This window comes from Sturnira hondurensis, unplaced genomic scaffold, assembly GCF_014824575.4.
Source record: "Sturnira hondurensis isolate 20B ecotype Veracruz unplaced genomic scaffold, ASM1482457v3 Scaffold0000167, whole genome shotgun sequence".
NCBI lineage: Eukaryota > Metazoa > Chordata > Mammalia > Chiroptera > Phyllostomidae > Sturnira > Sturnira hondurensis.
In genome coordinates, this window is record NW_028072798.1 from 11,069,244 (window position 1) to 11,208,179 (window position 138,936).

The following is a 138,936-nucleotide window of genomic DNA, read 5'->3' on the forward strand; positions in this document are numbered from 1 at the left end:
GCAGTCCCCACACTGTGCAGGGGGAACTCCACTGCCCCCCCCCCCACCGGACGGGGCTGCCCACAGGAGACTCAGGTTGCCCCACGCAAAGGGAGCTGGTGCTGGGAGCTGGGGCTGGTGCCTCCGGTATTTGTGTAGAAATACACACTGGGGCTTCCTGTTGGCGTTTCCTGTGGCCGAGTTGCTCTCACTGGGCCTCCTGAGAGAAGGGGGGACTGCGAGGAGGTGGGGGGCCACGTGTTCCCTGCACGAGGTCACGCCGGGTTCACAGGTTGTGTGGTGGCCGACGCTGTCTCCCTGCGGTGTGCGGTTACAGTCCGCATGTTCTCTGGTGTTTGTGCAGCCGACCCACCGATCCGTTGTCACAATCCACCACGCGGGATGACGTGTTTCTGTGCAAATGGGTGTTCAGTGCAGCGAGAAGACGAGCAGAAGTGTAAACTGTCTGTAGACCGTCTGCTAAACACTTGCAGTTATTTCACTTACTGATTATAAATTTATTGATAGTATGAAACAGTGTCTTGTTTTGACAGAGTGGCCCCCAGAGTTCCGTGCTGGGGGTCCGTGCATTGGCCGTTCTCAGAACTGCTGGTTCTAGAAATCTCCATCCAAGGGCCACACCTGTGCAGTGCCCCCTCCTGCCAGCAGGGGGCAGCCTCGGCCTGCGCAGGACCCAGGTCCCTGCAGGGCTGAGGGTCCAGGCCTCGCAGGTCCAGGCTGGGCGCTCACCCTGGTCTGGGAGCCTGAGAAGGTTCTGTGGCTTTTTCGAGGGCAGGAGCTTCCCACCCCAACCAGCAAACGCCTTTCAATGCAACTGGAGGTGCCCCTGCCGAGCTATAGACAGTGCCGGGTGCAGGCAGCCCACGTGGCTGAGCTGGCATGTGGGGTCCCGGGGCCATGGTGGGGAGACTGGGGCTCAGCGGCAGCCTGGATGTCCTGGGGGCTCCCCCCTTCGCTGCTCACAGGCCCCCCACTCAGCATGTGGGGGTTCACAATTTGGAGAAAGACCTACAGGGGATTGTTCTTTCACGGCCTGTAAGGCACCTTGAGTCAGAAATGGAGGGCTGCCTTTTGCACAGAGGAGGCAGAAGCAGCCCCGGGAGCCTCGTGGTGCCCGAGAGACAGGTGGACAAGGCAGGGGGCACTTGCCTGGGCGGTGGTGAGGCTTTCATCTGGAAGCTGGCACAGGCCTCAGTGCTGCTCACGCCCAGGGCCCCTCCTGCCCCCGAGGACCCTTCTGAGACTGCACCCCCTGCTGTCCACCTGCAGTGCCCCCCGGGCCAGTCCCCTGAGTGCCCTGGGCTGTGTCCCTCTCTCGACTTGAATGAGGTTGACACAGGAGCTCTGTGCCCTCTCTCAACCTGTTGTCCCTCTCTGTCTGCCGGCCTGTCTCTCACCTGGAAGCCAGTGTCCCCTGTCCCTCCTGCCCAGTGTGAAGGGGAGGTCCTGACAGAGACCCCTGTCACAGTCCCACACACCCTGCGTCAGAACCGCGGAAACTCGCCTCTCGGAGCTGAGGTCCGAGACCCTGAGGCCCTGGGGAGGGTCCCCCAGCTCTGCCCCGTCTCCCTCAGGCCTCTCCCGCCTGTGCGTCTCCACTGTCCTCGGTGGGATCTGCGCCCTTGGGCTAGGGACCCTCCACTCTAGGGTGACCCTGTCTTACCTTCATGACATCTGCTGAGGCCAGTGTCCAAACAGGATCCCGGTCACAGGTACTGGGGTCTGGGACAGACATGTGCCTGGGACACAGCCCACCCCACGACCCACAGCGAGAGGTCAGACTGCGAGGGAGAGCAGGTAGGTGTGTGTCCCTCCCCAGGTGGCTGTTTGGGGACCAGACTGGGGGAGGCCCGCAGGGGGACTCGCCACCAGATGGCGCTGTTGCCCAGGGCTTGTCCCAGTGTCCTGCACCATGGCCCATCCAGCTGGGGAGTCTGGTCCCAGAGTGGGGACGCTGTGCTCGGAGCCCACTTGCAGGGGGACTGGCAAGGCTGTGCCTCCCGAGGCCCAGACTGGCCAGGGACAGTCCAGCCCCTGTGTGGCTCTTTGGCCCAGGGTGTGGGGAGGAGAGGCTCATGGTCTGGCCTCTGCCTCTGGTCACCAACAAGTGGGGGACCCAGCGTGTGGATGGGGGGCCAGGCCCCCAGAGCGGCTGCGGTCAGAGCAGCAGGGACAGGGGAAGACGCCCGAAGGCACTGGAGCTGACGGTCAGAAGTCATGCACGGGCTGCGGGGGGCACACGCAGGGGCAGGCACATGAGTGCACACCCATGCAGTGCACACGCACACACAGACACACACGTGTGCTCACAGGGGCTACAGGCAGAGCCTGGCCCAGGGTGCCCGCAGTGCGGACGGGCCCTGGCTGTGGGGCCACTGGAGAGGGGCATGGGAGGGGGCAGGCCCTGGGTCTGTGTATCTGGGGTCTTGTCTCCTGGGGGGGGGGCAGGGTTCTGGGCGCTCTCCCACCAAACGCCCTGGCGAGCTCTGGTCTCCTTCTCTGAGGACTGTCTGCTGAGAGCCCTGCAGCCAACAAGGTCACCTGACAGGTGACAAAGTCTCACTCTTCCCCTAGGCTCCCTTTTACGGTCCACACTGGTGTCCTCCAGGCTCTGCCTACTTTGATGTGAACTCTTGGGTCTCAGAGTGACCTCCTGGCTGGGATCCTCAGGTGCCCGCTCGCCGGCAGCCGTTATTGCTCCCCAGGTGCCCTCGCAGGAAGTGCTGGGCGCAGCCGCAGGCGGTTATATTGATAAGGGAGTTCAATGCCTCGCCGGCCAGGCGACACTCCACCCCGAGCCCTGCAGAGAAGGGTGTTTGTGAACGGGAAGCAGCTCACCTGCCGCCCTCGGCTGAGGGCACCTGGGTTGACTTGTCCCGAGAGGAAGGCAGTTTCCACCCCCAGGGGTTTTGTCTCCCGGAAAGGCCTCCACACCTCCTCTCTCACCAGAAGGCTGACAGCCTCCGGCGAGGGTAACTGTTTTACTTCTTCTTCTTCCGATTGAGGAATGTGGATGAAGGCGACCCTTCCCAGGGAAGCCACCTGACTGGTGGTGTGGCCCCTGCACAGGGGCCCAGGTGCCGGGACACCTGGTGCTGGCTTTTCTCCTGGTCTCAATCGTCTTCTCTTCGAGTGGATTTGGTGCTCTCACAGCGAGGAGACGGCCGACACGCGGTAGAGACAGTGCGAGTGGCTGTCCTTGTTCTGTCCTTAACGTTGAGACCAGGGTGTGTGGCCTGTTCCGGGGGCCATGCTGGTGCTGCCACTCTGCTGTGTGTCTCAGGGTTGGGTCCTGGGAGAGGGCCGCCCAGGTCCCCAGCCTCGCCCCGGCCAGGTCGCTCTTCTCAGGCCGAGCTACCTGATGGGGTCTCTGCACAGTGAATGTGGCCGTGTGGGTGTCACACCTCGCAGGGCCGAAGAGCTCCCAGGGCTTCCCTGACAGCTGTTCCGCCTGGTTCCTGCCCCGGCAGAAACCCGGAGCCCCTCTGATCTCCCGAGGCCCTTGGGCCCCAGGGTGCTTGCGGCACCCTCCCAGCGGGACCCGCCCTCTCCCTCTGCATGGACATGCTCCCGGTGGTCATTCTCCGCTGGTGCAGGCAGGGCACTCAGCGGACAGCGCCTGTGGACAGGCGTTTCTGAAGTGGTGGCTGGGGTATCGTTCGTTGTCTCCATGAGACACTGCGAGTGCAGAGTGGGATTCCAGAGAAGCGAGGCGCCGGCCCCGCTGGGTTCTCGGCCTCCCGCCCACGGCTCGGTCGCAGGGCGGGGTCGGCCTGCGCACGGCCCACGGGCGCCGAGAGCGGGATCCAGCTGTGAGTCCACTGCGGCTGCACATTCAAAGCCTGAGCTCCTCCCGCGGCCTGGAGGAGGCGCTGTCCTGGGCGACGGGACCCCCCCCCCGCCCCCACCTGCCATGCGTGCGACCCCGGGCCACCTCCTCCCCTGGCTGTCCCCCCACCGCCGCTTCGTGGCCTCTGTCCCGAGGAAGTGAGTCGGTGTGGAAACTCCTCGCCCCGTGTTCTAGAGCCACAGGCATCAGAGGGTGACGCTCCGCCCAGGCTTTGGGCCGATCGGTCTCTGGAAGCTGGTTGGACCAAACAAGTAAAAAAAGAGTTTTTCTTCCTTCTGTTAAAATCCTCCTTCCACACGTGTGTCCACGAACACTTTACGTCACCAGGGTAACATTCGATAATTTGGAAGGGCGAAGCCCGCACGTCTCTTCTCCAGAAACTCCCAACACCAGACTTCACCATCTTCCTGCTTCAGACAGAAAGGCTGGTGTAGCTCAGTGGAGTGAGCACAGGCTTGCAAACCAAAGGGTCGCCGGTTCGATTCCCAGTCAGGGCACAGGCCTGGGCGGCAGGCCAGGTCCCCAGCTGGGGGCACATGAGAGGCAACCACACATTGATGTTTCCCTCTTGTTCTCCTTCCCTTCCTCTTTCTCTAAAAATAAATAATAAAATCCTTAAAAAAAAAAAAGCTGGTACCGCTGAGAGAGCCCGGCACACAGAGAGACGCGCTTTTTAAAATAAAGACATTTCTCAGGGTTTGCTTGTTGTTGCTTTTGGTTTCATGTTTTCATACCACGGGATGCTAAGTAATCTGTTGATTTAGTAAAGGATGGATTTAACCCCCCAAAGTCTCTCCGCGTTCCCAGAGCCCCCGGGCACAGAGCTGAGCAGGAACAGAGACCCCTGGTGCCCTCCGAATGCCCTGGGGCAGGCCCCCTGGGGTGGCAGTGCGGACCCCTCCCTGGTGCCACTTCCAGGCAGTGCCGGGGAGCAGGGGTCCCCGAGCGGTGACCACGCTGACGTGTCTGCTGGTATTTTCGGAGGAAGACACTGGGAGGTGCAGGGTTGAGTCTGCACCTCCCGCTGCCACACCTGCCCAGGGAGTCCAGCCCAGCTGTGCTCGGCACCCCCGGGGCTGGTGACGGGTGAGATGTCCCTGAGCCCCGGACCCCCAGAGCCCAGCAGGGCCCCCTGGACACCGACCCCACGCTCACTGACTGGCAGAACCTCACGTCTGGGTGGGTCTCGCCTCCCACAGCCCCGCCCCCACCCCGAGCTCCTCCACTGTGGTCCCGGAGAACATGCCTGGCTCTCAGGCCACTGGCCAGGCGCTGCATGCCCACCGTGCAGACTGGGTCCTGTGCAGGCCCCTGTTCTGTTGGGAACCTGGCCTGCCACCCAGCCACATGCCCGCACTGGGAATCGAACGGCGACCCGTTGGTTCACAGTCCAGCATTCAATCCACTGAGCCACACCAGCCAGGGCTGCATTTGGAGTTTTAATGCAACCAAACTTGTAGGAAAGCAGCCAGAAATGCTCATGCTCTGGAGGCTCGGAGGAGCCGTGACAGTCGGTCTGCGCCAGCGTGGAGCCCGAGGGGAGGGGGGCGTGGGGCCAGGTCTGCAGCGTCCCGAGGCCCCGTCCCGTGGCCCTGTCTCTGCCTGCAGCTGCAGGGCAGGCTGTGAGAAGCAGCTGAAGTAAGTTTATGGATCTAAACCTGAAATAAACATAGTATAAGTTTATAGATATTATACGTGAATTTTCTTTTCTTTCTAATCCTTCCTCTTCAGAGAGGCAGGAAATGATCCCCTGTGATCCCTGAGAGGACGCGTGTGCCCAGAGGGCCCGTGAGGAGGGAGCCGGGGTCGGTGTCCCAGGGATGTTTTACGTCCGGTGGTCCTCCCCTAGAGCCCGGGCGCGCTGCGTCCAGGGAGAGTCGACGGTTGCCGACGGGGACGACTGGGGAGGGCAGAGTTGCTGCATGCAGGTGAGGGTGTTGGGGGCGTCTGTCAGAGGGAAGGCGGGGGGACGGGCCAGGGGCTGGCGAGGGTGCAGCAGTTGCGTCCTGGGCACAGCGCGGGGGGCGCCAGACAGTCTCTTGGCTCCAGTTCTCGCAGACGGCAGCTTCGTGATGGAAAGGAGGCCAAACCCTTCCAGCACACAGGAAGCTCAGACCCAGGAAGCAGGGCAGCCACTGGGCAAGCTGCTGACAAGACACGCAGAGGTGCATGCCAGGCCAGGTGTGGAGGGCAGGTGTGCCAGGCCAGGTGTGGAGGGCAGGCTGCCAGGCCCGGTGGGTGGTGGGTGCAGCTCACACAGCCCAGTTCCTCCTCCCGGGAAACCGGCCGGGACAGACAGCCGCAGGCTCTTGCGCGTGCAGACTGACACCATTCACCAGCAGAGAGGCCTTAACCTTCCCCTGCCGCTTGGGGAGAGCGCCGTGTTCACACATGTGTGTGGGCGTGGAGCCTGGGGTGCACATGTCCCAGGAGGCAGCAGAGTTCTGGGCGACTATCTGGAGAAGACCCCGGACATGGCTGCGCTGTGGTGGGGTGCCAGCTGTCAGGCTGGTTTGCGGAAGAACCCGAGTCCCCGGAAGCAGGTCCTAGGACACCTGCCCCAAGGCAGGGTGCTGGGCAGGTCCAGACTCGGCTGAGCCGCTGCTCGGGGCGGGGGGCGAGTTCCAGCCCAGGCTCCCCTTCCTCTCGCTTGGCCTGGAGAGCGTGTGGCCTCGGGGGCACCGCCCAGGGTGTGACCTTGAGTTGAGAAGCTCCAGACCTGAGAGCCGACTCACATCTTAAACGGGGCTGTAGACAGAAAACGGGCGTGAGGTTCAATCCACTGCAGGGACACCAGTCCACGCAGCCTGGGGCCCTGCCCTGGCAACTGGGCGGAGGAATGCAACATCCCTGTGCTGAAACACCTTGACCCCCCAGGGCGTCGTGCGCTTAAAGGCACCTGCTGCCCACAATGGCCGCACCACACCCCCCTGGTGTAGGTATTGTAGCATTCTCTTTCAGAAGAGATTTTTACAGGAAGGTTAAACACCATGCCGGGCAACTAGGTGCCTCTGGGAGCCGTGCCCGCGGTCTGCCGGGGTCCTGAGCGCCTGAGGAAACAAGTGTTCCTGGCCCGCCTGGGGACCGCCTGTCCGGTCCTGCCCACTCCCACCCTGAGGGTGCATTCCGTGCCCCAGGGAGGAAGGCGGTTGGGGGCTCAAAACGTGTGTGAGTCCTTGAGAGCTGTTGCTGATCATTTTGTTCCTTCAAAAAAAAAGGCTGGCTCCCTCGCCAGACGCTGTCCTGGGGTGGCCCTTGTCATTCCCGCGGAGCTTCTGAGGCCACATCGGCTCCACCCACGAAGCGTCACAGCCCCAGGCCTCCCGGAGCCTGGAGCAGAAATGAGCTCAGAGAAACTAACTCCACGACACCTAACAGCCGGCCCTCAGCCACCCCCGCCGGGGGTCTCTGCTGACGGAATCCTTGGCGACCGAGTGTCCCAGACAGCGCATCATGGAGACAGAAGCGTGATCGCAGGCAAGGGCTTGTGTGTGAGCCTGGACAGACGGAGGGGACAGAGGTGACGTTGCACTGAAATGCGTGTTGGCCGGGGAAGGCGCACAGCTCTGCCTCTGTTGGTGACGCAGGCCACAGTCCTGTAGACAGAGCTGGCAGAGCGTCTGCATGGGGACACTTCCAAGTGACTTTCCGGTCCCCTGGAGGTCAGGCCCTAACACTTCCTGTTAAATAAAAGCCTCGTTTAGCCAGAGCAAACCAACCGGCTGTCCAAGCCCACAGCTGATTCCCAGAGTCTCCGTGGGGACACATTTCGGGTGGAGTGAGGTGGAGCCCAGCCAGCAGGCCGGGGCTCTGCTTGCCCTCCAGGGGCGACTCCACTTCTCTGCCCGGCACAGCATTGGACCTACGGCCTCTGTCCAGTCGTGCGGGGGCTCAAGGGGGCGCCCAGCACGGAGGGACGTGCCCTGCCCCATCTGCAAGGAGTCGCCGTGCAGGCTGCACACGTGTGTGCTAGTGGTACGAACACAGGTCCATCCTCACCCAGGCCTGGAGCCCGGGCAGACGCGGGATGTGTCTGTCTGTCTCCGTTCCCTCACCTCGTGTCTCTCGTGATCAGTGAGATGCGCATTGCAGGTGACGCGCTGGGGTCCGAGGTGTCAGCCTGGGAACAGAGGGAGCCCCTCCGCCCTTGGACCACGGGTTCATGATGTCACAGGTGACGAATGAGCACAGATTCGCCACCTCGAGACAACCGATACTGAGTTTTGCACTTCAGCCCAGGCAGGTTGCACTTCAACCCCCCACTCTGCACAGTGCCATGCTGTGTGCATTTCCAGGGAGCTCAGAGAAGGCCCCAGCCTCAGCCTTCGGACCCTTCCCTACGGTAACCAAGGCAGATGCGGCCTCTTCGTGCTGCGTGCGCCACCTTTGGTCCCCGTTACAGCCACCTGGCCAGTGAAAGTGCGAGCCCTTTCCGACTCCACGGCGGGCTGCAGCGTTCAGCGTGGGGACGTCTGCGGGACGGGCGCAGCGGCGCACGAGGCCCGATCCAGCTCTGCGGTCCCTCTGCCGTGATCTCTGGGTGGCTGTCTCTGTGGTCAAAACACTCAGGAAGGGAGGAAGTGAGGCCCGGGGAGGGGAAGAGAGAGCGAGCGAGCTGGCTCATGCAGCTGTGGAGGCCGAGAAGCCCCGAGACCTGCTGTGGAGAATGCGACGGCAGGGGTGACGTGTGGGGTGAAGGCAGGGAAGGGCCGCTGCCCCGGCCCCAGGGCTCAGGGAAGGAGAGTCCCCTGCAGCCTGGGTGAGGGCCGGGCTGTGCCCCACACAGGCCTTCCACTGACTGGACGGGGCCCACCCACCTTAGGCCAGCCTGCTTTCCTCAGTCTACCGACCTGGGTTCAGATGTTCGTCTCATGCAGCACGGTCACAGATGGCCCTGGAGTCCCATCTGCCCGAATACCTGTTATCAGCATGGCTTGGCCAAGCTCACCCTTGCAACGAGCCCTCACAGCGACCTCAGCCACCCAAGTGTTATGATATCAGTGACACAGTGGCCCCGCAGGGTAACATGTCATCGACCGTGGCCCTCCGAGGCACTGCGCTCCTGGGTAGAAGCTGTGGGTTTGCGACCAGTTACCCACCCTCTTGGGCCACAGAGCGTCTCCAGGCCCCGGTTCCCAATCTCCTGCATGTCTGGGACGCCGGCACCTGTTGGCAGGTGTGGTGGGCACTGCAGAGAGACAGAGGCCAGCTGCTGGGTCGGGGCACCGGGCTGGCCACGCACAAACTCGGTGACGAGGCAGCGTCGCAGCCCAGGGCAGAATGGGGTGTGAAAAGTGAGCTCTGAGCCGGCCAGGCAGTCGGTGGGTGGGCGCGTTGAAGGGGCCGCCTTCAGGCTCTGAGCCCCGAGCTGCATGGGGAAGCAGGCTCAGCCCACCCGGGTTGGGGAGCAGGGGCGCCCTCTATGGGAAGAACCTGGTTGGGGCCTGGGGCCTTTAACTTTATTTGTGCTTAGATTTTTAATTGTGGTTAAAAAGCCATGCAGCGTACCGATCACCTTTAACCGTCTAATTCAGTTACACACAGTCACCCATTGTGTGGGAAAGCAACGGGGTTAGTCCCGCACCAGGCTGCAGACACCTGAGAACACCTCCAGAGCCGCCTGCCCGCTGTCCCGGGGCTGCGGCCGTTCTCGGCCAGCAGGAGGCCAGCGCACTGGACTTGTGCACAGGGCCCTTGACGACCCGGCTCGGCCTTGGCCTTACCACCACAGACCAGTGCCCCCCGGTAAATCGAGTGGGCTTCGACACTCCCGGAGCACGGTGGGTAATTTGGGGAGCAGAAGGGTGGGTCGCAGCCCCTTGGTGGATGTGGAAGAAGAGCTTGTCCACAGACGAGCTGTGGACACGCCCCGGTGGGGACAGCCCGCTGTCTTCAGAAGCACAGGGTACCTACGCAACTTGGCTCCACCGTGTAGAAATTATGTTGGAGAGCAAAGAAGACTCCTTTTGTAAACCCTTCTCTCACAGGCCTCGCAAATGAAACATGATTTTTTCAGTCTTCCATGTCTGCACAAAATCACCTCTTTGCGGGGGAAACCTAAGAACAAATAGTTCCAGCCAAGGAGCTTCCAGGAAGCCGTGCATCACTGGGTGTAGGACTCGAATGGGCACCTGTGAATGCTGGCCGCCCCGGCCCAAGCTGGGTGTGGGGGGCGCACACCCAGGCCCCCCTGGCCCACCCATCGCTCACGCCGGCTCCTGGAAGACCCACTCCACGTGCAGCCTCTTCCAAACCTCCCAGATGCACCAGCCTCGCTCACACCTGTGCATGCCCCCCCGGCCTGAGCAAGAAGCTGGTTTCTGCCCTCGGCCCTTCCCAGTGGCTGACACATCGTCGTGCTGCTTCCCGTGTGCACGGGCGTCCCAGCCTGTGACCCTCTCAGATTCCTCTCTGGTGTCTGTCTTTCCCGCAGGGCTGACGGCGTGCTCTGCTCTGCGTTGTCCAGGTACAGGCGTGTGACGGGCCCGGGACAGCGGAGCTGGGGTCCCCTGGCCTGCAGACACGGGGAGTGGGCTCGGGGTCCCCTGACCATTGCTCACCCCTGGCACTGGTCACCCCAGATGCAGCCTTGCTCTCCCCCCAGGGCACAGCTGTGTCCTTCCCTGGCTGGGCGCACAGGTGGGCGGGGACCTGAAGGGCAGGACGCCTATGGCTCAGTTCTGTCAGAAAGGGGGAGGATTCCCCTTTCCCGGGACTCGTCCTCAGTGGGCCACGGGGACAGTGTGATGGCACCCAGGTGGCTTCTGGTGGGGAGGGTGGGGAGGACTTGGGTTTTGTTGAGGGCCAGTTGGTGACTCTGAGTGATGCCCAGAAAGGGGCTTTGCGGGCGAGGGTGTCAGTCTGCAGCCGGAGACCAGGAACCCCAGCACTGGGGACCCCGCTCCGTGTGCAAGCTTGAACACCTCCAGGTGAGCTGCAACCCAGGCTGGCTGCCGGCCCACTCCCGCCTCGGGGTGCGGGTCCCTCGCGTCTTCCCATCTGGCCTTCGAGTGGGGTCCCTCAGCTTCCCCTGAGGGGACTCTGCAGGGGAGCGAGAGACCTGGGGTGACTTCCATGGGCAGGCACGGCTCCTCTGAAGGGACCGGCACCGGCAGGAAGTGTGTGACCATCGGGAGGAGGGGGTTTACCGAGTGGCTGGCCAGTCTGGGCCTTGGACGCTCCACCCACCTGAGGGCGCGTCAGGGGCGTGGTCATCCGCAGGGGTGCAGAGAAAACAGTCTCAGCGAGCCTGGCGCCAGGAGCAAACTCACACTCACACTCGAAGGAAATTTTACTTGACCTCGAAAGGCAGCAGGGTGCGGCCTTCGGGGGCAGACCTGCCCTGCCCGAAGCCCTTCTCGCCCCGCTCTGCCCCACCCCTCCCGGCTGCATATCTGCTGCCCCCACTGTCCCGGGGGACAGCTGAGGATGCAGTTCTGTGACCACGGGGTCGCACACACAGGCTGCTGGCCTCCTGGCTGCAGGTGTGGGAATCTGCAGCTCCAAGGGCAGGCTCTGTCCTGGGCCCCTGCCCCTTCCCCGGGGGGAAAGCCAGCCCCAGATGCCCTGGCTCACTGGCCCGAACCGTGTCTGGCAGACCACCAGGCCCCCATGCGGCACACACTCAGAATCCCTGGTTGGGAATCCCATTCCAAGCTCCGAGGGAAGAAGAAAAACATCTTTATAGTCAGAGTACAAATGGGTTTTTGGCACGTGCACACCCATCAGATGTTTATCAGAGATCTGGAAAGCTGGCTGGGGCAGCCCCGCCTCGCCCTGCAGCCTGACTCGGGCGGTGGGCGGAGTGTGGCCCCACGTCCTGGGGCCGGCCGCTGACCAACACCGGGGCTCTGTGCGCCACTGGGGACACAGCGGTCCCTGGGCCCGTCTCCGAGTGCCAGGAAGGAACCTTGGCAGGAAGAACCCCGGCGTTCTTCTCCAGGGGTGGGAGGACGGGGGAGGAGGACGTCGGCGTCATCGTGCCAAAAAACTCAACAAAAATAAAAAGCAAGTGCTCGTGCGAGTCAGACATGGTGACGTGCAGTGTTGCCATTTCAGTGGATTCCCCATTTCTCCTCTCACTTTTCAGAGAGAGAGCGAGGTGTTGCGCCCACGTGGAGGACAATTCCACGTTTGTTTGGAAAGGGGGGACGAGAACCAGGGGCTGGCCCCTGCCCAGGACAGGGCGCCCTCCCCAAGGCCAGCGTGCGCCTGTTAGGCAGTGGGGCCCTGCAGCGGGTCTCCCCCACAGCACAGGGACAGCCCGCAGCCTCAGCGTGTCCTCGAGCCCCCGCGCCCTCACGGAGACACGCTGCACAGACGGTGAGCCTGGTGTGGAGGGCCGGGCTTCTGCCGCTCTGGCCTCCCTACACAGATGCTCTCCAAAACCCCACCGGGCTCCTTCTGCACGCCCAGCCCTCCGCAGAGCCGGCGTTCCTCGGGACAGGTCAAAAGCTGCGTGCGTCCAGTGCCCCGAAGGAGAGGTGGAACGGCTGTGAGACGAGCCGAGAGTTCGCTCCGGTCGATGGATGGTGAAATGAGGCACCTGGCACTCGCCGCGCAGCCGAGCCGGGGAAGGGCCGGTTTGCTCCGGCCTCCTGCTAAATGCGTGTGCTGTGTGGGCTCCGACAGGGGTGCTATTCACATCTGGCCAGGCAGCCCCCACTCCACATTCTCTGCCTGGGCTGAGCCTGGGCTGGCGCAGCCGGCGTCCCCGGGGAGCCCACGCTCGGATTCCGAGGACACTGCTGGTATTTTAGGAGAGAGTAAACATCCTCGGAAGTCTTTTGTTGTCTACAGCCAAGAATGCGCTGGAGTCTTCTGGGAGGGTGCGGAGGAGGGGACACGGCGGAGGAAGGAACGGAGCTGAGACTGAGAGCAAAGCCCACGGGAAAGGGAGGCTGTGAGGAGGAGACCAGGGGCCCCAGGAAGTGGAAGCCCGCCCCCCACCAATGCTCGTTCCCAGGGAAGGTGGCCTTCTTCCTCGGGTCCCCTGTCCTCAAGTCACCGGCAGCCATGCTGGGGCCCGGGGAAGGTGCGGATGGTCCCACGGGGCTGGGAACCGGGTCGGGGGAGGCTCCCTGCCTCTGTGGACAATGACTGCCAACAGAATTCCCAAAAGTTCCTCCCTGGGCTTTTGCAATCGTCCCCCCCCACATCAGCATGCCAAACGAGCCCCCCTGAGAAGAGGGGCAGCGGAGGCTGTCAGTGGGGACCCCAGGGGCGCCGGCGTGAATGCAGGGCACTGTGGACGTGTGTGTAAGATGTACATTTTAAACAGAAAAGTGTGGGGCTGGCCAGGCAGATGGATGGGACCGTGTGTGGCAGCACAGAGAGGTGTGACCTCGGCCAGCACGGTCTCCCCTTGATGACAAAGGGCCAGCGTCTTGAAGATGCGGGGCTGGAAGGAACCAATGCAGGGTGACAAATCAGGGCCAGGGAGGCAGCCGTCCCCTCAGGCCAGGACTGTCATTTTGCAAGAAAACGAGCTATTTTCGTTCGTTCTGGCCAGGAACGTGAAAGCACCCCAGACGGGCTCCTTAAACAACAGACAGAGATGGAGGAGCCCGGGGAACCCGCACAGGGGACGGGCAGGGGGTCCTTTTATAAGGTCACCAATCCCATTCACACGGGCTCCACCCCATGACCAAATCCCCCCCAGCCCCCATCTCCCAAGGCCGGCACATGGGGAGGGGGCGGGGCCCCTGCATGGTGCCCGCACACAACTCGCCCAGTCCCTGGAGGGGGCAGTGGCCTCTGCTCTGTTGGACCGGGGCCAAGGGAGGTGTGGTGGCTCAGTCACAACAGCCCCACCTCCTCAGGGACACTGGCCCACCTGTTGTCCTCGTGCATTTTGCCCGCCCGAAATCTCCTGCTTGTCCTTTAGCTTTAGCTCGGGTGGCCCCTCAGCGGTTTGGGGCCTGGCTCTCGGCACCCATGGGGACCTGCGGGTGCCCCTTCCACAGGGCACGCCTCGCCTGGGGGACTCTGTGTCTGGAGGTGGGGACTTCATGGCTCCACCCAGTGACCCATTTGACATCATAAACCAGCCCTACGAGCATATCCCAAGTGTCCACGCCCACCGTCCCGAGCGCTAGAGCCGCTGGTGGCCCACAGGGCCTGTCTGGCCCGGAGCCAACCGGTCTGCCCCCACCTGGGGCCGAGTGCAGCACAGAGCGACTGCTGTTTTCCGTTCCCACGGGCGTCCTGGCAGTGACTCACCTCTTCCTCCGGGCGCCCTGCACCTGCCCGGTCCGGCTGCGCTCCTTATCTGCTCTGATAGTGCACCCACACTTGCTGCGGCTTCGGTTGGCGTCCCAGTGCCCGGGACCGCAGGTGTCTTCCCGAGCGCCCCTTCCCCCTGGCCTGGTCTCCGGTGAGACGTTCCTGACGTTTGCCCGGTTCTGAACTGGACTTGTTTCGACTGTTAGGTTTCCAGGTCTCTGTACCCTCTGGTCCCGTGTCCTTCTCCCCTGTCAGCTGCGCCGTGTGCAGGCGTTCGGGGAGCTCAGCTCAGTTCTACTGTGCTCTGAGGTGCGCTGCCCCCAGCGCTACCTCCCATTCACTGCTCATTTGAACAGTGCTCACACCGAGCAAACTTTTGGCCGATCCGTGGAAATAAATGCAAGCGTTCCCGGGTCTCCTGCATCCAACTTGGGGGTGGCCGAGACTGCCCACCAGGACGCACGTGGCTGGAGCTGCTCCACTGTGGCTGACCGGCTCCCAGCAGCCGTTCCGTGGGAGGAGGCGGGTGGGGCAGGGGGCCTCTGGTGATGCCTGGGCATCTCGAGGGGGGCCAGAGGCCCAGCGCTCGGGGGAGCGGGAATGAGGAAGAAGCACTACTAAATTATGAGCACATGGTGACTAATGCCGGGACTCTCTTGCTGGCCGTAAAACACAGAGTGTTCCCCGAAGTGCACCGTACAGCACACCTGTGTGACCACACCGACCACTCCCCAGCCCACGGCTTCCACCCAGTTGTTCGTGACTCCTCACGGAGACCTTTGGTGCCCCCAGCCGGGTGGCTGCCTGCACACCGCAGGCCTCTGCTCCCCTCTTCTCACCCAGACCCCGTCTACCCTTCGGGGTCAGTTCACGTTCCACGGCCTCTGTGACCGCATCCCACTTGAGCCTCGGTGGCGTCCACCTCCTAATCCACTAGCCAGGACCCAGTAGCCACTCCCAGGGCGGTCCTGTGGGACTGGGCACTTGCCAGGCCGGGGCGCCGAGATGCAGCGTGGGTTGAGGTCTCCCACAGTGAGCTCGCTGCAACGCCACGCGACTGAGTGGCCCTGGCTGAGGGAGGAAGATGCCTCGCAGGTGCTCTGTGTGGGCGCGAGAAGCCTCGGTTCAGGGAGCCGGAAAGGCAGCTGCGTTAGTCAGAGGTTCTCAGAGCCAGGCTCTGGGGAAGTGTGGCCAGGCCCCGAGCCCGGTGAGCGCCTAGACAACCCGAAAACAAACAGCGTGGTCCCCCACCTGGTCGGAAGCCTCCTCCCCAAGGGCACGGGAGCCGGAGGCCTGGTCTGGGCCAGCCGTGACAGCGACGTGGGCCTGCGGGAAGGGCCGTCCTTGGAGTCAGGATGGGGACAGGACACCGAGGGCCAGAAACCAAGCCCTGGGGGGAAATTTAAATTCCACACAGGCACTGACTGCCAATGAGACTGTGATTTATCTCAGCAGGAAGTCGTTTGCGCCTGCAGGTGTCTTCCCTGGAACCCTGCTGGCATCCCACACCTGGGCCCTGGCCAGTGGGCCAGTGGGCAGGGCCAGGCGGCACCTGGACCCCCGTCCCTCTGACAGCTGCAGAGCACAGGCCCTTCCTGTCCCCAGCTCCGACTTCCTGGGTGTGGATCCCGCTCTGTGCTCTCACTTGGCCCTCAAGGATGGATCTCGGGCCGCGTTCTCGGGCAGGAGCCGATGTGCCCACAAAATGCACCGTCCTTTGAGGACTCGTGACAAGGACGCTGCAGGGGGCGAGGCACTGCCCTTCCTGCAAGGGGGGTTTGCAGGCAGTGACCCATGCGGAGGTGGGGGTGAGGAAGGTGGGGGACCTTGGGGACACCCCAGCCCCTGGTTCCCCAAAGCTGGGTGAGGCCTGACCTTGGGGATGCCGTTCATCCGTGTGCCACACGGCCGTGAAGTCACTCAGCGAGTCCAGCCCGGTGGCCCCGGGTCCCCGCCTGTCCTCTCTCTCCACTGCAAAGAACCAGCTGCCTGGCACTTTTGTTCCTCACTGTCTCCGTCGGGCTCTTTCTAACCAGGCATTTTTTGTTGTAGCCCCGATTCTGTGCAAAGTTATTTGAATTTGCTTTCTCCCCAGACGTGTGACCAGCAACATCGACACCTCTTCTGTTCCTGTGCAGTTGGCGTCTTCAATGGGAGCCTGTGGGAGGAGGGACAGACAGCCCTCAGTCAGGGACAGAGGGACGGCCACTGGGACCTGGCCTGGCACACTGAGCACACCGTGGCCTCCAGTGAGTACTCACTCGTGTCTGTGTGTACACACGAGTGTGTGCGCTGCTGTGGGCTCTTTTCACGGGCCCGGAAGGGACTCGGCAGGGCGTGTCTCTGCTCCCCTGCCCGAAGGCTATGCCTGGCTGCAGACTGGCGCCTTTGTGTTTATGAGCCCGTGGAGGTTTTCACACCAGGGAATGTTCTGGAACGGCTTCTCTGAGGCTTTCCCCGAGGTCTATCCAGGAAGCCTTGACGTCCTCATCCCAGGTGCCACCCCTGCGCCCTGCCCCTTGGGGTGGGCAGGCCTGCCAGGCCCATCCTGACTGCTGGCTTCCTGCTGCACACTTGGTCGTGCTCCTTGGTGAACAAGCTGTTCTGCCTCCCCTCCTGGGCTGCTGTGTACGTGGCGTGGAGTGGGCTTTGTGTCCGTCCTCATTCTGGCTCACGAAGGGTGAGGAAGGCATCAGACACAAGGCTGAGCATCTGGCCCTGTCTCCATTTCTTTAAAAGCTGCTGACAGACTCACTGTGTTCCTGAGCAGCCCCGGCCTGAGACCTTAGTTCTCAAGGACCCCAGGAGCCCGAGCCACCCCCCCTGATCTGCTCTACCCAGTGCTTGTCTGTCGGGGTCACAGCTTTGGCCCTGGGTCCCCCACTCACCCAGGGACCCTGGGTAGCCTGGTGTGGGTACGGCTGGAGGGACAGCAGGAAGGGGATGGCCTCTTCATTCCTTGTACAGAAGCATGCTTGACAGTGACACTCTCCTTGCCAGTGACTGTGAGTACAGCAGCCAGCCAGTCCCTCCTGGGCGCACTGAGCGGCTGCGGTGGTACCCGAATCCAGGCTGCGTGGGATGGTGAAGGGCAGGCCCCAGGGCCGCTCGCAGGATCCAGGCTGGGAACTCGGCCTCTCCCGCTCGGCTCCCTGAAAGGCTGCCCAGGAGGGAGCGCTGGCCTTCGAGAATCTTCTCCAGGACGGCCAGGGCACGAGGGACAGTGGGAAGACGCGGACCGTGGGAGTGGGGGTCCCTCGGGAAAGGGTCTAGCCCTGCCCCCGTCAGAACCACACTCAGAGCCAGGAACCACCCCCCTGCCCCTCCGCGTCTCTTGCTCAGCGTCGGTGACACCGCGGCCCCTGGGCTCGGGGAGCCTGCCTTCAGGAGGCCCGGTCTGGGGCAGTGGTGTGGGCCACCTTTGCGCCCGTCACAGAACGCCACGACCCCCCTTTGCTGGCCTGGGGGGACGCTCTGAGAGCATGGCATTCAAGATTGGCTCGGTGAAACCCGTGAGTCTTGGCCCCCATAAAGTTCACAGGCACAGAAGGACAAGCATTCTGATACGTGCGCCAGGGCCGGCCCTGCGAGCTGCCCCCACTTGGCGCTGCTGTGCCCCCAGGACAGGAGGCCTTAGCTGTTTGCCCGGGGTCCAGGCTGGCGGGCGGGGGGCTGAGGTGGCTGAAGCGCTTCCTCGTGGGGTCTCTCTGTGGTCCACGGGCGAAGAGCAGTCCTGGAAAGCCGTCTTCCTGTCGCCAATGGCTGTTTCTCCCCCTGCAGGCAGGTCTCTGGGATAGGAAGAACTTCCCAGGCTGCAGTGAGGAGGTCCTTCCGGAGGGTGGGCGCTCTGGGCCTCTCCCTGCACAGGCCTCTGCTGGCCTGGGTCTTGGGTGTGAGGGGCTCGTAACGCTGCTGCTTCCAGCCCCGTCACCGATCTGCTCTGCACGTCTCACACACAGAGGAGTGCAGCTTTGGGAATGGGGGGGCTTGTGGCGCAGGAACTGTCAGAGGGAAGACCTCGGTGCCCGCTGGGCCCCGCGCACCGTGCGGCTGGAAGGAGGGCCTCTCTGGCACCAGGACCCGTCCTGCGGAGTGGCCGGGCGTCTCCTGTCAACTCGAGAGGCAGTGTTCTCGCTGCGAAAGTAGCAATTTTGTATTTGGCTTTGCAAAACAGAACTCTCTTTGGAAACATCAAACCCTGACTTGGAAGGCGCGCAGTGGGAGTGAAGCCTCACCAGGAAGTCAAAAACAAGTGCTTTTTTTACTTGTCTGGCCGTGGAGCCTGAACGAGATGCAAACCCGAGTCAGATGTGGTGTGCGCCCTTGGCCCTCGAAGTGGGGCGGCCCGGCGTGGGGAGGGAAGGGCCTGCGCCCTGCGGTGGAGCCCGGTCAGGGTCGGCCCAGCCACGACCTCCGACCCACAGGCCCGGGGAAGTCTCAGTCTGGCTGCTGCCGCGGGTCAGACGAGCCTCTGCGTGACTTCCGCCGACAACTTCAGAAAGCGTGCGTGGAATGCCCAGTGTGCTCTGCTGATTTAAAAAGTTCTGAGAAGGACCTGGAAAGTCTGGTCGGGAAACATGCACAGGCATCGTGAGACGGAAGAAGATGCTCGTCTACAAAGACACTCAGCGAATCCAGACGACTCATTACTTGAATGTGTGAAAATAGAAAAGAGACTGAATGAGGCCCTCAGCCAGAAGCACATGCCCCCCCTTACCTGCCCCATCCTCTGCCCTGGAGCTCCACCAGGGGGACAGCCAGCCCAGCCCCTGGGGGACAGTCAGCCCAGCCCCTGGCCAGCCCACCAGCCTCCTGCCTCGGGTGGGTTCTCTGCAGTCTGGGGCTTGGCCAAAGGCCAGCGCCTGGGACAGTCATGGCCCTTTCCCCTGTGGACTAAAGGGGACAAATGGAAGGACAGGGGCTGGAGGCTCTGGGAGCCTCAGCAGCTGACTTTTCTCTTGTCCAGAGGTCAGGTGGGGTCATTCCATGAGTGGAGATGAGTGTGGCCAGCAGACAAGAGGACAGTCACCCAGACAGACCCCAGGGAAGCGAGGTTCTGCCTGCCAAGGTTAAGGAGGCGCTGGGAGAAGACGGCAGTGCCGTGAGCGGCTGGCGGAGAGGGCTGAGGGCCGTCCAGGGCCCGCACTGTGGCTGGAGTCTTGCCACTGCCCCTTGGGGGGCCTGCGACTCTGAGCCATGCCTCCCAGGCCCTGTGTCAGCAGCGCCCGCGGTGCTGACGTGGGGATGTGAGCAGATGGAAAGTTTTCTGACCAAACGTGAATCAGGCAGAAATAATACTTAAATTATACTGTGTCCATCCAGGAAAAAAGTCGTCTTTCAGTTTTGGCATTCTAGAACCAACGAGAAAGTCCCTCGGCACACCTGATGGAGCGTTCTGCTAGAGGCCTGAGGGAGGGCCGCTGGGACAAGCAAGGTGGCTCCAGTCCCGGGTGTCACCCTCTCTTCTCTCTCAAGGTCCCTTCCATCAGCCACACAGACGGACTCTGGATCCGGAGGCCTGGATTGAGAACGGGCCTCTAGCACTTACTGATGTAACCCATACTCCCGTTTCCAGGGAGCTTCTTCCATGCTCTGTCTCCCCACAGACGCTGCTTGGAAAATACCAGCCGATTCTTTCCTGCCTTGATCGTGGACTGGGTGGGCCTGACTGTGTCTCCTCCCCACCGGAGCTCTCCCCACACTCACGCCAGCCGTTGCTTTCCTGCAGTCCTAGGCGTGTCCGGCAGACAGACGGGTTTCCTGGTGTCTTTACTAACTGCACCGATTTTCTCACGAACGTGAAACTGATGATGTCCCCACCCTCCACTTCTAGCGTCTTTGGGGAGCTAGCACTGGGCACTCTGGACCCCAGGGGTCTCCGAAGGAGCCCACCCGCCCTGCTGTGTCTGTCCTGCTGGGACCCTCTGTGGGTTCTGTAGTCGCCACCTGAAGGATGCTTTGTGATTCCCAACCAATGGCCTCCAGGGCCTGGGAGGCGGCCCTGGGCCCCTGGGCTCCTCCAGACCTCGGAGGAAGTGGGCCTGGGGGCCAGGGCTCCCCGCTTCTCAGACCAGGCCCCCCGTGTTGTCAGGCCTCACCTGGGAACCACTCGCTCCTCCCCACGCCTGCTGTCCCCGAGGCTGAGGGGGGCCACGAAGCAACCTGTTTTCAATTTTCCCAGTTCCAAGGAAACATGCACAGAATCAAATAAATATTTCAGCCGGCGGCTCGCGTCCTCTCGGGGAGGCAGACAGAACAAACAGAATGTTTGGTGGCACGTGACTTTTCAAGGGTACGCGTCCACTCTGAGTGTGAATTTTCTTCTCTGGACGATCTTAGAATTTGCAGCATTTACTTTTGTTTTCTTAATCTCAGTTTTTATGAACGTTTCCTAACAGCATTCCTTATTTGCTTAATCATTGGCAGCTGCTTTGCTCACCTGTTTCTCCGCACCCTCGAGCAGCCCCCAGAGTTTTATTGTGAGTTCCTCCCGAGCCCTCGAGCCAGGAGGAATGTGTTCAAAGTGCTCCATAGATTCTCTGGGCCAGGGAGTTTGGGGGAAATCCTCCAGCATGCATCCTGGGGCCCTCTGTCCGTCACTTCCCTGGGGGGACGGGGAGCCTGTCCCTCTGCAGCATGGGACCCCACCCTGGGACAGCTCAGCCTTTGCCTTAGCTGCAGGCCCACAACCCGCTGGTGCAGCCCCCTCCCCCACGGGACTAATGCTTCGGATTAAACATCAGATTGGAGATCATATTTGGATTTTCTGTGTTTTGTCCTTCCCCCAGTGCCCCTGACCAGTCAATCGATGCATTGTTCTTCCAAATCTTCCCTCTTGGTTTTCAGCGAGAGCCAGAATTAGGGCTTTCCCTGCAAAGCTGTAAGCCAAGGCTAAACTATTTCAGCAATGCTGTCTGCAATGGATACTATCCAGAGTTTGGGTGTGCGAAATTCTCCTGGTTTCCAACCAGTCCCCACCCGGGAGTCTGCAGCCCCTGCAGCCCATCCTTCCAGCACAAACAGGCGGCCGGCTCTGGCTGTACAGGCACCTTGCAGCCACACTTGCCTGGTGGGTCGCCGGCTGCCGCTGAGTTTCAGACCCGGAGCCGTGGGTCCACAGCGGCCTGCGTGGATGAACCCACGCAAAGACGCCGCAGGTGGCTGTCCGGGCGTAATTTCTGGACGATGCCGTGTGGCTGGTTGCCCTTGCGTTCTGGGCTGGGCGAGGTGGCATGGGCATCCAGAGGCTGAGGAGAACCACGGTGCCCAGAGTCAGCTGGGCGCCGACTCAGGCTCCCATTAATGAACGCTGCTGGGTGAACCAGGCCCAGTGGTTGGTGGTGCACAGACCAGGTGGGGGCCCTGGGACAGGAGGAGGGCGCAGAGCACCTCCTGGCTGTGCCAGGGAGCTTCCACATTTGTGTGCACATGTGGAGTGTGCATGTGCATACATGTGTGCCTCCGCGTGTATGCCGGAGCAGGAAGGAGGTTCGCACACAGTGCGGACAGGCCGCAGCACCGCCCTGGTGGGCCCCTTGGGGGCTCTGGTTCAGCAGACCCGCGCCGGGGTGGCCCTTGGGCCGGAGCGGGCATCTGAGCCCAGCGGGCGCGGCGGGGAGCGCGGGAGGTGGGGCTGGGGAGCGGAGGGGAGGGGAGGAGGGGAGGGAGGGACGGAGGAGGCTCCGGGACGCCCTGGAGTTATTTGACAGGAGCCAGGGAAGCCGCACGGACGCGGAGGAGCGCTCGGTGCCGGGAGGGTAGCTGGTCTACTCGGGCTGCCTGGGGCGCTGGGGAGAGGCCCTCAGCAGCCCCCTGCCCAGCTCCCGGACGCTCTGCGCGTCGCCGCTCCGGCCGCGCGCCCCGCCCTCGCCATGCTGCTGTCCCGGCTCTGCTGGCTGCCGCTGCTCGCGGGGCTGCTCCCGCCGGCGCCCGCGCAGAGGTTCTCCGCACTCACGGTGAGTCCCGGCCGGTCCGGCGTCCCCTTGGCCCAGACTCTGGGCTCAGGGAGCAGGTGACCCTCAAGGAGGTGGCGTCTCCTTCTCCTGGCGGGCGGAGGCAGGTGGGACTCTGGTGGGTGGATGGCGTGGGCCTCCAGGCTGCGGGGGGCCAACGGGGGGCCAACGGGGTGCTGGCCCCGCGGGTGGGTGGGAGTTGGGGCGTGCTCCCCACTTGCGCGCCTACATCACCGGCGCCACCCCCGCAGAGGGTTCGAGGGGGACCCACCAGAGAGCCGGCGCCCACTTGCCGCTGATCCAGCTGCCAGGAGCCTGTCTGAGCGGCTTCCCCGCATGGGTGCTTGCTTGGTGAAGGGCCTGCCCGCCGTGGGCCCTCCCTGTGGCCCTCGAATTTCGCCTGAGTCTCCTGGCGACCTCTCTAAGGGGGGCTAGGAAAAGCAGATGCATCACAAATAAAACCGTTTGTCAGTGGGGTACACAGGCGGAACTGGAAGGGAGGAGGCGCCTCCAGGGCCAGCAGTCATGTGCCCTCAAGTCCTCTCCCAGGGCCGGTGCTGGGAGCAGGCCGCATGCCCCAGCGCATGGGTCAGGGTGGTTGACCGCTGTGTGTTTTTCTCTCTTAGCTGCAACTTCTGGGGACGGCCTTGGCCGGCATGGTGCGCAGCGCCAAGCGCGGAGCTATGTGCAGGGGCCGCGCCAAGCCACCGACCGCTGGCCGGCCGACTGCAGCCCCCAGCTCCAGCAGGCCTCGTGGGCTCGCAGCGTTTGCAAACCCGTAATTAATGCAATCTGCAGAAATGAAAACAGTCCCCTTAAATGTGTTTTTGAACAAGTGCTTCAGAAAAGACGGAGGTGGAGAGAACACCTCTGGTGGGGGAGGAGGTGCTTTTAAGCGGCTCAGGCTCGTCCAGAAGGTGGTTAACTGCATTGAAAACAGAGGCCCGGTCCGGGTCTGCTTTCAGCAAGTCCAAAGCCCTCTGTGAACCTTCTTTTTTCTTTTAAAGCAGTACAAGGGGGAAGGAGCTGGTGAGTTCATGGTTCATACCTAAAATTCTTCCGGAGCGGTCGTGGGTCCCTGCCTTGTCTCACAGCAACTTGTAGATTAGAGCCTGCTAGCTGGAGGCGTGAGGGAAGCTTTCACACGCTCGGCTCTCCCTGTCGACTTTCATCTTCCTGGAGGGTACACTGCACGTGTTCATGTGTGTGTACATCTGTACATACACACATGCAGCGACGCACACACGTAAAAACAGAGCCCCCCAACCCCACCTTACAGCGCATGAACGGCTGGGACCAGTTCTCAGAATGTGACCCCAACCAAGTTTGCTCCAGGGCTGGAGTGGCAGGTTGTCCACCGTTGTCACCGAGTTTCTGAAAGTGCCAAAAGCAGCCTGTCATCTGCCAGCTGGGCTGGCGGGATCCTCGGCCGGGTGGTCCCCCCGAGGAGCAGCAGAATCCCTGTGGTTAGTTATTGGAACAATTTAAATCTCTGCAGATTTTCTCCTCTGCTCTCCCCGCCCTCTTCTGATTTAACCATTTGCTCGGAGCCTCTGGCCCTTCGCCTCTGGCTGTGGCTCTCAGGGTGCCTGGCAAAGCCCCCCCCTCCCCCCGGGAGGGAGGCGCCCGTGGCGACAGATCCTGGGGGCCTGCGGTGCCTCTTTTACGGCACTGCCCAGAAAGCTTTTGGCTTCGAAACCACATTTGCAAATAAAATGCTGCGCTGCTTTTGCATGCAGGAGAAAAGTTTAAAGCTGTAAAATATTTTGGCAGACTGCTTCCTACCCCACCCCCAGCCTGGGACATCAGGAAGTTGGCCGAGGGGCCTTGTGGAAATGCCGTATGTGCGGGGTCTCCCTGGGGTGCTGATGTCTCCCCAGACCCCTTCCTGGTCTGTGGGGATGTCTTTTGTTCTCAGGGGAACGGCTGTGGATTCACATGTGGCCTTTCACCCATCAGAGAGGCAGCCTAGCCCATGGGGACGGGCGTGACAGCTAGTTGCCCTCTGGAGGCACGTCCCCAACTTTTCCCTTCCTCACCCCCCATGTCTGTGAAGTGGGGATAAAGCACTGGTGTCTGTTTGACACGTGTGAAGAGGAGAGAGATGCTTCTAGTGTGCTCCGTGCGTATGAGTTCTCTAATTAGCAGCGCGTCGGTGGACACCCACGGCCCAGCCCCTCCTGAGACAGTTTTAAATGCTGTAATTACCAGCTCGCATGGGCCATGCTGTCGGGGGGGCCTGCACACAGGGCTCCTGTCTCTCCACCTGTCGCAGTGGCCGAGGGCTCATTCCGGCGCTCGGTGTGTGCCTGTGCATTGCCGACGGTGAGCAGTGCACGCTGGCCGGGCCGTGGACACAGGTATGGTCCTCCGCCTCCTGCTCCGTCCCAGCTTCTCACCCAGCAGCCGGAGTCTCTGCCTCCTGGGCCGATGGCTCTGCTGACCTGGCCTGGTGGAACTCCTCCGATCTCCCCACCCTCGGGGCAGAGTGTGGCCCGAGCGCGGCTTTGGGCTTTGTGTTCCGCACTCAGAGAATCTGCTTTGCTTGACAAGTATCTTTTTTACATTTTGCCTTAAGACGTTTTCTGTTTTTTCTCCTGACTTTCTAATGGCTTGGTGTAACCTCGTGGTCCTCGATCAGGCCTCGGCATTTTTCCTGGTCGTCCACCCAAGGCCGGGCCACCCCCACTTTCCATTTCCCGTGTGAGTGGTTGGCCTTTTAAAAAACACTCCTGTGCGTGGCTGCGACTGGGACGGTCCCCTGCGTGACTCGCTGTCTGCATGGCAGACGCACGTCCTCTGTGCAGCGGCACGGACCGTGACGGGCAGCCAGGGAGCCCACACCTGCGTGCGTCCTATGGGGGCTGGGAGGGGCGGCCCCTGTCCCAGCAGCTGAGCCACAGCCTCCTTTCGGAGCTGCCCCTGTGCCCGTGCTCAGAAGGCAGCGTGAAGGGACCCCGCCCCGCCCTGCGCCTGTTCTCACTGCCGGTGGAAGGGGAGCTTCCCACGTGTTCCCTCGATGCCCGCACTCTGCGGGGGTGCTCTGGTCTGTGTCCTCATTCCACCTCACAGCAAGCCGGCGTGAAACGTTCTGCTCGGCCACCTCCAAGAGGAGGGACACGGAACTTCTGGAGCCCCTGTCAGAGCCCCCAGGCCTGAGGCCGATCGAGGGGCTTCCAAACCCAGCCTGAAACTGCTCTCCTTCCTTCAGGGTGGGGGTGGGCGTCCGCCACAGGGTTTATAGTTGGGCACCGCCTTCCCCCTCGGGACTGGTTGACCTTTGTCACTTTCCCACGAGGGCCTGGTGCACTGGGGGCAGGGGGCTCAGGACTCGCTGGGCTGGGGCACAGGTGACCAGGGTCGAAGTGGTGGCGTTCCACCCTGTCTGTGCTTCTTTGCTTTGAAAAAGAGGGAAGGAAACAGAAAGGGGAATTTGCTCAAACGCCGACCTTAGACGTGTCCTCATCGGCATGTCCCGGAGCGCACCAGGCCGGCCATTGCGGAGACGCCCCCGTTTCTGGGCGGTCGTGGTGCGCGCCATGGGCCCTGCTGCTCTGACACTGCGCCCACTCCGAGTCTCTGACGTGGGTGTGGCCGTGCTTCTCCTGACCCCGTGTGGCTCCTGTCAGTTGGCAGCCACTCGCCAGTACCCGACGGGCCAACAGGGTGGTCGAGGAGGAAGAAACCGGACACAGCCACGGTTTCCCCACCGAGAAGCCCGTTCACCTGGCGACCAGACACCCTGCCGTCTGGAGGAGTCACTTGAATTTTGACTTGAAGTCAAAACCATAAATAAAACTCGAAGCCACCGCCGCCCTAACAGGACGGCAGTGAGCACCCGGATGCGGCAGAGGTCATGGTGCTGGGGGGCAGAGGGCGTCGGAGGGACCCTGCATCCGGACCAGCCTCGCAGCGCCCAGGGACTCGGGAGCAGCTGCGGTGGGGCTGCGGTGCGGCCGACAGGCAGGGCAGTGTCCACGTGTCTCTGAGTGAAGGGCCTCCCACTCTGCATGCACAGGACGGGCGCAGGGAGAGAAGTTACCGGTAGGAATTAGCGCGAAGCTGTTTTCTGGGTTCACTGGGAGAAAACTGGAACCCCCCCCTTCCCAATGGGGTCAGTGGAGGGACGGGATTTCACCGTGAACACGGGTGTGACTTCAGCTGTGGCTAACCATCCGCTGAGTGTGCGCCCGGAGCCCACAGAAGGAGCTTCACAGAGTGAGGTGCTGGCTTTGTGGGGGCTGAGGAGGGGCTGCATCGGCCAGAGAGCGGCGGGCAGTCTCCTGTGGCCCCGGCCGGAGGTCGGAGAGCAAAGGTGTGCAGCAGAGCACAAGTGTGTGCGACCGAGTTGGACGTCAACTCACGTTTACACTGTCAGCGTTCAGACAGACAAGTGATACCCGAGACCGGTGCACTGCCCCGGCCGGCCGAGTTCAGTGGGCCTCTCCGACACGGGCCGTCTTGAAGTGGCTGCTGCAGCTGTGACGACACCCAGGTCTTTAGGACGCGTGGCACTCCGCGGCCTGGAGCCAGCGGGGCAAAGGAGAACTGCCAAGAGTCTCCTCTCTGAATGCCCCCTTCCCTTTCGGCTCCCCCGCGCCCCCCGCCCCGGCCACCTCTTCCCTTCCTCATCCACACCTCGACCCAAAGCACACTCAGTCCCTTCGCCTCTCCCATCAGCCCGCACTGACCACGGGTGGTGTCCTGCCTGCTTAGTCCTGGTCAAAACCCCATCACGGGTTTTGTAGTTTCTGTTCTTCATATTCTCTGCCGGGAAAGCCTCCCCCAGCCCCGCTGCCGAGCACTGTCCTGGTGGCCAGCTCGCTGTGGTGGGTGGGCGGCTGCCGCCAGCCTGCCCCCAGCTCTGTGTTGTCGTGGCCGTTCTTTAGCGAGCCCCGGCCAGTGGCAGTTTTCTGGGGGGTGAACGGATGTGTCACGTTCCAGGTTGTTGGCACAGAGTCTCCCACGGTGACGGAGTTTCAGCGCGCCAGCAGGGCTCCGAGCGAACCGTGATCCTCGGGCACCGTCTGCCGGGCCTGCCCTGCTCAGGTGTCTCAAGTTCGTTGGCTGTAGTCCCTTCTTGGAGAACAAGTCGCTCCGTTTCTTAGCCAACAACAAGGTTGACCTTGTGGTGTTTTCATTTACCTGTCACCTATTCTGCTCCGTAATCAAGGCCTAGAAACACATGACGCACCCCACGTCCGTGACAAGCACACTCATAGGCACTTGGCTTCCTTCCCGGGGTTCGGGATGTCTGTCTGTCTCCCGTGGCTCTGCCCACCCCGCAGGCCCACCCCACAGCAGCCCATGTGGATGGGTCCTGAGCCAGGGCCGCACGCCCATCCTGCGTGTGAGGATCTGTGCTTGTCGATGGTCTGAGGCCAACTCCAAATGGTGGGACACCCCACAGGCACGCGTGGAGACCGAATGGAGCTGAACTGGGGGACCTCTCCTGGTTGTGGCCCTGGGGCGGGGCCTGTTCCCTCTCCCATCTCAGGGCTCTCAGCAGCCACAGAAAAGGAGGTGCCTGCCTCCCCGGAGCCAGGAGAAGGCTGGCCTGGCTCCTGTGCCGTGACCAAGAGGGTCACAAGAGAGCTGTGTGTGGGCGGTGGCCTCTGTCTCTCCACGAGTGAGCTGCACGTTTGCACCGACTGAGGGACGATGTCACAGCACCCCAAGCGGTGTTGCTGGAGAAGTGCGTGACCGAGCACGTTGGCTGCTGACCCGACGTCTGAGGGCTCCTTTCGGGGCTGGGACGCAGGTGTGTGAGCTCCTTCGCTGAGCCTCTGTGCCCGGCAGACGCGTTCCACCAGGCCTCCTCCCGTGTCATCGGAGCTCTGGGGGCCTGAGGCGCTGGGGCTGCACCGTCACGCAGAGTCTGATGCCAGCGATCCTGCGTGTGGTCGAGCGTGTAGCCCGTCTTCAGAGCGGGACGCAGAGCGGCCCTTTCTTCCCACATCGCGTCCTGGTTTCTCGTCGCCCCTGATGCTCCGTGGAGCTCTCTGCACCAGAGTCTCGCCCCACCCCTGCACTTTTTGAAGAATTTTACTCCGGCCTGTGTTTTTATACCATGAGGGCAAACACACACATGGGAAGAAATGCCGCAGAACCCTTCAGCATCAGCCTCCTCGGGGCCCCACCCTCAGGCCGGGCCCCTTCTGCTTTCTGGGGGCGTCCCCACCGTCCCCACTGGGGCACTGCGGGGTCACTGTGGCCCTCAGGCTGGCGCAGCACCCTCGGAGGGGTCTCCGCACAGCCCGGCGTGGCCCCACAGCCCACACCCGTGCGTGGCTGGCTCTCAGCCCTGAGCGCCCCTGATCGGAGGCCCTGGTGCACCAGCCCCCAGACAGCTGCTGTCGGAACGACCTGAGCCTGCGGTGGTCCATCGTGTGCCTTCCTGACCCTGTCGCCCCAGGCTGGAGCGTCCCCGTAGTTGGCACGGATTTGGGGGAGACCCTCCGTCTTCCTGTGATTGGGTGGCCGCCCCACACCAGCGAGACAGGCCGGCCCCCCCCAGGAGAGGGCCTCTGGGAGCTTACTTTCACTGCCTTGATTTGCCGTCCCCGGGAGACGTGGCCGCATCCACGCCCCTCCTTCACCCCACACTCCCCAACCCCAGAATCAGCAGCTGAACCCCATCGGGCTTCCAAGTCCATGTTCCTGCGAGTTACACTCTGGAAACTGCACGCTCCCCTGGTGACTGACACGTGGCGAGCATGGCTGTCCTCGCGCCCTCGGGCCCGGGCTGCCGTCTGGGAGCTGCGCCGGCTCCCCGTCGGGCCAGGTGAGCGTGGCGGGGACCAGAGTCAGACTTTGCTGAGGGCCAGCGATAGTATCTCCTATCCCGGCCTGCAGAGCAGCCACTGGCTCTGGTGGCTGTGTGTGGCTGGGACTGTGGAAACGCCTCAGGGCAAGGACGGTGAGTCACAGCTCCGACCTGAGCCTGCACGTCCGCTCCGGGCAGGCGCTCACGCGCCTCAGGCCTCATTCTTAGAAAAAGGTCTATCTTGTGCGGGGGGCTGCCAAACACAGAGCACCTTCGCGTCCAGAGATGTAATCCGGTGGGGCCACGGGTCCCTCTTCCGCGCTCCTGACGTCCCTCCTGCCTTTGGCACTCACCCCCAAGCACAGGTTCCAAGTCCTGTCACTGCTGATCAGCCATCTGACACCCGGGGGTGGACGCCGCCGTCAGACCTGTCCTGCTCCACCTCGACCACAGGAGGGAGCCTGAGAGCAGGCGGGCCCCACCCTGCGGGAGCTGGGGCCCCAGAGGTGGGGTTTCGGGTCAAGGCCACCAGCAAAGCTTCTGCCACCTTGGTCACAAAAAGGACCCCGACTTGGCCACTCAGCCTGAGTCCAGGCATCAGGCGGGGCTTCCCAGTTCCTGGCTCACCGCGCAGAGGCGCTCAGCAGGGGTTGGAACCCCGGGGCCATTCTTCTTTAATGTACCGCAGCTTTGTTGGGCGTCTGGGTGTGAGTGCTCCGTTCCGAGTTGTACTCTCAGAGAGACCTGCCGTGTGGCTGAGAGAGGGCCGCGGCCAGCAGGTCCTGCTGGGGGCGGAGGCCTCCTCACGCAGTCGCCGTGTCCCCCACGCTGGCTGGCAGGGCTCTCCCGGAGGGAGGTGTGCGGGTGCGCCAACCTCACCACGGGGCGAGCCTGAAAGGACCGTGAGGGCAGCGCTTCGAAGTGCGCGCTTTTCCCATGAAGCCGTCACTCATGCGTCACGGGACGGGGCTCCAGAGGGGGGTGACGTCCCAGCCCCCAGGGAAGCAGGTGAATAAAATCAGCACCCAGCTGACATGGGTGTCTGTGCTTGCTAGAGGACTTCCCGTGAGGGGCATGAAGCGTCCCCTGCGTTTTGGGGGGAGCTGGGAGCATCCTGTGCAGAGGGGGATGCTTAAGAGTGCTGGCAGGTGTGGGGGACGTGAAGGGCTATGCAGGGGGTGGGCTGGCAGCCAAGGGGGGTGTCCCAGGGTGTCAGAGCAGGGGAGAAGCAGGCCTTTGGGGAAGCTGTGATGTGGGGTGCACACAGGCTCCTGGTGCTGAGGACGGGCCCTGCAGGGTTCTGGGTGTCCTGCTTCAGCCCAAGGACGCAGGTGCTGCCTGTTCCGGGCCCCTGGCAGGGCCAGTGGGGGCTGCAGGCCTGGGGCCTGGTCCCAAGTTCCTTCAAAATACAGACACACTGAATGCGACCCTCGTAACAGACTCCCATTCCACCTGCCACTGTTCCTTCTAGTGGTCTCTGTGAGCGGGGTCAGGGGGGACAGGGTGGCTGCCAGGCCAGTGGTGGGTTTGCCGCATGAGAGGCTGGCCTCATCCCTCCTCATCCCCTCTCCCTGGGAGGGCTAGCGTCATGCTCTTAAATCCGATCTCTGAGGAATGTCTGGTACTCATGCACCTCAGGTGGAAAAAACAAAGTGAAGAAACACAGACTTCGCTGTCACTCCTGAGGCTGGCCCTCGAACTTGCTGGTGTCCTGGCCAGGCCGTGGGGTCATCGACCGTCCACTGGAGGCAGTGTCTTCAAAACCCAAGCCCCCTTCAGGCACGACACAGTGGGTAGCTCGCTGGATGGACATGCGAGGCAGACAGTGGTGGTGACATCAGCCCAGTGTCCTCGCTTCCCAAAATACAGTCCCACGGGAGGCCGCAGGACCCTGCCTGCTGGGAGTGATCAGGGTGCCACCACCTCTGCTGGGACGCAAGTTCAGTGGGAGGGACAATAATGTGGCCACGCGGGCCAGGCTGAGGGGTGTTGGATTGTGGGGACTGACTTCTGGGCACTGAGTCACTGGGACCGTTTGGGAGCTGGTCCCACACATATCGCTCCTAGACACTGCCACAGCTTGTCACCAGGGAGGAGACAGGTTCGTGCTCTGTGTCACTGCTGGCAGGCACTGTGGGCAGGCGCGGGGAGGGGACCCTCGGGCAGGGAGATGTGCCTGACCAAACCCAGGGAGCAAAGCCAGTGCTGCCGCCCTCTACCCTGCGAACAGAAGAACCGACGGTGCAGGGCCCGTGGCCGCCCGGCACAGCCGTCTGGAGGCGCCGAGTCCTCGGGGAGCCCTGGGGCTGGTGCCTGACGAGCAGGGGCAGGTGGCGCTCGTGCGGCGTGCACTGAGCTGCGATCACTTAATCCCCGTGTTTGCCTCTGGGCCGCCTGGTAACTACCGAGTGACCTGGAGCATTGCCCCTTGTAAACACACTGGGTGCCCACGTGGCTGGAGGGACCCTCCGGACCAGCGGAGGGGCGATGGCAGGTCTCCACGCCTCCACGGAGGGTGCTGGGCTGGGCGAGCCTCTGGCCCAGGACCCGTGCCCCAGAGCCCTGCCTGTCCCTCTGCACCTCCTGCTGGAGGTCGATGTGTCCGGTGGGCAGGACCGTTGGCCCAGCAGAGCGGAAGCTCCGGCTTTTCCAGAAGTTATCCCCTCGCTCCCCTCTGTCCACCTCTGGCAGGACCGCCCGTCTCGTGTTTCTGTATTTGTCACTGGTTCGTGGCTGGGTGAGGCTCACGGACCAGCCCCACCAGAGACTCTGCCTCTGGGCCCTGTTCTGGAAAGGCTGCCGGGCCAGCTGACGACTGGCTCTGTGGGGCAGCCCACAGATCGGCGTCCAGGGCTCCCCGGCAGGCGGACCCCCCACTGGGCCCGACGTCTGCTCATGGAAGAGGACCGGGTAGATGGGCAGGAGGACCTCACCAGCACCCCCGGGGAGGGGGACGCCACTGGTGCTGGGTCCAGGCTAGGGCGCCAGCTGTTCCCATCCTGACTCCTGCAGTGGCCACTGAGCTCCATCTTCTGGGTTGCAAAGTAGGGGAAGGTGGTGGTCCTTGTCCCCTGTCCCTGTCCCTACCGTCCCCCTAGGGCTCTGGGGCCAGTGTGTCTCTTGGTGGGGAGCAGGGAATGAAGGCCCTGGGCTGGGCCAGCATGCTTCTGGTTTCTCGTTTCCCTCACTTTCTACAAACACTGACTCCTCCTCCAGGAAGACCTCCTGACTGCTGGGTGGGTATAAACGCCAACTCCACGTGTGGCCAGAGCCTTCAGTTAGGCACGTCCTTACTGTTAGTTTCTCTTCACGATAATTACATGCTCATTTGTTAAGTGTAGTTTGAAGTTCCTGGAACGTGCTGGTAATTAACCACCTGGAGGTGACGGGGGCTGTGAGCTACTGTGCTCCAGGCCATCATCGGAACCCTTCCCCGCCGCCCCCTCCGCCCCTCTCAGTGCCCGGCAGTGGGGCTCAGACTGGGCCACTTGGCAGGCGGGGACCTCGAGAACCAGAGGGACCGGGGGACGCAGGTGCCCAGGTGAGGACAGGAGTCCCCAGATGGAGTTCTTGGGGGGGGATGGGGTTGCTCTGGCCCCGCACAGAGGTCACAGTGCTGTTTTAACGCCCAGGGGCCTGCAGCTCAGACACGCAGGGACGGCTGCCCCTCTGGGCCAGTGGCTCCGGCTCCATTTTAACATCGATGCAGGTTTGCAAGTGAGGAACTCCCAGCTCACCGCTCAGTGGCTGGGGCGCGTTTTGCAGGCTCATTGCGGTCGGCTCACGGGGTCCCCCGGGTTCATGGACGAGGATCTGGGTCAGACGGGAAGGGCAGCCCAGGACAGCCTGGACAGGAAGCAGCGGCAGCATCTGGCGGGAATGTTCCCCCAGTAGATCCCTAGGGGCTGCGCCCTTCCGGTTAGTCACGCCTGGGTCGGGGACCATTAGTAACTCGGACCCCTGGCAGGAAGGGGTGCTGGGGCGGGGGAGCCGGCTGCCCTCGGGGGAGGGCCCAGGGTGTGCTGGGCCCCAGGTCCGGGGGGGCCGCCAGTCCCCTCCGGTCACAGGAGGCCCAAGCGGGCGGCAGGTGCACAGCCCCACGTGGGGGTGGGGAGGGGTCAGCCTCACCGGCCTCCTGCCGCATCCCTGTGCCGGCGCCACATTGCAAGGGACATTTAACGCCAGATTCCTACATGTGCTCTCCCGAACCCAAACCTCCGTGGGGTCTCCATTTGTTATTATTTTGGTGGATAGGTGTTAGTAGACAGTAGCGTCACTTTTAAAAATTAAAGACATGAAGAATGTGTCTGTGTGGATGTCCTTTGGGTCAAAGGCTCCGTGAGTTGACGATGGTGGCAGTCGGTGTCCTGGGTGGGGTGAGCCCCTGCAGGGACGCGTGGGACGGCCGCGCAGCCCCCTCACCGGAGGCAGACTGACGAGGTTCAGGCCTCTGCAGGCTTCTCATTCGGCCGTCGGGCTGGGTTTGCCGCTGTGTTTTTAAGGAGACCTGGGCGCTGGCCGCGGTGCCGTGGCGTGTGTGGAGATGAGCTGCAGCCTTTGCTCGGCAGCATGTTCCACACGCAGAGCCTTGCGCGTTGGTCCACGCGGAGTGTCCGCATCACCGGGCAGCAACTCGCCGTGGCGTTCGGGCATCCCCATTCTGCGGGAACAGTGTGATAAGACTTGGCAGAATTAGACGTTCAGGACTGTCCCTCCTGCAGACAGAGGAAAGCCAGGCGGCTCCCCCACCCGGCCGTGCAGGAGGCCACGCACTGTGGATTAACCACCTTTGGCATTTTCGGTTTTACTCATGCGGTCGCGCCTCGGTGCCCGTCGGCTTCAGAAGTCATCAGGCCCTGTGCTTGTTTTGATGAGAGAAAATTGTCACTTGGGTCTCGGGATTCTGGGTTGTGTTCCTGGGCGTTCTTGCCACTGCGGTTCCCGCCTTGCAGGACACGGCACTTGCCCGTGTGGGAGGCCGGCCATCCTGGGAAGCCGCCCAGCCTGGCCCTCCTGTGGCGCGTCTCGGCCTGTTTTGCAGGGGGGCGGCACGCTTGAACACTCACACCGTGCAGCTCTGCACGCGGGGGACAGGGGAGGCGGTGGCTGCAGGACAAGAAGGTCGCTGTGGTTGGGGTGGTGAGCCGTGCCAGGGTGTCGGGCGAGGCCTCAGAGAACCGGGGCGCTTGACCTGTCTCGGAGTCAGTGTGCTCAGGGCGCCGTGAGACAGGCCGGAGGGCAGTTTCGGAGCAGGTGTCTCTGGGGGTTGGACTGGGGGTGAGGTGCCAGGGTGCAGGCCCCTGGGGTCCGGTGTCGGGGCAGGTGAGGCCGACCGGGGGAGTGCGCTGGAGGTAGGGAGTCTCAGCTCAGCGCTCTTCTCGACTCCCAGGCTGTGCTCAGTGCCCCGCGTGGTGCTGCACTCAGGAGGGAGGGCCACCCTGCCGGGTGCTCTTGCCCCGTTTGTTCCAGCTCAGAGGGAGGGGCGGGGGCACCCGATGGTGGGCAGGTCTGGTTTGGCACAGCCCTGAGTGCAGAGAATTGACTGACAGTTTAACGCACAATACCTGATTTTTATGTGTGCGTTTTGGCAGGACCATCGTGGAGGGTCAGTCACTGATAAACATATTAAAGTACATTCGCCGTCTATAGAACTGTAACGGCAGAGTGAGCGTCATGCCGCTCTGGCTGCGGGGCTGCCGGGAGGGAGAGGCCGGCTCCCGTGGGCTCGTGGGGATTGAATGGGAAGAAACGGCGGGGAATCCTGTTTGGACACCACCCCGAGGTGAGGAGGCTGGCTTCTCCTTGGTCCTTCGCAAGCGGGGAAGCTGGTTTCGCAGGAGAGTCCACAGACTTGAATAAACACTGAACTGCCGGAACACTGAGATGTTGGCACGCGATCTCTTTGAAGGACAACGGACTCGGTGCAGATGAGTTTGGAGAAACAAGTCCCGTTGCTTTATAGCCTCACCTGCGCGAGATGCTGCCCAGCTGTGCACAGTGACGGAGGCAGATATTTCAGGCACGACGTGCACACTCTGAACCAAGTGGCGAGTTTCCAGAACAAAGGACAACTCCTGGTCAGAAAAGGACATTCAACACATAAAGACCACAATGTCTTTGGAGTGGGCACCGTGGTGACCAGGCTCGGTCTTCCTGTAGCATCATAGCTTCAGGTTACGCTAGTCTGACACGTTAGCACTGAGTTTGTAGGTTGGTAGTAGACACTGGCTAATTAAAACTAGCTTCACACGCACGAGTTGACAAGGCGGATGCACTGCTTCCCCCAGGAAAGTATATACTTCCCAATTTTCTTTTTTCAGTTAGACAACGCTGTTTCACCAGGGATGTTTTCGGGGGTTCCGTCCTCTTCCTTGTTCTGTGTTCATTGGTTCTCGCCCTTCGGGTGTTTTGACCTGAGCCCCTAAGGGAATTGCTGTTCCAACACATGATCGGAGTCCATGCAGTTGTCATGTGCTGCCTTCTGCACGCCCACGACTGCGAAGTCAGTGCCTGTGGAAGGCCACGCCCGTGGGACGGTTGCGAGGCCCCCGAGCAGCCCGGCGTGACGTCTCCCTTCCCAGCACAGACCTCACTGTTTCCCCGGTTTGACATCACTCCAGGCCCACTGGTCTGAGTCTTGGCGAGTTGTCCGTGGTTATACCAGATGTTATTAAGAAGAGCTTTTCCTCTGGGTGCATTTATTCTTTATGAGACAGCAAAGTACAGGGTGTGGGGCCGGGAACCGGGGCGTGTGGGGGTGGGCACCGTGTTAATCCGGTCTCCACTCCAGTCAGGGGTTTGAGGGGCGCAGGGCGCTAATCCACTCAGCAATCAGATGGAAATTCTGGCCAGGTCTCCTCTCTGCTTCCCGCTTCGCTCCTGTGCCCCGAACTCAAACCTCGCCAGCATTTTAGCGACTGCTTTCCAAGGCCCAAGAGCTTGTCCACCCCCTTGGATGAACAGGGACACTGGGAATGGCCTTCGACACGTCCTCCCTGCCAGGAAGACGGGGCCGATGTGAGTCTCTGACTTGCTCTGCTGAGGCCTTACCAGCTTCTCTGGGCCAGGCGGCCCTGGGGCCTCAGGTCTTCCCCGCAGGACGGTGAGTCCCGACTGAGGCAGCCCAACCCAGAGCCAAGCCCTGAGGGTGGTAGGCACCCCCATCCCCGGGGTCCTCTGGGAATTGAGGGAGAGGTTGGCTCTGCCAGGATGGTGGCACCGGTTCTGGGATCCCCAGATTCCAGGGCTTACTGACCACGGTGCTTCTTAAGGACACGTGGAACCTGTGTCTGTTACTTGGATGGGTCTCGGGCTGGGGCTGCTGTTCTGCTGGGTGCACCATGGAATTGGGGACACCACAGAGACTGGCCCCACCCTGGTCACCTGCCCTCTTTCTGGGGGGCGGCCCCCAGGGGTGGCAGCTGGCCCCCAGGAGCCTGATGAGGGCCAGTGGACTCTTCAATGACGCTTTGCCTCTGACACTGATGGGCACTGGACCTGGAGCGCCACTTTCCACTGAGGCCGCCAGCGCAGCTGCCGTGGCTTCCAGAGTCCCGGAGTTTTCCTCCGAAAAACCTGAACTCTCACTGAGCCTCTTGGGAACGTGCCACCTCTCTGTAGAACATGGGTCACGTGTGTGCCAGGGACGCTCTGAGCACCTCCCGAGAAGGGACGCGGGTATTTGCGGCGTGGTGAGATGCGTGGTCCACAAGGACACGGGGCGCAGTTGGTGGCAGTGCGGTTTGGAGACGGCCCCACGATGGCCCAGTGACAGCGGCCCAGACAGGCCGGGTCCTCACTGAGCTCATGGGCTCCAAGATGCCCAGGACGCGCCTGCGGGGCCTCCGCCTGCACTCGGCCCCTTTCCCTCCCCGGGCTGTCTCAGGGTCCCCGCTCGGCTCTGCAGCGACAGTCGCCTCTGCCCTGGGCTGCCGGGCTCTGGCTGCTGAGGACAGCACCAGCCCTCCCCCGTCCCTGCAGCCCCACCGCACCGCGCTGGACCCACCTCTCTCTGCGCCGTCGGCCCCTGGCACCTCGGGGGCCCCTCCTCTTCGTTCCCTCGGCAAAAGCCCATTTCTTCCTCCTCCGACCAGCACGCTGCCCTTTGCCCTGTCATGAAGGCAGGACTGTCAAGACAGCGTTTTGAAAACACGACTTTTCCCCTCGGCACTGTGTCATCGGTGTGTGCCTGTGCGGTGTGTTGTTACCGGCCCTTCGCAAGTGTTCCTATAAACTGTGGTGTGGGGAGCTAGTGCAGGAGCCCTGAGCTCCGGTGTCTGGGTCTCAAAGCCTGGCAGGGGGCCCACAGTCCCCACCCGCCCAGGGCAGGGGGCTCGAGGCAGGTGCCTCCCGAGAGCTGAGATGCAGCCGGTGCAGCGGACCAACCGACCTTGAAGTTTCATTGACTGTCACTGGCCTTGCATGTGAACAGCTCACAGGGCTAACGGTGTCGGCACGGGACTGCGCGTTCGAGAGCGGACTGAGCCGGTTCTGCCTGCGTCTCCCCGGGAGAGGGTGGTGTGGATGGCCCGGCGGGGAGGAGGTGTCCCTGATGGAGGACAGAGGCGCTGGCAGCAGGGAGTGGGGCAGGGTCCGCGTGCACTTCCGTGGCCATGATGGCTGGGAGCCGCCAGTGCATGGGGAGGGGTGAGGCTGCCTTTCGGAGAATTGAGAGGAGAAGTCCACCTCCCAGATCGCAGGCCTGCCTTCCTCCTAACACCCCAGACTGTCAGAAAAGCCTAAGTGTCACACGTCACCCACGGTGATGAGGAAGCACGGTCCGCACCAACTACAGTGCCGACAGGAGGGGCGCCTGTCCCCTGTCCCCCCCAGCTACTCTTCTGTGCGACTTCCCAGGCTTCTTTCCAGTGCTCTGCAGCTGCTCCCTGCCCCCTGAGCAGGGACACGGGGTGCTCCTTGTCACCGAGAGAGGGATGCTGGCTTCCTTCCCCAGTGTTCTCCACTTCAGGCTGGTGTTCGTGGCAGAGTTTGGAGGACACGCACATGGGCAGATGAGGGTCCCCCCTTTCTTGAGGACCCTCTATGTTCATCCTAGCTGCGAGTGTGCAGGCCCCGTGGTGGTGGGTGAGCAGGGGCCTCGCTGGCTTCGGATTCGGGAGTGTCGCGCCAGGACATCCCGTCGTGGGGCAGATCTCGCTCAGCACCTGCTTTGTGCCCGGACTTGTCGGGAGAGCCCTGCGCCGGGGGACCCTGTGATTGCCTCGGCGTGGTGACCTTGTTAGCCACTCAGCACCAGCCACTCGGTGCCCTCCCCGCATGCTGGAAGGGCAAGGCCGTGCGCCCAGGGAGGAATGTGGGGCTGGGCTGGGACTTGCAGGTGGTGTCTCGGACCCTCGAGGGCCTCCCTGGGCTCTGCCCGGCCAGCATTCGGGGCAGAGGCCCCTCACTCCTTCTTCTGTGATGTGTTTGTTCTCCGACACTTTCTCACTCTTTTAAAAGCACACATTGACCTAAGTGTGTGTGAGACCTCGCGGCTACTCCCCAGTCCGCGGTCTCTTTCACCCACATCCTGGCTTGACAGGCGACCTGCCCCAGATACCTCGGCACGTGGTGTCCAGCAGGCTCCACCTCTCTGTCCCCGCCTCTGACCCTTCAGCTACGTGTCCCTAGGAATGACATCAGGGGTGGCACGCAGTCTCCGCTGAGGTCTGGCTACCACACAGATGCTCTGGGAAGCGTTTGCGATACTGTCTGCACACGAAGCGCTGGGCCCCCAGCCCTAGTGCGGATGACACAGAACACTCGGATGGCACAGAACATGCGGATGACACAGAACACGAGGATGACACAAAACACGCAGATGACACAGAACACACGGATGACACAGAACACGCGGATGACACAGAACACGCGGCTGAGCAGCTTCTCTCAGTCACCTGCCCAGGGTCCACTGTGCCCCGTCACACCTCTGGGGGGCAGCGTGTATGAGCAGGGCCCCAAGTGCTCCCCGCCACCCCCTGGGTATCACACTCGAAGTTCCCGGCCCACCCAGGAAGCCGGGCTCTGCCTGGGTGGTCCTGTGGTCCCTGTCCCACAGGCCACCAGCACTGGGCTGCGGGGCTTCCAGTGGGCACCCTGAATGAGCTGCTGAGAGAGTGCTTGACACTGACCTTCAAGGCTGATGTGCCCTTTGACCTTTAGATACTTCTCACCTTGCCCGGGGCTCACTCTCGGGACCAGTGCTCCTTTGTGATGTCCCTGTAGGGCGGAGTTTTGTATAAGCTCCTGGTTTTGTATAACCTCAGGGTGGGGGTGGTGAGAGCGAGCCAGCCTGCGCTGAGCCTGCAGGGCGGGGAGCAGGTCGTTCCTGCGCCGTCACTGTGGAGACGGTGTCCACAGCCTCACTCTCAGCGGTGCCCGACTCTGCGTTGCTTCCCTAAGACACTCGCCCGGCTGCGCGCCCCCACCCCCCACCCCGATCCGCAGAGAGCCCAGCAGGGCCGTGTTACTGGGGCTCCTGGGGCAGCGCATGCACGCTGAGCCCCAGCTGTGGGCCGGCCTGTGTGCTGGGCGCTGGGCCGCGGGAGGAACTCGCTCGTCTCCGGCCTGTGGGTGTCCCGGCCCCACGGGCTCTACAGCGACGGGCTGAGCGTCCGCGGGAATGTTCTCCTGTACCCCCAGCTGTCTTGGCTCGTAAACCTGGAGCCTGAGGAAACGTGGAAGCGGTTAGACGTTCACGTGGACGGTTCCTAGGTTCTCAGGGGATCCTGGGTGAGAAGCTGGCATCCACGGTGGCAGAGGGAGGGCCTGCCCCAGGTTGGAACGCTCGTGAGCGCGTCCGTGACCGGGGTGTGGGGAGACCCTCAGACGAGGGCCCGGCTCACAGCAGCGTCCGTCCAGCGCACCTGCCGCCTTACAGGGGGTTGTAGGTTCTGCCCTGTGCCCACGAGTGGCCTCTGACCCACGGGATCAAGGACCAAATGCCAACCAAGCTGGTCTTCGTTGTGGAAGGACAATCTCACATTAAGGGAACAGCCCGCGGGACGCTTCATTAAGCAGAGTTTGAGGGTAATACCGTTCTCACTGAATTCAAGGAACGTTTACCAGGAACGATGAACGATCCTAGAGATTTCTTCACGTAAAGAAGCACTAAGCAGCACACACATTTGTGTTTTCCTTACTGAAATTAGTGCTGGTGGGAGGTGGGGAGGGGACAGGAGTCAGAAGGAACATCGCGGGGAGAAGCGGCTTTCGAGCAGGAAGTACAGGCAGCGCGTGCCCCTCCCCCGTAGTGGGGCTGCGAACCCCAAGCCCCGTGTAGAATGTGACCCCGAAGACAGAACAACAAGCACTCTGGGAAAAGTTGGGTCAGGGGGCCGGGGGCGGTAAGGAGTCTGCAGAACAGCTTGGAGGAGCCTCGTGTCCATTCCGACAAGGCAGCACGGTCAGTGGGGGGGACGTCAGCGGCCCCCACGTCCCCTGTTCCTGGCATCTCAGCCAGGCTGTTGCCACCATGCTTCTCTGGGTTCGTTGAAGGCCTGTCTGGGTGCCCCGCGCTGGGCACACAATTCTGCTGGTGGGTGGCTCTCGGGGACGTGGCTCCAGCCCCTGTGTCACCCTGCCCCACCTGTCACACCACCGGTGGGGTCCTCTTCTCCTGTGACAGGCGTCCCCTTCCATCGACCCTGGTCAATGGCCCCTCATTTTCTTCCTGTGTCTTTCCTGAAAAAACCGCTCTCTCCACTGGACTTGGCAGTCACACACAGTCCCAGGTGACGTGATCACGCCTGGTCCCAGTGATGTGGTGTGCGTGGGTGGTCCCAGATTTTCCGTCCTCTCGGCTTGAAGCCCCAGGCAGACCCTCCCTCCTTTGCGTCCTCATGCCCTTGGAGGCCGGGAGCAGCCCGACAGAGAGCGGTAGAAGTTATTTGGTAGGTTCAGTTCAAGCTGGATCTGAGTTTTCCTAAAAGGAGGAGGCTTTGTGCTCACGGAGTGTAAGACTGGAGGCGAAGACAGTAAAATGCTGAAGTGGGTGTTTTCTGTAACAAATTGGTTTATCTTACTTTCTGCAAACGAGTGAGTGAATTGAGTGGGTACATGAGTGAGCGAATGCGTGAGCCAGTGAATGAATGAGTGGGTGGGTGAGTGCGTGAGCAGTGAACCAGTGAGTGAGTGGCTACAGCCCTCTGGGAGGAAACACCCCCCAGAGGAAACTCATGTTTCACTGTAGCCTTGAAGCTACATGGAAGAGGCTCTAGAACAATCTCCACATTTGCATTGTAGAGTTAGGTTCTCCACTTAGGGGATAAAGTCAAGAACACCTTCCGAGACCTGGAGCAGCTCGGGCCTTAAGATGGAGAAATGACTCTTTGAAATAGGCTTGCATTTGGGACCACCTGCCCGGAGTTGCCCCCAGTTGCCCCCAGTTGCCCCGTCGCCCTCACAGCGCCTCTGCCCCCTCTCCCAGAGTGCGAGCCTCACCCGTGGTCTGAGCAGGTGCTCCGGGAAGTGGCACCCGCTGCCCAGCGGCTCCGTGTGAGAGATTCTGGCTTTTGCACACCGCAGAGCAGAGCAGTGACGCATTTCAGAGGCGTTTCCCGAACGTTTCCCGGGACCACATGTGGGCCCACATCAGGATCAGTAAAAAATGTCTTCCATCAACATGATGGTGGGAAAATCCATGGTGCTCGGGTTTGAAGAGCGTTTTAACCTGTTTCCTAAATGTCTTGGTTTTGTTCCAACTTTTTCTGGCTCGGACCCATGCATTTGGTAAGCAAAATGCAGATCACGCGCAGATCCCCTTGTGTGCGACCCGCTCGCGGTGCCGTGTGGGGCCAGGGGGCACGGACGCTCCCCCCGCGCCCCTCCCCCTCCACGCACCTGTGCAAACACCGTGCTGGGTGGGAGCAGGAGCGGAGAGGCCGCCGCCCCCTGAGCCGGTTACTTTGCTAACAGTGGAGCTCAAGGTCCAACAGATTCCACCCTGGGTTTGGCAAAGTGCCTTTGATCAGAACTGGTTTGAAGCCTCTCCACCGAGCCGCTTCAGTAAAGAGAATTCTTCAGACCCGGAGCCCTGCCTTTCCCCCGAAGGGCCTGGCCTGTCCCCTCCACTCAGCAGCTACGTTCCTCTGTGCAGCGCCTCCCTCGGAGGTTAATTGCAGTTAAAAACAGGGCGGGGAGCAACGTGCACCGAGTGTGTGTTCTCCGATTTCCGACAAAGAATGGCCCCATTGTTAGTTCCACACCTCCACATTATCGAGAGTTACGGTCAAATTCCAAGTGCCAGATGCTAGGGTTTGGGGTTTTTTGTACTGAAGGTGTAGAGGCTGTCTGTTTCCACTTAGAGAAAGTGATAATTAGATGTCTGGCCCTAAGTCATCCGCATTTCCTCACTCTGGGTGTCAGGGAACTCGGGCAGACCACCTCTCCCGCAGAGAAACGAGCAGGGCTGAGTCCGGCATTCCGGTGCCCCATCACAAAGGGAAGATGGGGTGCTCCTGTGTGGGCCCGGGTCCGTGACCTGCTGCGATGTGCTCGGTGTCGTTGCCGCCTCCCTCTGCCTCCCTCTGCCTCCCTCGGCAGTGTCTCTCTGCCTCTCTCCCTCTCTGTCTTGGCCTCTGTCTGTCTCACAGCTGCTCTAGGAGAATGGTCCCCAAGCGCTCCCGTGCTCAGGAGGACCATAGAGGCAGGGGTGCAGGTCAGCGGGTGATGGACCTCCTGAGGGAAGACACCAAGGGTCCTCACCCCACAGGCCTGCCAGGCTGCTGGGCGCCCCCCCAGCTGGGACCTCACCACCGACCGGCGGAAGTGGGCGGAGGGCCTGCGCACTCTTTGGTGACAGAATTCAATCCAATGTGCTTTCGTGCTTGCTCTGCCCATTTTAAAGGAAAAGAGCAAAGTTTTGCAAACCCAAAAAAGGCAATGCTCTGTTTTCACTTGACTCTCGGCCAACACGAGTGCAGATTGTCTCACCCAGTGAAAAATGAAGGCGTGCGGTGTGGGCTGGAGCCACTGGGAAGGCCTCTGTCCCATGCCCAGGGGCCCCACTGCAGGGAGACCCGCTGCCTCCAGGCATTTCGTGCCCGAAATCTGGAGGGGAGCACGCTGGGTGGCATCTGCAGCCCCCCATGCAGACAGGCTGCAACGCTGGAAACCCTGGCTGCCCAGCCGCAGTGGGCCACCGCTCCCTCTGGGGCCCTGGGGTGGGGGCTCTGAGGGTCCCGCCTGCCTGCACTCCTGCTTCAGCTGTGGCTGCGGCGCAGTGCCCCTCCCTGGGGCCCTCCCTCCCCCAGACCCTCTGCCCTCCGTTAACTTTTAAACAGGGACCCTCAGAGCTCCTGGCGGCAGGGAAGCAGGGCGTTTTGGTATCTTTTCAAGAGGCGAATTTCCTTCCTCTCTTACTGATGAGGAACAAGCGGACGAGAGTCCCTCTGGGTCAGGCACGGGCCACTCCGAGCGGCCCTGGGTCTGTCTCAGAAACCTGCCAGGTAAACCCGTTCAGGTGTGTGCAGGCGCCTGGGGCCCTGCTGCCAGGCAGCAGGCAGTGATAAGCTCAGCTCTGACCTCACGAGTGTTCCGCTCGCCCTGTCTAGGGCACACCCAGTCCGGAGCCTGCCTAGGGCTTCCTGAGACCTGCCTTCAAGGTGGCTGTCCTGTCTGGTGGGACAGGGGACCAGGCTGGACTGTGGTGGGGGCACGTGGGCTGGGGCTGGGGGTTGGGGTGGGTGGGGAGCGCCACCCGCTGTCAGAGATGGGCAGCGTGGGAGCTGCAGGTGAACCCCCGCCCCTGCTGGGAGACGGTTAGTTCTGAGTGGGATGCTGGGGACCCAGGCCGTTTCCTTAAGTGAGCCTGCCACCCGATCCCGGGTGGCCACTCCTAGCTCCCCGGACGAGGCCAAGCCGGGTGGAGGTGGGGTGAACCAGCAACCCTGTGGACAAGTTCCGGGTTGATCACTGCTATCAGACTTCAGGGCGACACAGCCTCCACGCACACGTGGGCCGTTTCCACGCCCTTCGGTGCTCAGAGAGCGATTCAGCCCCAGATTCTGACTGGGAGGAGCTATCGGTGATGGAGATGTTTGGAATCAGATGCCAGCTTGGCATTTTCAGAGCTCCGTCTGCCCTGGCTGGGGGACTCAGTTGGCTGGGCGTCGTCCGGGGCACCAAAAGGTTGTGGGTTCGATCCCCAGCGTGTGGAAGGCAACTGACCGGTGTTTATCTTTCTCTCTCTTTTCCTCTCTCTCAAACCAATACATGTCTGCATTTTTTTAAGACAAAATTTTCAGAGGTTCCCCTGGTGCTTCTGGCAGTGGTCCCCTGGCAGGAAGTGGCCTCTGGTCTCCGCGTGTTTGCGGCAGAGGACGTTCCTCCATGTTCATCAGCCTCTTTCTCTCCCCCCGAAGTTCCTGCGAGTCGATCAGGACAAAGACAAAGACTGCAGCCTGGACTGCGGGGGCTCCTCCCAGAAGCCTCTCTGCGCGTCCGACGGGAGGACCTTCCTGTCCCGCTGTGAGTTCCAGCGTGCCAAGTGCAAAGACCCCCAGCTGGAAATTGCGTACCGAGGAAACTGCCGAGGTGAGTGTGTGCGCGCGGGCGTCCCGCGTGGCAAGGCCCGCCCGTGGGCTTTCTGCGCAGCTGCGATGCCCTGTTATGGGCAAGGACTGACGAGGTTCACGGTGGCGAATGTTTCTCGGAGCGCGCAAGGAAGAAGAATTCCTAGGACTGAAGAAGAGCAGGGTCATTTTCACTCGATTCAAGCTCACTTTCCTTAGCGTGTTGCGTGACGCCTTGGCACAAACTCGTCTGCGGGTCTCACAGAACATTTCCAAAGTCTTCTAAAATGGTTTTCACTGGGGCTCATTCTGTTTTCCCCTCTTTTTCTCGTTTCGCTGGTTAGCAAAACGAGGGGGGTGCACACTAGCTTGTGGGCTTCTTTGTGGTGTTTTGGTGCTAATTCGACATGTGTGATTTCTGAGGGGTGGGGGGGCGTTCAGTGCCGTGTGTGCCCTGACGTGCTGATGGGCTCCCCGCGCCGACGAAGGGCTGGACTCTGCAGAGTGTGCTGATGTTTCAGACAGCGACACAGTCGTGCTCAGAAAGAGAACCAACCTCCTTCCCTCTTTTTCCGGAGAAAAGACCCCACGGAGCTTCAAGATGGTTCCCGCTGCCTCACTGTAGGACCCAGTGGTTGGACGCTGTGGTCCCGGCCTCTGGCTTGGACAGCGCTGTGCAGTTTGCTTTTTCTCCCAGCCCTGGTGCCGTGTCCTGGGTGACAGGTTTGAGTCACTCCTGTAGGTGACAGAGACAGAATTCCCCGTTCCTTAGACCTGGGCCTGGCTCCTCGAGCACCCCCTGGAAAAAGCTCTGCATTCCGGCACTGAGGTCTCCGGTCCTGGGGCCACTGCCCGTGCCCCACGGGTGACGAGCTCTGCCCCTGAGTGCATTTGCTGCCACTCCATGGGCGCCAGCTGGGGGGGACGGGCTCCCTCCCAGCATGCACCTGGGCGCTACCCGTCACTGACAGTTGCATGTCACTGAGGCTCTTTCTGTCCCTGTGCTTTGCTCAGGGTCAGAGTGTTTCGGGACCCTTGGCATCTGGGCCCAGAGAGGACAGGGCCGAGACTGGGGCTGGGGCTGGGGCAGACAGCAGGCTCTGCGGGCAGATCATCTGGCTTCTGAAGCTGAGTCCCACTCCTCCCCTGGGGACGGAGCTGCGGCTCTCAGGTCAGTGCCTGGGAGCCGGGGCCCCTCCTCCACTTCCACCGAAGGAGTCCCGAGGGTCCCAGGGCAGAAGCTCAGTGGGGATATCACCTACAGGGGCATCGCAGGGTGGGGGGAGGGAAGAGCAAGCAGATGGCGGGGTGCTGTTAGATTTGGGGATCTGTCTGAGCCCGGGGGAGGTGAGAGCTGTAAACAGTAGAGGAGAAAAAGGATGGACGGGTGGAAACAGTGTGTGCTGGAAGGCGAGCCCAACTCCCCTGCCCCCTCTGCACCTCCACTGCTCCCTGGACTGGGTCCCTGGGCCCCCAGGTGACGGCGCCATCACCGGCCAGCCAGGGTGTCCCCTACCTGGCCTGCTCCACACGGGACACGTGCAGTGAAGGGGCCTGTTCCTGCCAGGTGGAAAAAGTAATGTTAATCCTGTCTCCCTGTGCTGTGGCTTCCCACTCGTCCCTGGGGAAAGTGGGGTGTCCTGCAGCCCCAAGTGGGGTGAGTGCAGGGACACAGCTCCGCGGTCTGTGCTGAGCCATCAGCAGCAATTCCAGAATAAATGCAAGTGTAGGGTGGACCCTTCAGAGAAGCTTCTGGAAGCCATCGACCATGCTGACCTTGCCTGTGAAAACAAGAGCCGTGAAGTCTGAATTTTACCTTCAGTTTTTCTCTAAAAAAACTGTGCCCTTCCAGTGAGGCCATTGCATGCGGTCGGAGGCCCCCAGGACACTTCCCGGTTGGCCCTCCGTGTCAGCCAGGCCTCTGGCAGCTGGGATGGATCAAGGAGACGCAGGCCAGAGCCCTGTGTCCTGCAGGTTCCTGAGGTCGCCCTTGGAGCCTTCTACCTGGGACCTCGGCCACGCCCACCTGCAGGGCCAGCCCCGGGTTGGGCAGGGAAGGTGGGTTTGAGAGGAAGGCAGGTGTCCTGTTTGGTGGCCCCTCTGTCAGCCCGCATGTGCTTGCACCCAGCCTAATTTTTCTGGGGTGATTATCCAGGTTCAGTCCCCTGGTGGGGGTTCTCATTCACTTTGCCCAACAAATTTCCTGCCGTAAGCTCATAGCACAAGAAAATGCACCAAGGGGGAAGCAGGTGAAGATGAAGCCTCCTGAAAGCAAACTCGATCTAAATCGAAGGGATTAAAGTGGGGGGCACGGGCTTCCCCCGCAGGCTGCAGAGTCACGCGTGTTTGCCGCTTAGGCGGCCCGGGGCGGCGGGGTGGGGGCAAACGCTGCGGCAGCGAGAGAGCACGGGCCGGCGTCAGGGCCCAAGGTCGCCAGGCCACGCGCACCCGGCAGGCGGGGCTGGGGGGCCGGGCGTGAGTCTGTTCCAGCTGGGGGTTCAGTCTTCAATCAGGGTCACCCCAGAAGCAGCCTCGTGCCTGGCTCTTGGCTCCTGGCAGAAATAGGACCTTGTCATGGGGACCCGTTGTCACACGGGCTGTCCCTGACTGTCAGCGTGCATTGGCCCTTGCCCAGCCCGAGCCCCAGTGGGCGGACATGGTTCTGGGTGACCAGGTGGGCAGGGTGAGGCTGGGCGATGGGCGGAAGGCACTGAGCAGAATCAGACGATGCCCTGACTTCCTTCTGTTCTCTGCCTGTGGGCACAGCCCCGGGCGGGGGGGGGCTTTCCTGTGAGTGTGGGGGAGGGAGAGGGGTTGTGTGTGTGTCCGTGATGTCACTCAGGTCACTCAGGCGCCCATCGACTTTTCTCCGGATTTTTCCTGCGTTGAGGTTGGCCGGTGCATCCCAGTGTGGAGGGCCGAGCGAGTGGCCTGCTCTGAGGCTGTTGTCACAGGTCTGGGAGGCGACAGCCCCACCGGCCCGTCCCCGTTGGACACACTGCAGGGAGACGACCTGGAAGCCTCGGTCCCTGTTGGGTCGCGCAGCTGAGCCGAGGGGCCGCCGTCACGAAGATGCACGCTCCTTCCACCTCCTCCGAAACCAGGGGGGTCTGCGTTCTCCGAACTCAGCAAACACAGTGACGTTTCCTGTTGATCTGAGACTTCTGGGACTGTCTTTCTTTTCAGCAAGTTTCTGGCATGAAACAAAAAAGCCAAAAGGAAACAGAAGAAGCAAAGTCGAGTGCCAGGAGACCTTGGACTCTGAGGTTTCTGGAAATGAGCTCTCCTGACAAACGCAACTTCCCGGAGCCTTTCCGAGACTGAGCCTCGCACGGGCCCGTGTGTGAGGGGGGCGCCGTTTCAGAAGCTGCCCGATCGTCACCGCTGTGTGCTGCCGGGGTCCCCTGGCCGCCGCCGTCAGGGTCACTCACGCAGGGACCGCCCGAGCTGGTCTCCGTGGGACGCGACAGGCAGGAGTCGGCAACGTGGTCCTGGCGGCCTGGACTAGAGGTTGTCACTGTTATTGTCACCCTTGTGTTGTGTTCCGAGAACCCCAGGGCAGCTCAGACTCGGGAGTTTCCTCTGCCCAGCTTGATGGGACCGCACAGCAGCCCCAGGGCCCGCTCCTGATGCCGCTGGCTCTGTCCACTCTGACAGAGCGCTGGCCTTCCTTGTGCCAGAACCTTCTCCGCAGCTCCGCAGATGCGGGGCCCCTCAGGTCTTGGTGGTGGTCAGAGCAGCTGTTGGGGTCAGACGGGAGCCCCTGTGCCTGGAGGCCGGCCCCCTGCTGCTGCCCTCTCGGGACCCTGGGCTCAGGGGCCGTGCGTCCCGCTGGCAGAGCTGAAGGCGCGTTTTGGAAATCCACCCGGTTGTACGGAGAGCCCGCAAAGAAGCGTTGGGCGCCTGCTCGGGCCAGGACGTGTTTTGAGGCGTCGACAGTCCTGGCTGTCAGTGACCCGCTGGGTCCCACAGGAGCTCCAGGGATGGGCTGGGCCCTTCGGTGTGGCCTCTCGGTAGTTCGCAGTCTGTCTCATCGGTGTCCTTCGTGACCTGGCAATGCCAGTTACGCACCCAGGGGTTTGCAGTGGCCCTTTGTCTCTTTCTTCATGCATTTCAGATGGTGACACCTACTTCCCCCGGCTTTTAAGTGACAGGACCAGGGACAGTTGGGGACGGTTGGGCCCCCTGGCCAACTGGCTGTGGGGCAGGTGGGCAGGGCTTGGGTCTTGGCCCTGGTGATGGTGGTTCCTGCATGTCTGTCTGCCCTGAGAAGGGAGCAATGTTTTACGTATTGTTTCCCTTATCGATGCCCATAGAGCCACGAAGCCCAGAGTCCCTCCGTTCTCTGGGAGCCTGACCTCCAACCTTGTGGGCCGGTAAAACGCCGTGTGACCGAATTTGTGTCGAAGGGTTTTCCTTGGGTCTAGTAGAGTGATTCAAGTCTTTGGTTAGAAGAAGATGGGATCAATAATTTGATTGAATTAAGGTATTAATGTTCGACTTTTAGTTGAGATGAATTTTCCTTCGAGGTATAAACCGACTGCAGCTTAAGAACCGCTGTGAGCCCGGAAGCTGCGGCGCACTGCTTCACACCCAGGGAGGCCACAGCGACTGGAAATGCAGGAGACAGCAAACGACCCCGGGGAGGCTGTGGATGCCTGAGAGCCCGGTTCAGTGGGCAGGGCCGTGCAGCGGGTCTGCTTCATGGGAAATAGTCGGGTGGCCTCTCTGCAAGGTGGACACGGAGTGGTCAGAACCCAGCAGGTCCCTCCTTGTTTGGACGCAGGAGACTGGAAAGCAGGCGTTCAGACGGAGACTTGGCCGGGAGAGACCGTCTCACCGAGATCCACAGCAGACCCAGCGGGACCGGCCACCGTGCCCACCCGCAGCCTGCCAGGGGAACACGCCGTGGTCTGTCCACACCGCAGGGCGTTTTTCAGCCAAGAGAAAGGAGTGGGGGCTGGGGACGCACGCCACGTGAATGACCCTGAACATGTGCTGGGGAAAGAATTCGGTCGAGGAATCCGCGCCGACCGCTCGTGATTGCATTCATGTGAAATGTGCCGCGTCGGCAGAGCAGAGGGACAGTGGGCCGGGCCCGGTTTCCTTTGGGGGAGGGTGTTCTGGGGGGGGGCTGGGCAGAGCGGTGGTCACACGGCACTGTGGGTGCACTCAATGAATCACACCCTTCAAAACGGTTAAGATGGCGGGCTTCTGTGTTGTGTCGTTGTCCCACAGTGAAAAAAATGAGGATGCTTGTGTTCCGAGGGTTTAAGTTTCCAACTGGCAACACGAGGTGTCGAGAGTGGAACTGCAGCAAGGCCTCCGGGCGGCCAGGACCCTGCTGCCCCTCACAGGAGCACGGAGCAGGAACAACACACGGAGGAATCTCGTCACCTGCGAGCACAGCCGCAAGGGACGACGTCGCACCGTTCTGTCCCGCTCCCAGAAAGTGGCGGGAAAAAACGCACAGTCCAGAGAATGCAGTGTTGAAGTTGGGCTTAATGCTTTGATGTGCGTGAGGAGGGGTGTGCAATTTAGTCTCTGGTGTGTGCACATGGGCTCCGTGGTTCTTTCGGGCGCCGTTCAGGGCGGGCGGCAGGCTCGGCTGTGCGGGTCCAGTGCGCCCGGGAGCCGTTCGGGGTGTCGCTAGTGCTTGGGGCGGGGCGGGCACACCTGCTGCCACCTGGGCCTGCTGAAGCACAGGTGCACGTCACCGGGCTCACTTCTCTGTGATGGCCGACGGGACAAAAGCAACGCACGGCTGCTGTTACTGGCTTTGCGTGGAATCGCCCAGTGTTCTGGGTGTTTTGGCAGAACAGACTCCGAGGGCTGCGGCCTGACTTCTCCAGAGTGAACTCTGGTGCCAGAGCCGGGGTGTCCGGAATGGGGACCCTCAGGCAGGTGCTTGAGGCCACCGCGTCTGTACGGGGCAGGTGACGGTGGACTTATGTCTGAGGGACGAGGGACAGGCCTGTGAGTTCGCTGCTGGGTCCTCCTTGCTCCCTCTGACTGAGCGGTCAGCCCGGTCAGACATGAACCTGGAACTTAGAGCCCTGCCAAACGCTGCAGCTTGGAGGGCTCTCTGGCCAGTGGCCAAGGGGGCGTCTCTAAAAAGAAGGCGTTTACGCCGGGAGCGGGCCCGTGAGTGGTTTGGAAAGCGAATGTTTTTGGCGTGCTCCACAAGAGTTCAAACGTTGGATGTAATTTGTAACTCCTTCCACCCGCCCGCGCGGAGGCCTGGCGAGCTGGGACCCATATCACTTTCCCCTTTCGCCAGTCGAACCGCAGGCTCTCCCAAAAAAGGCCTGGAGTCCAGCGAAGCAGCGATTTCTCCGCAGCAAAAACACAGAGCGCATTAAAACCACATGTTGCTGAGGCCTGGCCGGCCGGGCCCAGCGTCGGTCGGGGTGGGAGGCCCTCAGCCCGCGAGGGTTGCTCCAGCACTCAGGCCCCTAAGGCAGGCGAGCCGCCCCACCCCCGTCATGGCTGCCCAGGCCAGCGACCCCCGCAGCAGGCTCTGTGCGGCACTGATCCCCGCCCCGCCTCCATGCTCTCACCCTGGCCGGGAGCCAGGGCTGCTGCCCAGATGGTCCCGTGTGGAGCCGGCGGTTTTTACTACCAGGCAATCAACACGTCGCCGACAGAAGACGCCGGGCAGTGGGTATGTTTGAAGAAGCATCTCTCAGAGTCCACGGGGCCTTGAAGATCGAGACAACTTGTTATTTACGTCTGGAAACACTTAAGAAAACTCGGGGAAGCCATTCTTTTCAAGTTTTAAAATTCAAATGAGCTGTACGTAGGCTGGCTCGGAGAGAAAAAAACCAGTGCTTGCCGCGGTGTCCCAGGGCGCGAGGCTCGGTGGGGAAGGGACGCCGTGGTGGGGAGGCTGCGCCTCCTCCCGTGGCAGAGGTTCCTGGGGGAGGTTTTGTTGACCAGGGTCAGGAAGACGGGGCCCTGGCTAAGGCAGCCTCACACCCCAGCCCCTTCCCCCGTGAGTCTGAAACCGGCATCAGGACCCAGTAGCCTTCCTGGTCTGGGTGGCACGAGTCTGCTGGGCTGTGCCTCGGGCAGGGACCTGGTGGGCGCCATTGGGGGCCGAGGGCCGGCTTGCACTCCGTGGGCATGGATCGCACGGGTCGACAGGACCCGGTCCACGGACTGCGCCCCCAGTGGGGTCCAGAGGGAGAGCACAGGCGCTGAAATGCGGTTTTTCTCTGAATTTTATTTTGCCTGGGTTTCCGGTGTGCAGCTTAGTGGTTGGACAGCTGTGCACACCGCAAAGTGTCCCCCCACTGTTTCCATGCCCACCGGCCGCCCCATGGAGCCGCCGCCCCGTTGTTGGTGACATTCCAGAAGGCGCTTCCCGTCCCGTGATGGCTCTGTGGCCGCTCTGTGAAGCCTGACGCGCGAGACCCGTGTGGACCCTGGGAGGAGCCAGGCAGTGCAGTGCTCCCATTCCCTGAGCGGAATTTTCTTCGCTCGCCGGGCGCTCTCACACCCCTCTGCTCCCGCCGTTGGTTGCCTCCCAGCCCCTCCCCGCGGCGCAGCAGGGACATGCGCTTCACCGTGAGCTCTGCTGCGGTAGCGCTTTCCACGTGAATCTCTGAAAGGCCAGGCAGAATGAACGGGAGGGGCGCAGGGGAGGGGACCCTTCCGTCTGACTGTCAGACTCTTAGGTCCTCATCCCAGGATGTGTCTGTTGATTTTTAGAGAGAGAGGAAGGGAGGGAGAGAGAAACTTCAACGGAGAGAGAAATATCAACCAGCCAATGGATTGCCTGCCACGCGCACCCCAGCTGGAGACCGAGGGCAGGACCCACTGCAGCCTTTTTGTGTGCGGCCCTGAGCTCCGCTCCCTTCCCGCTGGGTGTGGAGGGGACCTGCCTCTCGGCCACCAGGCCTTTCTCTAGGCTGTCCTTGCCCCGCCTCGGCGGTTCCCACACCCCTCTGACTCGCGTGCGTCCCTCGCATCACCGGGGCTCTGCTCTGTTCCTGCCTGCAGACGTGTCCAGGTGTGTGGCCGAGAGGAAGTACACACAGGAGCAGGCACGGAAGGAGCTGCAGCAGGTGTTCATCCCGGAGTGCAGTGACGACGGCACCTACAGTCAGGTGGGACGGCTCTGGGGTGTCGTGGCCTGGGAAGGGAGAGTAAGCGGGCAGGCGGGCAGGTCAGAGCTCGGGGAGTGTGGAGGGCGGCCGGGGCAGGGCAGAAGCCTGAGGGACCTGTAGGGGAGCCGTGGGGGGGGGGAAGGAACATCCCACTGCAGCCGGGTGCCAGTCTTGGCGCTGCACCGGGCACACTGGAAACCCTGGGCGCGCTGTCACCCCCTGGAGGCCTCAGTTTCCCCATTTGTAAGAGGGGAGCAAGGATGAGATGCTCAGCTATGCAGGGCCAGTGCACGCTAGTGTCCAGGAAGGGCCACCGTGGCTTTCCCTCTGGGTCCTGCGGCCAGGTTACCACACTGTCCCACCGAGTGGTCAAAGGCAGGACTGAGGGAGCACGGGGACCCCAAGAGGAAGGGAGCGAGGCGCCCCCAGTCCTGATCGTCGTGTCCTGTCTTCTCATCTCTCCAGGTCCAGTGTCACAGCTACACAGGATACTGCTGGTGTGTCACACCCAATGGGAGGCCCATCAGTGGCACCGCCGTGGCCCACAAGACACCCCGGTGCCCCGGTAGGTCTGGCTTAACTGGCCAGTGATTTTCTGATGGTTGTAACTGTGTTTGCTTGTAAGTGGAAAGAAAGGCAGCTTCAGTGGCCTCGTGAGGAGTGATGGGAAGGGGTCTGTGTCACCGGACAAACCCTAAAATATTACGAAACCTCTGTTTTTAAGACGGCTCACCCGTGGAAGATTAGGGTCTGAACCACGCCAGGCCTCAGTTTTCAGAAATAAGTACAAGGGTTGTAGTCAGCAGTGGAAAGGACCAAATATTTTCTTTGGCAAAAAAAAGTAAAAATTTCTGGTTTTGTATGTATATTTTTGCAAAGAAATAGTGGCTCATTCTTCACAGCCCTGTTTCCAGACGGCCTGTTTGTGTTGCTCTTGTTACTCATCAGGGCCCAACGCACGGACGCAGTCACATTCTCTTTATAGAGAATGATCTATAAAGCAGTCTGTTTTCCATTAATAGTTTACCCAAAACTTTGTAAATCATTTGGATCATTTTCGTCTGAAAACGGATGCAGCCTCGCGTCTCGATCGGTTGTCTGGGGAGACCCAGGAGCTCATCGTTAGGGACGTCACGGTCACGGCATCAGACTCCGAGGGCAGGTCCACAGAGGCTGGCAGTGCGTGTCAGCACGGATCCCTGGTGAAGCACGGACCTCCTTCCCGATTTCTTGTAAATCACTGAAACGCTTGCATTTAGAGTTCGCTTTTAGACGTGTTTTCTATGTAAAGGGCAGGCCTGTTATACTTAGCAATTCTGCTCTCGATTCAGACATTTATGGCAGGAGCCACATACAGTACAGAACTCGTAACTGCCCCGGAATGATGACATCTGTAATTAACGGTAACACGAAACCTAATATTTCCAGTGACTGGTCATCACTGGAAAGTGGTGGGGTGAGCATAATGTGGCCTGAAAGTATATTATTTTTAAAAACTATGTTGTCATCCACGACCTAAAAATTGCTGAAAAAATATTTTTAGTGAGCTAACATTGCACCTAATAATTCTTTTACAAACTCATGGAGTCAACAAAAAAAGGGGAAAAAAAGCCAGGTTGAGCTGGCCGTGTGTGTCCCTCGGTCTGAAAGACGCTCTCCCGTGCAGACCCTCTTCCGCCCACCATGGGGCACACGCTCTGCCCAGGCGCACCGGGGCCTGTTTCTGTGGCCTCCGTGGTCCCATCAGAAAAGCCCTGTGGTAGCTCAGAGGGCTCAGAAACCCATGTGCGAGGTGGGCTGAGCTTGCCACCTTCTCCCCGCCGTGCTTTGCTCTTGCCGTCACACCACCATGTGTTCCATCTCGTTTCCGGGTGTCGGAAACAACCTACTGTGTGGGAATGGCCCGCTCTTGTACTGCCCACCTGGATTTTTCAGTGCAAGTGATGGTGTTGGAAGAAAGAGTTGGCTGTCAGTTCGCCTGAGGGTCCAGTTCACTGTGTGGGAAAGCCTGTCAGGAGGGGCCAGGGACGGAGGGCTCGAGTCCAGGCCGAGTGCGGACTGGTGCCCCCAGCCCCGTCTGCATGAGTGTGTTGGTTTGCACTTCTCTGGCGCAGTTCCATGGCTGTGACCTGCACATGGGCGTGGCTGGGCTTGCCTCGCACCTGCTGGTACTAACAGACTCCACAGCTCCCTCCGAGTTATGGGAAAATTCTGTTAATCCCAGCTGAGTTCATGCTTCTATTCTGCCAATATCTGGGCTGGGACAGCAGGGGCTTGTGTTAGGAACAGGCGTGAAACTCTGTAGAGTCGTGGTGAGAGTCTTGGGAAGGCCAAGTGTGCAAGCACACACAGGCATGAGAGCTCACGATAAACTTGTGGAATGTGATTTCTCTGTCTCCCAAATGCACACACAACCTCACAGATGCTCCAGAGATGCAGGTGAGGGGCACCCTGTACATGCGACTGTGGTAGGAGATACCGCATAGGTCCAAACGCACCGTCCGCAGACCCCAGGCCTCTGTGTCGGGCGCCTGCTCCCGTCGCTGGCGCTTCAGCTGCTGCCTGTCCCGGCTCCCCAGCACCGTCTGCCGTCTGCACGGCACGGTGGTGGGGCTCACCCAGTCCATTCAGCCCGGGTGCACATCACTGTTCAATAGGCCCCTCTTGTCCTGGGGTCTATATGACCCCTACCACGGGAGTCTGTGCTATGAAAACTTGAAAATCAAGAAAAGAGATTTTGGAGGTGGCGGCATAGGCAGACATGGCTCGCCTCTTTGCAGAACCACATCAAAATTACAACTAAAATACAGAACAACCATCACTCAGAACCGTCAGCAATGAAATTGAAGGGAAGTCTGATGACTATGGAATTAAAGAAACCACATCCATCCAGACTGGTGGGAGGGGCGCAGATGCGGAAGGAGCTGGTGCCTCACCCACGTGTGTCAGATAAAAATTCGGGAGGGCTATCTCAGCAGCGAGCAGGTCCAGCCCCCCACGAGGACCCCCAGCCCAGGGTTCCAGTGCCTGGAAGGTAAAGGCCCACGACTTCTGGCGACAAATCTAGTAGGGATTGAGTTGGTGGCAGCGGCTGCTGCAGCCCTAAGCAGTTCCTCCTGATGGACCCACACACGGACTGTCCTACTCAGACTCGCTCCCTCTGACCTCCAGCACCGGGGTGGCAGCTGAAAGGGCACAGGCGACATACTGGGAGAGGCTGAAGTGTCTGGCATCAAGGTGGACAGAGGCCATTGTCCTTTTAAGAGCCCTCCCCTCTGCAAAGCCTTGGAGCTGGCAAGCTGGTGCCAGGTCTGAGACCCCATCGACCTGGCTAACACTGTTTGACCCGCCTTGGAGATCCCCAGAGACTCCACCCCACCCACCTCACGGGCCCACCCAAGCTGCTTCTCCATGTGGATGGCTGGTCTTGGCTCCTAAATCCTCTCAAACAAGCAGCAGCTGGCCTCAGTGAGCCCCAGGCCTGGAACTAGCAGCCTGGATTCACAGCTTGGCTTCAGCTGGAAATCCCCAAGCCCAGCACAAGTAGCAGCCGTCTCAGATCACTTTATAGCTCAGGCAGGTGGCCCCAGGCAAACACAGGTGGGGGCTGGCCTTGGCTTGCACCACCCAGGAAACCCCAGGGCCAGCACACCCAGTGGACAGCTGCAGACCACACTGGAGCACCACCACCTGCCCCTGCACAGCTGATCCTCCAGGGAGGGCAGAGGTTGGTGGTCAGGGGTCACAGCCAGTCCTTGCCTCCGGCCGGGGCACATCCCTCCCACTGATGTGCCAGCAGCACTCAAGGCTCAGCTACAAGAGGAGGGTGTGCTCAGCCCACACGTGGCCCAACCTGAGTGATGGGGGAGGCTGTGCCACTGGACCCCACAGGACACCTACTGCCTTAGGCCACACCACCAAGACAGGGCATCAAAGCAGCTCTACCTAATCCATAGAAACAAACACAGGGAGGCTGCTGAAATGAGGAGACAAGGAAACACGGTCCAGATGAAAGAACAGATCAAAACTCCAGAAAAAGAACTCAACAAAATGGAGATAAGCAATCTATCAGATGCGGAGTTCAAAACACCGGTGATCAGGATGCTCAGGGAACTTAGTGAGGACCCCAGCAGCATAAAAAAAACCCAGTCAGAAATGAAGGAGACACTAACTGAAATAAATAAAGAACTAACTGAAATAAATAAAGAACAATTTACAGGGAAACAACAGTAGAATGGATGAAGCTGAGAATCAAATCAACGATTGGGAACATAAGGAAGAAAAAATTCAACCGATCAGAACAATAAGAAGAAAAACGAATTCGCAAAAATGAGAATCGTTTAAGCAGCCTCTGGGACAAGTTCAAGAGGCTCAACATTCGCATCATGGGGGTGCCAGGAGGAGAAGAGAGAGCGCAAGAAATTGGAAACCTACTTGAAAAAATAATGAAAGAAAACTTCCCTAATTTGGAGGAGGAGATAGACACACAAGTCCAGGAAGCACAGAGAGTCCCAAACAAGATGGACGCAAAGAGGCCCGTGCCAAGACACATCAAATTTAAATGCCAAAGGTTAAAGATAGAGAATCTTAAAAGCAGGAAGAGAAAAGAAGTTAGTTACCCCCAGGGGAGTTCCCAGAAGATGGTCAGGTAATTTGTCAAAGGCTGGGAGGGACTGGCAAGAAATATTCTTGAGAAGCAGGGACCTACAGCCGAGATTGCTCTACCCAGCAAAGCTATCACTTAGAATCAAAGGCAGATAAAGAGCTTCCCAGACAAGGAGAAACTAAAGGAGTTCATCATCACCAAAGCAGCATTAAATGAAATGGTAAAGGGACTCATCTAAGAAAAAGAGGATGAAAAGTATGAGTAATAATAAATTGGCAAAAAATACGTATCTATCAGCAATTGAACCTAAAAACCAAACTGAGCAAACAAGGACAACAGAAACGGAATTGTGGACAGGGACAGGGCTTTGTTAGACGGGAGCAGGGCTGTGGGGGGTGGGTGAGGAGTGAGGGATTAGGAGGTACAATTGGGCGGTCACAGATTAGCCTCGGGGTGTGAAGTACAGTGTAGGACATGGAGAAGCCAACAGACTCGCAGTGTGACCCACGGACATGAGCGGTGGTGGGGGGTTGCCTGAGGGAGTGGGAGGAGCTGGGTGGAGACAGGCGTGGGGGAAAAATCAGGACAACTGTAATACCATAATGCGTGAAATGTAATTTAAAAAGTAAAAATTAAAAAAATGAAAAGAGATTTCAAATTCGGCCATAAACTGTCGTTGCCACTCAGGATGTGCGCATGCGTGTGGTTGCCGCGAACACATGCAGCCGCCCCAGCGGCAGGCCAGGCCCGGGGGAGGGCACGGATGCCTGCGTGGAGTGTCAGCAGGGTCTCCGCGGCAGGGGGCCAAGGGGGACAGGGCCACTCCCTCCAGGAGACGTGCATGGGGGCATCCTGGGCAGCGACAAGTCCTGTGTGCGCGTGTGGGCATCCTGGCCTCTGGCTGGAGAGAACACGTGGCTGGTTTGTCCTGTGGACGAACTGCTGCCCTTGGTGACACTGACAGGTGGCGCCCGCAGGGTCATGAATGAAGGGGTCCAAAGCACAAGCCCGAGAGCCACGTAAAATTCAGAGTCAGGCGAGCTCAGCTCTTGCCTTCAGGCGCCCTTGGCTGGAGAACCACAGAGACAAGGTCATGCACAGCCGGAGAGGCCGTCACTGCGGAGGGAGGCGTGGGGCAGGGGGACTGTGTGGGGGCCGCTCCCCGTCCTGGGCCCGCGCCCCGATGTCTGGTGGTCGTGACGCTGTGCGCTGACGCGTACGTGCTTCTGTGGATGAGCCCAGTGTGTCACCCGTGTAAAATGTGAACGTGCAGACACCATCGGGAGAGGCGGCACGCCGACTTCTGAGGCTGGGCCCCAGTCCGACGCCTTCGCTGGAGTTTTGACTGGGGAGGGCCCCGGGAGTGGGCAGAGGCGAGTTAAGGAGAGGGCACTCCCTGGGCCGTGGGGAGGACAGAAAGTTGTAAATGGGGGCTGGGGGGCCACTCTTGCGTTCGCCATTGGTGAGGCTCTGGCCGAGTGGAGAGAGCAGGCTCAGCACCCAGGGTGCGTGGGGGCAACGTCGCCACCACAAGTGGGACGTCACAGCAGTGGGACCTCCCTGCTGTGTTGCCTGAGTTGTCTGTGCTTGGAAGTGGCTGGGCCAGGCCTCGGGCCTCCAGCTCTGTCTCCGTGGCTGATGGTCCCCAAGCACCGCCAGGGGGACCCTAGGCCTGGAGCACTTTGTGCAGGACATGAGGAGTTGGGACCCATGAGTCCTGGTCCTGAGACCCATGGCCGTGTGGCCCAGGGCTCCGGGCGTGCCCTGAGGACAGGGAGCCAGAAGCTGCCCCCCCCACACAGGGACTGGCCCGGAGTCTGGAACCCCATCTGTCCGTCTGTCTGAGTGACATTGCACCATAGCAGCCCACCTCCTGCTGGCCATGGGCGGGAGAAGCTGGGTCAGGAGCCTAGGTTCCACACCGGCCAGCCGTCTGCCCTGTCGCCCATCGTCCTGTCCGGCGCTGTGACTGGTGAGCAGCAGGCGCCTGCTGGCCCAGTGGGAGCGTCAGGAGAAGAGTGTCGGGCGTTGGGCCCAGCCCCTTCGGGTGTGGGCGCCCGCTGGCCTGGGCAGCATCACACGCATGGGCACAGTGTCCAGGAGGCAACCAGGGCGACACTGTCTGGGTCCCACTTGGCCTGGGCTTAGGGGGCATCCAGACTTCACCTTCCCACTAAGAAATCCCCTCAGTGCGCATTGCTAGTTGATTTACATGCATTTACATTCGAGCAGCCCCTTGGGTTTGCCAGGCGTGGCACTCAGGGTCTGGGGGAGCGATGCAGACACACGCCACAGGCCCAGTGTCCTAGGTGGTACCCCACACAGCACATGGACCGGTGAGGCTCTCTGTGTCCAGGAGAATTCTGGGAGACCTCCTGCAGGCAGGTCCTGAGAAAGGGGGACAAGTTGGCTGGGCACAGGACGGGGGCGCTGTTTCTTCCTGAGAGAGCTCTGGTCCTGGCTTTCCCCGTCGTGGGTTTGCTCCCACGTCCGCCGTGAACGTGAGCCAGGGTGGCAGGGGGCTCTGGGGGGCTTCTGGGGGTGGTGCGCTCACCGCAGCCAGGTCCAGCCTGGGCAGGCACTCACGACCGGTCACTGCCCTCTGGGCCCTGCCTGCCCAAGGGCAGGTGCTCCTTGCTCAGGGCACAGGCTCACCCCGAGGACTTGGACCTGCAGGCCCCGTGGGCCATCCCCCGGGGACTCCTCTTGCAGCTGAGAGGTGGCCCTTCATGCTGGTCAGGGGCCCAGCCACCTCCCTCTTCACATAGCTGGTTTGTTTTTCCACAGGGATTCCCCTTTTCTCCCCCTTTTAAAGACTCGAAGCCAGCATTGCTGGGGGCGGGGGGGGGGCAGAGCTGAAATGCACAGGACTTTTCTGGGAGGGAGGGTGTTTGAAGCGACCTCTCCTCTGTTATTTGGGACCAGCTCCAGGGTTTTATCTCATCTCGCTCCTCAACCCGCGCCCTGGCCAGGAGCTGGTTCCTGGCAGAAGTACAAAGCCAGTTGAGACACTGAGCTGAACCTACATGCAGGAGTTTTCACTGTTGCAGCAGACAGAGGACCCGCGTGCACGGCCCATTGTGAGGCGTGTGCTTGAAGGAAGCTGCAGACTCGGGGTAACAGAGTCAGGAGGGGGCCCGTCCCACTGGTGGGGGCTGACACCTGGAGGTTCACCTGCCCCATCTGCCCCCACTCGCCCCTTTAGACCAGGGTCAAGTGCAGGAAGGTGTTTGTGGGGAGCAGTGGCAAGCGTGCTCACCTGGTCGCCGAGCCAGACGGCGCACAGCATAGCAAGGAGAGCCGTCTCTTGGCTTTTTTCCGGCAGGTGGAACAACATCCCCCGTGACCTGGGCTTGGGTGGATTATTGACAGCCACGCCCCATCCACGGCCAGAGGGGGAAGTTCATGGTCCCATCCAGGGCTCACTCTCTCCTGTTCGTTCCGTGGCCAAGTTGGGGTTCTGGGAGGGCCCCCTTATCAATGGCAAAAGATCTTGGGTTGGAGCAGATCAGGTTGAAACAGAGGATTGATGCTGGTTTGTCCGTGATTGTCCCATTTTCCCAGAATGCCTCGTGATTTTTGCGTCCACCTGAAATGGTGGGACTCCACGTCTCTGTGAATAGCGAGATGATTTCTGAAAATTTTAACTTTATAAAGAGAAGCTGTTTTTTTATTTTTAGTTTCTCACTCATGAATTTCCCTGGCACTGTGCTAAGGGCCCTGCGACACCGAGGACCTTGAAAACACGCCCACATATCCACACGCTGACATCAATGGCACCGCCATGGCCAGTTCCCGGTGTCTCTGAAGTGCCTCTTCATGCAAACGATTCAAACGCGAGCCGAAAGCCGCTTTGCGTGAATTGGAGAGGTTCCAGATCAGAGGCGCCGGCTTCGTGTCCCCCTCACAGTGCCTTCTCGTCCTGACAGTCGTCTTCCTAAACATAGTTGTTAAAGGGGGGGTGTTTGACTGGGTACTGGGGGTTGGTGTGAAAAGGCAGGGAAGGCGCGAGCGTGGAGCCCACTTTTCCCACAGACGAGGAAACCAGGGAGAGAGGTGGGTCTTGGTGGCCAGGCTTCAGGACCACTGTCCCTCACTCACGGTGTCACCTCCTAGGGTCTGGCCCCTGAGGCCAACATGGCCTGGACAATCCCACAGGAAAGCCAGGTGTTTGACAGAGGGAGGCGGGGAGAGGAAGAAAGGGGGGGGAGACAGAGGAGGAGAGGGGGGGAGAGAGGGGGGAGGGGGGAGGGGGAGAGAGGGGGAGAGAGAACATCCACATCACTTTTATTGCTGTACATCGTTACAACTATTCTACTTTATAACTATTTATTGTTGCTCTCTCACTGCACCCAATTTATAACTTAAACTTTGTCATAGTTTTGAGTGTATAGGAAGAACTGCACACGTATGTCCGGGGACCTGAGTGGGGTGTGGGCTTCACACAGGGAAGGACTCACACTCGTGCACACAAGGGGTTTAGGGTGGAAGTGAGTTTGTCAGAGAAGCAGGAGACAGGGAGGGGCTGCCCCCCAGGCTGGGCAGCCCCCCGTAGGGAACTTGCCTCCTTCATGGAGGTTCATTTGTGGGGGGTGGGGTACTCCATGGGGAGGGGGTGTTCAGGGTTTTCCAGGACAGGGGTGGGGACTTCCCGGGAGCTCCTTCCGCCTCCCGGGTGTGTCCCTCTGGGTTTTTCTCATCTGATCGCTGCCCTGTGTGTGGGAGGGTGGCTGGTGTGTGTCTGTGTGTGTCGTAGGCATACTTGTGATCCCAGTGAGTGGCGTGTGACCACATCTCAGCAAAACTGGCTGCCGTGTTGGATCGAGCTGGTCTCTGCCGGTTTTGAGCCATAAATCCGGTGGGAGGTGGTCGTCCTGTCTTCTTGGCTGTCCCTGCAGCTGCCATCGAAGGCAGCCGCCCTGCCACAGCCCTGTCTCAGCCCCACCTGTGACTTCAGACACCCACTGGGGTCTTGCCCTGTGTCCTGCCCGGACGAGGGGGTGGCTGCGGAGGTTGAACCAAAGACGTGATTATTTCAGAGAGAGATATAAAATGTTTCGCCCTCTCACACAGGCCGTCGCAGCCATTTCTGAGGCCGGAAGACATTCGTTTTACATCCGTGATGAGATAAACCGTGATTTGACCCGGCCAACACAGGACACGTAAAATTTCCAGTAGAAGTTTCAGCTGGTGGCAGCGTCTGAGGGTGCTGAATCCATACTACGATTTTCAAAAATAAGCCAACTATTTGACGAGAAGACCACAGGGCGTGGTCGCTAGCTGAGGCTTCGGAGCCTGCTTGGGGACCGGTCTGAGGGCCTGTCAGTGACAGGCTGGCAGTGCAGTGGGAGCAGCCTCCTTGGTTGGCTGCGGGTTAGCGCGGACCCGCGGGGCGGCGTGGGAGGCCCCCATAGGCCTGCGCGCTCTCAGTTTCTCTCGCTCTCTTTTCCGAACATGGACTTGTGTTTGAATTATTCAACACCTGGTGAATGGCGTTCTGGCATTATCGTTTTTCCTTCAGGAAACATGCTTCTTGCTGTCCTTGCTACTCTTCCTTTCAGGAAGAGAGGGACTTTCAGGGTCTGGTACATGCATTGTTGTCACCATGCGTCTGTCACTGTGCTCTGTTGTACTGTTAACTTGGGGCTGTGTGCTGCCTGCTGCCGTAAAGGGGACCCAGTCCTTTGCTGCTGTAGTCACGGGGGGCAAGTGGCGAGTTAGCCCCTTGCAGGCACTCCTGTCCCCGGTGTCTCTGGGCTACGGGGCTTCTCCACGGGCACAGGGAGCTATGGCCGGACCTCCGGGGTGGGCTGGGGCCGCCGGTGCAGCATGAAGGGTGCAGAAGGCACTGTGGCTGTTAGAGATCTTGGGGGGGGGGGTGCTCCACGTTGGCCTGAAGGGCAGACCTCGCACTGACACACACATCCCTCCCTGCCCGATGTCAGTGCCGCGGTGGGGGCCCTGCCTTCTGGGGCCGGGCGGGCAGCACGGTGCAGACATGAGGGCCCCTGGTGGGACAGCTGCCGGCTGCCCCAGGGTCCCAGCCCAGGGAAGTCTGTGTCGGCTTCGCTGCGTCCTGTCCCCGGGAGCCTGAGCACTCAGAGCCTCATCACAGCCCAGGTGGCACCATGACACCTGCCAGGCTATTTGGGAGAATCTGGGAGGAGGACTGAGTCACCCTCCCCCAGCACCCCGGGAACACAGGAAGTGGCTGCCTTTTAAACCGTGTGTCTCAGTTGATGTGAAAGCAGGAAACACAGACATTGCACCCAGCCCTGCGGGCAGCTGGGGGACGGACCTCACACTTAACGAGTGCTGCTGTGCAGGCCCGGGGGCACGTGTTGGGTGAATGAATGACCGTTGTCACCACGGGGCTGACGTCCTGCAGGCCCCTCGGTGTCCCTCCTTCTTGGCTGGCTGCTCCGAGTGGACAGTGTTGCTCTTCGCAGGGAGTGAGTTGCCCACCTCCTTCACATGTAAGATACACACATGTGGAGAGAGGCTGCACATGGCACACAGGAGGAAGTGTGCCATGTGCATGTGTGCATGTGTGCTGTGTGCGTGTGTGCATGTGTGCTGTGTGCCTCCTACGTGTTCTCACGTGTCCTGCCTGCTCCCTTCGACGCCGGAGGTGGGAGCACCTGTGCCACCCAGTTTGCAGGTGAAGGCGTGTGCCCAGGGCCACTGAGCTGGCGGGTGCAGGAGTTGTCTGTCACCCATGTCCTGCCGTCTCCCTGGAATGCACGTCTCCCATTGTCACCTACGTCACCTGCACACTGTCCCCTTCGGAGTGAGCAGGAAGGAGCAGCCGAGCCTCCCCTTCCATGGGGAGGGGGAGGAGGGGCCCCAAGGGGTGGAGAGGCTGAGGGTCAAGTGCAGGGCTTCTTGGGACACTTCTGCTCACAGAGAGCCCGGGCCAAGTAGAGGGCTCCAAGTGACAGCAGAGAGAGACGTCGGTCTGGCAAACACCAAAGGACGCAGCCCCCTCCCTCCTTTTCGATTCCTATTCCCTCCTTCTTCCTTTCCTCTCCTTTGTCTTCCTGACGCAAACCCTGTGATGCTGCAAACCCGCCCTTGGCCGCGGGGTTTCCAGGAGGGGATAAGGCCCTGGCCTGGTTCCTGTCCCACAAGAGCCAGGGCCTGGGAGCCCTGCCGGCGTTCCCCGCCTGGAGCTGACCTCGCCCAGCCCCTGGCTTCTCCGCCCAGGTCCTCACGATCTCCTGTCCTTACTTATTGTTAAAGAACAGCTGCTCAGGAGGGGGCTGGCCTCAGAACACCGCTCTGTTAGCAGGCCCTCCCCCAGGCTGCTTGGCTCCGAGGCGGTTTGCTGAGCGGAGCTGGATTTGAACCAAGTGCTCAGAGCTACACGACTCCATAGCTCACACTCCTCCCTGAAACCCAGGCGCTCCTGTCCCGTGGTGCGTTTGTGGTTTCCTCTCCGAGGAATGTGTGCTCTGATGGCGAGGGAGGGACGCTGTTAAAATAGCGCCTGCAGGGGAGTTGTCTTGCTCGTGGAATGGAGACGGGGTCCCTGGGCATCTGGGTCTGAGGGGCAGCACCGAGCCGGGGCCGCGTGTCTGAGCAGAGGGAGACCTGGTGATTCGGCCGAGCAGCCCGTTGGCACGGCGTCCAACCCCCCTGTTTCCAGGCAGTACCCCAGAATCTCGCCTGCTCCCGGCCCTTGGGAGTTCCGCAGCGCGTCCCGATCTCCAGAAAACAGGGACGAAGTGATAGGAATGCTTCCAGGCTCTGGGTTCGTGGATTCCAGTTTGCATCATTGTTTTCCATGTGGAGGGTGACGCTCAGCTGTGTCCTCAGACTTGGGGACAGTGCCCGGGACGGCTGGGCGGGCGGGCGGAAGGCAAGCAGGTGCCCTGCTGGGACGTCCGTCAGTGTATGCATCACAGAACTCCTCTCAGGAGCGCTTGGTCCTGGTTTAAACTTCTCCCTTGCATATTAAGAACAAAGTGGAATTTCATTTGTGTTTTTACTGAAGTAAATGCCGATTGCGTGTAGAGGGATGATGCGTAAGCAGGAATGTTGGCTGAGTCAGAGAGGGGGCAGAAGTTCTCGAAGGGTCTTCAGACCTGAGCCTCTGGTCAGACTGCATTGGCCACCTGGGCCTTCCTGTCCCTACGTGATAAAGTCCTGTCTACATTCGCCTGCAGGGCTCCCTCAGTGGGCAGCCAGCACTCATTCAGGGCACTTACAATGAGCTCAGAGCCTTAAAGCCTGCAGAGTTGTATTCAAAAATATCACCAAACTGTTACGGTTTCTGGCCACAAGTAAAAAACATTTTTTGACTCATTGCCGAAACCCATGATAAAAATAAACTGATGACTAAGAAACCTAAGCCCCTAAGAAAAGGGGGAGATGGGGGACTTGGGCCCCGAGGGTGCTTGGAGGCCACATGGGAAGGCCCGCGTGGTGTCCCCAGACCTGGACCAGGACACCTGGAGATGAGGCACCATTTCACCCAGTGCCGGTGGCAACGGCTGGGCCCGGCCGAGCTGGGAGCCAGGGTCTTTCTCGGTCACTGGCGAACTGGGTTTGCACGTGTGCGTCGGTCCTGACGCTGTGACCTCACAGACACCGGGGTTACGGTCGGGGCCGTGGCTGCGTCTCCGGCGCCCACTGTGTTTACCAGAGTGGTGATGGAGGGCAGACGCGCTGTGTGCCCTGGGCTCAGTCGTGTGTGAGGATGCGTCACCATGCGTATGGGGGGTCTCTGTCTGTGTTTGGGAGAGCGGGCATCAGCCTGGCGGCAGGTCCCCTCCCTGCCCTTCAGGCCCTTCTCCGTGAAGTGCCAAGCATTTCCTGCTCAGAGGCTGTGGCAGGTCCCCGAGACAGGACGGACACTCTCCGAATCGGGCGTCTACTGCTGTATAAGTATCAGTCTGCATTTCAACACCATATTCAAGGTTGGAAAAGTGAACGACGAATTTCAAGCTCTATTTCATGAGGTGGTTTTGGTAACGAGTAGGGCCTAGCTACTTGTTACCAAAGAAGTAGGATCACGGTTGGATGATAGTTCAGGGCTCCAGACGGCTTGTACCCTGTAACTAGACGGGGACAGAGCTCCGTGAACTCCCTGAAGCAGAACGAAGTACCTTTGCAATGATTGCTGGTGACCGTGGGAGAGCCAGACTAATCCCGCTCCTTGTGTCCCCTTCCAGGTTCCGTCAGTGAAAAGCTGCCCCCCCGCGAAGGCGCAGGAAGAACAGGTAACCCCCCAGAATGGGTTTCCGTGGTGACGGGTCACACCCAGTCCACCTGGGCCCTGACTCTGAGGGTTAGACAACACTCAGAGCTGAAGCGGTTCACTGCGTATTTCCTCATGTACAGCCGCACACTCACCAGGCAGGGTGCCAGGTGCCCCCGGGCCCAGTCTGGGGCCTCTCAGGCCGGGCCTGCACTGGGGGCGTCTGTAGATACAGTTAGGTGGCCCCTCCGGAGTGCCACCTGGGGAGGGGACTGGAGTTTGGGCCATTGCCCTGTGACCCTAGAGCAGAGCAATCGCTGAGACCCAATGACGGAGGCTCCCGCCTCTTCCCGGGGAGCGAGTCGGGGTGGCCAACCCACCGCTGCCTGCAGGAGCCAGGCCCACCTGTCAGCCCCTCCCTGGGGAAGCCCCCCATAGCCTTCCTTCACCTCCTGCGGGTGACGATCTCGTACCACCCTGTGAAGTCAGAAGTTATTTTCAAGATGAAATAAAAGTACTGTTTTGGCACCAAAACCTCAGGCACTAACTTTTCTGATGTAGGTGATGGTGTATGAACCAGCGATTTAAAAAAAGTGATTGAAGCCAAGTAGGCCAGAGTTTCCTTCCCCCAGGTCCCTTAAGTGTGTGCATGGCAACCCTGGTGGGCCCGGCCCGGCTCTTTACACGGACCAACACACGAGCCGGTGCCAGTGGGGGGGACGCACCCAGCACGGCGAGAGGGGATCCGTGGGCCGCGGAGCCATAGGAGGCGGGTTGATGTGGCACAGGAGACCCCCACCTCTCGGCGGGGGAAGGGCCCCCTCTGAGTGCCGTGCAGTGATGGCTGGAATGTCTGAGCCTGGGCTTGGGTTCCAGCCCATAAAATCGGGGTGGGCACAGTCCCATTTTTTTTAGAGGAAGTGATGACGTTCAATCAGGAAAACCAATCAAATGCTGAAGGGCGGGGCAGAGGCTACTTCAGAGGCGGCCCCCCACTTTGTTCCCAGGGCTGCTCCCGCCTCCTCTGTCGAAGGGAGTCCGGGGCGCTGGCCTGTGGGCGCAGAGAGGGACTTTGGCAAAGAGGGCTCTCCCTCCACTGGAGGCCCCTGGCCCCCAGACTCAGAGGAGAAACGCTTGAATCTAGGCCACGTGTGGCTGGGACGGAGAGGTTCGGCAGATTCCGTTAGGGAAAAGAGGGAGGGCACAGCCGGCCGCGCCTCTGGCTCCGCCTGCAGGAGGCAGGGCTCTGCGGGCGCCTGGGGTTGTTGCGGGGTTGTGTCGGGGTTGTTTCCCTGGGCCAGGGTATTTGTGGGGCCAGAACAGGAAGGTGGCCCCGGGAGAGTCACACTGACGGCAGGGGTGGCCCCAGTTGGAAAGTGGGAGGCTGTGGGCTGGAGGTGGGGGATGGGGAGGGGACAGGCATGGGGCACATCACTTGTCACTTGTCACCGTCCTCTCCTCTTGGTGAATGGCCTTCACTGGCTGTGGCCCGCTCAGCTGAGCTTTCAGACAGACACGGGCCCCTTGACCCTGGAGACAGACTGTGGCCCCGAAGTGGCGACCTGCTTAGGCCTCAGCACAAACTCTCAACCCCAGTCATGCATTTGTTCTCGTTCCGAACCACCTCGAGGTGGGCGAAGACTCTCTCAGGATGCTCTTTCAAGGCTCTAAACGTTTTAAGCACATTTCCCATTTCATTCTACTTTGTTGGGAGATCATAAGTATCCAACAGCGGAGTCCATGGTTCACGGCCACCGTCGTTACCGGGCTTGGTTATTTCGGGGAAGTGGTGCCGCATGTTGTCAGCGTTTTAACAGAGAGCGAGGTGTTTTCAAGAGCTTGTTCGGTGCTGGAGATGTTTGAAAACGTCTTTTTGGTTCCCCGCAAAACGGGCTCACAAGGAACTCACTTTCGTCCCTCAGAGAGCGGGTGGGGTCGTAGGTCAGAGTTCACAGCTGCTGTTTGTCTTGTGCTGACCCTGAAGTCACTACAAGACAAACCACATGAGGAAGCGCGAGTGGGACGCGCTGGGCTGGTCCTCGGGGCCCCAGGACGTGCCTGGTGACGGTCCCTAGGGGCCCGTGTCCTCAGGCTGTGTCTCAGGACTCTTTGGGGTCTAGACCTTAGACTTGATCCGGGAAACCCACAGGGCAGGTTTCCACTGCTTAGATCAGTTCCTGAGGGGTGTGTGTCATCAGTGAAATGACCCGGAGTTCTTTCATGACCCACATTCCCTTTCCGCCACTTTGGTCCCTGTCATCTCACCCTTGCCTGCCCCTCCCCCATACCTGGGCCCCTCACCGGCGTCCGTCCGTGGCAGAAGTGGACAGGGCGCCTCAGCTGTGCAGACACGCACAGGGCAGCGGTTTAACCCAGGGCTCCCTCACCCTGCCCCCCCCCCCCAGGACGGTGGGGCACAGCCAGGGCACCGGCGCCGCCGTCCCCTGACACTGGGCAGCGGTCCTGAATCAGGTGGAATCCTTCCCGGCGCTGAGTCCCTGGCTCGCCCTGTCCCTCTCTTGCTCCCTGTCCTGGGGCCTGTGCTTGGCCCTCCAGGGACGGCGTCCGGGCCTCCCACAGGTGGCGAGCAGAGGGAGCAGCCCGGAGCATGGGGGTGCTCTCACGCCTCGGCGGGCCCCTCTGTGTCCTCGTGTCCTGGGTGGTGGTTTGCGCTAACCTGTGGGCTGTTTGCAAACCCACAGCCTCACCCGCATGCACACTTACTTAACTTACTCTCGTGATTGTAGTCTCCTTGCAAATGTTTTCCGTTCTGAATTCAGATGATGCCTCAGCCCCCGCGCTGGACACTCAGCCTCAAGGAGATGAAGAAGGTGAGCTGGGCGTTGGGGCAGGGGGAGGGGCGGGCGCTCCTGTGGCCCTCCATGCTGCGAGGGCCCACGTGGCTCTCTCCCTGTGAGCACCCACGGTCCCTCCGTGGCCTTGGGGTGCCGCCACGTGCATTTCCTCAAGGGCAGAACACAAGGGGGTCTTTTTAAATCAGGATCTGTGGATGGAAGTTCTGTAGTTTGGATAATATAGAACAGCTATTTTAATTTTTTAATATTATTTATTTATTTATCTTTAGAGGGGAAGGGAAGGAGAAAAGTATCCATGCATGGTTGCCTCTCATGAGTCCCCTGCTGGGAACTGGCCTGCAACCCAGGCATGTGCCCTGACTGGGAATCGAACCGCGATCGTGTGGTTCGCAGGCCCGCACTCAATCCACTGAGCTACACCAGCCAGGGCTAGAACAGCTATTTTTAAAGCGCGCGACAGCGTATGTTGCTGTTCTGTCCACACATCACGCTTCCTGCTCATGCGCACTGCCGTGTGCTACCAACCTCTGCTTGGTCATGTCACGAGACGTGTCCCTGGGGTCCACCAAACTCTCAGTCACGTTGAGCTGGAGGCCCTCCCCTCAGGCTTTTGAGTCTTCTCTCAGGTGTGTGTGATCGTTTCCCAGGTTTGGGGGTCACGGAGTGTGAAGATCGGGCACGCACATGATGCCCGGGTCTGAGCCGGCAGGCAGCACCACACGGCGCTGTGCCCACGGCAGCGATAAAACAGCTGCAGCAGCAGCTGATGTCACGCGGCCCATTGGTCCTCAGAATCTCACTGCGCGGGTGGGCGTGCAGAGGCAGGCTGCCCGGGGCTGCCAGGCTACCGCTTGGCCAAGGCGGGGTGGGCCGGCTGACCTGCTTCTGTGGGGGTCTCAGGCGTGCACTGCAGCCGAGCCCTGCACCCCATACGCATGCGGTGCACCCGTTAAACAGTGGCACCGAGAAGGTGCCTTTCCGATGCGGTTGACCCAAAACTTCTGTCTCCCACGCTGGGCTCCGCGTTCGAGCTTCCGACCGAGTGGAAGCCCCGTGCTCACCTGAATGTCCATCTCGACCGCCAGGGTGTTTTCGCGCGTGGGGCTTTGTGCCCAAACCCACTTCTATTGTGTCCGGCCTGCCTGGACGCACGCAACTTTTATTGACACTTTCTGATGAAGAAAGGAAAAATATGCTAAGATTTGAAAAATGTATATTGCCATTTCTTATTGTGTTATGTGCACAGTTACTTTAACTACGTTTTCAATGTACAGGATGTATTTATTCATTCTATTGGTTCTTCCGAGTTTTAGGTTACCCTACCCCCTGAAACTTTTGCGAGATTTTGTGTTTTCATGACGAATTAAAGATAATGACCATTTTCTTTTGCTTTGTTAGACATTGCCTCACGCTACCCTACGCTTTGGACCGAGCAGGTGAAAAGTCGGCAGAACAAAACCAACAAGAACGCAGGTAAAAGCCTCCGCTGTCGGCTTCGTGGTCTCCGGCTCGTGGTCTCCGGCTCGCTGTTTCTGCCCACTGAGCTGGAGACCAATTCTCATGACGTGGCCCCAAAACGTGGTTCAGATTTGGGTGTTTTCAGTAAACTTTCTCCAGTCTTCAAAGGTTTTTCTATATGTGCCAGGCAAGCTATTGTTTTAGGTAAAAATGGAAATATCAATATTTGACCATAAGTGTTTGTTTTTGACCTAATTTCAGCAATGTCCAAACACTCGCCTAATTTAGTTCAAAGTCCTGGGAACTGTGTGCTGGCTTCACCATGAAACGGTGTTTGAGGGCTGTTCCCTTCGAGGACGGACCTCGGGGATGCCCTGTGGACCGGCGAGGGGCGCCAGGCCCCAGCTCCCGGACTCCTCGGTGGTCCTGAAACAGGGCCTGCGCCCCCGGGGCCTTCCTGGGATTAGCGAGAGAAAGCCGCCACTGCGGGTCTGAGGAGCTCACGCCCCGGGCTTTCCGAGGCCGGCCCCGAGTGGGGGAGGCTGCTGCTTCCCCCGGCACTTGGTTGAACCCCCAGAGGGAAACCGAGGATGTGGGGGCGACTGTCCTCTCCTGCATCCACTTTCAGAAGAGGCCACTTGGGGAACACACTGCTTTTCTCTGACGTTTCTTTATTAAAAGTGCCGTTGTTCTCCACGAGCTTACACCAGAATGCGCTTTACCAAATACACTAACCGCGACTGCTGCGCGGTGATCAAGGGCAGGGACGCGGTCGAGGGAGTGAGGGCTGTGCAGTGACGGTCGTCTGTCAGAAGGGGCTGTGTTCGCACAGGAACACAAAGCGCTCCTGCGGAAGTCTGCCCGCGGCCGGCACGGGAAGGTGGCAGCTCACTCGCTGGCTTGGGGACCGGCCCCATCACTCTCCGAAACACAAGGCCCGGAGAAACAGAACACCCGCTCAGACAGATAACTTGAGAAGGGGTTAACCTGAGCCCACGGCACTTTGCCGGGTGTCGATTAACTGCAATTCGACGTAAATGTAAACGAAGCATTCTCCTGTTGGTTCACGGAGAGAAAAGCAGCGCTTCCACTGTGTGGATCAGTGTGCATTGGGTGAATGAGTAGGGTCCGCAGTGGCCTGTTATTTAAGAATGCATTACTCAATTTTTCATATATATCTGTATATTCAACCTTGTTGAATCGTCACACTCAGTTTTATTGTTGTGTTCATAGGAGATGCAAGAATTGCTTACCCTTCACCAGAGCAGAGGTTTTGTGACACACTCTCTTGCCAGTGTTCATATGCCACATGCTGTTTTCCTAAGGCACAGTAAACACTCCCCCGATTTCTGCCTGATTTCCTCCGAAACCGGCCCCAGACATTGGGAAAGAGGGTGTGCTTTGTGTCAGCTGGACAGGCCGTCAGCGCTGGCACAGAGCGGCCAGTGCTGCTGTCCCCGACTGACGCGCGCCAGTGTGCTCCGCGCTGTAAAAAGGGCACTTCGTAGGGTAAAGGCAGGAGGTCGTGGCACTGTGAAGGGGACAGAGGGGATGTCACCTTCCAGTCAAGGAGGCGTCGAGGCCCATGGGACGGCTTCAGTACAGGTGCCACTGGCTGTCACTCACTGTGGCCGTGGGGTGTATGGAGAGGGGAGCTCAGGAGAGTGACCAGTGTCATTCATACGAGGCCGGCCTTGCAGCAGTTTGGTAGGAAGGTTGTTCCACGAATGATGCACTGACTGAAAAATAACCCTGAAACAGTGTGTCCTTAATCATTTATGTCCGTGACTTTTTTGGCTTCCTTGTGCTTTATTTAAAAAGGGGGGACAGTCACTATCACACTGTTTTCAGGGGCTGCAATCTTTTGCAAGAACTAAGAACCGGATTACTGTCGTATTGGTTTTTCTCCCTAAGTGTCCACATATCTTAAATTCATGCCAAAAAAGGGTCTCAGTTCTTGTCCGTCAGTGAGAGTTTTGGGGCCTAACACTGGGTCTGCCGTTACACCCAGCCCCTCGTAAAATGCGGAAGGAGTGACAGACAGGTGCCCGAATGCAGACCTTCCCCAGGACGTGTTTGCGCAAGGAAACAAAAGTCGACGTAGTTTGAAATGCGCGGGGCTGGTGAGGACCCAAAAAGGGAGCTGAGGGACGACAGGGCAACAGGGGGAGAGTTAGATGGGACTTTAGAGCCGGACTGGGTCCTGAAGACGACTGAGCCCAGACTCAGCACTTGACAGACGAAGAGAAGGAGAAAGCCCACGTCCCGACGCCCAGGGAAGTGAGAGGCCTGCCCATCGCCACGGCTCAGGGGAGTGGCTGTCGGTGCCATGCGTCTGGTTTCTCCCAGAAACAGGCTCCCGGAAAAGCCTCACACCCCGGGCGGATTTCGAGGGACGGCGGCCACTGAAAGTGAAAGAAGCCACGGAGGAGACCATGTCACCAAGTGCACTGAACTTGACAACTGGGGGAACGGACGTCGGGAGAGGCACCGTGGCTCAGCGGGTGGCTCCGGTGTAGTGCATTTTCTGGGCTGTGCTGCTCGTGAAGGAGCCGAGTTGCAGAATCGTGCCCATCTTCACTCCCAGTGCCCCAGTGAGCCGAGAGCCGCATGCGGAGGCGGAGGCTGGCACGGCCCCCCCAGTGTGTGTGACGCCTGGACCAGGAGCAGGGACAGACTATCGTCCCGTCAGTCCTTCCTGACGGCGCCTGCAGGGCTAGTGGCTGTCCCTCCTCGGCTCCGCCCCCAGCGTGGCTCTCCGGAGTCCCCCACCCGTGTCCAGCCTAGACGCCCTGCTGTGGGCACACCCAGGGCTGCCCGCCACCCTCCCTGATCCCCAGGGCACGCTCCCTCTGGCCCACCCTGGGGCACCACCATTGACTCGCATGGCCGGCACACTAGCCTTGCGAAGGTACCTTCCTGTGGGACTCGCACATCCCGCCCCCCCCCCGCCCCGCCCCCTGTGCTGTGCAGGGATGGCCTGGAGCCTTGGGATGTGACTGACCCGTCTGCTGTGGTTTCTGTTTCTGAGCGTGTCGCTCAGCCTGCCCTCAGTCCTCCCTGCAGCCCTGTGTGTCCGCGAGGTTTCGAGGGCCAGAGGGCGTCCCGGGGTCGTGCTGTGGCCTCTGAGACAGCGTCCCTGACTGTCCTCGTGTCCCCTCAGCGATGCACACAGTTGGGTGCGGAGGAGGTGACTCTGCCAGGTGGCACACCTTCCTTGCTTCAACGTCAGTGTTCGTTTTAGACACTTCTTTCAGGTCTCTTTCTCAAAATAGCTTTACCAAAGTACATGGATTATTTACTTTGACACGACTGATTATTTTAGCAGTTAATGACCATTCCCTGCCCCTGTCATATTGGACTCCGAGACACCCAAGCCGCCCACGCATGACCTGGCGTGGGACCGCCCTGTGTGCGGGTATGCGGGTGCAGTGCGTGCGATGTACTGGGGGTTGAGGGAGAGTGAGCCCACACGCCCCAGCTCCCCTCGCTCTTCCTTCCTCAGTGCGAACGACCCCGCAGCGCTCCCCAGAGTGGGCCCCTTTTGCTCATCCCCCAAGCCGAGCGCGTCCTGCCCCGCTGGTCCTCCCCACAATCCCATATTGGGGGGTGGGTGGCAGGCTGGCTGTGGGACTGCTGTTTTCTGAGTCCGGAGAGAACTGAGGGAACTCTGGACACTCAGGAGTGGCCCAGCTGTCACCCCTCCCAGGGCTCCCATGCCTGTGACATGGGGCTGACCCTGCCCTGCTGGCTCAGCCGGGCACTGGCCCCTGGCAGTACCCGGGCACGTGCCACTTGTCTGGCTACTTATTTCAGATCTGAGGTCAGCAGCAGAGTGTGGCTGGTCCAGAATCTGTGCAAGGGGCCCAGGCGAGGGCCCCTCCCAGACACAGCCCCCCAAAACACGCATGGCTGGGCTGTGGACCCCAGGACCCACGCAGGTGCCCCACCTGAGGCTCCTCAAACAGAGGCCCCTGGCCTCTGAGAGCCCCCCCCAACCCCACACAGCCTTCCTGGGGAACAGTGTTTCTCCCCGCGCCCAGCAGATGCCCTGTGCCCCCCCGCTCACCGTGTTCCAGTCTTACGGGCCTCGGCACCACGCTTCTCCGCTCCCCGAGAAGCTGGTACAGGCTCCTGTTCTGGTGCGCCTCCGGGTCGGTGCCGGGCGATTGTCGTCCTCTGAGTCTGCTCCGAGCCGTGATGGCCCGTGTTCCCGAGGAAACAGTAGACGAGTTATGTTTTCTTGGCTTGCATGTAACTTTTAAAGAACTCTTTCCCCTGGTTTTTAAATTTCATTTTTTAAGTGCAAGCTCGCAAACATATCTGGATCCCAACTAGACCCTTAAGTTATGAAGTCTGGGTCATTTGAAGAGGTGAAAATACTTACAAATAACTCGAACAGCTCCTCTCAATGTGGCCGGCCGAGTGCGGGACGAGGGTGTGTGGAGGGAAGGGCTGGAAGCCATGGTGGGAGGCCAGCTGCCCACAGGAAGACATGGCCGACACAGGTTTTGGCCAAGGCCCCTTCGGAAAGCCCAGAGGAGCCGGTCGCAGGCCGCGCCCCTCTCTCCCACCAGGTGGACGTCCAGGGCTTCGCTGGACGGAAGCCTCCCTCTGAGGCCTCCCCCATCGGCAGGGGTCTGGTGCTGCTGCTTTGGAGGGAAGTGCCCACTCGGAGATGAGAGTAGGCCCCACGGATGTTCCCCGAGCAGAGAGCCTGAGGTGACCACCGTGCCTGGCCCCGCCCCGCCCAGGACAGTCCAGGTTTGCAGCCGGGGCAGAAGGCTCCCTGTGGTTTGGGGAAGAGCTTGGAAAGGAAATTCGAGGACACGTCCTTCTCGCAGACTGTCACCCCTGAACTGGGGGGTGCACATGCTGCTCCCTGTCATGCAGTGTCCCTCCCAGGGGATGTGGACAGAGGGACATAAACCTCACGCCCACCACAGGGCTGATGGTCAGGGGCGTAACTCCCCGGCCCGGCAATGTGGAGAAAGGTCACTCCTGGGAACAAATGACTGACAGCCAGGGTCCCTGCAGCCCCTTCTTGGTGGATGTGGAGTCTGTGGCTAAAGCCCATGGCGGGGGTGACCAACGCAGGTGAGGGCAGGAGCTGGTGTGGTGGAGCTGGGGGGCAGGAGTGAGCTCACTGTGGGGCTGGGGGGGGACGGAGGCTGGTTAAGGGACCTGCGGGCTCAGCCTCAGCCATCTGGGGTCCCAGGGATGGGAGGCAGAGCAGCAGGGGACAGACAAGACGCAGTCGTGGGGTCGCTGTGGGAGGGCGACACGGGTCCTGTGTCCCTGTGAGAGATGGCCTTGACCTGAGAGATGACCTTGCACCGTGAGGACCCACAGAGAGTGAGATGGGACGGAGCCATGTCGGGGGCACGTGGGATGTCCCTGGAGCAGTCCCCTCACTGTGCACAGCCAGGGGCCTTCTTCCCCTGCCGCCCTGAGGGTCACGCCTGTGCGGGCCGAGCGGGACCAGGTGCCCTGGGTCAACCAGAACAGAATGCTGCCTTATTAGGTGGCGCGTTTGGGGCCAGGCTTGCCCTCTCCTGCTCCCCGACTGTCTGCACAAGCTAAATATTTAGAGTCTGCTCGGTGTGAGCTCTTCTGTAAGATGTGTCTACCGGCTTCTCCCTCCTCAGGGGAGGGGCTTTGGGGGGTAGGAGATGCACCCGCGGTGGAGAGCGTGCTGATCGGGGTTTGTGGCCGCGCCCCCTCCCTGGTGCCCCCAGCCCAGCCCCTCACCCCAAATCTCCAGGCTGACGACATAGCCTGTGGGCTTCCCCCCCACCCCCGAGCAGCTCAGGTTTTGCAGCTAACTCACAAAAGCACTTATTCCGTGATTGAGAAGTTGCAGGAGACACCAGACTACAAAATGGGCGTGGGACGTGTGTTTTCCGTGTGTCTTTAGAAGGAAGGCTTCCCTTCCCCCTTAGTATTTTCTCCGCACACTGGCCAGACGTCTGCTGACGCCCTGCTAGGTGTCTTGTGTGTGCGGCCACCAAGGCCCGAGGAGGAGGAGGAGGAGGAGGATGGGAACTGTGTCTGAGGTCTGCGCATGCTCACCAGGAAAGGGAGGCGCAGCCAAGCCGGGGTCAGGCTGACGGAGGAAACAGACACAGCCGGGAGCGTGGGGACCAGCTGCCAACATGGGAGAGTCACCCTGCTCCGCACGGACGGCCCTGTCTGGCAGGCAGCCTCGGACGCACGGCTGCTCCTCTGTAATCTCCCAGGGCTTGCCCGCCTCTGTAATTAGGTTCGCTGTCCCTGTGGTCACTCCCTGCCGGCCGGGGTCAGGGCCGCTGTCTCCGGCTCCAGCGGGGCCCTGCCATCTCCCTGGCTCTCACTCCCCCCGCAGCCCAGAGCACAGCCAGCATGTGTTGGTCTGCTGGCAGCCGGTCAGCCCACCTCGGCCCTGCGTGCGGCACTCAGCCTCAGGCCTTTGTCCCCACGCAGTTGCCCCAGGGGCTCTGCGTCTCCCCAGGACAGGGGCAGTCCAGTCCCGAAGCGGAGGGAGGGTTGCATCAGCATGTGGGCCGGGTCTGGCTGCCCAGAAAACTGGTCACAGGGTGTCCTGCCTTCGGAGCCCAGCCTGGCTCCTGAGGGCCGCGTGGTCCCAGCAAGGCCATGGAGTCTCCTTCCAGGGATGCAGTGTCAGCTCTGGGGTTGAACACGGGGCCCGAGTCCCCTTTGGAAAGTCACTCTGCTTTCCCACATCCGGTCCCCAGGGGTGCACTGAGGGCCTGTGCAGTGGGCAGGGTGCATCAAGGGGTCACGCCAGTGGAGGGGGGCCCAGGGAGTGGGGGCCACACCCAGAAAGCAGGTGATTGCAGCCAGTGGGAGCTGAGAGTCCAGGTTCCCTGGGTGACCAGCGCCATGTCTGGTTTGGACGAAACCCTCGGTAGTTGTTGGCGGTTGGGACTGAACAAGACCATGAATCGGGGTGTGCAACCCGTGGCCTGCGGGCGGCACGTGGCCCAGGGTGGCTATGAATGTGGCCCTACGCAAAATCGTAAATTCACTTAAAACATGAGATTTTTTTGGTTTTCGTTAGTTTCTATGGCCCGGAGATCCCGGGAGTCTGGACATTGCTCCAGACACTGCAAAGCAGGAACGGGCCTTGTCTCTGTAAACCCCGTCCAGTCGGGGGGCGCGTCACTGACCGCCGAGGCCCTTCCTGCTCTGGCTTCCTTTGGTCCGTCGGGGCCTCGCTGCACACCAAGCCCACGTCCTCCGGTCCCTGAACTTCTGACCCAGCTGACCAGCGGCCCGGCTGTGCACCCCGTTTTCCTGAGGAGAGAAGGCTCTCCTGCGGTGTGTCTGGGAGAGACCAGAGCCTGCACCCCAGGACCGAGTTACACCTGTGCACTGAGGGCTGGGTCCCTCTGATACCCTGCCACACGCTGGCCTTCTCGGGGCTGCCCAGACAGTGAGCTGGACGTGGATGGTGCTTCAGGGCACAGTGGCAGGTATTTGGGGAGCCTCCTGGCTCTGAGGGCTCAGGGTGTTCCAGTGGGGACCCTCTCATCCTGAAGTGACGTCACCTGTTGTCTGGGTCTCCGTGTCCTGTGTCTCACACCCTGTGGAGGAAGGGGTGACGCTGCCTGGGGACAGTGTCCTGTGTCTCATTTTATCTGCATCTCTGTGACCATGCAAGTGGGCAGCTCCTGTGTCTGATGTGGAGACAGAACATGGGCTCCATGGGGTCTGACCTGGGCCGGCCCATTTCTGGGCAGAGGCTGCCCAGGGCCCTGGGTGGCCCGTGAGCATGATGGCTCCCCAATGTCCGTCACTTGTGTCAGGATGCTGCTTTTGTTTTTTCTTTGTTTTCTCCATTTTCTAAAAAAACCCACATCATTCTTTACTTTATCAGGGACAGGGCCGCCCTATTTACCAGGGACACAGAGGGACAGGGCCGCCCTGAGCACCGGGTCGGAGGTCCTATCAGGTTGGAGGTGAGATGCGGCCTCAGTGTGCGCACAGTGGCCACGTCAGATGCGCAGGTCTCCACGCGGGGCGTTTCTGGGAAGTGGGGAACATTCTGATCCTTTCTGTAGAGCTTCCAAATGCAAAATCGGACTATTTTCCCAACTGTTTAAAAATAGAAGCAGTCTCCTGATGCTGCAGACACCCTGGGGACCAACCGTGGGGACAAACACGTCTGGCCCATGGTAACAGCCCCTCCGTGCACTGCACCTCTTGACTCCCAAAGTTTCCGCACACATTGTCCTGGGGGGGGCAGCTGAGGGGCCGTCCCAGAGTGGACAGGGTCCCAGGAGGTGTCATGAGTGGTGGCCAGGAGGGTCTGCAGGTGGGTTGCCGCGTGAGAACTTCGAGGACGTGATGGGGGAGGGGCTGGGGTGGCCTCAGGGCAGCTCGGGGGTCCCCAGGGCTGGGGACAGTGACTGCAGAATGGGGGAGCAATGGGGTCTGGGAAGCACTGTGGAGAGTTGGGCTCAATATGGTGGAGGAAAGAAGGGGACGAGGGATGACTTGGTCTCAGGTTTTCGAGAGTGATGGCGGTGCAGTTGCTGGAAAAACGCTTGGCTCAAAAAACTTTAGGCTGACTTTCCACAGAGATGGTCCCTGTGGACAGGCGGGGGACACGGAGGATGCAGGGAGGGCTAGGGTGGGAGAGGGCGCTCCGAGGGGTGGCCTGCCCTCACCCTGGCCAATGGCGCCCCGATCCCCTGGCCTCCGGGCCCAGGATTCACGTCCCTGTTGGAAGCAGCCTCTCGGGCTGTGGCTGCCCTCAGGCTGGGCTGGCTGCTGTGGGGACGAGTAGGAGACAGGTGAGTCAGAGTGGACCCTGTGGTCCTTACTGTCCCTGCAATCGTGACTCGAATCCAGACCTTTACTTTTGGAAACAAGTCTGACTGAGAGCTCCCTGTATTTGTGCACTGGGTTCTGAGGGTTTGCAGGGCCTGGCACGCCCGGTTGGACGGCGGCCCCACCTCACTGGCGGGAGAGTGGCTTCTCGCTCAGCCCGACGCCCTCTGCAGCCAGGAGGAAGGCAGAGCACCCCGCGGGGCCTCCGTCTGCCCCTGGCGACACCCACGCCATCCCGTTGTCTCCAGGACCGAAGGGGACACACGGAAAGCTCTGCTCCCCGCCCTCAGTGCCTGTGACACTGTGGTGACAAGCCCAGACTACAAAGCGCATTTAGAAATAAACCATCGTCTTCTGTAAAGTCAGTGACACAGCCACTGACCCCAGGCCCCTCCCAGGCAGAGCCGCAGCCTGGCGGTGCTGGCTGGTCCGGTGCTGACCGTGGACCTGCGAGTGATTATATTGCCCCGAAACTATGATTTCTAGGCCTCCCCCTCCAACCTGCCTTTTCTAGAAAATCAGATTCTAAATGGCCTCCTTTTGATTTTCCTTGTTTTGCTTTTGATCATCTGAATGTTGCCCAATTATAGAGGAAACCACAAAAAATTCCATGACTGATGAAGACAGCGTGTGTAAAAATTAAGTAATCAATTCTGAGGAAAAATAAAGAACACATATGTTGAACCCTGGGACAGACGCAAATGTGGGCGTCCCCACCATCTGGGGACCCACTGGAAACGCACGTCCCTGGCCTGGGAGCCCGGCTTCTCTCCGATGTGACCGCTGAGTCTGTAAGATGAGGACAGTTCTCCAGCCTCAGGGTCTCGTGCAGCTTTCATGTGGGAAGCCTGAAGTTACAATGCCCTCTAAATACTTTCCGTGACCAGCCTCCTGCCTTTTGTAAGTGGGATCCTATTGAACAAACTGTCCATCATTTTATCCTTGAAGTATTTTCATGTCTCATTTAAACCTCAAAACTCCCCCGGGAGCAGCCCGCACGGAGCAGCTGAACTTTCGGGGCCGGTCCGCCGAGACAACAGGTAACCACGCAGCGCAGACCTCGGAGGAACCGACGGGCCCTCCAGGTGCCCGAGGGCATGGTGTGCATTCAGCGCGGGCATCACGGAGGCCCAGGGCTCAGCGTCCGACAGGCGACCACGAGGGCGCCTGGGCATTCAGGGGGTGAGCCGAGGTCACACCTGACGACGGTGGTGCCTGCCCCTGTGCTTACTGAGGGTGACGCGTGCGTTCTTAGGAGTGAGCGCCCTTGAGTCTTTTGGGTAAATACCCAGAAGAGGGGCTGCTGCATCGTAAGGCTGTCCTAGTGCCAGAGTGGGGAGCTCCTTCCGTTTTCCACAGTGGCTGCTGCGGCAGTGGGGGCGGGCAGGCGGGCCCCTTTCCTCCGCTCTGCAGCACGCACCCCCCACCCCGCCCCCGTCTCGTCGATGACAGCCGTGCTCACACCTCCTGGTGGGTGTCCGACCGCAGCGTCTTTGCAGATCCCGGTTGGCCGTTCGTGTGAACAGGGTCTGTTCGGACCTCCGCCCGTTTCTCACTGGGTTGTTTCCTTGCTGAGTCGTGGGACTTTTCCTGTGTTTGGGATGTTGGCCCCTCGTTGGAGGAGCTGTCTGCTGCATGGGCGCCCTTCCGCTTTGTTGACGGTGTCCTCCGATTTTTCTCAGCAGTGCTTTTTTTGTTTACAATGTCACATATTTTCATCAGTTTAATCCTAAGAATTCCATTTTTTATTGCAAATTGCACTGAACCATTTATCTTTCCATTGTTTTTGCTAGTATGCAGACGCACAAGCTATTTTTGCATATTAACATTATGTCTTGATAATTCACTAGTCACACTCAGTTTTGCAGCTTTTTGTAGATGCTTTAGTATTTTTTAAAAAATACACAATTCTATCATGTGTGATTAAGGACAGTTGTACATGTTTTTGTTTCAAATCTGTTTTTTTAAACTTTTTTTGGCATCTTCTAGGGCCTATGACATATGAGAAGTAGAATTGATGAGGTTATTTTCAATTTTAGAGTGAAAGCAGCCATTATTTTATTAAGTTTTATGTTAGCTACAGGTTTTTGTTTTAATTTGCTCTTTGACATACAGGGGTTATCTTCCCTTCCCAGTTTTCTGTGAGTTTTGCCATTTAATTAACGAAGTGGTTCACCTTCATAAAAGCAAACACCTAAGTTTTCTTTTCCTCAAAACAGAAAGAAGGTTTACTGTGGCTAAAATATCTGCTTTGAGGGCACAATGTCATCAAACATCTGATAGGGTCACCGAGTGTGATTTCTGGTGCCTCAGACACTAGGTTTGCAGGACCCTGTCTCTCCTCCCCAGTCGACTCACGTCCTGTCCTGGGGGCTCCTCCGGACCACCCCTGAGGCTGCGGGGCCAGTGTGACGCGGTCAGGCAGGCCCCGCCCCTGTGTCACTGGTCCCAGTTGCTGCGGGCCAGGTCAGGCCGCCTCTCTGGACCGTCTCCCCACACCTGCGCCATCTTCTCCACGTCACACCGTGCAGCCCGCCGCGCTTTTAGAGGATTGCCAGAGGGTCAAAGAAGCAGCCTTTGGCCTCCTCACGACTCCATGCAGAGCCGAAGTGGAGAGGGGTCGGAGGCGGAGAGAGCACAGGCCTGTCCCTGGGAGTCAGACGTGAGTGCGGTGCCCGCGCCGGCAGGACCGCGGGGAAGTACGGCGCCATCGATGTCAGCGATGATTTCTGGCAGCACCCGAACAGCACTTCCGTGCAATTCTGTGAAAGTGGGGTGCTCCTGGGAAAACAGAGTGTTCCCAGAGCAAACTGTCCTGTGGGCAAAGGGGCACCAAGTCCCTAAACCGGTAACAGCCGTCACGACCCAGCCCACAAGTAGCTGATGGAGAGGCGACAAGTTCCCTGCAACACAACGGCAAACCCATCCCGGGAGTTTGGGGCCGGGAGAGGAGGCCTTTCGAAGCGAACAGCTGCTGCGGGGAGTGGACGGGGAAACCGCAGGGATGCGTGGCCGGGACCGCGACTCACTGGGGGCTTTGGCCCCAGGTCTGCAGTGGTGGGCGTGGGATGGCAAGTGAGCAGTTCCAAGTGTCTCGGTCTGTTTTAAAAGCCTCTGTGGGTCTCGCACCCACTGGAGAGTGGACAGCGAAGTCCTGAGTGTTTCTGCGAAGCTGGTGTGGAGGTGAGGCGGCCGGAGGAACACGCAAGTGTGGCGGGCGTCAGGACACATGGCCGCGCGGAGGCCTTTTCCTTCCCCTTCTCCCCAAGTGGACCGGACTTGTTGCCACTTCCCGCAGAAGAGTCAGGCCCTGCCACGCTAAGGTCACGTGGCCTGTGTCGGGTGAGGCCACCCGCAGCGGTTCTTGCCCCTCGGGAGTCTCTGGCAGCCGTTTGCCGCAGCCTGAGTTCTCTCCGGTCGGCAGATCGCTGAACAGGCTGTCGGGCAACATGTAAGTCGCTGAAATCTGCTAGTTTGGGAAATAAATGAATATTTTTAGTGGATGTTTTCATAAGTTTATGGAGGTAACTTTGTAAAAGTACAGAATTGCTCTACGGTTGTAGAACGCAATAATATAAAGCAGCTGGAGCTGTGATCGGGATTCCAGTCAAACCCTTTAATGAGAAAGTGCTGAGGCCGGCCTTCCCCCGAGTGCTCAGCAGCTCCCGGCATCTGCCCGCAGCGGGCGGGGGGGGGGCGGGGGGAGGCGCGCTGGGAGCCTGGAGCTCAAACGAGCTCACGGACCGGACAAGGCCGAGCCCAGGTGCGGGCGGGACGGCGGAGGGGCTCACCGGGAGTTGTGTGGATGGGGTGGCGCACCTGCGTCCGGGCCCGCGTGCCAGGGCAGAAACCTCCAGGGTTCACACCCAACGTTTAGAAACGTAGTGATGTCAAAGCTTCGTTTTCAACCCCCTCCAAAGCCACGGGGGATCCAGCGAGTCACTGCCACTTCTTCCTCCCCTCACCCGACCCTTGGGTTCCATGGCAAAGGTTAACATCGCGTCAGCCAGGATGTCTACACCGACAGACAGATGGAGACACGGGGTTGCTGCTGTCTCGGCGACAATGCTTCCTGCTTTCACACCGTCCTCGGCAAATTTTAGGCGATGGCTGAGGCTTCCAACATGACATCCAGTCCAGTCCTCAAAAGGGACATTTCTGGAACTTTCCAGGGTGACTTGATGGACACAGTGTGTCCCCAGAGTGCGAGCAACTTGGCACCCAGTTACCCACGAATCCTACTCTCTAGTCAAGTTTCTGGCAAGGGGCCCAGTGCTCCCAGAAGTCGGCGGAGCGTCCACCAGGCAGCCAGCAGAAGCGCCGCCCTCGCCGTAGCCACGCACAGCCCACAGTGGCCGCCCGCAGTGCCTGGCCACCCCTGCGTCCCCTGACCCCACTGGCAGCTCAGGAAGAAACACGACCATCGTCACTCCTGGTTCCTGCCAGCTTCCGGTCACGGCCAAGGCGGGACCTCGTCCTGAGGGTCACCACGTGACACGGGACTGGTTTTGTTTGCGGATCTGCTGAGCAAACTCGGGAGCGTGCTCCGGAGTCCAGACCTCAGGGTACAGTCAGTGCAAACGCAAGAGCATGTGGGCGGCAACACTCCCAGGAACGCGGCGGCCGCTGAGTGTTGTGCAAGGCGAGTGGGGGCAGGCTCCGGGGGAGGTCCTCCCACTGGCCCCTAGCCCAGGGCTGACACAGGGAGGCCCTTCGTCCGAAGTCTGCTGTCCAGGGCGCAGATCAGCGGGGTATCACTGTTGATGAAAACCAAATGCTCAGCCCTCGCTGGCCTGTTTGAGAGTCAGAACTCTGTTGTTTGAAGTTCTCAACTTCCAGACCAAAAAAAAAGTCTGATGTGGGCACTGAAACATCAGGGGGTTGGCTGGAAGCACCGTGAGGCCTCACAGGCAGCGGCTCCCCGGGGTCCCAGTGGGGCCTGTGGTGCAGGCACTCTCAGACATCAGCGCTGCCCGGCCCCAACTGGGAGTGTCCACCTAACCAGGGCGGGCCCACGTGGTCCTCTGCAGACGGCGCCGGGACCAGCGGATCCATGACAGGGCCCGAGGGCTTCCTGGAGGGATGGCGGCCTGCACTGGGCACCTACTGGGAGCTTTGAGTGGCCCCGGGGGACAGGCTCTGAGATTAGCCCCCAACACCTTGGCCTGGGCCCAAATGATTCAGCTTCAGCTTGCTCATCCACCCCTCCGGGGACCGAGGCCAGCCTTGAAAGCTACGGTCGTGGATCAGGGCACCCGAGAGGTCGCAATGATTCTTGTGTCTCCCGGGACGTCCAGAGAAATGACGTGCTGTGAAAGGTCACCAGTTGGTGACACAGTGCAGGGCTAACGCCTGGCAAACGACATGAACGTAGCTGCCCCTTGACCTCAGTGTCGGGCGCTGCTAGATCTCGCCTGGCTTGTCACGACGGCAAGCTGATTTCACTGTCACGCCGAGGGCTGATGGTCACACTGTGCTGCGTGTACCGTGGTCACTCTTTCCGGCCAGGCCGCCCTGGGCTCACAAGCTGCCCGAGGCCTGTCCCAATGTGACCCAAAGCCACCAGGCATGGAGGAGTCCCCCGCTGGGGTCAGCAGCCCCTTAAGTGAGAGTTGGTGACGAAACTGAAGGACGCGAAAAAAGGTCATCGGTTCAGCCCAAGTGCAGTGAGGATGTTGGAGAGTGTTGACGCACGGCCTGTGCCCAAACTCAGACTGACCGCCTGGCACAGACAGGCGTCACTGTCCTGTCCCCTCCGCTCCCTGGCCCCAGGCTCCACCCAGAGTCCGCACTGTGACTTCGGGGCTGTACTCCCGGAGCTTCACGGGGGCCAGGACGCCAGGGGCAGCCCCCCGTGTAGGCCACTCGGCACGTTCCGCACCTGGGACGAGGCGGCGGCTTCACGAGGCACTTAGACCCGGGGTGGGGGCCGGGGTCTCGTGTCCAAGGGCCTCGGTCATCACAGGGCTTGTGGGGGCCACGGGTGGATCCCACACATACCAAGTGCACAGCGACACGGCCGTCGAGGCTCCTGGTTTGTGGCTGTTGGAGCTGTGGGTCGTTGGGGGTGGGGGGCACTGGACGAAAAGGCAGACGCAGATGAAAGAGCAAAACCTACTCTGCTGACAGGAGCTGCGACTTCAGCAAATGTTTGTCTTCGTTTGGTCTAATTGTTCAGACTCTGAGTTGACAGTTTCCTTTGCACGTGTGTGTTTTCAGTAGTTCACAGTCAGCTGTGTCCTCAGCGTGTCGGTGCGCATGTCCATGTGCACGCGTGTCCCTGATCGATGGCTGAGAAGAGGCAGCAGATGCCTACTGCTCTTGACCCCCTTGGCTACCCTCTCATCCCACCAGCGGCGCCCCATCCGGTCCCACTTCCCCATGACGTTCCGGGGCCCCAGCCTCAGGCTCCCTGTGACCGGGCCGCGTGCTCACACCTGTGTCTTCCTCACTAGTGTCCTCGTGTGACCAGGAGCAGCAGTCGGCCCTGGAGGAGGCCAGGCAGCCCAAGAACGACAACGTGGTGATTCCCGAGTGCGCGCACGGTGGCCTCTACAAGCCGGTGCAGTGCCACCCCTCCACGGGCTACTGCTGGTGCGTGCTGGTGGACACCGGCCGCCCCATCCCCGGCACCTCCACCAGGTAAAGGCCCGTCAGGGGCCGGGAGGCGGGGCGTGGGAGGCGGGAGGGCGGGGCCCGCAGTTCTCACCGCCCCCTGGCCTGGCCCCCACGTCTCTGTGCTGGGCGTCTGCAGACACCTGGCTTCAGCTGTGGGAACGAGAGGAGCCCGCACCTCTGAAGGCCCCGGGGTGCTGACCGTGTGAGCGACGGCACTGCCCTCGTGGGCGGGTTTGCGGCTTCATGCGGGGTGGGCGTGTGCAGCAGGCCCCGCTGTCCCGGCCGAGGTGGCACGGAGAGTGTGTTGCGTGTTGGCGGCGGCTCCCCTTGGCCCTGCGCTGGCAAAGCTGCCGGCATTTCACAGCGGAGGGAACCGACCGCCCCTCTCGCTTTCTGTGACGTGAGGTGTGTGCGTCCTGAAGCTCCCGAGTGGAAGGGAAACGCTGGAGGCAGAGACCACCACACTCTCCCAGGCCCCAGGCACCGGCACGCGCTCGGGGCCTCGGCAAAGCCATTCCTCCCGGCCCCCGCTGGGTGTGGCTGTGCGGTCCACGTGAGTTAGAGTGAGTTTGCAGCTTTTCGTTAGACGAGTTGACTTCTGATTTTTCATAAGTTTGTACACAAGTGGTTTACAAGTCGATGCCAGTGTCTCACATGTTAGGTACTTAAGCCCTGGCTTCGCCCGGGCGCCCAGGCCTGAGCCGCTCAGCCCGTCCTGAAGGGTCCCTGCCGTTGCTCATGGTGGCCATTGGGCGTTTAGAGGGACACCTTTTCAGCGATTTGGGATGGGATTTTTATTTTGGTTCCCATGCACGGGTCCTCTAAGAAGCCCTTCTTGGGAAGTGGGGTTTGTGCACATGCAGGGGCGCCGGGGCGCTCGCTCCCGGCCCTGGCTGCACCTCCCGTGTGGGGGGGTCGGGGGGGGGCACTGGTGGACGGCTCCCCAGCGGCAGCCAATAAAAATCCTCAGGCCGTCAAAACCCGAACTCCTCAACTGGCTCCACAATGAGATCAGCATTTACAAGGTTCCCCCCAGAACCCGAGTCACATTCTGGTCGGACAAGGAGCACAGTCACCCCCTTCCCCCACCCCCATCCCGACTCTCTGCCCAGACCGATCCCGGCTCTCGCCAGGGAGACCAGCGCCAGGCTCTCAGCGCCCTGCTTCGCCTGCCCGACGGAGGACGGCCCTCTTCTTTGAAGTCAAGGAACAGAGTTAGTTAGGAGGAGACCCCTTGGACTCCTGCTGGATTTTCACCTCATTCATCCATCCATCCATTCATTCAGTTGTTCGTTCATTGCCGTGGGTGCTGGTGGTCAGCAGCAGCCAGTTCTAGGGACTGAGGCAATGGCCTTGAGCAGGCAGATGCGTCCCCCCGGCTAGGGCCTGGGCCTTCCGCTGGGGGACGTCGGGGAGCGAGCAGGATTTGGCGGGGCTGTTGCCACAGCAGCAGAGCCCTCACACCCCACCAACTCGGCTCAGAGGACAAGGAGGTTTGGACTGTTTCAGCTGCTCATGTTCAAGGACGTACTTTTGTGTTGTGTTCTCTGCTCGGCTATTTCCAACTTACCGGCTCGCCCTGTGGCCTCTGCGTCCTCTGCAGCCCTGATGACACAGGTCCTGCCTCTTTCGGATGGGAAGGAGGGCTTTCCCACTGGCCCTCGGCCCTCAGTGGGCATCCCTCATCTAATTGGCCAGAATGTCGCCCCCCGACTGGGAGCCGATGGGTGGGCATCTGCGGGAGGCCATCCAGATGGAGTGAGTGAGGGCTGTGTGCACAGAGCCAGCACCTTGGCCAGCTTTGGTCAGAGGTGTCTGTGTTGATGAGGACTTACGGACAGACAGACATGAATAACGAGGGAGCCGGTGACCTCACGTCAAAGGGGCAGGGGTGGAGGAGGCCCCTTTTCAGGTGATAGTGTGATTTGGTGAGATGTCACCGAGGACAGTTTCCCAAACCTCCACTTTGACATCTTCATGCTTCTGGAGAGACTCTCCTCATGGTCACAAGATAGCTGCAGTGAACCAGGCATCTCATCCGGATACCACAGTGCTGAGAGGACACACGGCCCATCTCTCCCTTGCTTAGGAGCCAAAATCCTTTCCAAAAAGTTCCTTTAGCAGATCTAATTCATGGATTGTTGGCCACAATTGGATTATACAAAGTGGCTAAATCCATTACTGGAAAGAAAATTGGAATTGGTTTAGATTGGTCTCTAGGGATGTGAGGATGTTGGGAACTCAGGCGCTGGCCTTCAGGCCATCTGATCTGCTGGGCCAGTGCCACCGCCACACGCGCTGCGGGCTCTGCTGTGACTGCAGGGTGCAGAGGCAGGTGCCCTGGGGTTCCTGGCACTGTTGGAACACCCGCTGTCACCGAAATGCCGTTCTCCAGGGTTTTCTTGGGGAAGCAGGTCTGGGAAGAGACTGTACAGTTTTGGTTTATATTTGGGTAGAAGTTCAAGGTTTTGTTTTCCTTGATTGTCCTCTGTTTTACATTTTCCAATGGGGAAGGATAATTAAAAAGTCAAATGCCAGTAATTAGCCACAGACATGAAATACATCATCACTGTAAGCCAGCTCTTTTTCCTCGTGTCTCCAAGCAAGATAATTAAAAACCACAAATTTTGTTGTTGCCTTGTGCCAAGGACTGAAACCAGCACCGTTCCCCCGAGGGGCACAGCGCAGTGCCCCCGGCACAGGATTCCTCTTTGGGAGAGAAACATGAGGCAGCCTGGCCCTGACACCCCCTGGTTCCCCTGCTGTTTCGGGGTCAAGCTGACACCGTGGCCCTGGCTTATAGCTGGGCTGCAGCAGCGCCGGGCACCAGTGGACACACACACCCCATGCACGGTGCAGCGGGAGCTGGGGGCCCGGAGGTCCCCTCCTGGCCACGATGGTGGTGGCTGCGCTGGGCCCGGCTGTCGGGTTGTGTGTGGCCCTGGCCGACTGCTGGCGGCTGCAGCAGCGCCCAGTGCAGGGGACCTCTCCTTCCGTCTCCTGGTGGCTGTGGAAGGGCCCGTCCATCTGCCATCAGACCGTACACTGTTCCTGCTGTGCCGGGCTGCCCTGCTGCCTGGTCACCAAGCTCTCCGTCCTTCAGGGCACGTGACCCGGGGACAGGCCACCACCTCCCTCCGGCAGCGAGCTTGCCGTCTGGTGGGCACCCAGACAGCTCTTCCCTCGCACAGGGAACAGTGGTGGGTGTGGACACCGAGTCTGAACTTCCCCTTGGGGTCAAGGGCTCTCACTCCACATCCTGACGTGGCATGTCTGCCCTGGACCGACGAGTCGCCGAATTCTTCCAAAGGGGGAGGACACTGTCACTGACGTAGACGTTTTTATATTAGCCTCAGGGCTAGGATTCCGGCCCAGATTCGGAACAGACCAGTGTGGGTGTGCCCTGTGCTCTTTCTGCTGACTGTGAAAAGACGCCCACCACATCCAGGGTCAACAAGGTCACCCCTGGGCCCAGGAGGGGCCCTGCCCTGTGGCCCTGCAAGAGGTGGAAGAAAACACCCTTTCAAGCCTTGACCCCACTGACCCTCTCTTCTCCCCTCCATTCCCCGCCCCCCCCGTAGGTACAAGCAGCCGAAATGTGACCACACGGCCAGGGCCCACCCAGCCAAGGCACGGGATCTCTACAGGGGCCGCCAGCTGCAGGGTGAGTGGGCTGGCCGGTGGGGGCGGGGAGCGTGGGCCCCCGAGTGCTTCCTGCGGACTGGGGACGAGGAAGAACTGCTGCGGCTCTGTCCCCAGCAGTCCCCACCCCAGAGGAGGCTGCTGCCTGTCCCTGTGGGGCCTCCTGGCAGGCAGGGCTTTGGCTCAGCGGTGGTGGCAAAGTTGGAAGAGCCACAGGTCTCTGTCCCAACATTTCAGAGGCGGGAGCGCTGTCCCCTCACTTAGGACCCTCCACAGTGTGACTTCCATGCCTGTGCGCCCGCCATTTATCCTCCTCCAGGAGAGAAAGCCGGGGGGGTGGGGTGCCCGGGTCCGACGCTCCTTGTGAACGGGGTTGGCTCTGGGGAGAGGCCGAGGCTGGGGCTCCACAGGACCTGAGCTCCACCTGCCGAGGGGGTCTCACTGCGGAGGGGGTCTCACTGCGGAGGGGGTCTCACTAACGAGGGGGTCTCACTGCAGAGGGGGTCTCACTGCAGAGGGGGTCTCACTGCAGAGGTCTATTGGAACGTAAACAGGGCTGTGGGTTTAATCTTGTAACTGTTAAAAATGTGCTCAGAGGAGGATGTTTTGTGGTGGCCTCTTTCGTCCAAAAGCCCGTGGGCGTCTGTGATGCACCAAAAGGGTTGCTCTGACCTCTGAGCCTTTCCCCAGCCCTCGCCCCCCCTGCTCCCCCGGGACCACTGGTGTGAGGGCAGCGCCTGAGCCCGGGCACTGCGACACCGGGAAGTCGAGGCAGGATTCCGACCTTGCGCGGCGGAGTTGGTGGCATCCGCGAGCTGCTTCGAAGTGTGTTGCCCTTTGTTTCATTCTGGTTTCCCCGGTTTCCCTGGAGTGCGTCCCCGACTGCGTGGTGCTCAGCCGGAGCCCAGAGACGCGGCCCCGTCACGTCCTCAGGGAGGAGCGCAGGTGCCGCCTGGGCGTCACACAGTCTCCACGGGTCCTGTCCAGGGCGGGTGTGTGGTTCTCGCACTGTCTGCACTACCATTGAGGGTGACGGGTTTAAAGCCTGGCAGGTAAAGGTGCTTCCCTGCTCCTGAGCAAGCAGAGAGAGGCCAGAGCAGCCGCAGGAGCAAAGGGCGTCCTGCACTCCCAGCCGCACGCAGGCACGCACGCAGGATGCGGAGCTGGGAGCGTGGTCCTGGGGCAGCGGGCCCTGCACGCGGCCCATCCCCAGGCCCTGCTCCCCCGAAATGCTTTCTCGCTGGCAGAGGTCTGGGCCTTTCCCGCTCTGCGCCTTCCTGTCTACCTTCGGAGGCGGATTCACGGAGTCTGTCAGGGCCGCGGTCTTGTCGCCCTGGGCCTCTGCCTGTGCGGTGCTCCTGCTAGTGTGTCACCAACAGCTGCTCTCTGCGCCCGGGTGTGGGGAGCCCCCCGGGGAGGTGTGGGCACAGACACCAGTGCAGATTCCTCACTGAGCACCTTTTGTGTCCACAATGTCTCACCCTTGGACTTGGAGGGCGCACTGTCCCTCTGCGTGGACCGGAAGGGCGTGGCCTGTCTCTGTCACCTGGGGAGACCTCTTGCCTCCGAGTCAGGTCTGAGCCCTGGTGGCCGGTGTTTTTCCTAACAGGAAATGACGGATCTAGCAGGTGCTCAGTGCGTGGAACGCCCCCAGTGAGTGTCTGTGGCCTTTCTCAGGTCCCGGGGACGGTCTGTGTCTCCCAGATCTGTGACAACACAAAACGGCATCACAACCAGGTCGAGCTACAGGTGGTTGTCACACACACACCCGAAGGAACTTATCAATGCTCCATCAAGCTCTGCGGCCATCAGTGCAGTCACGGTGACAAGAGTCCTGGTGACAGACAGCAGCCCCCCATTGCCTCCCGTGGGAGTACCGGCGAGGCCCCTGCCCGGTGGAGGCCAGCGTGCTCGGCGCCAGCTGGGATTCTGGATCTCGAGGGCGGGTGGTCCTTCAACTGGTGGCAACTGCTAGTCATTGACACTGAGAAACAGAGTCACATCATTGTTGACTTGCTTGGCTGTCAAATGTGCCATTTAGGGAAGGACCCTCTGAGCCCTGCAAGTCTCAGGGGTTGGAGAGAGCACTGTGAAGAGGTCCGTGCCCCGCCCCACTGACCCAGAGGAGGCCCATCGGTTGTCACAGCAGCGATGCCCCCCCCCCTGCCCCGGTGTCTCAGACACAAGGCAGAGGCCCCAGGCACGTGGGCGCCCCGGCGTGCTCTGCGGCTCTTTGTGTTTGGAGTGCGCCAGTCATGGCCACTTCATCATTTTGAGGTTTTGGAGATAATTATCCTTATTAGGGAAAAACAAGTAGGTCTTAAAATAACGCTGGGATAGAGGCTGTTCTTGGTCCCGAAGAGAAGTCCATTCCCAAAATAGCCCTGCAGCTCACCGGGCCGGCGCCGCCCCCCGCCCCACTGCGCCCCACGCTGTTGCGGCTGCGGAGGATCTGCTTTTCTGTGAGTCGCCGCTCGCCACTTCAGCTAAGGGAGCCCTTGGCTTCCACGGCAGGCGGGCGGCGCCCGAGAACTCGTCCCTGGTTCATTGGCTCAGGGCAGTTAGCAGAGAAACGACTGTTCAGTCTTCCAGGCCCAGTTTACCCGGTGGACGGGGCCCAAGACCTGGCCTAATGGGCCGTCACCAAACTGGGGTCGTCATGCCGACTCCCGAGGTCCCTACGCTCTGTAAGCCCCCGCACAGGGCTGTCAAATCACCTCGAGAGAAGTCTAACCCTGGTGAAGTTCAAAGGGAGGCCTTCAACCCCACCTGCCTCCCTTGGGGCCTCTGTCCTGCTTTGCTCTGTCCTGTGCCAAGGCCCTCCCACCGCCCGTCCCCGCTCCCTCTGTTCCCGTGTTCTGAGTCTCTGCCGAGTGACCCCCACATGAGCGAGGCCTCCGTCCCGAGCTGCCTCAGCACCACCCACCCCCACCCCATGCCTACTTGCACCTTCCCGGCCTCTCTGGGCACCCGTGCGTCCTCAGGACTGGGCTTCCTGGGGCTGTGCTTCTGGTTCCGTCCGGGGACCCCACCTTCATGGGGTGTCCCTGGGCCCCACGTGGTCCCCTGTGTGGTGGCCATGCCTTCAGCACAGCAGGGCACACTCTGAAGAACTGGTAAAGTAAGGATGCCAGGCGGGTTTCTCCTTCTGATGACCCTGGATGGACCCTGTTGGATCGAGACCAAAACCCGGTGGTGTGGCTGATTTTAGGGCACATAGCATGAGCCATAAAGAATCGGAACTTCTTATCTGGGGGGGTGACCTGATTGATAGAGAGACAGGTGGACAGACAGACAGAGTTTGTTGTTCCTATTAGACCTCTGAGTGCTTCCTGCCCAACGAGATGGGAAGACAGCGAACCTCTTCCTCCACTCCTGGGGGTGTGGGCGGCATCCTGCAGCCTTGGGGACCCGTGCCTGGCACCTTGCAGGCCAGCCAGAGGTTGCGGCCTGCGGCCCAGAGGAGATGCAGACGGGGGTGGGGCTGAGAGGGGAGTCGAGAGGGGGGACGAGCTTCGTCGGTTGGGCAGAAGGTCAGCTCTGCGGGAGCTTGAAAGACCCCAGGACCAGGGGGTCCCAGGAGGCTCTGTTGGGCCAGAAGTCGAGTCCCGGACACCAGGGCCTCAGCTGTGCCCAAGTGGACCCCACGTGGCTTCTGGAGGAGGGCCCGGGCCACCACCCCTGCACAAAGGGATGCTGTCCCACCTGGCGTGCGGGGGGCCAGCCGCCCCTGCTCTGCTTCCCTGTTGGCTCGAAGGCCCGTGTGGGTCGGGCGCCAGCTGGCCAGCCCAGCTCTCCCTCCCACCAGCTGCTTTGCCCAGGTTTGTCTCTGCGTCCACTTTATTCGCCTTTATTTTGAGCTTGGCTTTATTGCCAAACGCTGCATGGGTGCCGGCACGTGCCTGCCGCCCTCCTGGGGCTGAGTGAGGAGCCCCGCACGCAGCCAGGGCACGGCGCCACAGGGCCCCCACCGTCTTCATCCCTTCAAAGGCCACGGCCTAGACCCGCGGGCGTCACGGCGTCTCAAAGGTGCAGAGAGGCTGCGATGACAGCAAAGTCACGAGACAGAGTTTTCACCCAGAGGTTGCAGGTTGCATTTAATCTGTGGGCAGAATTTTGAGAAGGAAAATGTGTTTTTAGCAGTAAAACCACTGCAGAGTGGTACGGAGCCTGGGGGTGCTGACGGGGTGCCGCCGGGTCAGACCGGGTGGGGCGGGGAGCGGAGTGCTGCCGCCAGGCACCTGGCGGCTGTGTCCTGCCCGGGCCCCACGGCCCCCAGCTCACCTCCCCTGCGGTCCGGGTCCGAGGGCTGCTCTGTGTCCGAGAGGACATGGCTGTGATGAGCCGGCCATCTGGGGGAGTGCATGGCCGTGAGGTGGCCGCGGAGGCCTCTCGGAAATTCTTGGAAACAAAACAGTGGAACCCAGTCGCCCTCTGGAGAGAAGGTTCTCCACTCTGGGGCTAAAACAAAAGCTTGGAGTTGTAGAAAAGGCATCTGCCTCAAATTAACGTGACCGGAAACCTGTAAACGAACACGGGAGCCCTGAGTGAAGGTGTCTCATCCCAGCACGGACCCGGGTTTCTGTCTGTCCGCATCACTCGCGCCTCCTGTTGGTGGGTTTGAAAGCAACGGCCGGGAGGCCGCGGGGGGCCTGTGGGAGACGGCCACCCGGTCTCAGCACTGATGAGCCGGCACGTGACTTAGAGACGGGGCGGGGTGCCCAACACCCCAGCCACACTTCCTCCTTCCCCCTGGGCTCCTGGGCACGAAGGCGGACGTGAGGACGCTCAGATCCGAGGGCGCGTGTCGGGAGGGGCTCTTCCTCGAGGATCCAGCAGTTGGTGCGGCTTCCCTGGTCTGCTTTCCCGCTTCCTCGACGGCTGCGTTCTCCTAAAGACAACGGGGCTTCCCTGACAGCCACTGCCTGTGCGTCCAGGCACATGTGTCCTTTCCTCCAAGGGGTCTGCCCGTCCCCTGAACCCCACCGGGGGGATTCCCACTCATTGCAGTTTCCTGGTTGGTGAGGACAGACCGCAGGATGGAGCCACCGCCTGTTCCCATGGTTACCAGCAGGTCCTGGGGGTCAGGCACACGTGAAGAGGTCATGCCCACATCAGGAGCTGTCACCGATGGGGACTATCCCTCTCACACAGCGTTTCCAGATTCCACGCACCTTAACACGAAGCTGAATGACGACTCCAGAATCTTAAAACACCTGGATTTTCTGTGATGACGGGCTTGTTGGCACATGGTCGATGGCTGGCTGGCTGAGCTGGTCAGTGGTAACTTGAGTCTGAAACAGAAGAAGTCACGTCCAGTGTGAAGGTTCTGGACCAGCGGCCAGCACGTCCTTCACTAGACGTGTTTGCAGAGCCTGCTCCAGCCGCACACCGTGGAGAAGGCTGCTCGCCACACGCCTGTGCCAGTCATCGACAGCTGTTCCATCCTCAAAACCACGCAGCCTGAGCCCGGTCGGCGGTGGCCCGTCGTCCCTGGTCCTCGTGCGGCCAGGAAGCTCTTTCCATCCAGACACGGGGAGGCCATCCCCGCTGCTGTCCCTGGCGTTCTGCTGTGGGGACAGGGTCAGGGCCAGCACCCAGTGCTGACTCTCTCTCAGCACCCAGTGACCCTCTCCCTGTGGAAACGGAGCCAGAGTGGGCGTGGCCCCAGCACTGAACTCGCCTTCTGTCTCCCCTGCTTCTCCCCAGCACCCTGACAGGGCTGGCCCTGGGGCCTCTCAGCCCCTCCGGAGATCCTACCCCCTGCTCTGGCTCACTCATGGCTGAATTTCGGGGGACAGGCTTCGCTGGACACTGAGCAGAGCCCTGAGACCTACACAGTGGAAAGGGAACCTCAGCCCGGCCACCCCTTCCCCATTTCCAGCCTGTGGAGACCCTGCACACCTCCCCTGGACTGGCCGAGGGGAGCTCACAAGGCCACAGACTTCAGTCTCGGGGGAAGCAGAGCTGCCCTGAGTGACGTCATTTAGGGCCCTTTTGACTTGGGCGCTCACTGCTGAGAACCTGCCTCACACCCTTTGACGCTGCACCAGCCCGTGTTGCTGGGACTGCAACTGGGGAGTGAGTGTCGCCAAGTCTGCAGACGGTCCCCCTGCTGCTCCGGGCGTTTCTGCGCAGGGCGCCGACGTGCTGGGCCTACTGCTCTTAGCTCTGCACTTGCTGTAGTTGCTGGCCACTTAGAGGAAGGGTGGGGCCCGAGAGGGAGCCCTGGGTGCAGCTTCCAGGGCGGCTCGGTCCTGGTCCCCGAGGAGGGGAGCTGGGCTGTTGAGGGAGACGGTGCATTTCATGGGGTGCAGCTGAGCATGTGGGTGGCGTGGGCCGGCCTCACTGGGCGCTGATCCTTCGGGATGACCTGGGTGACAGGGTGGGGGGAGCGTGGAGGGTCAGGAATACCGCTGAGGTCTCTAAAGTAAGAAGGACTTTCAGGTCTGAAGTGTCGTTTTCTCACGCGTCATCATTCTCTCTCTGACTCACAACGTCGGCAAAGGGCCCCAGTGACAGGAGGAGAGAAACAAGAACTTTTTTCAAGGAGAAAGGGGTTCCTGTGTGTCTTCAGGTGGTCACTTCGTGTGTGACCGCCTTCCTCGGCAGGTTGGGGGGGGAGGTGGACAGCTGGGAGCACTCACACTGCCAGGCTCGCCTGCCCCAGGGAGGGTCCGGGGCTCAGGCATTCAGGACAGAGTTTTCTCTGTTTGGGTTCGGCCAGGGTCTGTCATCTCATTCATCAAACTGTCGGCCGCGCCCACCGGTTCTGGCCCCGGGTGCCAGGTCTGGATGCACAGGAGCCGACGAGAACGTGCTCTTCGGTCCCGGCCAGACTGGCCAGACCTGCGGCTCCCAAAACGTGGCTCCTGTGAGCTGCCGGAGGGGCCGCTTGCCCTGCCCGAACCCCGAAGGCGAAGGTGTCTCCTTGTGTTTACACACCCGTCTGCACATTAACCTCTGCTGAAACCAGTTAAAATCGGGAACTGCTCCTCAACGCAGCCGTTCTGGCCAAGGTCCGCTGGGCCCCGCAGCTTCCGCTTGGCTGAGCGGCCAGCGTTGGCAGCCGCCTGGTGCGCGGCTCGTCCTCTCGAAGGGGGCCACTCCTGCCCCTCGTCCCCGTTGTAAGATGGCATCGCAGAGATGGCGCGGCTCCCTGTTCTACTTGGGTGCCTGGGGGGCCCTGGACGCTGGAGGGGCCGCAGCCTCAGTGGGGGTTGGGCAGCCCCGAGCTCACAGCTCTGTTCTTCTCAGAGAAGTGCCAGCGCCATGCGGGTTTGCTTTCATCTTTGCCCTGCTGTGCTGAGCCCTGGGGGTGACTTGGGTGATGAGAACCCAGCCATCCGGGCGGTGTGCCCTGCCTCCCGTGTCCTCTGGTTCGTTGTCAGTGAGGTTGTGCTGTGGCTGTTGGTCCCCCTCTCTGGGGACAATCCCGGCGCCTTGTCCACGCCAGGTTTCTCAGTGCGGGAGGTCAGGCCCAGCCACGGACGGTGGGAAGGATGCAAGCAGAGGGTCACCCAGGGCAGCCAGGTGGGCCGCTGAGGCTGCAGCGCTGTACCAGGGTCGCTGGCTCTCCTGCTCCGGCACCGTGTGGACCCTGGGTGGCTCGTGGTGACTCCGCAGTGAGTCACACTCAAGAGCGGTCGGGAGGCGACAGGAGTGTGTCGGGACACGCTCACTCACTCTGGGCACTCTACGGGCTCAGTGACTGTGACGGTGCCTGAGCTGGGACCAGGCGGTCGGTGCTGTGACGTGTGGTTTGCGTTGTCGTCGAGTGGCAGCCGATTCTCACGGTGAATGGGTTTTTGCCGGGTTGTGGTGCAGGTGGCCCCAGGTGGCCTGTCCTGTCGTCCAGCCTCCTGTTGTTTCTTAACCTCCACGGAAGAGACAGGGAGAGGCCGTGTGTACAGTGAACAGTCGGGCGTGAGAAAAACGGAGCAGGAGTTTGGGAAGACGGTGTCTCCGTTTGAATGGAAAGGCTTCCTTAAGTCACATCTTATTAAAGAAAAAAAAAAGGGTAAAGTGACCAGCTGGGTCTGCCTCTGCTGGACCATGTGAGGGACTGGGCTGCGAGGTGCGGGGTTTGGGGAATTCGGGGAGAGGGACCACGCCGGCAGGGGGTGTTCTCCAGACCCTGTGGACCCTCCCGATCACCCTGTGCTCGGCCAGGCCTCCCCCTGGCTGCGTGGCCCCAGAGCACAGGTCACTGCTGCCACATTGGCGTCATGACCGGGAGCCCGGCGTGGGTGCGGGCACAGGGGGAGTGTGCCCCGGTGCCCCAAGGTGGCCGCAGGGGCAGCCGCGTTGCCGTCACCATCTTCACAGGCCCAGGGAGGTTTGTCATCACCACTAACTTTACGGTGACCCCCACTTAGTGCCTGCGGGAAGGCAGCCGCGTCCGGGAGCGTCTCAGAAGCCATCAGTGCAGGCCGTGGCGCTCCATCCGTGGGCCGTGTCCTCGGGCCGGGCCGGGCGGACTCATCTCCGTTGGGCTCTGCCCGCCGTCGGCCCTTCCTTCCCCAGCTGCCCAGTGTGCATGTGCAGACGGGCTCTGCCAGGGCCTTGTTGTTCCATCCCGAGGGCTCCCCGGGGAGGGGGGCATGTGCAGGACACCAAGTTGGGTATCACCCGGAGCCCAGGCCTCAAGCTGTCCGCATGGCAGGGCCTGTGAGGAGGCAGTTGACGGCCTCTCCTCCTGCCCAGTCCAGAGACATTGTACCTCCCAAACTGTCATCATTCTGGAACATTCTTACCACTGTGCTTGGAGGAGATCCAGGCAGAGCTGTGGTTTCACTCCCTGGAGTGGCGGTGGGAGGGGGACGGGGCCCCGCCAGTCATGAGCCTCGGAAAGGAAGTCGGAACTCACCCCCACCCTTGGCAAAGCTGCTGGGGGGTCCGAGCCACTGGGAAACACGGGGCTCGTGCCCTCCAATGCCTTCGGGGCCACAGCAGGCCGTGCGACAGCCCCCAAGCTCCGGCCTTCCTGCGGGGTGGACATCAGTCCCACAGGTTCACACGCACCCGCCCCACCCCGCCGCTGGCCTCTGGGAACTAAGATGCACTGGCTCCTCTGTGCCAGGTGCCTCGCACTGGGCGGCTCTGCGGCTGGAGGCTGCCGGCCTGTGACTCACAGCACGGTGGGGAGTCAGCAGGGCCCTCGGAGTAGCTCTCCTTTCAGAAGTAAATTAAACTTTGCCAATTCGATTCCTTCAGCCTCAGAATCCTACAGCCTTTAGACATGAGCCCAGTTTACACATGGTCTGGTTTATGACGAACGTGGATCATTTTTAATGAGGCAGTATGCTCCAGCGCATTTGGGGACCCAGTTGTCCCGACGAGGGCCACCATCCCCTCTGAGAGCCAGGGCACAGGGCGGCCATGGGAAGCTCCCGGGGCACCAGACCATCGGCCGTGACACATCCAAAGGCTCACGTCTCCCACTTCTTCCCAAGGGAACGGCCAGTGAGAGTCATGCTTGGCAGAGAGCGATGCTGTCCCGGTGGCAGTGGGCTCTCTCCATGGACCGCTGTCTCCTCCCGGGGGGTGGAGCTCTGTTCCCTCTCAGCTCTCCCGCTGAGAACAGCCTCACAGCGGCTTTCTGATGAGTGTGTTTGGGGCCATGGAAGCTGGCCCGAAGGGGCAGCTGCTTCAGTGGCCACCACGTACCTGGAGGACGATGACAAGAAACTCAGGTGTGAAAGGCACTCTGGAGAACCGTGCCCGCGTGCCTTCCACGAGTGTCCCAGGGAGCTCGTTCCCAGTGCCTCTGCGTGCACGCATTCCCAGGTGTCTCCACGACAGCGCGGTCGGCCTTGCTCTGTGCATCCTGGGGACTCTGATAGCTGGGTGTGCTCTGTTTTCTCCAGGTTGTCCTGGTGCCAAGAAGAACGAGTTTCTAACCAGTGTCCTGGACGCACTGTCCACCGACATGGTCCATGCCGTCTCCGACCCCTCCTCCTCCGGCAGGTCTGTGGCACTTGACTGCAGAGCGAGGGGCTGGGAAGACACCATCGTGACAGAGGAGACTTGGAGAGCGAGCGTCCCCATCTGGCCCCTCACTGTCTGAGGCCTGGTCAGCGGCCCTGGACACCCACTGGGGCAGGCTTCTCACATCCTGAGAGGCGTCTGTCCATCCATCTCCCACCCCTAACGGCCAGGGCGAGGAGACCCTCACGCCTCTGGTCCTCTCTGCCACCCCCAGCCCCATACTCCCGTCTCCTCTCCTGGAACCGGGCTTCCTGTCCCCTCCTGCCTCTGTCCCTTTGCCTGAGAGTCCAGAAAACAGAAAGGCAGTGACAACGGAGGTTGTCGTAAGAGGACAGCAGGTTAAACTTTCAGAGGCGCGCGAGTCGCCCAGGTTTAAAGTGGGTTCTTACGCTGACTTGGAAAGACAGTCAGGTATACAGCTGAAACCGAGACTGGTCGGAGAGCCTGGGGAGACTCAGCTGTGCCCGGGAGCTGTTCCTGTGGGGACCGAGCCCCCTCTTCCCAGCAAAGGGCGCACGGGGCCCCCAGCCAGCAGAGTGCAGAGCCCAGGGGCCCCGATGGGAGATGGGAGACTTTTCATGGTCCCTCGCCTTCCCCTTGGGGACGAGGCCTTAACATTTGGGATGATTTTCAAACCCTGACTCAAAACCCAGACCTTGTAGAAGAGAGATTGTTATTTAATTCAAGGGAAAGCGTCTAGTTGCCACTCAGGATGTGTTTCATTTGCATTGTCCCTGTGACATAGTGACCCACATGTGAAGGAGGAGAGACCCTCGGGGCCCCGGGGTGGTGGGAGTCCTTCACGTGCGAGCTGACCCACTGAAGCTGAGTCCCACAGAACCGAGGACAAGGCTGCTTTTGTTTTCCAGCACTTGGCCAATGCCAAGTGCATAGTTGGCGCGTGAGAAGTCAGTGCCGTTTGCAGCTTGGAAACCAGCTTGAAAATTTTTTGCTGAACCCCTCTCTCTGAATTATTTCTAAGTACACGTTACCTCCAATGGCACGTCCGGGCAGGCTCAGGCACCAGGACCCTCTGGGGCGCACGGGGTGGCCTCCCAAGGGTGGACGAGGGTGGGGGCAGCGCAGTCGGCGCCCCTGACCTCCACTGTCCTTCCAGGCTGTCCGAGCCCGACCCCAGCCACACACTGGAGGAGAGAGTGGTCCACTGGTATTTCAAACTCCTCGACAAGAACTCCAGTGGGGACATTGGCAAGAAGGAGATTAAGCCCTTCAAGAGATTCCTTCGGAAAAAATCCAAACCCAAAAAGTGCGTGAAGAGGTTTGTGGAGTACTGTGACGTGAACAACGACAAATCCATCTCCGTGCACGAGCTGATGGGCTGCCTGGGTGTGGCAAGGGAGGAGGCCAAGGCCGGCGGCCGGAAGCGGCACAGTAAGTCCGTCCCCTGCCCCTGTGCCTGGGCCGCAGACCTGTCTGTCTGCCGTCCTCAGTCCGAGGTCCTCCTACGGTCTGAGGCGGAGGGGTGTGGACAGACAGGCAGGCCGTCTGTCCACAGAGTAGGGAGAGACCCTGGGGGCCCCGGGCAGGAGGGACGGGGGTGGCAGGGGTGGGGCCCCTCAGTGCTCCTGCTGCCCTGTCCACAGGTGGTGGCCTCAATGTTTGCGGCCCATCCTAGAACCATCGGCCACGACTGGCTGGCTCCACACGTGGCCCGCAGCCCGAGGGGCCGGCCCGGTTATGAGCAGCGAGGTCCTTCCCGTGTGTGCAGTGACCTGTCTCCCTGCTGGAGGGCACCTGTTAGCACTTTCCCTCACGGCCGAGTGCACGGTTTTGGTGGGTCTGGCCTAAGTAGCCACCTGTCACCGAGGGAAAACCTTCTGGTTCGTGGTCCCAAACGTCTCCAGCAGGGACATGTGGGAAATGCTCCCTGCTGGCTGCTGGGGACGCTGGAAGAGCCCCTTTGCATGGGAACAGGTCTCATTTTCTCGTGTGAACAGAAGGAGGGAGCACTGGGGTCCCTCCCCTTCCTGCCACCTCATCTGTCATTCTAGCGTCAGCCACAGTCACACACCAGAACCAGGCGGTGTGTGTGAGCAGGTTCCACAGTGCCCAGGCCCCTGGGGACCCTTGTGGGTCCTGTGTTGGCAGCTCAGCTCTGGAGCAGGGACCTGGCATCCGACCTAGGCCGGGCTTCCCAAAGGCAGCCCCGGTTGGCTCCTCATGGCTCCTGTGTGCCCATACCTGTCCCCATGGTCCCTCCACACGGTGCCACGGAACGGGTTCCGGGCCAGGTGTGTGTAGCTGTGGGACATTTTTGCTTGTTTCTCGGTGACAAGGTCACTGAGGCAACGGCAGGCGCTGTGCCTTGAAGACAGCTGTGCAAACCCTCTGCGCCCTGCATTGTCCTCAACACGTCAGGCCTGGAGGCCAACGGCAAGTGTGGGACCCCCCCTCGCCCCCCGAGTGGGGTGGCCATGCCACCTGCCGGCAGGACAGCTCGGCAACTCTGTCCTGCGCAGGGGCCCGCTCCTCAGCTCTCCGATCGGGGCAGGCTTAGACCCCGTAGTGATGGGGACTTTCTGGGTGTCTGTAGGGACACGAGGGAGCAGCCAGCCCCCCCCCCCCGCCAAAGGGTGGAGGCCAGGAGGGGATGCTGGGCCAGTGCTGTCTGCACTGTGAGTTTGGAGGTGACACGGCTCTGATGGTGATGGGGACTGTCCCGTGAGCCCTGGTGGCTGAGCCAGGCGTCACCAGCTGTCTTCCATGGGTCGTGCTGCGTCTCCAGGAGCCAAAGAGGAGCGCGTTCTCTCTGGCACGTGTGCCCCATGTGGCACTGGGGTGCGCCGTCTGCTCCCAGCCAGGCGTCCCCACACCGGTATCCCTGGGGCCTGAGCGGGGGAAGCGTTTACACGCGGAGGACGGAGCACGGCCAGGGCCCACGGGTCCGCAGGGCGGCGGCGCCCTGAGGTGGTGCAGGCGGTCCTCTCGCTTCTGGGGCCGCCTCCTCCGGGCCCAGGGCGTCTGCGCACCCGAGGGACGGGGGCAGCAGGGTCTCATGGCCGTGACAGTCACTCACTAGAAGCGCTGTCACCTCCTTCAGGTCCCCGAGAAGGGGCTGTTGGGTCTGAGCTTTGCTGTCCTGTCAGGACCCGAGAAAGTCGTCCGTGACTCCCCCCTCAGATAAGCTAGAACTTGTGCAAGTGGTTCTTGTGTCCACAGTGAGCCTTGGGCCTGGAACCCTTTTACTTTCCCTGCAAACTTTCGTAAGTTTTTTCCTACTTCTTTTTCAGTTTGGTTACCAGTAATTTTTTCTTGTCCTGTGTGATCTTATCCTGTATGAATCAGTGGAAAGTCAGAAAAACCCGAGTGTTCAGGGCGGGGCAGTGGGACTTTCCGCACGTCCAAGCCGTCGCCGGTTTCGTGTGGCAGCTCATTTTGCTCACACGCGGCGACTCGTTCTTGTCCTGGAAACAGGAGGAACCAAGTAAAAGGCACAAGTAACTGCGATCTTTTCATTCTCACAAAGTCAAACCTATATCCACGTTCTTCCAGAAAGTATTTCTGCAGACGTGCACATCCGTGTGCTGTCGCTTTTACACGTGAGTGGCATCACATACATACTTTCTAATCACATGTATGTTGAGCAGTCACACAACATTTTCGTTTAAATTGTTGCAACAAAGAGAAGTTATTGGGAAGTTTCATCAAAACTTTCACAATTACAAAAAATGAAGGAAAAGTGACTAAAGGCTATTAAGAAATGGTCCAGCCAGAGAAGAGAGACGTGAGAAAAGGTTACATCGTGCCCGGCTGGCTCCCCGAAGCGACCGCCGCCGGGAGAGCCAGGGACCCTCTCACACCAGAAGGGTTTTCAACCACGTCGCCCCCCAGCCCCAACCGCTTCCAGGCCGACTGTTGGCGGGGTGTCTCCGGCAAACCCTCTGACGTCAGCTCTCCGTGCCTCCATCCCCGGCACGGGGCTGGGTGCCTGGGAACGGTCCTTTTCTCTCCCGGGCTTTTCCTCGATGGCCATTCCCTTGGGGTCACCGTGATAATGTGATCGATGTGCATGGACAAACGGCCTGGCGTTCCTGCGCTTCGTACGTTCTGAACAGGGATGCGCCGTGGACCCTGGAGTGAAACGCCGCCCTGGGCGTCCTTAAAGAAGCGCACACTCCTCGTCCACGTTGGGTGAAGGCTTTCTCTTTCTCCTCCGCGCTGGAGGGCAGGATGTGTGCCGTTGCAGCGGACCCGTGGCTGCCTCCCAGGGCCAGGGGGCCCGAGCTCATCGTGAAAGAGCCCAGGAGACGCTGGCATCTGCGGAGCCCCGGAACTGTCTCAGGGCGGATGTGCAGCTGCGGCTCCAGTGACCCTGCAGAGGGCCACCAGGGCCCCGAGGGCTGCCCGTGCCGTGAAGTCGTCATTGCACAGAAAGCAAAGTGGCTACAGTTACCCCACCTACGACTGAAAAAAAGAGTCCATTCACCTGCTATTTATGTAACGGCTTTGCAAATTTCCTGGTACCTTTGTGTTGCGCCCTTCACGGGGCTGCGTCCGCGTCACCACAGCAGGCGAGCAAGGGCTTTGGAAGGAGAATGACTTTGCTCTTTACTCGGTATTTTTTATCCTGTAGCTAGAAGTCAACAATGAAGGCATTTGAGCTGAAAGGCTCTGCCTTCTGTGAACTGATTTGTTCAAAAGGTATTTGTTGAAAAATGTATATATAGTTGAAGAGGACTCCCCGCCCTAAAAGTTGGCAAACCAACGGCCAACAGACAGAGCCCGCGGCGTTCTCGAGTTTGCCTGTGGGAGCAGAAGCAAGCAGCGTGCTGACCAGGGGTGCGGGTGGCATGTGTGGGGTTGGGGCTGAGCTCTGGGTGTCTGACAGGCATCTCATGGGGTGACCCTTCCGTCTGGGGTCCAAGGAGGTGCTCAGAGAGCGTCTGACTGGGGGAAAGCAGGGCCCAGAGCAGGAGCCCGGGCCCAGGAGGGCTGGGCCTGGGACACAGATCCCCTGACCCTGTGGAGGGACTTTGCTCTGAGCTGGAGGTCATCAAGGGCTTGACCAGGAAGACGGACAGAGAGTCAGAGGTCACTGGGGAGACCAGGGATGCAGACATCAGGGCCATTGGGAAGTGCATGGTGGAAACCGAGAGGTGGGGCCCGGGGTGGGGGCCCGGGGTGGGGGCCTGAGAAGCACCTTGGCAGGCAGGCCTTTGGAATGTTGGGTAAAGAAATATCCCCCCAGAGGTAGACACTGTTCCCAGCGGGACTGGAATGGCCTGCAGTGCAGGGTCTGCGCCCCCTCTGTCGTCCTCAGGAGGCAGGTCTGCTGGGGGTGAGTGGCTTCCCAGGGGTGTAGGCCCCTCCCGGAAGAACTGTCCCGAACCTTTCACAAAAGGAGTAATGTTCTGTTTTTAATGTCTCCTTTGTTTTCCCCCCAGCCCCTAAAGGAAACGCGGAGAGCACTTCTAACAGACAGGTGAGTCCAGTCTCTAGCCTTCGGGCCTTGCTGGCTGACTCCTGGACAGTCACAACCGGGGGCTGCCGCAGGCACCTCCCAGGGTCCCGTTGGCAATCCGCAGGCTAAGTCACCCGAGACATTGGCCTTAATGTTTTCTTTTTAATATTTCAAACGTTAGTAATTTTTAGAAAGTCAATGGCTGTTTCTAGCCATTCTCCAGAGGCTGCACTGCTTCCCGTACATTTTATCTGGGGAGCGGCCGGGACGGGAGGCCCAAGGGTGTCCGGAGAACTGGCCCTTTTCACCGAGGGCCCTGATGAGCCCCCTGGGCGGCCCCGACGGGATCAGCTGTCTCCCGCGTGGGCCACACATGCCCTGAGTCTGTGGGTCTGGGTCTCGCTGTGCCAGTTAGAGACCATCCGCCAAGGTCTAAGGTTCTCCGGGAGAGAGAGGGGATCGGACCAGTTCCCCTCCCTCCGGGCTGGGATAGCCCCTTCCGCAGACCACACGCCGGCCTGTTTACTCGTCTCCCTCTGAAGTCAGGCCAGCGCTCCCCCAGGCCAGCCCTGTGTTTGGTGGGCGCACAACGGCGCCCCCCCCCCGCCCACGCACTGTGGGTGTCACTGAAAACCGGTTCATCGGAAAGACCTGTGAGACCGGTCTCTTTGTTCAGCAGAGGTTGTGGTTTTAACTTTTCAACCCCCCTGAGATCACTGACGCTTTAGAGCCGCGCTGGCCAGAGAGCAGGGACCCTCCGGGCAGGGGACCCACAGAGGCACCCTCAGCAGGCACGGCGGCCGGCCTGCGCCGCCCTCGCTCTAAGCCTTTTCCGGGCCGCGGGGCTCTCCAGCTCTCTTCGGGTGTCTGAGGGGCACCCTGGCCTCGGTGCCGCTCTGGTCAGACCTGGTTCTCACCGACTCCCGTGTGGTCAGTCACACGTCTCAGGTGACAAACAGGATGTCCAGGTTTTGAACGAAGCGCTTCTCGGCCAGCCCTTCGGGAAGAGGCGAGTTTGAGGACAGAGGCTCCCCGGTCGGTCTCAGTGGCTGGCACTGCAGCGCGCAGCTCTGGGCCTGGGCGGGACCCAAGAGCCGGCTGTGGCTTCCGTGGTGCCACCGGGAAGGCCGCAGACACTGGTCGGCATGTAGAATAGCACCAGGCAGCCGTGCCTTTCGCTCTGTGAGTGACCAGAGACAGGAGGGATCGCCAGCAGGGAGGCTCAGGTGTGCCAGCCGGTACTTAATCGGAAAGTGCGCTGCTCCCTCGGCCGCTTCCACAATCCCCACTGAGATTCAGAAGTGAGGGGAGTGGGCCCTCGGGCTGGTGCCCTAGTGGGTTCCTCTTAGTGCCAGGCCCTCCTGCGTTGCCCGGACCGGCCCTAGTGACCGCAGTACCCACAGGGCCTCCTCTCTGTCCCCTGAGTCTCGACCACGGAGCCCTCCCTGGCCTGCTCCAGGGACAGGCCCCTCTGTCCTCAGCACCTGTGTACCCTTCCCGGGTCACCAAAGCCAGCGTCTGGTTAAGTCCCAACACAGAAGCTCCAGGCACCAGAGGCGGTAGGGGTGGGCGCACTTGGAAAAATAAACCGGGACGGTGGCACGGAGCTTCTTTCATCCAAAACTACTTGTGATTGGCACGGAGCGCAGAATCTGAGTCCTTTAAACAAACTTTTCCAGTGGCGTTTCCCCCGGGAGGAGGAAAGTGCTGAGTAGGAAGAAAAGAAAGGTGGGAACCCACCGAGGCCCCTCTCAACTTCCAGGCGTGAACTGGTTCGTGGGAATGACCGTGTGTTAATCCAAGGAGGGAGGAACTCCCGCAGAGCGTGTCCAGGCTGGGTCCGCCCTCCAGACGAGGCGCAGACCCAGGCTCTCCCGCCCACCATGCTTCCCTGCCGCTCCTGGTTGCCGAGCCGGGGGCGGGGTCGCAAGTCAGGAAGCCCTGGGGTGTCTTCCTGGTCTGCAGGAGTCCTCGCCGCTGGGCCCGCCGGCCTTCTCGCTCGTGTTTCCTTTTCTCCCTGGTGTCCTGCCCTCTCTTCTGTGACGCTTCTGTCCATTTCAAAGCCCCTCGTCCTGGTGCCTGGTTCTGTCCCGTCCGCGGAAAGCCTCCGGACGAGGCGAGCGGGCGGTTAACGGCATCTCGTGCTTGTGTCTCTGCAGCCGAGGAACCAGGGATGAGTGGCGGGCTCGGCCACGGCGCCCCGGACGCGTGGGAGAATCCCTCACCAAAACGCAATTAAAAATCGGAAACAAAAACATAGTATTTGCACTTTGTACTTTAAATGTCAGTTCACGTAGTAGAAACAAGGTTCCCAAGCAGACGGCTCTGATCTGTGAAGAGGGCGGGGCTGGCGTCGTGGACGAGTCACAGGCTGCGTGCCGTCCCCTCCACCTCGAGCCTCCGTGCTCTGTGGGCCCCCCGCGTCCCTGTGGAGGGTGGTGGCCTGGGGCCCGAGGCTCCGGCCCTGTGGCTGCTTGGTCGCGCTCGAGCCCCTGCCGGCTGCTGCACGGAGACCTACCATCCTCTCGGCCTCCTGGGGCTCCTACTGGAACTTTGCCCTTCCTGTGTCCCTACAGGGTTGTCACCTGCCACCGTCCTCGAGTGCAGTGAGCATGTGTCTGGGGCCACGCGTTTCTGGGACTTGGCTTGTTTGTTCTACTTGCCTGAGGTCCCGTTCCCCACCATGTTTGCAGCCACTGCAGCAGGCTGGTGACCAGGGGCGCGGGGGACAGTCCCCTGCTTTGCCACTTCAAGCGTGAGTGCCCCTAACCAGGCAGTAAAACCAGCGCTGGCCTGCTGGCCCTCTGCCCAGGCAGTGGGAGGGCTCCGAGGGTCGGAAAAGCAAGCGTATTCAGGCCTCGACTGCATGCCTGCCCAGCCTTTCCTCTCGGGCCCAGCCTCACCACCCGGAGCCCCAGAAGGGGAAATTGTCACCCGAACGACTCTGGACGGCCTCCTCAGAGAAGGCGCAGCTGGATAAGCTGTGTCCTGGGGCCTGCGGCCTCCGGGCCATGAGAACTCGCCACTGGGAGAGTCCTCTGGGTGGCACTGGGGGTGGGTGGGCAGGTGAGGAACTGGGCACCCACCCTGTGAGCCACAGAACTGGCCCAGTGGCGGCGGGGGCCACTGTCAGCGCTGGACGGCCATCAGGGAGGGGCTGTGGCACCGCGGCGCCGGAGCGGGCACCGGAGCCCCGTGCAGAGAAGCCCCCCAGGCCCCCCGCCCCTGCACCTCCCCCCTGCATGCCGCGTGCAGCTGCTTCCTCATTTCCACTGCGAAGTGACAGCTGAGACTTTGAGCCAGGAACCAGCTCAAGTGCCTGTCATCGTTGCTTAGGACGCAGTCACCACCCCAGATTTACTGGATAATCTTTTGTATCTCTGAACTTTGATTAATCATTTTTCTTTGAGTGAAATAAAATCTGCTATCGAAACGGTCCTTTGTCTTTTCTTTCAGGCTAAAAGCAGAGCTTTATAGTCATTTGATTTGAGGGTGTCGGCCCCACCCAGGGAGGGCAGGGCAGGGCACTGGGCCAGAGGGAGCTGGGAGCTGGGAGCTGGCTCTGCCCCACGGCTGGGGGCCTGGGACGTTCCTGAGCCTGTGCCTGCCTCGGCTCCCTGCGGGTGTGGGGACGCAGCTCCAGGGAGAGGTTCTGGGAGATGGTGTGCGGGACACACCCTTGTTTGGTGAAAGGGGACGTCCCAGCCAAGTCCCGAGGACACTGGTCCTTGCCTGATGCCACGGGGACCCTGGGGGACTCACGAAGGCTCTTGGGAGGAAAGCCGGTGCCACCCCCTGCATCACATGCCCTGGTCTGTCCTGGTCAGACCCTGTGACGTTCTGCTGGGCCACCGAGGTAGCTTTTTCCTGCTTCTCCTCCTGGTGTTATTGCCATGTGACTGACACCGGGTGCCCCGTGAATTTAAAGGCACAGCGCAACAACAACTTGGTGTGCCTGCACTGTGAAACGGCCCCTCCGTGCAGACTGCCCCCCCTCAGATGCAGGGGGCAGCAGCTTCCCTTGAGGGGAGAGCACGTGGGGCCCACTTGCTGGGCCCCTGCTACGCGCTCCCCAGGGCAGTGCCAATGACAATTGCCACGCTGCAGCGTCCTGCCCGGCAGGCCCTCTGTGGACTCCCTGCTGTCTCCTGCTCAGAGAAGAGGGACTTTTGTCCATCCCACTGGCCGCATGGCCACTGTGCCGTGGGGATGAGGCCAGGACCGCGGGAGGAGAAGGGCTGCTGTTGGGAAGGCCCTGGGAGGAGGCAGGTGGGATGGGTTCCAGAAGATGGGAGGGGACAGGTAACACGTGCGGGAGGCCGAAGGGGTTGAGTCGGGCCGTGAGCGGAGGGCCGGGCAGTCTGCGGGCAGGGAGCCAGCGGGGCAGCCGCCGGCTGGGCTGCCGCAGATGGTTCTCATTGCCAAGCCCCGAGATGCAAATCTGGAGCAGAGCCTGCCCCGCCCCCAGCCCCTCACACCTGGTGTTCCTGAGGGACGCCCCTCCCCCACCGCCCTCCCCTCCGTCTGAGGTTTGAAACGGCTCTCCTGTGTCCTTGTCAAAACACTCCGCCCCGGACATCACTTACGTACCAGGGCACTGACTGGCTGGTCAGTCACACCGGTGTTGTGACACTGGGCCTTTTTGGGTGAGTTATCCAGGTGTTGTCAATGTGCAGAAAGGACTGATGACCTTAAACTGCCCGGTGCACAACACGTGGCCAGCAACGCTGGTCAGAGGAAGTAGGAGTGTGCACAGCACCCCCTGGGCCCGTGGTGACGGGGGTGGCGGTGGTGATGGTGGTGATGGTGATGGAGGTGGCGGTGGTGATGGTGATGATAATAACGGTGACTGATGGTTTTCCCCTAATAACACACACTACCACATAGGCCAACATTTGGAAAACATTTTGGAGTAGTTAGATGTGTAGCCCTGTTTGGTATTTCTTCATCCTGAAGGAGGTGGGAGCTATCTGTTGGGACAGCGCTGTGGATGAGAATGAGCCACAGTAGGGTTCGGCCACGGATTCTGGGGGTCGTGAGAGCAGCTGGTACCAGCGCAGGCCGGACGCCACCGGGCGGCTCCTGCCCTGAGTCACACCATGCTCTGGACACAGGTCCTCCCTCGCGGTCAGAGAGCCCCGTGGGAGCGTGTCACCGAGTTGTCCCGACCTCAGGGACAGTCCGCCTTCACCAGTCATGTGATGATTCTTCCACGCAAATTTTGCACAGCTTCACCTCTTTCCACCATGCCTAACCCCGTCCTTCCTAGAATTTGCTGGTTTCGCTGGTCGGCTTTGTCCCCGTTGCTGCCGCCGCTGCATGTGGGTGAGGCTCGTCGTACCCCAGGACAGACCCGTCAGGGCGGGGGAGCCCCGTTCCCTGGGAGTTTGACACTNTATCTGTTGGGACAGCGCTGTGGATGAGAATGAGCCACAGTAGGGTTCGGCCACGGATTCTGGGGGTCGTGAGAGCAGCCGGTACCAGCGCAGGCCGGACGCCACCAGGCGGCTCCTGTCCCGAGTCACACCATGCTCTGGACACAGGTCCTCCCTCGCGGTCAGAGAGCCCCGTGGGAGCGTGTCACCGAGTTGTCCCGACCTCAGGGACAGTCCACCTTCACCAGTCATGTGATGATTCTTCCACGCAAATTTTGCACAGCTTCACCTCTTTCCACCATGCCTAACCCCGTCCTTCCTAGAATTTGCTGGTTTCGCTGGTCGGCTTTGTCCCCGTTGCTGCCGCCGCTGCATGTGGGTGAGGCTCGTCGTACCCCAGGACAGACCGGTCAGGGCGGGGGAGCCCCGTTCCCTGGGAGTTCGACACTCATGCACCTCTGTCGTGTCTGAGGGCCCACCGGGCGAGCGCAGGGCACTCTGCCAGACACCGCAAAGAGGTCACACCTTGCTAAACATCAGCTGTGTCATGAAGTCGCACCGGCTGACGTTTCAAACACCGCAGACCACCAGACAGTTGTGTCTCGCGCTTCCCGTCCGATAAAGACCTTTTGTGACTGAATTCCTGTGTTTTCCTCTCCCCGCGCTTATTTCCTTTAATTATATCTGAGTTCACTGACACTCCTTTCTTGTGATTTTTCTGGTTTTCCTGTTGTTACTGTGACAGAAATATCACTTAATACATTTGAAGTGGACTTTCCATGTTCCTTAGCCTCCCGTGCCTGAAAAGAGCCGAGAGGAACGTGTGTCTCCGTTTGAGGCTGGGTGCGCACAGGTTCGGTGCCTGGTGCCTCCTGCTTCTGTGGACTGCGAGGCGTGGCGGCTGGTTCCGTCTTCTGGATGAGTTGCACGCTGACGGTGAAAATGAAGTCGTTCGTGTAAACACACTCAGACAGGAAGACGTCCCCACGAACCCAGCTGCTTACTGTCCGGGCGGCGAAAGGCCTGGGACCTCAGCGCCCTCCGGGAGCCTGCCCGAAGCCTTCTGGCTCCATGACACCAGGGACGCATTTCCCGTCACTGAGGGCGTGTTTGACCAGGAGTGGTCTCTCCTGAGACTGCCCGAGGGAGCTGATGGCCAGCCAGAGTGGGAGGGACTCTGGACGGGCAAATTCAAAAAAGGAAAGAACAGCAAAGGTCAGATCAGTAAATGAATGAGTGAACGACGAAACCGCAGACACGGTGCCTCGAGCCTTCACCGGCAGCTCGGACACGGGCACCACTCGGGTCCCCAGTCCCCTCGGATGAGCTCCAGTCCCCGGGGGGAGGGTGGTGGATGGGGCAGGGGCGGGGGCAGGGGGTGGGGCCCGGGATGTGCAGGTGACAAAATAACAGGGAACTGTGTTTTCAGAGCTGCTGGGTCTGCCCCCCCCTTTTCAACGCGGATCAAATCCAGGCCCAAAGCCGACTGGACAAGGGCCATCGTCTGCGCCTTCCACCCGAGCAGGCACGGGCTGCATGTGTCTGTCCCAGGTGGCACAGGCACCGGCGGGGGTGTCCGGGACTCTTACCCAAGTCTCCTTTCCCGACGGCCGCTGCTTCGGGGCCCTGTTGGATGCAGACACAGCACCAGACGGCTCCAGCCGAGTCCCCGAGGGCCCTGTCTTTGCAGAGGCCTCGGAACTCCCCAGCAACGTCACTGCTACGCTGGGAACTGGCACCGGGAGGGACGGTGCTTGCCATGGAGAGAGGCCACTGCGGGATCAGAGAAATACATTCGCCGGGCCCTTCACTTGGAGTAAAACACTGTGTTTGGAAAGCACAGGAAGAGGGAAAGAAAACCCATCTCTGCCCAGGACCCCTGGACATTCACTGTTTATTGTCTTCACTTGTTCCTAAGCCCGGCTGGAATTCCCTAAGAATTCTTGCTTCAGGGCAATGGGAAGGGAAGGGTTTCCAATGCCCCCACTTCCTGAGTGGGCCTCCCTGCCCTGCGTTTGGGCAGAAATTGTGCCCTCCCTGCTAGTCCTACTCCTCGGTCTGCCCCCCGCCCCACTTCCAGAAAACAGCCGCTCTCCCAGAGGCGGGCAAGGGGCTCTAGCTCTGGCTCCCAGTGGCCATGAAAATGCCGCCCCACTCCTAGCGCAGAAGTGACGACACCTCCCCTTCCTTGGGCCCCGCTGCCGAGAGGAAGCGCAGAATCCAATGGCGTCCTCCGCAGCTGTTTGTGGAGAGCGCCGTGTGCTCCTGCGTCGGAGTCGTGTTGGGCCTCCGGCCTTCAGAGCGGAAGGATGTGGGGTTTCTTCAAACATCAGGTCCCGCCTTTGAGAAAACAGCACTTCAAAACCTTTTGGACATCAGATCACTCTTATAAAGCAACGTTCAGATAGGTTTCAGTAAGGACAGAGGAATTAGAAACACGTGAGTCATAATTTCCTGCAAACCCTGCTTGCATTTCAAGATTAAGGGGCAGAGAGATACGGATTAACCGAATGTGTTCAAGAACTTGCTACATCCAAAATGTTTAAAACATGATGAACACATTTACTCACGTCCATCTGGGCCTTGAGAACAGAGCAGCGTTCAGGGCGTTCAGAGACGTCGTTCATGGCTCCGTGTGGCCGACCTCGGGCCAGAACGAACCATGGGCTTCGCCTCTGCACACACACGCACGGCCTGTGTGCCGTGGCACACGTTTGCTGTTGGAAAAGCCACAGGACCCTCAGGAGGAGTGATCAAAGGTACCAAGAGGTGAGAATGAAGCGCTGGGTGGCGGGCCCTTTGTCATTTCCTGAGCCACGGGTGCGGCCAAACCAGACTTCAGGAGTGTCAACGAGGAGCTTTCCTTCTGGCAAAGGCGCGATTTTACCCTTGGTCAATGGCAGCCCAGAGAAAACAGCTCCAGAGCTTACAGATGCACCTAGCACACGAGGGTGAAAGCAAGACGCAAAAGGAATAACAGCCCTGACCCATGCGCCTGCATGGGCTGGGTGTCATCCCGCAAAGCAAAGGGTCACCGGTTTGATTCCTGGCCAGAGCACATGCCTGGGCTGCGGGTTCGGTCCCCTGTAGGGGTGCGCACCAAAGGCAACCAATGGATGGATGGATGGATGTTTCTCTCCCTCTCTTTCTGCCTCCCTTCTCCTCAGTCTAAAATAAATCAATAAATAAATCAATAAATAAAATCTTGAAAAGGTATAAAATACAAGTCTAAGATGATGCTGGTGGCCGGAGCCCGCGCAGGGTGGCCTCACGCTGGAGGGGATGCAGCGTGGGTTCTCTGGCAGCCGAGGCAAAGGGACGGGCGTGCTGACCGCAGCAAGTGCCGCCGGGTGACAGGACCTGGCCTCCTTGGAGCTGGGAGCTGGGTCCTGTCACAGTGCAGTGAGCGGCGCCCCGGCGGAGGGTCAGGGCTGAGGTGTCCACCCCGCCCACACCAAGCATCACTGTGAGGGGTCCATCCGAAGATCGGCAGGCCTTTCTATGCTGCTAATCCCGCGAGACGGACGTGCAGCTCTTGCATTTTCCATCCTCCTCTTCGAGACACACATGCCGAAGGCCACAGGTTTTCCCGGGGTCACTTTGCGCGTCGAGGGTGTCCATGACCACACGGGCACGGAGAATCTGTGGCTCACTGTGTGATTTCTTCTTTAAGGAGCAGCAACCTCAGCAGTGTGTTTGGTTTTCAGTTTCCAGTCGCCTGAGGCAGTTGTGTGACTGCTCGGGGCTAAGGTCACTTGCTGGGACCCACCGATGCTGGCGCTGGAGGGACAAGGGTCATGACTTGCCCTGCGCCCAGGGTCCACCTTTTCCTCAGCAACCCCCGCTCCCTTCCAGTCCCTGTGCCATGTTGGGTCATTCCCCCAGTAGTCCCAGCGTTTTTGTCATTGTCTCTGTCACTGTGACCTGTGACCCGTGACTGCTGGTGCAGCTGTTGTTGCAGCCGCACCCACGAAAGGAGGCCAAGTTAATTGGTGGGGGTGCGTGTCCACCGCCCCACGGACCAGCCACCCCTCTCCCTCCCTCCTTTGGGCCTCCCTGGTCCCCGAGACCCGAGGGGACTGGCATCCGGCCGGTCAGCAGTCACACGGCCACAGCTTCTGCGAGTTCAAGCGAGAGAACCGCGTCTCCCACTTTAACCCAGACGCCAGGAGCGTAGCGCTCGGCCAGGCGGGCAGGCTGAAGCGAGGCCCCTCGTCTCAGGGAGCCGCCCCTTGTCCTGGGGAGCCGCCCCTGGGGGACACGAGAGCGGGACGGCCGTGTGGGTGATGTGTCAAAAGTGCCTGTGGCCTGGATCAGGGGTCACAGTGGCCACCCCATTCTCTCACACCAACTCCCGACCGTGAGCCGGGCCCTCGCTCTCTGCACTCTGTGAAGGCTGAGTGAGGCGAGGGGGCTGCAGGGGAGGGGGTGGGGCGGGCGGGGGCTGGACCTGGAGGCTCAAGGAGAGAAGCCGCTGTGCAGCGTGGACGTGCGAGACGGGGAAGCGGTGGCAAGAAGCCCAGGAGACCCAGCTCATGACCGACGGAGGCGGGTTTTCGGTGCAGCTGCAACAGTGTCGTGTTAGAAGGGCACGCTGTCCAGGGCTTTTCCGGCTGGAGTGGATGCAGCGTCCGGCCGAGCAGCTCCAAGGACTGGCTGGCTCCCTGGGCGGGGGGGAGCTAAGGTGTCTGGTGAGCTCCAGCACAGGCCAGCGCTCACTCTCCATTTCAAAGATGGGCAATTGGCAATGTGGCTCTACCACGTTTTTCGGTGGAGTTCTCGCTGGGTCCCCTCTGCACTCAGTCATCTGTCCGCTTTGCTGGTATACATACAATGGAGGCCCCACTGAGACGCGAGGCGAAGCCCCCAACTCTCGCTCTTACTCTTTACCGAATGGGTGCGAGTCCCTCTGCGTCGGTGCCCCAGGGCGGCTGCCACAGGTCTGCACGTGGGGGGGGGCACGGAGGAGGGGGGGCGGAACCCACAGGCACGGATTTGCTCACAGGAGCCAGAAGCCCAAGCCCAGGTGGGGGCAGGGCCACTCGTCTGTGGCTCCGGGGACCTGTGCTGGCCTTGGCCCAGGCTCTGGCTGCCTTCTTCACCCGACTCCCTCCTGGGTCCTCACAGTGTCCCCCCTCTGTGCCTGCCTGTGTCCAATGGCCCCTTTCACAAGGACAGAGGTCATGTAGAGGACGGCCCGCCCTCGCCGCTCCCATGAACATGCTGCTTCCACATAATATAACATTTACAAACAATATTTTGAGAGATCCCCCCACGGCCTACAGTCGTGGGGGGCGTGTAATCACGCCTTTTACGAGAACACCAGCCAGCCCACGACACGGGCTTTCCCCACTCCGTGTCTCTGCCCTGTGTTCCAGGTCCTCTGACATCCTTGCTGCCCCACCAGCTTTCTCGTTACAGCTTTCCTTTTCCTTCGTTCCTGATTATTTTGTGTCTTTTTACCTCAATAACTTCTCCTGTTAGCAGCACCAACCTAGGTTTTTTAATTCACATTCTACTTAGAAATTAATTTAATATTCTGTGTTGCATGAGGCAAGGCAGCTCTGCTTACGTGTACTGTGACTGTTGATACAAGAATGATTGGACTTTGTGCTTTCTACTGACGTGACTTCCTTCCGGCTACTGCCCCCGGCTGTGCTGGGCGGTGGCTGTCCTTTCTCTGGGCGCCTGCGCTTCCCCTCCGTGGGTCTGGATGGCCACGCACGGCGCTCGCACCCTGTCGGGGCTACCAAGCGTTTTCAGAACACTTAGTTGTGTGCTATCCACCATATTTTAAGTCATTCAGTGTCTCTGTTTCCCCCAGGAAGAGGATCTCGGCACAGTTCAGTTACTCCCTAACATGCCTCTCGGCACCCCCCACGCTCGCCGAGTCTGGAACTCACGCTCCACCTTTCAGGACAGTCGCACAGAGCGAGCGAGCCTAGGCGGCCCCGCGGCCGCTTTGCTGGGAGTGGCCATCGCCCTCACGCCCGCACTCACAGGGAGGTGTTCCTCGTCTTCTGCGTGCACGTCTGCCCTGCGGGTTCTGTGCGTGCGTTCCCTTCCCCTCGCTTTTCCTTCTCTTCCTCCCTGAAGACTGCTGTTCTCTCGCAGGTTTATGGAGCAGGCTCGTAGAACACTTTGAGACTGTCGGGGACAGGGGGCATTGATGGATTGGGCACTAACAGTGTTCAGTGAATGTTCTCAGCAGGTTTCACAGATTTTTGTCTTCACGCGGCCTGTCCAGACCACCAGGGAGAGCCCTGTGCCCCTGAGCCCCTCTGCGTCTGGGGACCGGTCTGCATCCAGTGTGCCCAGGTTACTCCATGAGAGTCACGGGGGAGACGTGCCGCAGTCAGCACGGTGAGGTGCCCGTCTCCTGAGAGCACACCTGCTGTGACGGCCCTTCTCAATGACACCCATTGTCTGGGGACCGGTCGCCCCTGGGCCAGGAGGAATGCCGGCCCCTGGGCAGATCGTGTTTCACGGGGCCAGGTGTCCCGTGGAATGTGCTGCTCACTCGGAGGCCCCAGGTGGCCCAGGCCTTATCTCCAGGCGTCTGGCTCTGCTCCCGAATTCCATGCCTCCCTCGAGCTATTCCCTCCCTATACCTCTGCTCCTCCCGACCCCCCCAAATGTGTATGTATATGAAAGGGGTAAAGAAATAGAGTTTGAGATAGAATTAAAATGAATTTCACGACAGGGATTTATTTTTAAAGCGACTATAGAGACCTCCATTAGCGAGGACTGGGGCCGTGGGCCCGGGGGGGATGAGTGCTTAGTCCTCAGAGAGCCCCCAGCTCTGCGCTCACCCCCAGGTAGCCAGGCAGGCCCCCCTCGAGTCTGCGCCTCCTGACCCATCTCAGATCAGGAGCCAGAGGGGCTGGACCTGCTGACCACAGGTGTCTGCGGAGGGGACCAGCAGACCCTCAGAAACCAAAGCAAATCTCAGCGAAGTCTCCGTTGTCTCTTCTCCAGTCAGGACATCGACCAGGGCAGCCATCTCAGAAAACGGCGCCGAATGCTCCATCGACGGCCAGTTCATGCTAAGTCCCGGTCACCTTTTCACTTCTAACACTGGACAAGGCCCCTTGACCTCCAGAGGCGCGATTCCCCGAGGCCCTCGGCACGGGCGTGCAGTGGGCGCAGGGTGAGGGCAGAGTCGGCCACGGGGGGTGTTAGACTTTGTCAGCACTTCAAGTTCCCCCAGGTGTTGAACCCACTGGACTCCCACCGGGCACTGCTGCGCCAACCCTGGGCGTCCACATTCTCTGGGAGGCCCGGCGGGCCCCAGGGTGTGGGTACTTCTGAGCAGAGCCGGGGTGGACGCGGCTGGGGCTGCGCGGAATGAATGCTCCGTTTTGTTCTGCTGGTGGCGGCCAGGGCTCCTGAGGACACAGCTCTGCACTGAGCCCCTCCGTTTTCCGGGGCAGTGCCTGCCGGGGAGCATCGGGGAGAACACAGCCGCCTCTCAGGCCCTGCAAATGAGAACCACATGCTGGGGCCGTCTCCGCTGCCTCACCTGGCTGCCCACGCCCGCCCAGGCCCATGAGCTCAGGGGGCGGCCGACGGCCGCAGGGGTGCAGGCAGGAGCGGGGGACAGACTGCTGGGACCCACCCTGGGCCAGCAGGGCATTTTGCGTGTTCTTTTCCATTGCTATTTTGGAAAATTTCAGAAAGTATTTTTAAAATGCATATAAAATGAGAGATGAACATTCCATTCATCTGCAGTTTTTCCTGGTAGCTCTGATTCTAACCCACAATGACGTAAAGCAAACAGTCCTGAAACCGTGACTGGGGGATGTTGACCGTCACGACACCCGGCCCCTTTCCACAAGGCTCTGCGGGAGTTTGGCTGTGAAGATGCAGACGCCAGGTGCAGGCAACCTGAGCTGGCTGGGTGGGTGGGGGCTGGGGGCAGGTCCCGTGCTGCTCCACCGGCTGCCTGGGCCTGGGCCAGGAGTGGGCCGTCGCGTGGGCCTGAAGACCGGGTCGAGTCCCCGGGGGCGGGGTGCCGGACTCTGCTCTGGGTGTGGGGTGCTGTCTGCTCCTCCAGCGTGGACCCTCTGCCCGAGGAGAGGCCCACAAGCGCAGCACGAGTCGGGACTCCGCGGTCCCCTGCAAGTGGCAGGAGGGCTCCTACAGAAGAAGAAAAGACAACATGAGAAAGAAAAGCCCGGTTTCAGTACTCCCCAGTTTCCGTGGATAATCATTCCCACCGGGTCTTTGACGCTCAGACTAATTCCGAAACCCATCACTCGGCCCGCCTTCCACTCACACACGGGGTTGTCTGCCCCACTGGGACTTGGTGTCAGGAGCCGTGGGGTGTGGGCCAGGGGTGTGGCCCTGACCCGCTGGGGACGTGCAGGAGCCTCTGAGCAGACCCTCTGTAGACACCACAGGTGGCGGTGCCCAGGGCTGCCTGCTGACCCGGCTGAGCTGGGTGGGGAGAGGACAGGGTGCAGGTCCACCCAGAGAGAGCAAAGGCACCTCTGTACGGGTGCCCACTGCTCTGGGTTCTCCTGGACGGACCTCAGACGCGGCTCCTCACAAGGACCCATGTGAGCACAGTGTGGACCTGATGGATGCAACCTGCGGCTCTGGGTGCTCTCAGTCGGCTGCGCTTTGCTCTGGCCCTGACAGAGGTTCCCACAGTCCTGACAGCCTCTCTTTTGGGCACCACCTGCCCCCAGCCCCAGAAGCACCACCAGTCCCATGGGTGCACGTCCAGGCTGACTTGTCCCTCAGACACCGAGCAGCAACAAGGCAGCGCATGTGCTACTTTATGGCTGGGAGGGAGCAGCCTGGGGGCTACAGGTGGCCACAGGGAGTGGTCCAGGACACATACCTGGGAGGCCCAAGGGGCTCAGTGGGGGTGTGGGCAGGAAGGAGAGAGGAGCCCACTTATCTGTGCCGGTGGGTCCCAGAGGCTCGAGTACAGCAGCACCCATGCTTAACGGTCTACAGGTGCAGGCCTTCGTCTCAGAGCCAGTTTCTGTCACAACCGCCCGACTGCAGCCCGACAGACCCTGGCCTCCTGTCTGCACTCGGCTCCGCCTCCACATGTAACTGTTCTCCAGGGCAGCGAGAGAAAGACCCAAGGTGACAGCTGGTTCTCGCTGTCGAAGTCACGGAGGGCAGCTGAGGGCAACTGCAGACACCTGGACAGGTGGGGGCGCAGACACGGCAGGGAATGGCAGGGGATGGCAGGCGGGCCACCACACGTGTGTGGGACTCAGCAGGATGCCTCGTGCCGCTCTGGACATGCCTCCCAAATGAATGTGATGGGCCGTACTTTGCAGACGAGAAAATAATGAGAAAGTGATAAGAAACTGCAAGAAACGTGAACCTGTTACAGCCAGGTAAGTGACCCTCTGGGCACGCCGGCATGAGCACCCACCCTCAGAGTCCCGCTCATTCCCACGCCTGCCCAGGGCTTGCTTGTGGCCCCTCATTGTAAACGCAGACATTTTACGGAGAATCAGCTGCCCCTGAATCGTGGTAAACGGAGAAGAGGCCGCTTACCTCCTTATTGCCTTCTTGTGTATTACTGCACACCTCCCTGGGACTGTGCCTGTGCTGGGACCTTCCTGTGACGGGGAGGAGGTCGGGTGGCCAGGGCAGGCCCACAAAGGCCCCTGAAGGGGCGCGTATGAAGCACCCAGGCTGACGAGGCAGGAGTGTAGTGTTTTTGGACCAGAGCTTGAGCGGTTTTTTGGCGACGTTACCATGTGCCTTGTTCTTTGCACTTTCTTCTTGACATTTATTAGGACAGTGCACATGTGCCTAACATTATTATTTTGAAAGTCTAGGCTTATTATTTGTGTCATAAATATAATTGCTATTTCAAGAAAATGGTTCAAAATGAGAAAGTAAACCCAGGCCCCACGGAGCACAGATGAAGCTGTGTGATGGTGTCAAGTCTGGGAGAGAGCTCAGAGTGACGGGGACCGGAGTGTGAGGGAAGGACAGAGTCGCTGCCACGGGGACTGCAAAGCTGCAGTCTGGGGGGACCCGCAGGTGGCAGGACAGGGGGGAGGGTGCTATGGACTGAACATCTGTGGCCCCCAGACTGACATGTTAAATCCTACCCCCAAAGTGACGCTGTGAAGAGGGGAGGGGGTGAGGTCAGGAGGGTGAGCCCTCAGGGTGGGGCCGGCGCCCTGGTACAGGGGAGCCCAGGGGCTCCTCGCGCCTAACGCCATGTGGGGATGCGCAAGGACCGCGAAGTGGTTCTCACCGGACCGAGTCTGTCGGCCCCTTGATCTTGGACGTGCAGCCTCCAGAGCACGTGAAGTAAAGGTCTGCTCTTCACGAGCGCCCCCGTCGGTGGTGGTCTGGGGGAGCGGCCCCACCTAAAGCCGGAGGCAGAGTAAAGGGGCTGGGCAGGTGAGCGGTGAGCTATCTGAGCTGTGGTTTCGTGCAAGCACAGGGATGTAGAGAAATTTAAGAAGGAGATGCGTGACACAGAGGAAAGCTGCAGGCCCAGGGCCGCAGGGGGCTGCGGAGCTGAGCCGAAACTGGGCGTGGCCTGCCACGCGTGCGGGTTTCCCCACCCGTGAGCGCACATCCGCCACCTCGCCGTGTTGCTGGGAGGATAGGCAGGGGCTCACGAGCTCCGGTCCATTGGACCTGCTGGATAAGCAGTTGCCGCTCTTCCCAGAAGCCTCGCCCACCTCGTTGAGGGCCTCACCGGTGTGCGAGGTGACGACTGAGAAACAGAATACGTGTATTTTTGGACTGGGACCACCGATGCCCTTAAGAGAAGAGCGTTACCAGATGGTGAGGGTGGGGCTGCGCCTTCACAGTCCTGCCTTGTGCCCCGTGACAGTGGTGGGCCCTGAGAAAGGAGATGCTTGCTAAGAAGGGCCTCTGGGGGTTTAATTGGGCTGAAATTAAAAACGAAACAAAAGCGGAGCCCCACGGCCATTTCTGCGCAGGGAACCCTCGTACAACCAGCATCAGGGAGCAGCCGGCACCGAGCCGCCCGCTGCACTGTTCCTGCCAGCGGAGCCCTTAGAGAGTAGCCCCCAGGATCCTGTGTCGGCCAATAGGGCTGGGGCTTCCTCCATCCAATCGGAGCTTCCCAGCTACAGTGAATTAGCATCATTACTGACCACTCAGAACAGCTCCGTTCTGACCAATCAGCACAGTGCCGTAAGGACCAATCAAACAGCAAGGATTTGGTACGTTTGTAAGAAAAAGGACCAATCAGAGGCCAGGGGCCGGACTTCTGTCCGACTGAGCCCGTTCCCAGCAGCGGACGCGGGGAAGGCTCTTTCTCCCTTTCACTGGGGCTGGAGGTTGTGGTTTCTGCAGGAGCAGAGCTGAGCGCAGCTGAGTGGGCGCACCGGCCTGGTGGAGGCGGGGCCACCTTACAGCTGTGGGGATTCAGGCCTTGCTGTGTCATACTTGAGGTGTTCGAACCTAATCGGGTTTCTTCTTCACGGGGTGCAGAACCGTGGGTTCCCGTTGGCACCCACGAGATGGTTGGTTGGCATGGGCACTGGCAACCTATAAGGGGCCGACTGGCTGGAGCGCGGCCAGGCCTTCCTCGCGCCCTCCCACCGGCGCCTCGCCCTGCGGACTGTCACAGATCTGATGCGCCCTGCAGGAAGAGGTCTTTCTCTTGTGTGTCCCCTCGAAGTCCTGCTTCCCGCACCCCAGCAGTGAGCCGGAGCCGCAGCATGCCTTCGGCTCCGGGCCACGGCTTCGTGCCGCTGGACCTTGCACTGGGTTGGACAACAATGTCCTCCTGCGCGTGTTGGCGTCCAGTCACCAGCGCGTGCTGCAGGCTCCGGAAGAACCCAAGACAACCAACCACCATCCACCGCAGAACACGGCCTGTGCCAACTCAGGTGTTTCTCTCCACGCCTTCCCTTTGTCTTTCTCATTTGAGACGGCGTGCCCGATCACAGTGTGGCACACGGGTGGCCAGCAGGGAGGGGTCTTCCGGAAACGAGAGGGCACAAAGGAGCCCGAGAGTTAAAGGCAGGGGGCTTTTCCCCTGCAGGGAAGCGCTGGGGTCTGCCTCTTTTGGACCCGTGGTCTTTGGGACTCTGCCCAGAGCTCCAGGTGGGGCCAAGGGGGCACCGGAGGGAGGAGCCCTTAGAATGTGGAAGTTGGTGACCCTCAGCTGTGCCCCAGGTCACACCCATCTGCCCTGGGGAGAGGGACATTGACCTCATTGTGGCAGCATGTGACTGTCTCCTCTCCAGTGCCCTTGGTAACTTGCATCGAAGCCCACCTCTGTCTCTTGGTGACAGGTTTGCAGCTGGGCGGTGCTGTGAAGGGTCAGCCGGCCTCATGCACTGTTGTTGGTCACTGCATTCCCAGCAGCCCGGCGGGGGGTGGGGCGGGGCGGGCAGGTGGCCGAGTGCCCAGAGAGCCCGCTGGCTCCGTATCTGGAGGTTTTGATCCAAGTTCCATTTCCTCACGGCATCGGGCACAGTAGGTTTCATAATCAAAGGCGACCTTTTCAGTGACGCTGTTGCATTTGGACAGGGTCCACCCGAGCTTGTCAAAAACAGCACTGGCCGCTTGTGTCCTTGGCCCCGGGGCAGCTGGCCTGGCCAGCACCCTCCCCTCCCCGGGAGTTGGGCCAGCAGAGTGTCCACGGTCAAGGTTCCAGGGGACTGCTGTGTAGCAGACAGCTCCGGCGGGGCTGGGGTGCTGCTTGCTGGGTGCTTACACTTCTCGGGACATTGATTAAACCATGATGTCCTGTGACCCCCAAGCACAGCCTGTGGCCCATAGCACCCCCTATGGCTGGAGGGGGTCCCCTTTCCAGGAGAGGCAGGGCCATCGTGGGTGCTGGGGTGCAGCTGTGTGACCCCACACGTCAGATGGTGCCGTCTCCAAGCCCTTCATTTGGCCTCCCCTTCAGCTTTTGTCTTAATTTGCATGGTTTTGACTGAAATCATATGGCAATATTGAAGCCTCGCACAAAATCAGCAGATTTCGTCTGACATGACTGCATATAGGTTCATGAGGTTTTGTGGTTTCTTCATCAAACATGTAGTTAAATGTTACAAAATGAAACCATAAAAACCTTGTCTAGGAAAAATTCATGTCTCTCCAGAGGCGCCAAATAGGCTTGAAAGCTGAGCCGTGGGGAGGCTGGGAAAGGTTAGCCGGGGAGTCCGTGAGTGTGCCTCCGTGAGACACAAAGTCCAGCAGTTAAAGTTTTTTAATAATTTTAAAGTAAAAATAAACTTTAAAAAGAGGCTAGTCCAAGAAAAAAAAAACTGTCCTGAATACTCCAGGCACTGTGGAAGGTCAGATGTTGAAGCACAGCTGTGACCAACGTGCCTGGGGAAATCCGTGCTTGAAGACGCGGATGGCACTGCGGGGACACTGGTGTCCTCACGCCCCAGCTCATCTTCTCAGCCGCCCTGGACACCATCCTCACCGCTGGTTCCTGTCCCTTGGCAAAGACAACGCTATACTCGTTGTTCCTAAGAGAATGCCCGAGCTCCCGAGCCTGGCAGCTGTCCCCTCACCGCCCCTGCTCTGTAAGTTAGTGCGCAGCAAGCAGAAATGCTTCCGGTGGACGGGAAGTGAAAACGAGACGGAGGGGCGTTGGTGGAGGCGCCCCCTCCCCAACAGGCTCCCCCCATTCGGTGCCCTGCGTGGCTGCATGTTTGCATGGGGAAGGGCTCGTCCCCTGCCATCTCTTCTCCAGACGGAATTCTGGGAGGAGGCGCAGCGTCGTCAGATGCACACCCCTGGGTCTGGGCGGGGCCCACGGCTCCCACCTGCTCACTGCTGCTCACTGCTGCCTGGCCCCCTGGCCCCAGGACACCCTGGGGGACTCCAGGATTCAGAGGACACTGTTCTCTCCAGTTCTAGCCTCAGGATCAAGCCAACGCCAGAAGCACTTCCTTTCACAACGGCCTTGCCGTACCTGTGACTAGGTTCACACACAGCACCCCGAGGGGATGCCTTCGAGGGGGGCTGTCCTTGTGCCCCCGCCCAGCACAGCCATGCAGGAAAGGGAGGTGAGGCCTTCTCCCATTGAGCTGCACGATGGCCAGGGTTCGGTCCTGGTGACAGGGCTGGGTCTCAGCAAGTCCCTCGGTGGTTCTGTGCTCAGGCGTTCCCTCCATAAGGAACTCTGCAGGGCTAATTAATAAGTGACCAAAGTGTCAGACAGTTATAAAGCACTCGGTGAGTGTTTTCTGTGGCGGTGATGGGGATGAAGATGATGAAGAGGAGGGTGGAGGGGTGGAGGAGGAGGAGGAAAGTACATTTCTTCCCATCTCCATGGCCTGCTCTTCCCCAGCCCCAACACTGGGCTGAGAACCAGGCCTCAGGGCTGCGTGTCCCCGCAGCCGCCCACCTTCGCAGACCGACGTGGGCTGGAACTCGGAGAAGCTGAGCCGAGCTGACTGGCTCTGCAGAGATTCCCTTTCTGATTCTCTGGTGCGACATCGGCACTTTAACCCACCCTGGAAAACGAAGACAGCACGGGAATTCTGCTTTTAAAACCTGGGTCTCCGGTTTTCACCTTGAGGTTTTGTATTGTAACTATGGATTTAGAAGGGCCTGGGATGCCCCGTGGTCATGATGGACAAAGCTAACAGCTGTGGGTGGAGAGCACATTTTGGTAGAACAAGAGCCAAGTCACCAGACCCCTGGAACCATAGCTCTGGGTCCCCAAGTCTCAGAAAGCCACCTGTCTGTTACGAAAGCCAGTAGCACGTCTGAAATTCAAAGCAACTGAGATTGGTCCGTGTTTTTAAAATGACTCGATGGTCTACTTGTATCTACAACCAGTTTTTCAGTGGTGACAGTGACCCGTGTGAAGAAGTCAGCATGTGGGTCTTTCTCACGTCTGGAGTGATGAGGTAAGGCCGGAGGGTGGCACCGAGGGTCCCAACACACCTGCTGACTGAAGCCACACCTGTTACTGTCACCCTTCCCATGACCAAGCAGCCCCGTGTCCCCACATCCTGGCTGTGAGGCCGACGGATCGAGTCTGGGTGCCCTGCAGATAGGCACAGTGTGAGCAATGGCCCTGTGAACACGTGATCAACCTCTCTAAAAACCCAGACAGTGTGTTGGTCACCGTGGTTGGAGAGGACGCCTGACATCCACGGGCGGTGAGCTGTGACGACAGCAGCAGCCCTCACGCCTCTGTGACAAGGGTTGGATAGGAAGGGACGCTGGGAGGGGAGGGGCCTTCCAAAGGGAGACGGCACAGACAGTGACCTTGGGAAGTGGTGCTGGGGAGTCCTCGAGGGCCCTGCAGACATGGGTCCCGCCTGGCACAGCCCCGCGTGAAGCCCCCACTCCAGGGCCGGCCATCACCCAGGACACATGCTTCTGCAGTCAGGACACAGGAAGTCACCCGTGATGTTGAAGTTTCTTCCCTCACACGACATGCGGAGTTTTCAGACTGGCGGAGGTCGTGCCCAGGAACGCTGCCGAGTGGCTCGGAGTGAGATGGGGACAGACGGCATCTTCAGACAACGGGCGGGCGGTGAGAGAGTGCAGCTGCTGGACTCCCACACGCCCCTCTTTTCCTCCTTTAATGGCCCTGATCTGATGGCGGGCGTTAGCCCAGCAACCCGGTGGCATCCTTGTCCCTCACACCCCGGGACTCATTCTGCTCAAGTGACATTTAAAATAGACAAGGCAACTGGAAGGTGTGGCTCAGTGGATTGAGTGCTGGCGTACGCACCAAAGGGTCACCAGTTCGATTCCCAGTCAGGGCATCTGCTCGGGTTCGGGGTGTGTGAGAGGCAACCACACATTGATGTTTCTGTCCCTCTTTCTCCCTCCTTCCCCCTCTCTCTAAAAATGAATACATAAAATTTAAAAAATAATGAAACAGACACGGGGAGTGTTTCAGGGTGGCCTTCGAGTCCTTGTTCTCACTGACCCCCCCCCCTGCTCTGGGCCCCGGGCCCCGGGCCCCGGCCGTCCCTCAAGCTCCATGTGCAGGGCTGTGCAAGGCCAGCGTGGGGCTGATTGGGCCTCATTTTTTGTGGCTCTCGGAAAATAACCTGTATTTATTTTGAAATAATGTTTCCTGCCTTTTGGTTTTATATAAATATAATTTCTATTTACTGTAGAGAATTAAGAAAACACAGGAGATTGTACAGAAGAAATTTAAATAACGTATTTCCACCACCCAGAGAGAACTTCAGCTGATGTTTTTTCTCGGGCTTCCTGTGCGTGTATTTATATAATTGAGATCGTTCTGTGTGTCTGCTGTTAAGCTCTTTTTTTGCTCAACATCACATGGTGAGTAATTTTGTCCGGCCTGTGGGTACCCCCGCAGGAGAGCCGCCCTCTCTGCCTGTTGAACTGGTGAATAACTTCTCCGAACACTGTAAGTAAGGATGCTGGGACAGTCACACACACTTTTGCTTAACTTGATGACTAGTTTTTGAGCCCTGGGAGTTTTCCGTGGTCCCAGATCACAAATGTTAGGTTCTGCACGAAACTTTGGACCCCTGACAGCAACTCGCACAGATTGCCGCCGAATCCACATTTTTCCTACTTTGCATGATTCTTTAGTTTTACTGGGGCAGAATGTCACAGAATGTTACACGTTTCCTTCTGTGACACTTTTCTTTGTTTAAGTCTGAGTTTGGGGTCTCTGGGAGCCGTGATGGAGTTCGGCTCCCAGGATGCGTCGTGGAAGGGAGACTGTTTGGGTCACGGGTCTCCCAGAAGTGACGTCCCGGTCCTCACCTCCAGAAGGTGTGGATGTGACCTCGTTTGGACACGGGGCCTCTGCAGACCTGTCAGGCTACAGTGAGGGGGACTGGAGTGGGGCAGCCGTGACTCCCTGTGACTGGCATCCATGCAAAGGGGCTGTGGCCACCGGCGCCGCACTCCAAGACGACAGAGGCCCAGATAGGGCGGACGTGTCTCCCGTGGGGACCTGGATCGTGGGCCCTCCAGAAGTGGAAGAGGTGAGGCAGGAACCCTCACTGGCTTTCTTGGGAGGAGCGTGGCCCTGAGGCCCCTCGGTCTCAGAGCGCTGGCCTTCGGGACATTTTAAAGCCCCTGGTTTGGGGCTCTGTGTTTCGGCAGCCCCAGGAACAGCGCGCGGCCTCCACACCCCTGTGCCGCGGGCTGCCGTCTCGGCCGGAGCGCTCGGTGCTGTCCTGACTTGGACGGACGGTCGGGACCAACTGCCGTCTTTGTCACAGAACGTTTCTGAACACCCGCCCCACGCGATGGTGGTGACTTCGAGGAGGCAGGAGCATGTGTGAGGCATGGCTCTTCCAGAGAAGCTTCCGAGGAGAAAACGTTCAAGTACGTTTTCAAAATGGACTCAAGTCCATGTTTCCCCCCACCCTGCCCGTCGCACCCGCTGGTGGCTCAGGGTCAGGCACCTTGTTCCTGACACTCAGGCCCCCTCGGCCTCTCTGTGCTGGTGTCACCGTCAGTTAAGAGCAAGGTGGACCCAGCCTCTGGGCACTGCTGGGGACCTGCGTCCCCATCCGTGACAAGCCAGTTGCCCAGGTGAGACACCTGCCTTCGAGAGGTCAAAGGCACAGCCCCGACGTGAACAGTGGGGCCAGTGGCGTCACGAAGACAAAACATCTCTCCAAAGACACAGCCGAAGTGACCTGGCCCCTAACCAGCCAGAGTCACCAACATGGCATCTGATAAACTGTGGCCCGAGCTCTGAGCCCCTTTCTGATGTTCCGTTGTCATCATCACTGTGTCCTTGTCGTTGGGGCCGTTTTCTACCAGGAAGGTGGCTTGTGACCTCTGTCCTGCCAATCAAAGGGCTTTGTATAAATGCTTTTCTTCCTGAGAATTGAGTAAAAGAGTTGCCTTCCAGAATCATCCTGGCAGCCTTCCCTCCGGAGACTGGTCAGTGCCTGTTTGACAGCTTCGCCTGTGACGAAATGACTGAACTGTCCCCTTCCCGAGCCTGCCAGCGGACACGCCTGGGGGGTGGCAGCTCTGAGCTGGGCGCCCGCCCCCCAGGGCACATGGGCGCCGAGTGGGACCCGCCGCTCCTGCAGACAGGGCTCTGCACACAGCAGGCTCCTCCCTGGGGCTCAGCCATGAACCGACCGCAGCGTCTACCTGTGGGGACAGCGTTTCTGCGCCTTTCACGGTCACAACCGGAGCTCAGACAGGCCTGGGCTCCAGGCGGGTGCTCCAGCCACGTGCTGCTGTCCAGGGGCGGATGGGAACAGAGGGCCCCGCTGGCCTCCAGGCAGCACATGGAGTCCCGGCCCCTCTGCCCATGGGGACCTCTGTGGGCACGGGGTTGGGGGGCCACACAGGTGCGAGTTCCTGCAAGAAGCCTGGGCCACCCCGGGCGACCAGCCTGCCCCAAGGCAGGGAGGGCAGTGGCTGCAGGGAAGTCCCTGCCTCGCTGAGGAGCTGCCTGCAAAGTCGAGGCCCTGGGCAGGAGCCCCAGCCCCCCGACATGGGCAGCCTCCCCGTGGGAGCAGCTCCCCGCTGCTCACGCGGGACAGCATTCCTGCCGCCTGATTAAAGGCACTTCTTCTGTGAATTAAACCACAAACCCCAAATTGTCCTCGCACCAGCCACACAGGCAGCCCCTCCGAACACTGGGCCCCAGGCTGGGCCCGGACCACCCGGGACTGCTGCAGCTTCAGTGCCTCCGTGGGACCACCAGTCCCCGTGTGTGGGGTGGGCGCCGTGCGGCGACCCTAGGCGCAGTTACAAGAAAGGCTCGCTTCCCTGCTGGTTCCCATAATTGCCCTCTCTCAACCCAATACGATCTGAATGGAAAAAAGCAAACACCGTTCAGGTCTCCCGTTTGCAGCCTCGCTCTTAATATGTCTTCTCTGGTTTATAGTCAATAAGGGTGGACTGTGGGTGGGGACAGGCAAGTTTGGTCCCACACCTGGGGTCCTGGCGGGCAGCTGGGTGGGTGCAGGGGGTGGGGGTGGGCGAGAGGGACTGTTGGAAGAGAGAAATGGTCGCCGCCACACGTGGGACCAGACTCCTGTGTCCTCATGGATGTGCGCTCCACCCCATCTGTCCTCGAAGTAAAATTGTCCCGTCAAAGACTGTCACTTGGACCTGTTCAAAATAAGCACTGTCCAAATGCCAGTCTCTTCCCAGGCGATGGATACAAGATTGTGGGCTTGACGCCTTTATAATTTTATTAACCTATGTCACCCCAACAAGTTCAGTAAAAATTAAACACAGAACCCAGAAGGAGACCTGGTGCCCAGTCTCTCCCCGACGCGGCGCCCTCCGTGAGACCCTGGCCTGAGCAGGGCCTGCGGTGACCTTGTAAATGCCCCGGGGGCTCCGCTCCAGCAGATGCTGGCTTCTAGGACTTGAGAGAAATGAGAGACTTGAGAGGGAGGAGAGCAGCCCATCACGGTGCCAGGGAAGGAGCCTAGCCTCCCCGAAAAGGGGGTGTTCATTGCAGGCTGCACTGAAAAATTGTGTTTTCTTATGCGACCCAAGGAGACTATCTGGCTCAGGAGCCCTCGGTCCCAGGCCAGCAGGCGCCGAGCCCCCGATGTCCACAGACCCCGCAAGGTGCTTGGAAGGTGCCGAGTCCAACTGGGTGAATTCGTGTTCAGTGGGAGAGTGGGGGAGGGTCTGCAGGGACATGGGGGCAAATGCGGTGGCCGGGGTGGGGGGGTCGGACAGTTGAGTTTCTGCCTGCTCAGCCAGGGCGAGCCTCGCACGGGCTTCCTCAGGCAGGTGGGGGGCTGGCTCGAGTGGAGGGACAGGGCATGGGGGGCAGCTGCTCCAGGGCACAGCAGAGGAGGCCGGCTGGGAACAGCGCTTCAGAGCCGAAGTCGATGGGATTGGCCAGCAGGATCACTGGCCGAACCACACACCTGTGAGTAGCGCTCTGCACTGACGTTAGTCAGCTGTGGAGGTGATTCTAGTCCTGTGGTTCTTGGTCCTTTCCCTTGTCACTGTCCCTCCCCCTGGCTCTGGCTCTGTCTGTTCAGGAGTCCTGTAAAGAACGGAGGAGACCTGTGGCCTGGATGGCAGTGGCCAGGGAGCTTCCCTGAGCCCCGTGCCATCAAGAGGGGTGACACCATGTTGAGCCTAAGTCTGGGTGGGCCATCCTCCCCCAGCGCCCAGACATTGATACTTCAGGCCTGACAACTCCTGGGGGCTGTCACTCTGAAGGACACCATTTGTGGTCCTCCGGGCCGCCACAGAGGCTGCACCGTGAGGCATGGCTGCCCACAGAGGAGCCCGCGGCAGCTGTGCACCGTACTCTGTGAGGCCGCCAGAGGCCTTGGCAGAGCCTGGTGGAGATGCCGTGGCCGCACCTTCCCGACTCTCTGGGCAGCTGGGCAGTCGGCACTATAGGCACCTCCAGAGCCCCGTTGGCTCCTTCTGCCCTGGGGGTCTCTGTGTGAGAGGTTAGAAGCTGCTTGTGTGTCTGACCTGTCACTCACTGTCCCTGCTGTCCCTTCCTCGGGACACTGTTTTCAGGACACTGAGTCTGGACTCTGTGGGTGGGAACAAAGCAGAGAGCTCTTGGGAAGGCGAGGGAAAAGGGCAGGAAGGACAGATTAGCGGCAGACCCTGGGAGGCGAAGCCTCTCCCTGCCACCGGTCCCACCGAGGGCACCTGGAGCGAGAGATGCAGCACAAACTCTGGTCTAAAGATGTGATTTTACGATTATCTGAAAAAGCTTTGCAACTCAGGGCAGACCCACAAAATCTCTGTCCCCAGAGAATTAGAGGCCGTCCCGCAGGGACACACGGGTGCAGCAGCTGCAGCCACCCCTTCCAACAGGTCCCACGGAGACAGATGTGACAGGGCAGGTACAGGGCCAGCTCCGCTGGGACAGAAAGCACACACAGACACTCCCAGCAAGGAGCCTCAGAGGCTGTTCTGGGGACACGGAGACCCCACGTGTTCTCAGGGACCCCAGGAGTTTCCACGGAAGGTGAGGTGCCCTCGGCCGTCGCCTCCTGGCACCAGGTGTGGCTGTGGCTCGCAGGTGGGACAGAGAAGGGGACGAGGGACAGTGCCCTCTCCCCCTGGAGCTCTCCTTGAGGAGCATTTCTGCCACCCTCCGTGTCTTCCCACATCCCGGACCACCAGTCCTCCCTCACTGGTCCAGCCGAGGTCTCCAGACATGGGCCCTGGCACCTGAGCCCGCGCCCAGCCCGTTCAGGGACCACCGCTGAGCCCTCGGCTCTGCCTCTGCCGTGCACTCTGCCTCATCCCTGGTCTCTGGGGGGCTCTTAGCAAAGAGTGAACTTCCACCCCTCTACACAGGCCCTTGTGAGCAAGGGGAGGTTTCGCGGCCACTGTTGCAGAGACCGGAGCAGGCGGGAAGCACCACTGTCAATCTGGAGGGCAGACAGACATCCCCACTGGCCCTCTCCAGCGTCGCGCTGTCCAGCACCCTCCAGCCACGTGCCAGTGCTCAGGAGAGGGACGCATTGGGGAGTAACAGGAACACTGACCAGCCGGAAACACTCGCCTGGGCGTCGACCCCATGCTCACGGGCACTTGAGTACTGGGGGGCGACTTTAGTCCGAGGGGTCCTTTGCCCCACAGGCCAGGGAGGGTGAGGTCGCCAGCCCTGGGGAGGGAATTTCCCCAGGAAGGGCAGCGACCCCACTGGTTCAGCGCACGCTTCTGGTCATTTGGGAAAACAACGCCTGTTCTAAGACGACCCGACACCTCCCAAATCGCGATGGTGAGAGAACTGCTTTTAATCATTGGGTGCACTCTTAGAAACAACACCCTTTATTCCGTCACGGGAGAAAAACCCATGTATTTCTTATGCAACTTGAAACGGAAATGAAAAATACACAGCGAATGGCACAGTTTCCAGGTGAGAAAATGACTGAGGCCCTGGTAGGAACTGTTTGGGTTCAGAACGTGGACGTGGCGTCCTGAGGGGACAAAGAAATAAAACCCTGACCGCTTCGCTCCACTCTCGCCAGCCTCTCCCACCACCTTTCACCCTGTGCGAGTCCCTGGCTTCAGGGACTTAACCCCCCGCCGGTGCTTCGGAACAACAGGTCAGGTGGCCCGAGGTCTGGGGCAAGGTGTCCCAAGGCCACCGTCCCTTCAGAGCCTCTTCCAGGTCCCGGTGGCCCAGGTGTCCCTTGGCCTGCGGCTGCACGGCCACAGTCTGCGTGTGCCTTCACAGGGCCGTGCTCCCTGTGTGTCCACATCCTCGTCTCCACTTGGGGGTCACAGCCCTGTTGGACGGGGGGGCCTTTGACCTCACCTTAAAGCGATCACTTCTGCGGTGACTGTTTCCAAGGGAGGTCGAGTGCATAGTCACCCCATGGGGCTCAGAGCTCCAACACATTTTTTGTGGACACACAAATCCCCTAACACGTCCCTGAGGACTTGGTGTTCCTTCCCAGCAGCTTCTACTGGTGACCCAGAGAGGTAGATGGCAGGAGAAAAACCAGGTCTGCTGCCACCCCAAGAACCCCCAGGGCTGACCCCACAAATGCAGACAGAACAGCCATGACCCTTGTCAGTGGCATGAAGGGCAGTATGGCCCTGGCAGAGAGCTCTCAGGCCCCAGGGGGACTTCCTCAAGGCCTCCCTGTGCATTGAAGGGGCCACCAACCACCACAGCCTGGCCATCACCTCCCAGCACCAAGAATGGGGTCACCTTAGCCGTGGTAGCCATCGTCACAGTCAGTGAGTGCACAGAGCCCTCTGCAGGCCTCCGGGTCTCCCTCCTCCCTCCAGCGCCCCTGGGCCAGGCAAGCCCCTGCGCCAAGCCCCGCCTCCGTCTACTCTGCACGTGGATGTCAGACCTTCCTGCCAAACCTCCTGCAGGGTTTCAGGAAGTCTTCGTATCAAGAACTAAGCGAGTTCCTGCCTTTCCCACCTCCGTTTGTCTTCTCCTGTGTTCCCACCTCGCCCTCTCTCCCTCAACCCCAAACCACAGGCCTTCCTGGCCATGCTCAGCCCAGTGTGGCCTCCTCTCCAACGTGTGTGTTTGGATCGGGGGTCCCCCGGACAAGGTCCTCATCCAGAAACCCACTGGAGCCCCCTGCCACCCACCACAGGAGGGATGATTTGGTGTCCCGATGTACACGGGAATGCAAGACCCCACACAGGGAAACAGTCGGCCCCTGTGTTCTCTGCGGCCACCTGGGTCTGCGCCTTTCGCTGTCTAACCTCCAGGGGACAGTTCCAGTGGACGACACAGCAGAACTACCAGGCTCAGGAGGCTGCCCACATCACATGGGCAAGGACAGCTCGGGCAGAGAGACCCTCCACGCAGGGAAGGGCCCGGTGAAGAGCCGTGCGTGTGAACGCTTACCATTCCAAAGCGTTCCCGATGGACCGTTTGTTATTCCAATAAAATCATATTGGGCTTAACCACAAATAGTTTCCAGTTCAACCTACATTCCATAGGAGACCAAAGGCAAAATGGATGTGGCCGAATGAAAATGAGTAAGTAAGTTTTGGAAAACTATAAAAATTTACATTTATTTTTCCATTTTTAAACTCAAAAGCTGTGGGAGTGCACCCTTTGAAAACTCGAAGGCCTTGCAGTAGGTGAGGGTCAACTGTGAACAAACTACAAGGATGGAAGGCAAGGCCTTGGTGGCCCCGGAAACAGCCCTCAGATCTGAGCAAGCTGCCCAGAGCCCCGGAACCCCAGACCCGGTGAACAGGGGCCCCTCAGCGGCCAGTTCTTGCTGGCAATGGGCCCACCATCAGCGTTTCCTCTGCTGTTCCGGAGGAAAGCTGCACCCGGTGAATCGTTCTGAATCCCAGCTCGCGCTGCGGATCCGGGGTTTCCCAGGGACGCTGTTCCTCTTGCTATTTCCTCAAAAAAGAGCAGCGCAGGTCAGGCCAAGCTGGGTGGGGCCGATGGGCTCTGGCTCTGGGGCTGAGCCCAGGACGGGGAGGACCTCGCAGGGCCACCGTGCCAGCCCCACCACCAGGCCGGTGGTCTCTCCTGCTGCTGACGGCCTCGTGGAATGAGACTCCATTACTGTGAAGAAGGCTGTGCACGTCCCCCCTGAGTTTCAAGAAATAGTGGGAAAGTCACGTTTAAAAACCAACAATGTTCTGTTTCAAGGACTTTTCAAAATTGATGAAAACTTGTTTGCTCTTTATTGAATTTACTGAGGTGGCACAGGTGACTGGTTTCGGGCCCGCGGCTCTACCGCCTGTGTGTTGTAGGGTGTGCTCACCGCCAAGCCTCCCTCCAGCACCGTTGACACCACCCCCAGGCACCCCCCTGGGATCACACCATTGTCTGACTCCGTGAGTTCTTTCTCTCTCTCTCTTTTTCTTTTTTACTCAGTTCCTCTCAAAATTGGTTTTAGGAACAGATGGAAGCCATTGGAAAGAATGTTTAATGAAATCACTAATCTTGTCAGGGAGTAGCAAATGGACTCCATCGTCTGATACTTGGGTTAGGAATTTCGGTTTTGCACACGAGTGGAGGAGGCGGCCCCACCAAGGAAGGAGCAGCTAAGAAATGTCTTTCTGGAAAACACGGTCGTGGTTCTAAGCCAATGAAGTGTTTGATCTCTTTCTCCAGAGACGGCTGGAGATATTTCGCATTCCAGGAGTGGGGGCGGCTGCGTTTCAAAGCCCTGACTCACAAGGGGGAGAGGAGGTTTGTGCGGTCCCCTCTTCCTGTTTACTCGCAGAATCCCGTGGACACAGAGTCGCATCGTCTGCACCCTGAGAAGTGAAACGACATGTCGTCCGCCGAGACGGATCCTCCTGGGAAACAGGGGCTCCCGTTAGCGCCCGAGAGGCAGGACTGGCCTGGCTCCTTGACACTGAGATTTCGGGAATTCAGAATCACCCGATAGACTCCAAGACCAGCAGGTGGTTGCCAACTTCACATTTTCATTTTTTTGCCAAGTAAACATTGTAGGGAAATTTACTCTCATCATCATTATTTCATTTGAGAAAAAAAAGCCAAAACGGAGGAAGGATAAATTCTAACTAATCTTTCTGAAATGATGATGTCACTCAATGCAAAAACTAATAGTGATAATCACGCCCTGCTCCGGGGCAGGGTGTTTGGCAAATGGCCGTCTCCCTCATTTTGGGCGTGTTTGTTTCAACAGGTCCAGTGACAACCACGTCCGACACCTCTGAGGGCAGAGCTCGGGGCCGGGAACCACAGACAGCAAAGTCAGCGCGGAGAGCACAGACTTAAATGACATCAAAAGTCCAGTACTTGCGTCATTGGAGAGTCCGAATGGGAGAAGAGAACAGGGCGATTGGAGAAAAATCACCGGAGGGGTCATGACAAGAAGCTTCCCAAATATGATTAAAGACGAGATGTGCAGATTCAAACATCCAGTGAACCGCGAACAGGATCAACGGAAAGAAAACCACACTGAGACGCATCCTACTCAGAAAACTGAAAACTAAACAAGAAGAAAATATTGGAAAAGGCGAGACAAACAAAGCTTTCCATGGGGCAAACAAATAACACTGTTCTCCGTTTTTAGAAGCCCATTGGTTGTTGTTTTTGCATACAACATTTAAATCAAAAGCACAGTGGAGGAAGGGACGTTTCGGCTCTGGAGAAGGGTGTGCGAAACACGCAGTGAGACAAAATCAGCGGGGAGATGATCTAAATGTTCAGGACCTCAAACGAATATCTGGTTTCATTCTGAGGCACGTCAGCAACTCCATGGCTTCTGCTTTTATCCCCTGTGGCTCACACCGCCCTGCGGGTCCGGCCGGCAAATGGGACCACTGCGACGTGGGTGACGAAAGGCAAGCGGGGGGTGGCAGGAGAAAGTGCTTGTCACCCTTTCGGAAGCCAGGGACTCCGGGTGTGCTTTTACAAATGACGCGCTGCCAGCTGATCCTGCAATGCATTCTCTAACTCACCCCGAAATAATGCTGTTTCTCCACGGAGACCCCTGCGGGCCTCCTAGGAAGACATCGAGGTGCACTCTCTCCCCAGCCTGGAAGCTTTGTGTGTGACCCTGAGGACCTGCTCCTGGGTCCCCAAGCCAGACTCCTGCGGTGACACAAGCTGCTTTCCAGGGGCGTCCGGCCCGGCGATGTCTCTGGGCCACACTGGAAGAAGAGTTGTCTTGGGCCACACATTAAATACCTTGTGACATATAATCGTACACACAAAAATTTCATGATGTTTTAAGGAAAGTCATGATTCTGTGTCGGGCCGTATTCACAGCCACCCTGGGCCACATGCAGCCTGCAGGTGGTGGGGCAGACACCCCTGCGGCCGGACAGAGAACTGGGTCTCTGGCCATCACACTGCTGGTGACCACAGGCGTCCGGAACTGCAAATGCCCAGAGTGCAGATTGCGGCTGTTAGCCGCAGGGAGCCAGGCTTCCCCTCTCGATCGCAGGCATGAGATTGGCATGTCTTGTTCACGTCTCAAAACTCCAGCTTCCGATTTCCTAAACTGTGTCGCAGACAAGACGAGCGTCATCAGGGTGAAGTGTGCGTGGAAACAGAGGAACGGGATGAGAGCCTTGTGTCATGGACACGGGCTTGACCTGCGCCTTCGTCCCCAGTAGGCTCCATGGGGAGTCTGAAGGTCGGCTGCAGACTGACCATCTGCCCCTCGGGACCCTCAGCGCCTCAGGCCGCGTTTTGGGGGTGTGGGGTGGGCCCCGATGCGGTGGGTCCAAGAGAACCGAGACCATTCAGTTCCTAGTGGCTCACTCCCTGTGGGAGGAGAAAGACTGGGTGGTATCCAATCTGCTGAACGGAAGGTGAGGACGCGAAGAAAAGCAGCTTCATCACTGACACACGGTCGGGGTTTGTCCTCGTCACTTCTGCCTGCAAGGGGCCTCTGGAGAACTGGGGGGGGGGGGGGGGGGGAGGNGGCGGGGGTGCGGAGCGAAACTGGTCGCTTCTCAACCGAGGCTCTCTTGAGTGGTGTTTTCATAACAAAAGGGGTAAAGGGGTACGTTCGAGGATCTTTAAGTGTCTTGACCACATTTTCCCTTTAATTATTTGCTAATGACAGCATCTGAACAGGGACTTCACACGCAGGAAGGACCAGGGGCTTTGCGTGTCCCTCCTGGGGCAGCAACACCCCCCGCAGGGCCGCCTCGGACCGCCCTGTGGGGGGCGGAGCCACGGTCTTTGGGGCGGTTTGCATCTCGGGGCTCGAAATAAACACCGGACGCGGCGTTTTGAAAATGTTTACCCGTCGGTCCTGTTACTTTAGGAAACTGTGCCCCGTGTGCCAGTTAGTTATTAAAGAAAGCTCACTTTCCTTTTTTCTTTTTTCCCACAGCCTGGAACAAATATACGCACAGCCTCCCCTTCCTGGGAAGTTGGAAAGTAAGGAAAACATAAAACAAGTGACAGTCTTTATCCATAAGCCATTTTCTAACTGCGTAGACACGTTTCAGACGATGTTGTCCTGTCTGCTGTTGCACCAAGTTTTAAAATTCCGAGAAGTCACCTGAAGCTCATAGCCCGGGCCCCGTGGGATCACGCAGGGCCAGGTGTCTGCGTGTGCTGGTGCCCTAGACTTCCCACCCGCTAGGACGTGAGGCGGGACGGCCTGCCCGACGTGCTGATGGGCGTGAGGCTTCCCGGGAGAGTATTGCGAAAGACGTCAGAGCGTTTTCACGTCTGTGGAGAGAGGTGCGTGTGAATTTGTGTTCTCAGTTCGCCCACTCAGCACTGCCCTGCCCGTGTCATTGCATGGCTCCGGAACCGCAGTCTCGAAGGAGACACCGGGGGGCAGTTGCAGAGAATGCGCACAGGCTGCTGTCATTTACGAAACCGAGGCCTGTCTGACAGTGTCCACAGTGACCTGCCTTGTTAAACCTCTTCCAAGTGCGAGGGCCTCCTGTCTCGAGTGTCCTCTGAGATGCTGCTTCCGCCCCAAGTGGTGAAACGTCCGAGGAGAGCGGAGTGGACGGTGCCTCTGGCGGGAGGACTTCCAGGCAGGGGCAGCGGCCCCCAGAGGCGCCTGCGCAGCTACAGACATCGCAGGCTGCAGCAGAGCCCGCCTTGCAGACGAGGAGCCATGCTCTTGCTCGGAGTCCCTCCCGACATCGCCTGTGAGAACGGCGCTGGGCCAGTGGCCGGGACACCATCCCTCCATCTGCCAGAGTGCCACATCGTGGGACTCGGACAGTGAGCCCCGGAGTGAAGCTCAGCCCAGACGGTGGATCCCAAAGGGCAGAGACGAGGCGGGCTGCTCCGCTCCGTGGCCTGGAGGAGCATGTCCCAGGGTGGAGACCAACTGGCGGCCGCCGCACAGAGGGCCGACAAGAGGGTCCAGGCGGAGGAGCTGAGGGGGTGCCGTGCTGCTGTGTGACACGGCGTCCCCCACCCCTGTCTTCCTCAGGCCCTCAGCCAGGGCTGGGAAGGGGCAGAGAGACAGGCAGCGGGCTGCTCGGCCAAGAACGACGGACTCCACCTGGCCTGCGGGGCCCCGGCCCTGCCCACGGTGGCCGCGCGGAGGTGTCGCAGGCAGGTGACCGAGGCCAGGCTGTGTGGTCCCCCTCCGTGGCTCCAGGGGTGCCCAGACAGTGGCAGACCATCCACTTCTTCCCCCCAAAGGCACAGAGAGGCCATGTGAGCCCCTGGGGGCTGCAGACCCCCCCCTCCTGGGAGGAAACAGGAACAGCCTCTGAGTCAGTGCAAGT

General features: G+C 60.2%; 1 protein-coding gene across 2 annotated transcripts; it reads left to right on the plus strand.

Moving 5' to 3' along the window:
- The first annotated feature begins 21,768 nt into the window (after positions 1–21,768).
- On the plus strand, positions 21,769–108,434 carry SMOC2 (SPARC related modular calcium binding 2). 2 transcript variants are annotated; one of them, XM_037064195.1, is made up of 13 exons: positions 21,769–22,029; positions 44,155–44,326; positions 52,309–52,415; positions 52,881–52,980; positions 66,198–66,245; positions 68,971–69,054; positions 70,438–70,512; positions 85,788–85,974; positions 89,532–89,614; positions 99,462–99,561; positions 100,700–100,974; positions 104,988–105,025; positions 107,164–108,434. In XM_037064195.1, the coding sequence occupies exons 1-13, from the start codon at positions 21,946–21,948 to the stop codon at positions 107,179–107,181; spliced, it is 1,371 nt and encodes a 456-aa protein (XP_036920090.1). In that variant the 5' UTR covers positions 21,769–21,945; the 3' UTR covers positions 107,182–108,434. The 2 variants fall into 2 exon arrangements, with proteins under 2 accessions (XP_036920090.1, XP_036920141.1); XM_037064246.1 differs by having other exon boundaries at positions 69,004–69,054.
- Positions 108,435–138,936: the final 30,502 nt, after the last annotated feature.

What these genes read in the sequence shown, in the direction of transcription:
- SMOC2 (XM_037064195.1), top strand. Translation starts at nt 21,946, where the DNA reads ATGCTGCTGTCCCGGCTCTGCTGGCTGCCGCTGCTCGCGGGGCTGCTC. An exon ending in CGAAGGCGCAGGAAGAACAG is followed by an intron (nt 66,246 to 68,970) that starts GTAACCCCCCAG and finishes TCGTGATTGTAG; the next exon opens with TCTCCTTGCAAATGTTTTCC. An exon ending in ATCCCCGGCACCTCCACCAG is followed by an intron (nt 85,975 to 89,531) that starts GTAAAGGCCCGT and finishes CCCCCCCCGTAG; the next exon opens with GTACAAGCAGCCGAAATGTG.